This window comes from Neoarius graeffei, chromosome 10 (assembly GCF_027579695.1).
Source record: "Neoarius graeffei isolate fNeoGra1 chromosome 10, fNeoGra1.pri, whole genome shotgun sequence".
NCBI classification, from domain to species: domain Eukaryota; kingdom Metazoa; phylum Chordata; class Actinopteri; order Siluriformes; family Ariidae; genus Neoarius; species Neoarius graeffei.
Window position 1 is genome coordinate 67,815,248 of NC_083578.1, and position 144,179 is coordinate 67,959,426.

Consider the following 144,179-nt stretch of genomic DNA (forward strand, 5'->3'; position numbering starts at 1 on the left):
GAATACTAATGCACACCACATTTTTCAGATTTTTATTTGTTTAAAATTTTGAAGACCATTTATCATTTTCGTTTCACTTCACAATTATGTGCTACTCTGTGTTGGTCTATCACATAAAATCTCAATAAAAAACTTTTAAGTTCGTGGTTGTAAGGTGGAAAAATGTGAAAAAGTTCAAGGGGTATGAATACTTTTGCAAAGCACTGTAGAGAGCTACCTTAACAGCACTGAATACTTGAGTGCTACTGTAGAGATACATTATACGCTGTCATTCATAATTAAATCTAGATCTTCCGAACTTTAACGTATCATGGTGAAGAAAAAATTGCGATTTCCTGGCAACAAAATTGTGGTTAGTGAAAAGGCTGAATGGCTAGTGACTCAGGAAAACCACTAGCCACAGTGGCCGGTGAGCAAAAAAGTTAATGTAAAGCCCCGACACACAGTGATCCACATCTCACTAATGTAATTGAGCACAGTCACCTATTTCCTTAATGTGTTTTTTTAATTAGCTATTATTATTTTTCAGTTTTATATTCATTGGTTATTTGTTGGCTTGTAAATTGTGTGAATAATCTGCACCTGGATCTGGATAAGCTGAAACAAGTAAATTTACCCCAGCAGCATCCAGCTTATGATAATTGATTTAACTCCATGTTTGACTTCACCATCACCTGGTTATGCCATTAAAATTGTCATTATATTGTACAGCTCAGTGATATTGTAATCAGTGAAGACAGACAGGAATATATTTCATTCTGTAGTTATATACTTGTGTAATTATAGGCCCTACATCTGCGCCAATCAGAAACATTATTGCAGTTGACGCACCCACGACCCAACACGCACACACACACACACACACTGATTCACAGCTCACTAATGTAATTGAACACAGTCACCTATTTCCTTTGTGTTTTTTTATTACCTATTATTATTTTTAATTTTTATATCCATTGGCTATTTGTTGGGTGGCATAGTGGTGTAGTGGTTAGCACTGTCACCTCACAGCAAGAAGGTCCTGGGTTTGAGCCCAGCGGCCAGTGAGGGACTTCCTGTGTGGAGTTCACATGTTCTCCCCGTGTCCGTGTGGGTTTCCTCTGGGTGCTCTAGTTTCCCCCACAGTCCAAAGACATGCAGGTTAGGCTAATTGGTGGCTCTAAATTGACCGTAGGGCGGCACGGTGGTGTAGTGGTTAGCGCTGTCGCCTCACAGCAAGAAGGTCTGGGTTCGAGCCCCGTGGCTGGTGAGGGCCTTTCTGTGCGGAGTTTGCATGTTCTCCCCGTGTCCGCGTGGGTTTCCTCCGGGTGCTCCGGTTTCCCCCACAGTCCAAAGACATGCAGGTTAGGTTAACTGGTGGCTCTAAATTGACCGTAGGTGTGAATGTGAGTGTGAATGGTTGTCTGTGTCTATGTGTCAGCCCTGTGATGACCTGGTGACTTGTCCAGGGTGTACCCCGCCTTTCGCCCGTAGTCAGCTGGGATAGACTCCAGCTTGCCTGCGACCCTGTAGAACAGGATAAAGCGGCTAGAGATAATGAGATGAGAAATTGACCGTAGGTGTGAATGATTGTTTGTCTCTGTGTGACAGCCCTGTGATGACCTGGTGACTTGTCCAGGGTGTACCCCACCTCTCGCACATAGTCAGCTGGGATAGGCTCCAGCTTCCCTGCGACCCTGTAAGACAGGATAAGCAGCTACAGATAATGGATGGATCTGGATAAGCTGAAACAAGTAAATTTACCCCAGCAGCATTCAGCCTATGATAATTGATTTAGCTCCATGTTTGACTTCACCATCACCTGGTTATGCCATTAAAATTGTCATTATATTGTACAGCTCAGTGATATTGTAATCAGTGATGACAGACAGGAATATATTTCATTCTGTAGTTATATACTTGTGTAATTATAGGCCCTACATCTGCGCCAATCAGAAACATTATTGCAGTTGACACACCCACGACCCAACACGCACACACACACACACCGCAGCTCGCTACAATTCCAGTGCCAATGATGTCATTCCGTTCTAACAGCACAAGGGGCGTGTTTCTGAGGGATTTGAAAGGAGGCGCTGCCCTCCTAACCAATAGGAATCTGGCGCGAGCGGCTCGAGGCGTCTCCGCTCGGTATGCGGGCGGGGACAAACCTCAGCCCTCAGCTCCTTAAGCGCAGCGTACACATTTAAACCCACTGCGCAAAACGGAGGAAAATAAAGAGACCGGAAACTCTGCTTTAAGAGACGACTTTAGAAAGAAGGTAAGACGAACGTGAATGACACTCATGCGGGAAACGGCTTATTGTTTGATTTCTGGCGTCTACATTTGAACGTGGCGTGAAGAACAAGTAGAAGCTGAGTTCGCACTTTGCCAAAGGGTGAAAACTAGGTGGTGGCTTTTGCGTTCTGCGTCTTGTTTGTACAGTAACTTGGCTCAGCTGCTCCTTACGCATTAGCTGACACTTCGAGCTCGTCGGTAAGGCAGGAATAAAGCCGAGTTAAGCCCTGTTTCAGTGAACCACCTGTTTTCAGTCCCGCATTCAGACCGCTTCACACTCCTACAGCTCCCGAGACGCTGAAAACAAGGAGCGGCTTTCGAGCGCGTGCCTTTTCTTCCTTTACCGTCTTCAGCATTTCTGTCTTATTTACTTGTTGAAAAACTCCCACAGCGCTCCGAGGGTACAAATAGTACAGCAATTCACTCCGTGTTCAGTTCTTTTAACCCTCTAACGCTCTCCGTGACCGTATGGGAACTCTAACGTCAGGCTATGTTGTGTTCTTCTATCCAGAAGTTTCAGTTAAAAAAAATATATATAAACGCGTTTAACAATTTCAGATTGCTTGAAGTTTCGCGCATGCGCATTGGCTAAGTGTGCCGGTTAGTAAAGACGGATTGTCATGGAGTTCTTGGTACCAGTGGAGATTGGATCATAACCGAGACCTCTGGGCCACGTATGAAAAAATCTTAAGTTACTTCATTTCAGAACTTGTTCAGGATGTTTATTTGAAGTTTACACTGATCTCTAGAGCCGGCTGCTGTTGTGTTGTAGGAATGTAGAGTTTTTTTTTTTTTTTTTACCCTCCTATCGTTAAGGGGCGTGGCTTAAATTCCTATCTAACAAAATCACAGCAGTTTCTGAGAGCGCGCGCGCACGCGCGTTTGTCTTCCTACCCTTGTGAGGACCCTTCCATGACGTAATCTACATCAAACCCGAACTTTACCCTCTGTAACCAAATGGAGAATCATTCATTGTGGGTGTTTTGTTTGTTTGTTTGTTTGTGCTCCTCATGGGGACCAGCCAAAGGTCCCTACAAGGTCTTCCTTTATGGCAGGGGTGGGCAATTATTTTTTCCATGGGGCCACATGAGAAACAGAGCATTTTTGTGGAGGGCCGGACCAAAAGGCTGAACTAAATTCTGCATAATATTAATTGTATTTCTTTATATAAAGCAGTAAATAACATTTGTTTTTACAAGCTGGTAAGAGTATGGAAAAAATGAGGTTGCCTTACAAAAATGTCATTTATTCAATCAAATTTCCCAAAACAATGGTTAACAAAATGTGAACGTTTGTACTTTTTTTTTTTTTCCCAGTCACATTCACCCCAAAACACAATAGACATCACAGTATTGTCTTTCTACTCCAAATATCAAGCAAGATACATCATATTATAATAATGATGCCCACATTTGTAGTCTAATCACCTCATTTGGTGCTTTTCGCTGGTGATGTCACACTGTGATTGGCTGGACTGTTTGAAGGATGACGTACAAGTTTGTGGTTGGTCTGGACAAATTACGGAAGTAGTTATCGCAGGATTAGGTATCGTGGGATTTCATGTCATTTTCATGTCGCGCACATTGCGTTTTTGTTGAACACAACTTCAAAATAAAAGCAATGCACATTCAGTCCATGCATGGGGTAAAATTAGAAAATACGTTTATTTTGTAATTTCTCATTAACCTTACGCGGGCCGGTCAGAATGAACCAAAGGGCCAGATGCGGCCCACGGGCCGTAAAATGCCCAGGTCTGCTTTATGGGGAGGTCCCCACCAGGATATAAAACACACTTCAAGTCCAAACACAGCAGGCAGAGTCGCACTTTACTGTAAATGGCACTGTAAATAATTGACCAAGTCAAGCTTATTAATATTATAATACATGGGGCCAAATTACTCAATTCTGATTGACCAATCAAGGAGGGCTTTTTTTTTTTTTTTTCCCTTTTAACACTGGGCTGTATTTCTGAAATGCTATTGGCTAGTTTGCTGCTTGGTTACAGTTATAAAAGTTAGCAAATTTTGTCAACAAAATGGCTTTTGTAAAGAAGTTCCAATAAAATTTTGTAAACAACTTTCAAAATCCTTGTCGTGTCATGATAGACGCTTTAGAAACTGATTCAAACGTGCAAGGTAGTCTTGCGCCCTGATTGGTTCCGAAAACGTGAATGACAAATGTTGTTGTGAACTTGAATGGCTTCCGAAGTATGAATTTGGCCCTATGTATTATAAACAAGTAATCGTATGGGGCCGAGTAAAATTAAGGATCAATTTCATGAGTGATTTTGAAGTTTTTAAATTTTCAAACCTTCGAAATCATTCATGAAATTAATCCTTAATTTTACTCGGGCCCCATACGATTACCTATACTTATCTGCCTTTGTGCCTTCTGTTAACATGATTTCTCTTATGTTTGTGTTGGGGCGGCACGGTGGTGTAGTGGTTAGCGCTGTCGCCTCACAGCAAGAAGGTCCGGGTTCGAGCCCCGTGGCCGACGAGGGCCTTTCTGTGTGGAGTTTGCATGTTCTCCCCGTGTCTGCATGGGCTTCCACCAGGTGCTCCGGTTTCCCCCACAGTCCAAAGACATGCAGGTTAGGTTAACTGGTGACTCTCTAAATTGACCGTAGGTGTGAGTGTGAATGGGTGTCTGTGTCAGCCCTGTGATGACCTGGCGACTTGTCCAGGGTGTACCCCACCTTTTGCCCGTAGTCAGCTGGGTTAGGCTCCAGCTTGCCTGCGACCCTGTAGAAGGATAAAGTGGCTAGAGATAATGAGATGAGATGTTTGTGTCATTCCCAAGAAGGTATCTGGTGGCTTATCCCCCAGTGATTTTTTTCTTTTTTTTTAAAGCCCCATGTTTAATGTAAAGTTGATCAAATGTGTTTGATGAATCGATAGATAGATAGATAGATAGATAGATAGATAGATAGATAGATAGATAGATAGATAGATCTCTGAACTTTAAGTTTGACTGGATTTTTCATTTGACTTTTTTGTAAACTAGTTTAAAGTAGTTGAAGAAACTGACTGGCTGAATCAAATCAAGGGTTTGCATGTTTTAGATCTATGCTGCTCAACAGAGCAGTTTCAAAGGACCTCCTAATGATGTGTCCTAAAACATGTTCTGGTTCACCAGTAGTAATTTGGAGTGATTTTTGATTCCTCAGTAGATGGTTTTTTTTTTCCCCCCTTCCATTAAATGTTCTGAATTATTATTTTTTTAATAAAGTAACTATGTATACTCGCAAGCGCAGCTTTGGCTTCCTTTTGTCATGGCAGTGTGGCTGCCAATCAGCATATGGCTGCAGGCAATATAATTTTCTGACCCTTAATCCTCATCTCATTATCTCTAGCTGCTTTATCCTGCTCTACAGGATCGCAGGTAAGCTGGAGCCTATCCCAGCTGACTACGGGCGAAAGGCGGGGTACATCACAGGGCTGACACACAGACAACCATTCACACTCACACCTACGGTCAATTTAGAGTCACCAGTTAACCTAACCTGCATGTCTTTGGACTGTGGCGGAAACCGGAGCACCCGGAGGAAACCCACGCGGACACGGGGAGAACATGCAAACTCCACACAGAAAGGCCCTCGCCGGCCGTGGGGTTCGAACCCGGACCTTCTTGTTGTGAGGCGACAGCGCTAACCACTACACCACTGTGCCGCCCACCCTTAATCCTAAAAACTGATAAATGACTCTTATTGGTGTCTTAGAAGGCAAAATTATGGTCAAACCTCGTTCAATTCAATGACCAGGCTAAAACACATATAAAGATGGGGCTAAACCACTGTGATTCACCAAGATTGTGTACAGCTGCATAGTATGTCTGTGAAATGAGTGGAGGAGAGAAATTAGCAATTTTGTGTTCACGACGTACTAAATGTTATTAAAGCTCATGTTTTCTGGTTAAAATAACTTGTATTTAATAATGTATAGTAATTGGAGGTTTTTAGGCACAATTTAAAGTACAAAGGGTGGCATGGTAGTGTAGTGGTTGGCACTGTCCCCTCCTAGCAAGAAGGTTCTGGGTTTGAGCCCAGCGGCCAATGGGGAGCCTTTCTGTGTGGAGTTTGCATGTTCTTCCCATGTCTGTGGGTTTCCCCCACAGTCCAAAGACTGAAGGATGGGCTGAAGTGCACCAAACCCCTAGCTGCTCCCTCAGGGCTGTAGAACAACAACTTTATTCATCATGTGTACATTTGTGAAATTCCTCTCTGAATTTAACCCATGTGAAGGTGCGCGTGCATGCGTGTGCACACATGAGCACTGAGCACATACATACTCTGAGCAATGAGCAGCTATGCTAACAGTGCCTGGGGAGCGGGGGGGGTAGATGCCTTGCTCAAGGGCACTTCAGGCCATGGCTGCCCTATGTATACCTAACTGCATGTCTTTTGGACTGGGAGGGGGGGACCGGAGCACAGGGAGAACATGCAAACTCCACATAGAAAGGCCCCCATTGGCCACTGGGCTCAAACCCAGAACCTTCTTGCTGTGAGTTGAGTGCTAACCACTACACCACTGTGTTGCCCTTTGGCTTGTAAATTGTGGCTAAAAACTGTGTTCATTGTGCTTGAGTGTATGTGTGATAAAGGCTTCTTGTCTCCTAAATATTTTTGTTTGACCAATATAGTTTATATTTTGGCGGCACGGTGGTGTAGTGGTTAGCGCTGTCGCCTCACAGCAAGAAGGTCCTGGGTTCAAGCCCCGGGGCCGGCGAGGGCCTTTCTGTGTGGAGTTTGCATGTTCTCCCCGTGTCCGCGTGGGTTTCCTCCGGGTGCTCCGGTTTCCCCCACAGTCCAAAGACATGCAGGTTAGGTTAACTGGTGACTCTAAATTGACCGTAGGTGTGAATGTGAGTGTGAATGGTTGTCTGTGTCTATGTGTCAGCCCTGTGATGACCTGGTGACTTGTCCAGGGTGTACCCCGCCTTTCGCCCGTAGTCAGCTGGGATAGGCTCCAGCTTGCCTGCGACCCTGTAGAAGGATAAAGCGGCTAGAGATAATGAGATGAGTTTATATTTTCAATGGTGTGACTTTTTAAAAATTACACAAATGGTAATGAGTAGTAAATAAAATAGGACATAGTAAAGTAAATAGAAAATAAGATTTTATTAAAGTCTGGATTGCAAAGACATGAAGCTATAGAGGTCTTTCACGTGATCTCATAACTGGTGGTTTTATTTTTTTAAACACGGCCATGTTGCCAGGCAAGCTTTGTGTGACAACTGGTGCGAGTGTATGTGGGTGACTTGTAAGCCCAATTCAGGAGACATTACATCTAAAAACAATGCCAGAGACCTGTAGTGCTTTTGGATGTAATGACTGATGTGGAGATAAGCCTGGTTTAACTTCATCACTTTCTGGCGAACCCAAAAATATTTTTTTTGGGGGGGGGGATGGCGAGCTGCAGTTATCCAGGAAGCCTGGATGCCAACAAAGTGTGTGTGGAGAACATTTTATATCCGGTTAGTGTGAAAGCTTTGTACAGCGTTAAGGTATATTTGGATGTAATGTATATTTTATTGGACTGAATGCTTGGTTTGATGAGCAGCATGTTTTATATACTGATAATGTAGATGAGGCTAAACACCATAAAATATGCTAGATCTAGGCCCTGGCTTGTTTCTCTATCTGAAGTCAACATTTGAGCTTGCCTCTGTCATAAGGTATTTTTCTTTATCAGGAATTTCCGGCATGTACAGAACCCGTCTTGAGTTATTGTTATGCATCTGTACTTTCGTATGCCTTTAGCATCTCTCCAGTGTACTTGGAAGTCCCAAATACTAAATGCGTGACGTAGTGTCCCAAATCCGGTAGCTGGTTTGCCGTACGCTTTTCAAGTGGAAGAAGTACATTTGTGGGTAAATAAAGAAGCCTTTAATTTTATGTGCTCAAGCACAGCAAAATTCCTCCTCTGCATTAAACTCCATCTGAAGTTTTGAACACCTTCACCTAAGGGAGCAATGAGAACATGCACGTACTCTGAGTAGTGTGCAGAATAAATACAGTTGTGGGTAAATTTATATGGGTCTGTGATGCCTGCATGTTTCAACTTTTGGATGTAATGCAATCTGCTGGTATAATCTAAATTTTTAGTTGTTTCAGAGAGGTTGTCCTGATTGCAGTCGTCTGCTTTCATTAACTGTTGCAGCATGTTTGCCCAATATGGTGGATGCTGTGGCTTTTTTAAAAAGTCAGTGAAAAGCCCCTATGGAGCACTTGCATGTGACGTCACAGCCGATCCAGATTGTGACAGACATCATCTTGTCGGTCAAACGCCATATTTCCGCCTTCTGCTTCTACTTCTACCTTTTCTTCTGGAAAACCCTACTATATACAATTCTACTACAACGGCTGCGGCTACAAGCTCTCCCTACCTGTGCATGTTTTTTGTGTTTGTGTGTGTTTTTGCATGTTGTTCATCTATACCGGACTTCAGTATCCACTACAACCGTATGGACTTGCTGGACATTGGTTTCCAGCAGAAAATGACGTTTTGTAGCGATTTCCATCGCATGCACAACATTCCGGACGAGAAAAAAAAAAACATTCTGGACGAGATAGCGAGACCAGCGGGGTCTCCGTGGATTGTTATCGGAAGCAAAGCGAGGCGGCGCCGGGAGCGGAAGCAAAAGCGAGGCTGCAGAGCCGGCCTGTTGACTAAGCTCAGAAAACAGCTACTCAAATCTCCACTGCTAAGCCTCTATCTCTCCAACGCCAGATCCATGGTAAACAAAACGGACGATTTGGAATTACAGCTGGAATTACCTCATTCTATTCTATAATCGGCTGGTCAGTGCAGTACTAGTAATACTTAAGTGACTTACCCATCCAATGAGGATTTTCTTGTTTACAAGATGCCACATTTGAGTTGCTGACAAATCCTGAATTTCTGTAGAGATAACTGTCCAGAGATTTATAAGCACGCAGTGCTTCACCACTGAACAGCGAGGGAAAGTTGATGAGGTAATTATACACGTCTGGGTATTCCACCTCTGGCAGTTCAAAATCCACTGACACGGTCGTGAAAACTCCGTCCGGAAAGCCATAAGGGTCACTAATCTGTAGATCGTTTATTTTAGACATATATCTAGTTATCTGTTCATTAGAAAAATGAGCCGTGCAGCCCGTCGGTTGAAATTGATCCATTCTGTACACGAGTGCAGCAGTATTCAGCTGTGTTGTTGCCCGACAAGATGGCGTCTGTGTACTTTCCAGTCATGTGACAGCAAGATCTTTATTGGCTAAATTTAAAGTGGCTTGTAGGAAACAATGTAAACAGTACAAAAAGTATGTGGGGTAGGGGTCCAGTCATTGTGTGTGTGCGCACACATGTTGGTGTCGCCAGTTCAGCAGACTGATGTGTGTGTGTGTGACTCTCTGAACCTGCTGGTTTGGGTCTGGATGCTCCTGCACTGCTTGATAGATGGCAGAAGCATGAAAAGGCTGTGACTGGGATGGTTCGGTGGGTCCTCCTGAAAGAATCTTTTGTAGACTAAAATTGTATTTCAAAGCATTTGACAGGTCTAAAATAAAACTAGCCTACGGTCTTGCTGATCCATTCTAAAACACCTGTTAAGTCTTAGACAATGCAAATCAAACCCTTTTGACCACCCTTTGGTTTGAATACTCAAATTTGGAACTCTAACCAAAGAACAGTGTAACTCCATTTAAAATAAATGGGGAAGCATTCAGTGAAATTGAGATGTGCCTTTTTCATTTCTTATCTGATCTAATTCAACTTAGTGTAAATACAGAGGTGATTGTAGGAAGTTACTCATGCTGACTGGTTGAGAAATTCTGACACTTTCTCAATCACCTCGAGCGACTCTGCAAAATGGCGGTCAATTGCTTTGTCGTCGTAAGTGAGGAAGAATTAAAAGTTATGAAAGAAAATGCTGTTCCTAAAAACACTAAAGGCGCTACGAAGTTTGGTCTAAAACTACTCCAAGGTAAGGTGGAATTGCGACTTTATTTAATCTGTTTCAGAACAGTGTATTATGTGATTCTGCATAGCTAAGTGACCAGTCCTGCGTGCATGCTGCAAGTCGGTGTGCGTTACATTTGCGTGCCACTTTTGAAGATTGAAATAAAGGAGTAGTGGGTTTTTAAATTATTGTAGTTGTACTAAAACAGCTGTCCACCTCAGGCTCCATGAATATCCTCGACTGCCCCTTTTCCACCAAAGCAGTTCCAGGGCTGGTTCGGGGCCAGTGCTTAGTTTGGAACCGGGTTTTCTGTTTCCACTGACAAAGAACTGGCTCTGGGGCCAGAAAAACCGGTTCCAGGCTAGCACCAACTCTCTGCTGGGCCAGAGAAAAGAACTGCTTATGTCAGCGGGGGGGCGGAGTTGTTAAGACCAACAACAATAACAAGACCGCGAAAGATCGCCATTTTTAAGCGACGAGAAGCAGCAGCTGTACAAACGCAAAGTCATCCATTATTATCGTTGTTGCCGCAGCTGCTGCTTCCATGTTTTTGCTTTGATATTCGCGCCAAGGTTTATGTAAACGTAACTGACGTATACAGCGACGTAATGACGTGGCTCCGCTTAGCACCACAAGCTATGGAAAAGCAAACTGGTTCTCAGCTGGCTCGCGAGTTGAACGAGTTGTGCACCAGCACTGGCTCCGAACCAGCCCTGGAACTGATTTGGTGGAAAAGGGGTAGACTTCATCAGTTATTATTCACTGATTCACCTTGGCTTCGGTAAATAATTCTTTAAAGATTTGGAAAAAAACAAAATATTTACTACTAATTAGGCACTTGTAGCACATCACGTTTATTTAATCCCAGTACATGACTGTCTGAGATCTACAATGATGTATCTGGTGTAATACTCATTCTTTGCTCCCTGAATGAAGCAGCTTGCATTGGTGTTTGTGCTATATCAGATATTATGGTATTCAACATGCTTCACAGTATCTGACTCCCCCCCCCCCCCCCCCCCCCTTTTTTTTTTTTTTTGGGTGACCTGTGTAATTTTATTGGCCTGCCCTCAGTCTTGAAGTAAATCAAACCAACTGTAGATGAAATTTCATCTCTGGCTGCGCAAGCAGTCTTGCATCTTTTTGTATCGAGTTGCACAGGTCTGACTCGGCTATATATTCCGTGTTAAGCTCCTCAGTATTGGCACTAGTGGAAGTGGAGCTTGCACATGAATGACTGACTGTGAAAGTGATCTCTACTGAGCCAAACGTTCTTCATAACTTTTTCATCACTTCCAGTGCATATGGCACTTCACTTCAGCTGTTGTACAGGAAGTCAGCATGAAGACTGTAATTAGACAAACAAAACCCAAAACGTAAACTCCTTTAAACTTCTCTTAAAACTTCCCTGGGTGCTGCCATGTTACGTTCTGAGTAGTGCGGTCAAGCGATTAAAATATTTAATCGCGATTAATGTCGACTGTCATAGTTAACTCGCGTTTAATCGCACATTTTTGTCACACGAAAAACCATTGTAATTCTCTTACCAGCATAAAGTGAATGGGCTTGTTTTGTACCAATGTTTTTCTTATTGCAAAGCATAACACGTCTTGACACAGCCACTGCAAACTGAAACCTAAGCTGAGCACCGTGGCTCTTCGTCCCAAGACTAACGAGAACCATGAGTGAAGTAATCTACTGCTTGAGTTAGTCTATCAGAGAGACAGGTTACACAGTGACGGTAGGCTTGACATGCTTGATTATAATATAAAGTACTCTCTTATATTAAGTTTAAGTTGTTCGTTGATAAATATTGCATTGAATCTGATCTTTACTGTTTCAGCTCACTTAACACATTTTGTACTTTTACACTTTCTGCCTGTTGATGCGTCGCGCTATCCAATCAGAGGCGGCCAAATTTGCATATTACAGGAAGGATTTCTGGGATAGCATTGAGTTTACAGTTCAGAGGGATCTGGCTTCTTTAGACGCTGTCTTCTTAAAACTGAATAAATATTTAAAAAGAGCCAAATGAGCCAGTCTTTTGAACGGCTCTTTTCAAAGAACGGATCACAAAGATGCGGATCCCATCAAAGAGACATAAATCCTATCTCTACTAGCGCGCCCTGCCCGCGCTGGTTCTTTGAGGGAGGAGGGCAGAGGACTCTGGCTGTGTGGGGCGTGGCTAGCTGCTATCGTTTTTCTAAGCAAAGTCTCTGTTCCAAGTTCCTGGCAGTTTCAAAAGCTTATGAAAAACCTACATCATGTCAGAGCGTTAATCTCGCGATAAAATTATCGCCGTTAAAATTGAGTCAAGTTAACGCGTTTAATAACGCGACATTTTTGACAGCACTAGTTCTGAGGTTTAAATATTTGTGCTTGGAGTACAAATTATGCGAGAGAATCTAAGATTGTGAGGTCACTGACACACCATGAGACACTTGTATCCACTAGATACAGGTAAGTCAGTCACTTCTACGTTGTAAACAACCCTGAAGAGGTCCGAGTGTCAAGCGTTTGGGCTTATTTTTGCATCCAAATGTCAGAAAGGCAACTTTTTTTGGGGGGGGCTTATCCCTAATCCTATAAAATGTATTGCTTTGAAGGGGCAAGTGGCAAAATGACTGAACTTAATTGCTTCTGGTGTCCCTGGAATCACCTTTCACTGTTTGTTTTTCTTCCTCACTGGGCTCATATTCTATACTAAGTAACTTTAAAAACGCACAATGGAATTCAACACGATATCACTTTAGATCCATGCATCTTCAATAATGACAATTTTCCCATCATTTCCCCCGGGTATTTATAGGCAAGATTGTGTGTGTGTGTGTACAGTGTATGCAAAATTTGTTTGAAAATTAAAGCCTGTCCATGTCATTGACTACCCGAGTCATATTGTACGTTATTGAGTACAACTCCCTTAAATTCTGATTTGAGCACAGATTTGGAACTTATTTGGGCGGAACGAAGTTATTTTTCCATTGTGATATATTTCTTTTCTTCTTGAGATAAACTCAGCACGAATTCAGCAAGTTTTATCAATGTGTTTTTAAAGTTACTTAGTGTAGTTCAAACATGTTTTAACCCCCCCCCCCCCCCCCCCCCCCCCCCAAAAAAAAAAAAAAAATTTCAATGGCTTGGTGTTAGGTAAACGATGTATTGGTATGTAAGCAATGTCACAAGCATATATCCAGTTTTGGTGCAAATGGTTGTGGCCAGGTAAGCCCATCTTTAGCAATGGATCAAATTTAATTTTTTTTTTTTGGGTTTGGCTTTAGAGGTGGTATTCTTCAGAGTTTCAAAGAAATTGTACTTTTTAAATGAAAATGTTGGTTAAAACCTGAATGATCTTGTTACATCCTGAATGTCTGTAGTTATTGTACACTTGGTTGTGTTTATGATGGATGGCTTTTGTAGTGTTTTTGCCTCACAGCTCCAGGTTCAATCCTGAGCTTGTGTCCCCAGATGGATTTCCTGCAGGTTCTCTGATTTCTTTTTGCCCACTTCCCAAAACATGCTACTTGGTGTGAAATGAAAGAACAATTATCCCACCCAGGGTGTATTCCCACAATAGGCTCTGGATCCAACACCGACTTGATGAAGCAGTTATTGTAGATAAATGACTGTGGTGGCTATGCTGAAGTTGCAGTGCAAACCTGTTTTTGTCAGGAAAATTGTGCATTTAGCTGGAATCTTTGACGTCGGTCCAACAAACCAACCAGCACTTGGAAATGTGTTATCAAAATTGAGTTGATCTATTTTGGGAAAATCACACCAGGTTTATCTTTGAGATGTCAGTGAAGCACAGCGAGTTTTCTCTTGTCTACAGACTGTTTGGCTCCACTGTCCCCTGTTTATAGAGGAATAAACCCTCTGATTAAAATAGGACATTGCACCATGTGGTGCTACTACTTTTTTTTTTTTTAATTAATTATTAAAGTCTGGTTACAAAGCTCAACCACATGGTGTTAGTGAATCTTGCACCAAACAGTCACCCACTTTGCTTCTTGGTCATAACATGGAAGTTTGGGCCTGCATGTTTGAAGACTTCGTACTATTCTTTCTTTGGGACGCATATGCGTGATGCTTTTCCTAAACAAGGACTATAGTCAAAGGCATTTCAAAATCACATGATCTGCATACACTGTATTTGAGATAAAAACATACCCCAATATGACTAAACACAATCCTTCTGTTATCTGCTCAAGCCAATTATGTCTCCACAAGAAATGGAATAAACAGTACACCCCCCCCCCCCCCATCAGTGCTGTAAGGAGATATCAAGCCCCCCTTTTTTAATCCCCCCCCCCCCCCCTTCTGTCGATATGGAATTTGTATTAAATCATGTATGTAAATTGGTACAAGAATGGAGTTGGTGACGTGCATCGTCGCTGATGGCCTTGATGATCTAGGAGCCAAGTGGAGCCATTACATGGGCAGCAGCAAGGCAGGAGTTACTAAGGCCCTGTCCACATGGCAACGGATTCAGGTGAATCCGATACAATTGTTTATCGTTTCGGCCTGGCGTCCACACGGCACCGGCGTTTTGGGTGCCCCAAAACGCAATCTTTTGAGAACGGGTTCCAGAGTGGAAAGATCTGGAAACATTGCCGTTGCGAAGTCGTCTGGATGAGTAGAACGGATTTGTTTACGATGACGTCACAACCACATGACTGTGAGTGCTTCACGCCGGGTAGAAGTGTAACAAACTCAATGCGAGTTGTCAACAAATCCTGTAACTTGGTTCATGAAATGCGCTTACAAAATATTTTCACTGTGAATATTTATTGTGTAATGGTGCAAAGTGAGAGAGAGAATAGCCCTTAGGGCAGAGTCAATCCCGCCAGCAAAAATAGGGGAAAAAAAGGAGCGATCTCACCTCTTCAGATGTTGGTTTAAGTCCTACAATAAATTCCTCAAAGGGCGTAGAAGAACAAATTAATCCATCAACGTGTAGCATTCAATTTATTCCGGACCATTAAAGACGCCGCCTTCCGCGTAGAATCATACGTCATCCTCGCCACCATATTGGATGGGTCAAAGCGGAGAATAAAGATGCCTCATTCATGTGCTGCGTTTAACTGTACCAACAGGTTTACTGTCCAAATGAGATCACATGGGATTACCTTTCACAGGTGAGACTGGAAAAATACTTTCATTGTATTTGGTCATTATGTAATTTTGCGAACAGATTTTTCTGACTTTGTGGCTAATATGAAGTCTCGCGCATAATAGTTTATGCGCATGCGTCCTTACTTGTTCTGGTGTCTCTGAAGGGACCGTCTTACAGCGCCCCTAGAGGTGTGACATGTGTATTGCATCGTTTTCAGCAAGCGTTGCGTTGCCATATGGACCTGATATTTGACTGATCGTTGCCCATTTGGACGCGATATATTTTAAATAACATCTCGTTGTCGTGTGGATGTAGCCTAAGAAACAACCATTTCTTTCTAATCCACTTGACACACACTGTGGATGAGGCTGACACCAGCATTAGTAACAGAATGAAGCCTCCCGCTCCACAACTATTGCTACTGGGAGATTAGCACTTGATTCCAGTACCACAATACTTTTATGCTCAACTCAAAGCACTTGTGACCCAAACAATACACAATATAATTACTGCAGCTTTTACTAAGCTACATCCTTAAGACCTTTTAAAGTAAGCTTTCTGAAGAAATGGACTTATTCTGAATGTATTAAGTCCCCTGGTCTTGCTAGTCATGCACCGAGGGTAGGGAAAGCCTTGAGGCAATAAGTGCCAGTTGCTCACAGTGAGAGCTTCTGTTTTGGCCTCATTCCTGTTCAGAAAATTGAAAGGCTCTGTCACTTCCCTCAGCTGCTTGCACTGGTGAAAATGAGTCTTGTCAGGCTAGTATTTGTCACTTGGAAATAAAACATTAAGGCATGCTATTTTAGGAAAGCAGTGACTGATTGGGTGACAATGTCCTCTTCAAATTTTGTATATTTTGGATTGTTATTCTAGTTATATAACTTTTTTTTTTTTTTTTAATTCCTCTATCTTAACTGTTCAAGCACTAATCACAAAGCAAATTCCTTGTATGTGAGAACATGCTTGGCAATAAACTTGATTCTGATGTGGTGTTCCTCTTGCGCCGTTGTGTGGGGTTTTTTGTTTTTTTTTGTTTTTTTGGCCAGCATTTATTAACTCAATGTTGTACTTTATTTTAGAGTTGTGTGGAACGTTGGTAAAATGCTTGTTATAGCAGCGCTTCCCTCCCAAGTCTCTCTCACTGTGTGTTTAAACAAAATGCAGCAAGTCCTCTGTCCTGAAGACTTTCTCAAGGTGAGGTGTACCCTTACAAAGCATTGACACTGGAGACTCCTTGCATCAATGTTCAAGCCAAACAAACCCCAAAAGGTAAACTCCTTTATACAGACAGATAATATCCATACGAGACTTGTTTGTGTTCATATTTTTACCTTGTACTGTGTACAGATCTCATTTTACAAGAAAAACGATGTCCGTGGGTGCTGACATCTCCCTCTCTCTGAGGCTCATATAGGAACATTTTGCGAGTGAATCCGAGATACCCTTTACGTGTCTCAGGCCATGTGTACACGTAGCCGGGTATTTTTAAAACCGAACATTCCACCCCCCCCCCCGTTTATAAAAATGTTTTATCCACACCACCTCGTCTTTGAAAAAAATCCCTTCCACATATAACCGAACATCTGCGTTTTCAATCACATTCATAAGCATTCCAAACCTGTAGATGGCATTATTTCCCCAAATCCTACCCCCTAATCACATCATGGCCCTCTGTTGGCGTCACTTCCGCCTAAACGTAAAACATGGCGCCAAGCTCGTTCGTCTGGACAGACTCGGAGACAGAATTGCTTCTAAACACAATTTGAGTATAAACTTCAAAAGACGCAAGAAAACATTGATTGGGAATCTTGTCAGTAGTTGGGCTTCTAAAATTAAACATGTAAATAGTACCTGCACAATAATTAACGCTTTCAAGGCACTACTCCGATCCATTACTCTTTGTCCATGCTTAATCTGGCTTCTGCAGTAAACAAAGGTCGCACGTTTGACGTCAGGGCAGATTTGTCATTTTTTTTTTTTGGCACAGATTGTGACGTTCTAAAACGCAAAACTCCGGTTATCTCTGCCTATACGAAAAGGCATACACGGAGTTTTCAAAAATCTTCACTTTGCCTGGAGTTTTTTTTAAATATTCGTTTTTGATGTGTTTTCATGTGGATGACAGGCTAAAATGTAGAAAAATATCTTCGATTTAGCAGATACCCGGCTACGTGTGGACGGGGTCTCAGACTTGCTGAGATCTAGTGGATACGTTACGTCTAAATTGTTGTAAACAACCCCTAAGGTGCCAGTGTCGGGCGTGGTTTTTGTATTTTATTTATTTTAGATAAATCTGTTAGCCTTCAATTATGTTTAGGAGAAAAATGAATCGCCATCTTCTGACCAGTCAGGTTTAAGAGCATATTTTTAGAAGCTTTGGTTGTTGTGTGGTGGGTTTTTTTTTTCTTTTCCCATGCAATTCCATATAATGTAGTGAAAGCTACTGTAATATTATAGAGTGAAGGTTTGCTTTACAGTGGTGCATCTGAAAACTGAAGCTTAATTACTGCCATGTTTTGATTTTGCTAGAGTGGTGGAAGTGACTTTTTTTTTTTTTTTTTTTTGAATTCTTTTATATATAAAATTAGCCTGTCTATTTCATCCATCACCTGGTTAAGGTCTTCAGTCCATTACCTCCCCAATGGAACGTTTATCATGTGAAGGAGGGAAAGAAACAGGCCTGGGGCAGAGTAGGTGGGTAATCGTCCGTGTCTCTCTCTAAGAACCTCGATATGTTCAAGTAGGGCAGATACTGCTTCAGAATTCTTTTAATTTCTTTTGATTTATTTCAGGAGAGGGCGAACTTATGAACTCGGTTGTGTTGCTATGGCATCAGACTGCTCATTGGCTGATCAGCTGTATATTTTAGTCACTGCTAAATCTGGGCAGAGGAGGTGGTGATTTTCATTCTCCTTCACTTTAACTTGTTAAAGCCTTGGAGCAGTGCTGACGAGGCCAGAACTGAGATCTCAGGGGAGCTTTAGACCATGTGAACATAGTCTTGGTCTGGATGTTGGTCTCAGCGCTTAGAGCCAGTAGTCTGAGCTTGGGCTTGTCTTAAGTTTTTATGCAGAGACCAATGTTTGCTTGACTTCTGTGATCGATCTGATGTAAATGTGGAGCCAACAGATGTCTTGCACGTGGCAGCTGTGCAGACGGACTCTCTCCACAAATAGGCCTGTTATAAATGAAGCATGCCCAAGCTGACGCATTCCTAATGTTGCACGCTGGGTGGTGGTCTCAACCCTAAGTTCAGAAAGCGAGGTCAAATCAACATGGCTATTCACAGCATGAGCTGTAAACGAAGCAAGAATTTCTTATCTTTTTAAGAGAACGTAATGTGAAAAATCTCACTCAGTCCTTGTGCTCAGACACTTGGATATCTGGAGCCTACCAACCCACAAACTCGAAGACAGCCTGATCGGTTTCTTTTGGGCTGCCCGTTTCAGAAAATGTGTGCTTCAACAAGCTGTTCAGAGTTGACTCAGTTTCTATGTCACAAGGGTTGCTCATGAATTATAGAGGTCTTGCAGTCACGTGACCGGAAAGTACACAACCGCCATCTTGTCGGTCAAAAACACAGCTGAATACTGCTGCACTCGTGTACAGAATGGATCAATTTCAACCGACGGACTACACGGCTCATTTTTCTAATGAACAGATAACTAGATATGTCTGAAATAAACGATCTACAGATTTGTGACCCTTATGGCTTACCGGACGGAGTTTTCACGACCGGGTTTTGAACTGCAAGCGGAATACCCGGACGTGTATAATTACCTCATTAACTTTCCCTCGCTGTTCAGTGGTGAAGCACTGTGTGATTATAAATCTCTGGACAGTTATCTCTACAGAAATTAAGGATTTGTCAGCGACTCAGATGTGGCATCTTGTAAACAAGAATACTCATTGGATGGGTAAGTCACTTAAGTATTGAGTATAGCACTGACCAGCCGATTATAGAATAAGGTAATTCCAAATCGTCCGTCTTGTTTACCTGGCGTTGGAGAGGTAGAGGCTTGGCAGTGGAGATTTGAGTGGCTGTTTTCTGAGCTTAGTCAACAGGCCGGCTCTGCAGCCTCGCTTTTGTTTCCGCTCCCGGCACCGCCTCCTTCGCTTTGCTTCCGATAACAATCCACGGAGACCCCGCTGGTCTCACTATCTCATCTGGAATTTTTTTTTTTCTCTCGTCCGGAATGTTGTGCATGCAATGGAAATCGCTACAAACCGTCATTTTCTGCTGGAAACCAATGTCCAGTAAGTCCATACGGTTGTAGTGGATATTGAAGTCCGGTACAGACGAACAACACACAAAAATACACACAAAAAACATAAACGTGCACAGGTAGGGAGAGCTTGTAGCCGCAGCCATTGTAGTAGAATTGTATATAGTAGGGTTTTCCAGAAGAAAAGGTAGAAGTAAAAGCAGAAGTAGAACCAGAAGTAGAAGGCGGAATATGGCGTTTGACCGACACGATGGCTTCTGTCACAATCTGGATCGGCTGTGACGTCACATGCAAGTGCTCCATACCACTCCTTTTTCTGAGTATCTTCACTCATAGCTTGAGAACTGCCTTTGTGAATGAATGATCATGAGGAAAGTGCTGCCTGATTGGCTGATGGAAGAGAGGGTGTGGTGAGCATAGGCTCCTTATCATTTAAAGGAGCAGGCCCTCAAATTGGCTGTTTTGAACAGGACTGTTGGGACTGTGAGAAGGTGCTGTGGTGCCTTTATCCTTGTGGTATTTTTGACCAAAGCATGTCAGACCTCAAGGCCTCTGCATGCTCTTGCGACAAGGCTTTCGCAGATAGCTTTTCACAGACAGTTGTAATTTATCATTGAGCAGGGAGTAATAGGCGTGCGCGATGTTATTCACCGCTACAATGCAAGGGGGCGCGAAGTCGCAAAATCGCTAGGAGTAGTTGGTGGGTGTGGTTAGTGGAGTATTTATCCTCCGGTTACTTATAATGATTAGAACTGGAGTCGTATAGATGTACGTACTTCCTCGATCAACCGCTCTTCTTGCTGCTCCATCTTCGCTCGTGTTTTTAAAAATGGCGGTCGTGAAAACAAACCAAGTAGGGAAGCAGAAGTGCGTGTACAGCGGATGTAGAGTGGACCAATCAGAGCCCTCTTGTCTGCGAGGCTTCTGCGGTGGTCACAGATGCGCGCAGAGCATCTGCGAAGGTGGGGGGGCTACGCAGGCGCTATCTGCGGCGCCGTCTGCGAGGACTGGGTTGTCAGCATAAATTGGCCTTCAGGGGGGACGGTCAGCTTGTGGCATCAAGCTTTCAGTTGCCACCAAAAGACGAACATGGTGCCCCCCCCCCCCCCCCCCAGTGGACATAGTGGTCAAAAAAATGTTGTTCTGACTTCCCACTGAGGTAAGTCAAATGCAGCACAAGTATGCTGACTTGATGTAGAAGGGGGGGTGTATTGTTTATTCCATCTCTTGTGGAGACATATTTGCTTGAGCAGATAACAGAAGGGTTGTGTTTAGTCATATTGGGGTATGTCCTTTATCTCAAATACCGTGTATGCAGATTGTGTTGTGATAGTAAAAGGCATTTTGAAAGTCCTTGTTTAGGAGAAGCATTGTGTCCCAAAGAAAGAACAGTACGAAGTTTTCAAACATGCAGGCATTTTAAGTACGAAGTCGGTTAAGTTTTAAAAATACTGATTATACTTTTATTCGTTTTAATGATTTGTACTATTCGCATGTGGGTATTCACAAGACTGTGTGCTACCCACAACAAATAACTCCCTTTCCCCAACATGCTTTTCTAGCTTCTGCTAACTAGCTTTTACTCAGTGCGTTTACATGCACATCCAAATCGAGCTGCTGTCGGTAATCGAGCTAAGGGTCCCAGCAGGGGTGCCAGAGAAATCCAATCCTACATGCACACAAGGAAAAAGAGCTATTGTGTGAGGTACATTGTGCACCAGAGCCACAGGTGGCGCTACACGCCCCATTGTGTTGGTAGACTTCCGGTTGTCATGAAGAAGAGCTATTCAAGAGTATAAACAAAGTTATCAGTTCCGTGTTCACAAGAAGAGTTTGTATGCATGAACAGAAGTGTTCCTAATAAAATGGCCACTAAGTTGAAGTTCATCTGTAATGGTGAACATATTAACTGTTAGTCTGCTAATAACTTACCAACTAATTGGAAATGGGTGCGTACATGCCCAGACACGTGTTCCTAATAAAGTGGCGGCTAAGGTGAAGTGTCATGCCGACTGAGGCTGTTGTGTTTCCCGCTTGTGGTCTCGTCACTTCCGGAAGGGGCGGTGCTGAAGTAAGTAGCTCGACTGCGTAGCTCAGTAGGGTTTACATGCACTAAGACTACATTCAGACTGCACCCTGAAACGACCCATATCCGAATTTTATTTTATTTTTTTTTGGCGCCCATATGCGACCTGTATCCGATTTGTTATTGACAATCTGAACACGACAGATCTGTTTTTTTTTTTTTTTTTTTTTTTTTTTTTTCACATGCGACCCAGGCCGCTTGGATATGTGGTCCTAATTCCGATGCATATCCGTTATTTTCACATGCGACTGCAGTCTGACTGGACAGGTCGTATTCATGCAACCTACACATCAACAAGAGACAAACATCACTATTCTGCATTGGCTAAAGGCCAATTTATGCTGACAACCCAGTCCTCGCAGACAGTGTCTGCGTAGCCCCCCCCACCTTCACAGACGCTCTGCGCGCACCTCCCAAAAATTGTGACCACCGCAGAAGCCTCGCAGACAGCGTCGCAGACGAGGGCTCTGATTGGTCCACTCTACATCCGCTGTACACGCACTTCCGCTTCCCTACTTTCCCGGTTTGTTTTGTTTTCACGACCGCCATTTTTAAAAACACGAGTGAAGATGGAGCAGCATGAAGAGCGGTTGATCGAGGAAGTACGTACATCTATACGACTCCAGTTCTAGTCACATCACATTATCTCTAGCCGCTTTATCCTTCTACAGGGTCGCAGGCAAGCTGGAGCCTATCCCAGCTGACTACGGGCGAAAGGCGGGGTACACCCTGGACAAGTCGCCAGGTCATCACAGGGCTGACACATAGACACAGACAACCATTCACACTCACATTCACACCTACGGTCAATTTAGAGTCACCAGTTAACCTAACCTGCATGTCTTTGGACTGTGGGGGAAACCGGAGCACCCGGAGGAAACCCACGCGGACACGGGGAGAACATGCAAACTCCACACAGAAAGGCCCTCGCCGGCCCCGGGGCTCGAACCCAGGACCTTCTTGCTGTGAGGCGACAGTGCTAACCACTACACCACCGTGCCGCCCCCAGTTCTAGTCATTTATAAAAAAAGTTCTAGTCATAAATAACCGGAGGATAAACACTCCACTAACCACACCCACCAACTACTCCTAGCGACTTCGCGCCCCCTTGCGTTGTGCAGGTGAATAACATCGCGCACGCCTATACTCCCCGCTCAACAATAAATTACAACTGTCTGCGAAAGCCTTGTCGCACGAGCATGCAGAGGCCTTAATCCCGCCTCTTTGGTGGAAAACATTTGTACGGTTTTCAGAATTTTAAATAGACTTTTATAGAATTGATCAAGCTAATGGTGGATTTGGTAGGGACCTGGATGTTAAATCATCCTGTATTACAAGATTGTTCTGGAAATTTCCAGTAATTTGACACCTTCGGTCTCATTAGTCTGCTGCCCACATTAATCAGATTGTGAGTTCTGCCGCTGCCACAAAAACCACATCGCCAGGTCTTGCCTCATCTCTATGCTTTACTTGCAAACTTGAAGAGTGCGCTATTTTTTTAACGTATTACGTAGATGTGCTTATTACGTGTCAATTTGCGCATGCGGGACACTTTTGGGTCGTTTTCCGTTCATATTGGAGATCACATACAAGTCTCATAATTGGTAATGTGAACGGCCTAACAAAAAAAAATCGGATTTCACAACAAATCGGATATGGGTCGTTTCAGGTTGCAGTCTGAACGTAGTGTAAGTAGCTCGGCTACAATTGCATAATCTAGGTCGCGTAGCTCGATTACGAGAAATCCAGTTTGGTTCGATTTCAGCCGAGCTAAGGTGTTTCCATGGCATTTAGAACTTCGATTTCAGTCGAGCTACGGCAGAAATTCGATTTTCTCTATGTGCATGTAAACACACTGACTTTTTTTTTTTTTTAATTTATTTATTCGTCATTGAGTTGACCTTTCAATAAATGAGGACGTTTTGGCTGTTCTTCCCATTAGCATCAACTTGTCTTGTCTGAAGCTGTTTGCACTCTGCAGAGGAACAAGTGTGCATCTTACTGATAATTATGGTCAGAAACTGATTACATGCCCTCATTATTTAGCACGCTATAGGCAAAGACTTTCTCACCACTGTTGGCAAGACTGGTAGGGCTCTATTCATACTTCTTAATGAGAACTTCATTTTGAACACCGACAAAACGCTCATTCAAGACTGTCCTTAACTTGCATTTACTTAATTTTAAAGCATTGATCTACAGCATTACTGTATTGGTGGTGCTTTTGTCCTTGGTCTCAGAGAAAAGCTTGCGCTCTCCATGTCTGTCTTTCAAAAGAAGTGTGGCTGCCTAATTGGAGTTGCTTTTCACTTTTTCTGGCTTGATTATACAGCATGGAGAATGTAGTGAGCATCTTCACCTAATTTAGGCGGGTTCTGATTTTCTACTTCATTTCACTCCTGGGATTTAAGCATCATGAGGGTTCCCTGTAGGCTTGAATTTACCTCCTGCCATGTGAGTTTCTGTAAGCTTTTGGCTAATGCTGCTTCCCCCCCCCGTTACGACTACAACTATTGGCTTTTTTTTCTTTCATATAAACCACAGAATAATGGTTAGAATATCTGCAGATGTGCCACCATCTATAGTTCACTGTTCTTGCTGCAGTGATCAGAGAGCTAGGCTTTTGATTCTTCAGCTACAGCAATTGTTGGACCAATCAAAAAAAAAAAAAAAAAATCCAGAAGAAAAGCCAGTTTGCCGAAGGGGAGAGGACAGGGGCTGTAATAATTTTCACTTTGCATTGTCCATATGTATTTGAATGTTGGCAGTGTGAGTTTGTCAACCTTGGTCTTGTGAGCCAGTAGAAAACGAAATCTCTCAGGATCTCAGTGGCCAAGTCGCTAATTATTGAAGGTGCCATAGAATGGAAATATGTACTGACCTTGGCATGGTTTGGGGGGGGAAAAAGGGAGTTCAGTCCATGGAACTGATGTACCGTGAACCTCAAACTGTTGACCTGTAGACCAACACTGACCGATCGACTGTGAAGTCCAGGCTTTGAGTGTATGTGATGGAGGAAATGCAGCATGATTTTGACTCCTCAAAGTGGAAATATATAAAAATATTGACTAGTATTTCCTGCCAACGTCATGCAAGCATGCCAGTGTACATCACGTCAGCATTTCTACTTGCGGTGTGAAGGCAAACGGAAAGTCTTTGAAAGTATATAGTTCTCAGGAGGGCTTCCCAGTGGGTAGTTCCTCTCAGGCCCCTAAAACAAGAGGGGCCAAAGTCTTCATGGACCTCCACACCACCTTTATGTAACTCTGATTTGGCCTCTTCTGTGTGTCTTATTACTTTACATACCATGTGTGGTTTTCCTGGGTTGGTTGTGGTGAACCTACTGCAGGCAGACATTCCTTTTCATCTTACAATTATCTCCCCATCCCCCCCCCCCCAACCACATGAAATGTAAGTCTTGTACGCAAGCTTTAACAGAATGTCAGAACATACTTGCATGCGTGTTAAATTCCGTGTCTCTGACGTCTTCAACTGTACTCGAGCTCAGTGAAGGAGACCATGCAAACATGAACGAAGTCCTGTGTTGTATCTGGCTGTGTTCTGGAAGTTATGCAGCTCTTCAGCTATATGGGTCTGTCTCAGAAACTGGGTACTGTGGGGGTACCCCACTAAATATACTGTCAAACTATAGTTTTGAATGGTGATGTTGGTTTTAATTTGAAATAAAATGATAAAAGAAATAATACAGATAAAACTAAGTCTTTGATGTGGATACTCCTATTCAGAATTTGGCAAAAATTCAGCAAATTTGTGGAAAAATGGCGGCTTGATCTGGGACATGGTAAATGGTTGACTACATCGCATTCCCTTAAAAAGGTACTGAAGTCTAGTTATCACTCATTGTATTTTAAGTTGTAACTTTATACACCTAAGGATTGGTGCGCTCACAGAATAATCATAACCGTAATAAAACCTCATGCAAAATATTTGATCACCGTCGTAACTCCGTTTTCCGCATACCCAAAACCAATACGATCGTGTTTTGATCTAAACAGAAAGCCTTAAGGTCACTACCTCACCAAAAGTAGTAACTTAATCACTACGCCATATTAAAAATTGTTATAAATCTGTGATTTTTGTTTTTTAAAACGAAAGCTGAAAGTAGTGTAGAATGTTTCTTACAGAATGTTACAATGGTAGTTGCTAGGGCTGCGTACCGGTACTGTGTACCAGTACTGTACCGTGAAAATCTATTCGGTACAGGTCCAAAATACCGGATCATGAAGTACCGGTACTGTACCGAGATAAATTTACACCAAGTATCTGCTTATTTTGTGACTGAAGATGTGTAAATCCTACCACAAAGACGAAAATTTAGCACTGGGAAAGACGTAAAATGCCGCGCTGAAACTTGAAATCAGAGCCATCTTTGATTTGAGATCCTCTCGCCACAGTCTCACGAGACATTGCGAGAGCTTGGCTGATCCAGCGTTCTGATTGAGTCTTTTTGACCAATCAGGTCAGCCATTTTTCCTTTGCTGGCATTGGCAGTCTTTGCTGCTTTGTGTAATTTTGCTGCGTAAGTTAAAGGCCGCGGACTGCGCGTAGTCTGTAGTACTCTAGTGTAGTCCCTTCTCGCTGTGAGACAATTTATGACTTTTTGTCCCAAGTTAACTATAGGGTGACTGAGAAGTGAGGTAGGAAACCTAGTTATGTTCGGTTTTCTTTAAATAAAGATACTGACAAGTTGTCAACAGTTTAATGTTTGTCATTATTAAAGAAGTTCAGAAGAATTTGTCAAATTGTACAGGTCCGGACCTGTACCTGATGTTGCGTTTAGGTATGCAGCCCTAGTAGTTGGTCTTGTATGAATTTCTGAGCTAAAAACAATGGAGTGTTCAGGGTGTGGTTTTTTTTTTTTTTTTTTTTAAATATAACTGTAGTGTGTTTTGTGTGCGGGGAAGGGGATACTAACAATTTGTATGTGTAGAATGGAATTTTCCACTCCAACAGTTAGTTTGCGGGCTTTGTTACGTGGGTGATCTGTTCAGATGCATCACTGAAAAGGTGAGTTTTGACAGTTTTGTTTTAGTCTTGCAGTATAAGGCAATAGAATGTTTCTTTTTCATTTTACTTTCATATTTCGTAGAGTTTGCGTATTTTTGGCCAATATTTTGCAACCATGGTCAATTTAGATCGAACTTTTGATAGAATCTACGGCCAGTCATTTGAACATTTGGTCATAATGAGCCACATTATCAGCTTCGTTCTAGGTATTTCATATTGAATAACTTGATTTGACATTAATATTTGATGACCATCAGGCCTAGCTGTGAAGAATTGAGATTTGAGGAATTAGAGAATTTAAAATTTCACTTTTGTAATATGGAAATGGCCACATGTCATTGTTTTATTACAATAGTGAACTTTTAAACCATAAAATGGGAGCATGAATTTTTATTGCAATAAGGTGGCCGACCATTTCGTTTCCTTTCAGAAGCTTTAATAATAGACAGAGCTGAGAAGTTGATGTGATTTGTGAGAACGGAATTAATGATTTTATTTCGCGTTCGTAACATGGAAGTTCAGCCGTCTGAGATTGTGCTTCCTTATTAGGAGAGCGAAATTGTAAGCCATAGAGTGAAGGAGTAATTTTTTTTTAAATGTTGCTAACTGTCATTTCTGTGATTAACTGAAAATCAGTTAGCTGAGAAGAATTGATATTAATTGAGCAATTGTGGAATTAACGATGTTAGTTTCCATGTTACATTAGTGATGAAAAAAGCAAATTGAAAATCAATGGGATATTGTGAGTTTCAAACTTGTGTATTACTATTATGCTATTGATAATTTGGTACAAAATAAGGGGTGTATCTACATGACATCCTGCAGGCACAACAAAGTTTTTAATAAAATGTGTAACTGATGAACATTCGAAACTAAGGAGTAAAATTTAAAAATGACGTATATTTTGTTTTTCTGTCCAATAATTGCATTTAAAGAAACGTATGTACGGAAAGATTCCTTGGTTATTAAAGAGGGTTTTTAAATCCATACGTTTCCATGTTACGCGAGTGAACTTCAGAACATTGTTAATTTTCCACAGTGGAGGCCAGATAAAGCAAGATGCTATCTTTTTATTCTTATTAAACATGACAGACGAAACCGAGCATTAAGTAAATGCAAAAATTAAAAAGTAAAATTAGAATTTATTTTTTGACCATAATGTCCCAAATGAGAGACCAATTTCTGAGATGGACCCACATACCAGAAACCGTCAACAGTTTTGCTTAAATGCTCCGTGCTCATCAGAACCACACAACTTGCACAACACTCGTCGTCACTGTATGAGCAGGACTAAAGCATTCCAGACTTGCCCAGAGCCCTGTCTGCTCGCATATCTGCACATCAGTAGCTCAAACACTCCTCTGCTTTCAGTTTCACAAACCACCCCCATCTCGTGCAGCTCTGGAGGTGTGTGCGCTGATCGTGTTCAGCTCTTCATGAGGGCGCACTGCTCAGGTTCATTAGTGTATTTTCACTGTCTTTCTGAAAGTTCAGGAAGTGTAGTCAAGTGTTTTAAAAAGCTTTTTAGAAGTTCTTGGGTGAATATTTTAGTACTGAGGTCAGCGGGCAAATGAAACCTCCAGTGTGCTGCCCAGTCCCATCTTTTTGTTTGCCGAGAGACTTGAGAGTATGTTACTAGAACTTTAGATCAATATAATAACCTCCTGAAACACTTCAGTAGGTGGCTTGGCAAGTCTATAATGTCTGTAGGTGTGTGACCATCCTGTGATGGACTGGTGTCCTGTCGTGTGTGAGAGATCCCACCTTGTGCCCAGTGTTCCTATTATATCCTCTCTATACAGAGGATATTCTGAATAGGATAAAGACTTGCTTACTAAAGATGAACGAATAATTGAACTTTGGTTTCTTTGCTCCACATTGTCGGTTATAGTTTATACTCTGCTTCATTGCATATTAGCCAAATTGGATGACTGTACAGGACAATTATTGAAGAGGAAGCAGAGGTCTCGTGCCATATTTTTTTTTTTTTTATAGTTTTTAACAAGAAAGGATCTAATTCTAACCTTCATTCCAAAAAAAAATTGGAAGAACATCACCTTGTCAGTTTCCTATGTTCAACCATCCAGCCTGCAATGATTATTGCCTTAGGCTAGGTACCTGTTAATGATTTTAATTTTAAAATGATGTCTTTAGTTTGGAAAATCTCATCAGGACAGATTTTTAGCTCTGGATCAGGAGTAATCTCTGTGCATACTAACACACCTGAAAACGCAGAGCACGTGACCATTCACATACACTGGGCATGCGCTTGCTACTTACTTTCATCTGGAAAAAGGTCCCTTGGTGATGATGAATTGGGGAAGGCTACGTCATGACTAAGACCCAATCAGGAAGTGAACATGGGTGGCTTTGTCACTGACTACGTTTACATGCACATCCAAATCGAGCTGCTGTCGGTAATCGAGCTGAAGGTCCCAGCAGGGTGCCAGAGAAATCCAATCCTACATGCACACAATGAAATCGGGCTATTGTGTGAGGTGCATTGTGCACCCGAGCCACAGGTGGCGCAACACGCCCCATCGTGTTGGTACACTTCCAGTTGTCGTCATGAAGAAGAGCTATTCAAGAGTGTAAACAAAGTCATCAGTTCCGTGTTTTCCATTGCGTGTTTTTCTCCCGTCCATGAATTTTAATATATTCAACTCCTTAAGCTGAATGAGCATGAACTCTGTCTCCTCATTGCTCCAGAAGTGCACGTTTCTGCTTGCCTGTGGCAGTGGGGGCGTGGTCAAGCGCCGGTCTGTGACAGGAGAGCGGAGCCAGGGAAGGTGAGTGGCAGAATCACTTCACCTGACAGTAATTAACGTGTTTGTGTGTCTTCCCAGTAACCGCGCCCTATTTAAGGAGGCAGAGGGGACAGCTCATCCCGAGACTAGAACACAGCATGCGCGTGTGTGTGCGCGCGCGCTTTTCTCTCAAGAATAAAAGTAGGCTGTTAAACTGGAAAGTCTGACAATAAAAAGCCTATTAGTACCAGAAGCTTTGTCCTGCAGTCCTCTGTGCTCCACCCACACTTCAGAGAGCTCTGCATCGCCATTTTCTCTTCTTCGTTTGTTCCTCCTATCCTCTTCTGCTGCTCGCTACTACTGTTGTCATGCCGACCGAGGCTGTTGTGTTTCCCACTTGTGGTCTCATCACTTCTGGAAGTAGCTCGACAACTAGCTCGATAGGGTATACATGCACAAAGTAGCTCGGCAGAAATCGCATAAACTAGGTCGTGTAGCTCGATTCCGAGAAATCAAGTTCGGTTCAATTTCAGCCGAATTAAGGTGTATACATGGCATTTTGAACTTCGATTTCAGTCGAGCAACGGCAGAAATTCGATTCTCTCTATGTGCATGTAAACGTAGTGACTGTTTCCAAGTGCCTCAATTTTTGCCTATCGACACTAAAAGCTACCCTGGAATTTTCCAACTGAAATGGGATCAGCAGCATTGGAGGGCTGGTATTAAATATAGCAAAGGTGATTCATTTCAAAAGTAAAAACTGTATTAGTTTGGATGTAGCCTGTTCTTGACTGCTTTTCGATGTGATCTGCTGTTGTCCCCACCCACCCGCTTCAGGATTTGACGTGAGATGCTTTTTCTGCTCCCCACAGCCATCGAGTGGCTATTTGAGTTACCTTACCTACTGTCAGCTCAAAATAGTCTGGGCTTTGTGTGATACCAACCATACTGTGGTCAGTCACCAAGGTTATTCCCATTTTGATGTTTGTAAACCTTGATTAAAGTGTTTGGTGTATCTGACTGATCTGGGTATTACACATTCGTGTCCTATTGCCCAGTGTTTTTATTGTGAGGACTGGTAGAAATTGCTTCTGGCGGAAGTATATAGCGTAAACCATTTCCCATGATTTTGAGACACAAGTCAGCCAAGATGCATTTAATGGCATTAATTATTATAGGCATTAGAGTACAATCTGTGTAACTGCATGAGTAATGGAGAAAGGAAAACTGCTCGGGTAGTGGTTTCTCCTGTCTCTGGCCACTGTGATGTGAAGAGAGCTGATGAGAGCAGTGTCTCAGCCCTGAAGCCAGGATTAATGCCCATGAGAAGAGTGATGTTATCTATGCCGTTTTGGAACTTTGAGGTTCAGTGTTCTACATGCTAATTACTAGTAAAATGGCTGAACTCTGCCATATTTGAATCGGCAGCATCTGTCCAATGGGTAGTTTATCTATCGGATGGGACTGTGCTAAAGATTCTCTCCGTACCACATGCAGAAATGGCAGCCTGTAGACCTGCCCAGCTTTTTTTTTTTATTTGATCATATTTTAAGTTTATGGCTGTGCTGTAAACTGTTGGGCTGCAGGGGGTCAGATTTCAGTTAATGATTAAGCCCTCACACAGTTTCTCTCCTTTTGGAAATCTCATTTATATGCATGTTGGCATGATCATGCACCAGCTAATGTTCTTATGAGGTTGTTGTGGTTTTTTTTTTTTTAAATGTAAAGGAGTACATTTGCATGCTGTTTTTAATAAAACCATAAATCTAGGCTTTAATGTTTAGCGCAAAATATTTTGAAGATGCTCAAGACAGTTTGGAAAATTTCCTTATTGTTTAATCAAGAAAATATCATGCCGCCTTATTGAGTGGATAAGATGAAAAGTAGAAGGGCAGCAACTGAATAGAAGTCTATATGCTTAAGCTGGTGAAAAGGGTGCACTGTAGGGATTAAACATCTCTCATTATCTGTAGCCGCTTTATCCTTCTACAGGGTCGCAGGCAAGCTGGAGCCTATCCCAGCTGACTACGGGCGAAAGGCGGGGTACACCCTCGACAAGTCGCCAGGTCATCACAGGGCTGACACATAGACTCACATTCACACCTACGGCCAATTTAGAGTCACCAGTTAACCTAACCTGCATGTCTTTGGACTGTGGGGGGAAAACTGGAGCAACCGGAGGAAACCCACGCGGACACGGGGAGAACATGCAAACTCCACACAGAAAGGCCCTCGCCGGCCACGGGGCTCGAACCCGGAGCTTCTTGCTGTGAGGGGACAGTGCTAACCACTACGCCACCATGCCGCCTTGGTAAAACTTGTTAAATGCCAAAAATGTTGCCTGATGGCAACCTACTAACATGGTCTCTGCCTTGGAAATATGTCACTGCATTTTACAAGTTTCTCAAATATAACGTGGAGGTTCTGCACCATATAGATGACTTGCAACCACATAATCAAAGTGTGCTAGGTCATGAGCATCTGCCATGATGGTGTATATACAAAGCAACTAGGATGGCAGTTGCTGTAAGCATTGTCTGTCTGTAAACAATGCTGAATTTTCTCAGCATTACTACGATTTGAACAGTTGAGCAAAGATTCGATGCAAAGATGTGTGGTTTTGGCCCATATTTAAAAGCCAGACTTTTCTGCAGATAAGACACTTCTACCGACCATCGAGCACCCAGATATCGTGTTCTGTCTGGATGAAACATGGCCCATTTTCTGAGTGGGTGCCCAGCCTGGATTGTTTCTATTGTATTTTTTTTTGCTGGCGCTCCGTGAAGCAAAATGGTAATACACGTTAAAATTATAACGACCAAGTGAACCACAACACATGAACGCTCATTTTATAGCAAAACTCTAGCAACGCAAACTTCTTCCATGATCTTTATTGCGAGAGCTTTTGAATCTAACCAGAGATAAAATGATTACTGCGCAAACGAGCTGTTTTGGTTTGAGCCTCTATTAGATCAGCCCTGCTGATGTTCAGCCATGCTCCTCTCCTCTCTCCGTACTAAGCCTCCGGGTTTCCTCACCCTCTTTCCGAATCCCTGACGGAATTCTAAAAAATCGGAGCATGTCACAGGTACTGTTGTGACCACAACCATATACAGCACAAAGATGAGGCATAGCTAAAAACACTTGAAGCAGTGGAAAGAGTTGCACACGCGTGACTGTTTTGTATGGAATGCCTCTTGACCCCACATTTGTATCTCCACCAACATGGCTGACATCCAGGTTTCTATTTTGCTTTTGACATCACTTGCGAGTCAAGGATGGACAGACTGTCGGTTGTGCATTAAATCCCATCCCCACCCCCGTTATCTAATGTTTCAGCTCTGAGGCATGGTGCTTTTCTCATCATGTTGCATGTAAAATGCATTATTTGAGTCTCTAATTTCTCTCAGTAGATTTAACCACGAAGTGACTGTTCTGCTAATTGGAGTTTATAGAACACACTCTTGCTTGGGGGTTGTTAAAGCTCCTCTGGCCATAAGGCTGATGAGCTATTGCCATGGTGTCTGTTTGTCATCCACAATTCACTTAAATCGTGTCTCCATGGATTTCCCTTCCGATTGTTTGTTTGAAAACTCCTCACTCTGCACGAAACTTGGTTGTTTTTGTCACTTTTGCGAAGGAGTTAATTAGGCCAAATGAATGAATTTTCCAGGCCTCTCACTAGAATTGTGCATCTCGTAATTCTCACCCAGTTTCAGTTCTGACCAATGTTATGGATGGCTCTTTCTTTGGGGAAGAAATTTTTAGTCCTTTGTCATGGAGGTTCATCCTCTCTTTGTTGCATTTCAGTCCTGTTTATTTTGGTAATCATGGTGGTTTTTACTAGCAGGCCAGATGAGCTGTGTTCTGGTCTGTGTTTCCACAAGCCAGGAGTTCCTGATTCTGAAGAGATCAGTCCCCCATGCATGCTGGTTTAAATCCATGTTTGCCATAACTAGAGCGTGTGCTTCTGAATCCCAACAGACTGTGCTCAGATTTGTCATGCTACCATGATGTACATCATGCTTAAATAAAAATTGTTTTTTGGAAGTCTGTAATGAGAAGGTTTTTCTTCAAATTGTGCTATTTAAAAACTTGTAGCCCAAACATGAAATCTGCTTGTTCCTGGCGACTTCCGCCCTTTTAGATTCCTAGTCTGGACAAGTAAATTATCCCTTAATTAGATGAGAAACCAGAGTTATGATGAAATATTGGAAAAGTGGGCAAATTTGCCTGGATTACTGGCTCTCTTACCCCTTTTCCACCAAATCAGTTCCAGGGCTGGTTCGGAGCCGGTGCTGGTTCACAACTCGTTCAACTTGCCAGCCAGCTGAGAACCAGCTTGCTTTTCCATCGCTCGCGGTGCTAAGAGAAGACACGTCAGTTACATCGCTGTATGTCAGTTACGTCGCTACGTTTGCATAAACCTTGGTGTGAATATCGAAGCAAAAACAACGCGGAAGAAGCAGCAACAATAATAATAATAATAATAATAATGGATGACTTCGTTTGTACAGCTGCTGCTTCTCGTCGCTTAAAAATGGCGATCTTTCGCGGTCTTGTTATTGTTGTCGGTCTTAACAACTCCGCCCCCCCGCTGACGTAAGCAGTTCTTTCCTCTGGCCCAGCAGAAAGTTGATGCTAGCCTGGAACTGGTTTTTCTGGCCCCAGAACCAGTTCTTTGTCAATGGAAACAGAAAACCCGGTTCCAAACTAAGCACTGGCCCCAAACCAGCCCTGGAACTGCTTTGGTGGAAAAGGGGCATCTGTCAAGCCTGGGATTTGAACTTCTCTTCCTGTCCAGATCACAGAATCTTAGTAGCTGGAAAGATGCTGACTCCTTAATGACCAATCCTGAAACTCCTTTCCAGTCCGTTGTCACGAATGTGTTTTTACGTGTTTTGAGTTGTAATAGTTGTTAAAGGAAGGATGTCTGTTTTAATTTTGGTGTACAGGAAGGGAGGGTGTTGATGCCGTCAAGTAGGAATTGTAATGAAAAGACTTCTGTGCACATGTTTCCTGTTGCCGCAACACAGCAGGTGAGTGAACAGGGTATGAACATGTTTGCATGGAAGCTCTCGTCATTGTTTCAACAATATTACCTCTGGCCTCCTTTCAGATTGTTTGTTATGCAACATGGGGCAAAGGAGCTTTGTTACCCGCAAGCGGATGTAACTGTTCCTGTAACTTCTTGAACGTGTTTGACGCAGGGTGAGGCTGAGTAAACTTCTGGGTGGATGTTTCTGGGTTAGTGCTGTGGGGTGAGCGCCATCTGGGAAGAAATCGCAGAAGGATGACCTTGTGCTTTTTCTTTCACCGTGACATCATTGTTTTTATAGAGGCTTGTGATTTTTGTCTGTCTGGGAACTGAATGTTTGTTTTTCGCTCTATGGTCTCATGTTTACTTCTTCTTTTTTTTGTTAAGGATCTTAGTCTCACGCACAAGGCATTCTGCCAAACATGTTTTGCATGTTTGCCACAAAATATGATAAACCAGTTGAGTGGCACTGAAAGTAAAGAAATCTTGCTGTAATCATGTAGCCTTTACTCATGCCAGGACTCTTCACAGTATGCTCCGTTTGGTTCCACACAAGTGTTAGCTTTAATTGTATAGTAATCATTTATAATGCCACTATCTGGTGTCACCTGGAAGAGGATGGGTTTCTCATATTTATCAATGTTTTTCTTCCTGATATTCTCAGCGGTAGGTTTCTGCAAGTCAGATTTTATTTGCCATGTCTGTCCAAATGAAACTGACTTCAGTTAATGGTTAATTTTATCCAGAAGTCTAAAACGGAAAATAAAATTAATTAATAAAGCCAGAAACAATCTAGACCTGAAATCTGCTGTCCAACTTTAAGCCTAGGTCACAACCGGACGTATTATTATTTATTTATTTATTTATTTTTGGGGGGGAGAAAGAAGCACGTTGGCTGAAAGTTTGTCTTGCAACCTGAAAAAAAACCGTAAGCGCCCGTAGAGTGAGTCTGACATGACAGAACCTCTGCGGCCAGTCTACGGCTCAAATCAGCACGTCACACGTGCGCCCTCCGTGCATTTCTTGCGTTTTTTGCACGTAGACCGGCTGTAGGAGCACGTACGGCCAGTTGTGACCTAGGTTTTAGTTGGATGTGAGGTTGGGATTTTTTTTTTTGGGGGGGGGATTTAAGTGTTGTCTTGGATAAATGAGGAGATGGGAGGCAGGCTTGGGACAACTCTAAAGGATGCTCCTGTTTTCTTTGCATTTTGGATTCCCTCCTCTAGGGGTGTTTCCCTCCTTTTTATTTATCTATACAAATTATTACACACAGCTCTGTGCTGCTTGGCACTCTTTCCGGTGGCTCTTGTCTCTTCCCCTTTAGTTTTATCCTTGCCACCACTCACTGAAACATGGAACACTCATTAGCAAATTTAGGGGTGGTGATTTTCTGCTTCATGGAAAGATATTTATTTGCCTGAGGTGAAATTAAAAGGGGGAGAAGCCAATACCATCGACATTTTCAGTAAAACTTAACTCGTTATCGTGCAACAAAGGAAATGGGATTTTTGTAAGAGAATTAGTTATGAAAGTCAGTTATCATATGATACAGGAAAACAATTCTCATTAACTTTAAAAGCAGGTCTAAAGTTACCTAATTCAAAAGGGAGTTTTACTTCAGCAATCAAAATATTGTGTACAAGAGTTAGTTCTCAGCATAAATGAGTACACCCCCTTTGGAAAGTAACATTTTAAACAATCTCAATGAACACCATTTCCCAAATGTCGACAAGACAAAGTTTAATATAACCTCCTTAACTTGTAACATGAAAGTAAGGTTAATATAACTGGATTACACTTTTTTTCTCTCTCCAGTTTTACTCAAATTAGGGTGGTGCAAAAATGAGTACACCCCACAACAAAAACTACATCTAGTACTTTTTGTATGGCCTCCATGATTTTTAATGACAGCACCAAGTCTTCTAGGCATGGAATGAACAAGTTGGTGACATTTTGCAACATCAATCTTTTTCTGTTCAACAATGACCTCTTTTAGTGACCGGATGCTGGCTGGAGAGTGATGCTCAACTTGTTTCTTCAGAATTCCCCAAAGAAAATAATTCCTTTCCACCACAAAGGTGAAGGCTACAAGATCAGCAACGCTTTACTTATCAGTCAGAATACTGTAGCAAAAGTGGTACAAAAATTTAAGAAAGATGAAACTGCAACCATCTCACAGAGACGTCCAGGTCGTCCGCGAAAGTGAACACCTCGACAGGAGCGTCTTCTGATGAGAAGGGTAGAAGAAAATTGGCATGCAAGTTCACTGCAGTTATCTAGAAAGCCAAACTGGGGTGACTATTTCCCGTGACACAATACGGCATACACTGCAGAGGAATGGCATGCATGGATGCAGTCCACGAAAGAAGCCTCTCCTAAAGCCCAAGCACAAAAAAGCCCTCCTAGAGTTTGCCAGGGCCCATGCTGACAAAGATGAAGACTACTGGGACTCTATACTCTGGAGTGATGAGACCAAGATAAATGTTTTTGGAACTGATGGCTTCAAAACTGTATGGTGTCGCAAAGGTGAGGAATACAAAGAAAAATGCATGGTGCCTACAGTGAAACATGGTGGTGGCAGTGTCCTTATGTGGGGCTGCATGAGATGCAGCTCCCTGACACCAACAGTATTAATTGATGGCATCATGAATTCAGATGTATTGCTCTGTACTGAAAGAGATGCTACCATCACTCCGTGCACTTTTCCAACATGACTATGATCCTAAACACACATCTAAGGCCATTGTTGGATTTCTGAAGAAGAACAGGGTGAAAGTGATTCAATGGCCAAGTATGTCTCCTGATCTGAACCCAATCGAACACCTATGGGGAATTCTGAAGAGACAAGTTGAGCATCACTCTCCATCCAGCATCCAGTCACTAAGAGGTCATTGTTGAAAAATGGAAAAAGATTGTTGTGAAATGTCGCCAACTTCATTCCATGCCTAGAAGATTTGGTGCCGTCATTAAAAATCGTGGAGGCCATACAAAGTACTAGATGTAGTAGTTTTTGTTGTGGGGTGTACTCATTTTTGCACCACCCTAATTTGAGTAAAACTGAAATGTGTAATCAAAGTTTATATTATTAACCTTACTTTCGTGTTCTAAGTTAAACAGATGTTGTATTAAACTGTCTTGTCGACATTTTGCAAGTTTTGTGTTCATTGAGATTGTCTAAAATGTTACTTTTCAAAGGGGGTGTACTAATTTACGCTGAGCACTGTATGAAAACCCACTGGTGCCAAGCTGTAGAACAGGTGATCTGCTGATGGCTGGACAGGCATTCAAAGTGACTATAGAGATCTTGCATGTGACGTCACAGCCGATCCAGATTGTGACAGACGCCATCTTGTTGGTCAAACGCCATATTTCTGCCTTCTACTTCTGGTTCTACTTCTACCTTTTCTTCTGGAAAACCCCACTATATACAATTCTACTACAACGGCTGCGGCTACAAGCTCTCCCTACCTGTGCGCTTTTTTTTTTTTTTTGTAGTATTTTTGCGTGTTGTTCGTCTGTATCGGACTTCAATATCCACTACAACCGTATGGACTTACTGGACATTGGTTTCCAGCAGAAAATGACAGTTTGTAGCGATTTCCATCGCATGCACAACATTTCCGGATGAGATGGCGAGACCAGCGGGGTCTCTGGATTGTTATCGGAAGCAAAGCGAAGGAGGTGGTGTCGGGAGCGGAAGCAAAAGCGAGGCTGCAGAGCTGGCCTGTTGACTAAGCTCAGAAAACAGCCACTCAAATCTCCACTCCTAAGCCTCTACCTCTCCAACGCCAGATACATGGTAAACAAGACAGAAGATTTGGAATTACAGCTTATTCTATTCTACCTTATTCTATTCTATAATCGGCTGGTCAGACACTACTGATATATCTAGTATCAGTACTAGTAATACTTAAGTGACTTACCCGTCCAATGAGGATTATTTTCTTGTTTACAAGATGCGCATCGGAGTCGCTGACAAATCCTGAATTTCTGTAGAGATAACTGTCCAGAGATTTATAAGCACGCAGTGCTTCACCACTGAACAGCGAGGGAAAGTTAATGAGGTAATTATACACGTCTGGGTATTCCACCTCTGGCAGTTCAATATCCACTGACACGGTCGTGAAAACTACGTCCGGTAAGCCATAAGGGTCACTAATCTGTAGATCATTTATTTTAGACATGTACCTAGTTATCTGTGCATTAGAAAAATGAGCCGTGTAGTCTGTCGGTTGAAATTGATCCATTCTGTACACGAGTGCAGCAGTATTCAGCTGTGTTTTTTACCGACAAGATGGCAGTTGTTAACTTTCCGGTCACGTGACTGCAAGATCTCTATTGTTGCTCAAATTGTTTGTAATGTCTCTCTTGTAATTCAACATTGAGCATTTTTGTCTTCAGCTTGGTGCTCCCTTTTATCGATTTGCGTTACTGGGGGGGGAAACGACACTGGCTACTGGCAACCACAAATCTCTAGTGGTTGGAGGTTATATTTATAAGTGCAGAAGTAGGCCAATTCTACCAAATGTAGTAGAGATTTGCTTTTTAGAGAAGGGCACATAGGAGTTTCAAGTTTTACTTTGGGGTAAATGGAACAGCCATAAGTTACTGTGCAAATTACCATTGTCAAAACGAGAGGAGAATGCCCACTATGTAAAGTTGTGAATAATCACGTGTCTGTTTTTAGTTGACAAACTTGCCAAGTTGTGTACAAATGCCATGTTTGTCTGCATGATTTTAACTCCATTTTTAAAAAGACCAGATGAGCACTGGGATTGGAAACATTGATGTTGAAACTTCAATGTAAAAACATGATTGACAAAACTGAATCAATTTCTCCCACTGTGTATACATGAAAACTGAAAGATGCGATTGTAAATTACTGGTTGTCCAGAATAAAACTGTGGGGAGGGGAGGATCAAAAACTGCCATTTCCGCTTGAGTGGATTCCACCAGTGCCATCTGCTTTGAGATTTGTAGAAAATCACCACCCTTACAAATTCCCCTACAGGTGTAGGGCCTTACCACTTGCACTTCTTGGCTTCACCCTCCATCCACAAACTGCCATTCGACCACACTCCTGCTTCCCCACACTCCCTTAAATTTTCATTTTTTGTTGATTTTCTGCACAGAACAAACCTGGGTTTTTAAAACCTTATAATTGACGGTCATAATATCATAATGACCTGCTTTTGGAGAGAAATGCATTAAAACACATTTCAGTACAACTTGTGTTCAGGTTCTTTATGGGTGGCTGTTGCTCCTTGATTGGATAGCGTATCCCATAAGAGGAACATGCTATTGAGCTGGAGTTAAATTACTACTATAAATGGGTGGGTGGTTTTTTTTTTTTTTTTAAATAAACTGAACTTGGGATCAGGCATTGGATATTTTTCCCACAGAGCTTGCCAGTCTCATGTTCCTTTCTACTCCATCTTCTGAAAATTATAACCAAACTTGGTAGTCAATGAAATGAGCATTGGCAGACTTCTCCCAGTTAAACCTTGAAGCCTGTTTTAATGTCCGTTCATCAGCAAATGGCTGTGATCAATCCTCATCTGTATTCAGTTTTAAACCTAGAATGGACATAGCTGAAGCTTTTTTTTTTTTAAATAAATAAACCAATTGTGACCGTGCCCAAGAAATCAAATGAACAAGTGCTGTATATTCACTTTAAGGAGTTTTTGATTAAAAGTGAAAACTTCCATCCCTGCTCTCCAATCTTAATTCTCTGCTCACATCTCTGATCTTTTGTCCAAACCTTCCCACTCGAAGTGCTGTCTAGCTCCACAGAATACAAGCACCTGCCTACTTTTGGTGGATGTGACCTCCATGTTTAGTCGGCAGCAAGGTGGTTTTCAGTCGACTGGTTCACTGCAGTTTATTATTGCTCTGCAAACAGCACCATGTGACTGTATCTGCTATGCTGTACAAAACTCTGGACACCGCTTCCTCCTTTCCATATTGACACAGTGGAGCTGGAGTTCTCCTCCTACATGGGGGGGGTGGAAGGTGAAATACTGAAGTTTGTCTAATACTAAATTGGGAGCTGCCATCTGAAGCTGCTGTCGGCTAAACTGATTTTAGGTTGGACAATAAACTAATTTTTTTTTTTATTGTACTCCCTTTACTCAAAAGACCCCTGTTTCTACCCTGTGAAGAAGAGCTCACATCATACTGGCTGACACATTAAGAGCAGTGAGCACGGCCCTGCTGCTATCTAGAATATCCCCAAAGAAGCACTTGTCCTGGTTAAATTTAGTTTATTATATAGTGCAACATCATTGCCTAGCAGTTTTTCAATAGCCTCTGCCCTGATTAAATCAAGCTGGGAAAATAAACACACTGCAGTGCTGTCCTCATTTTGTTCAGTTTCCTGGTTCCAGTTCAAATCAAGAATTGTTTGTGCGTTCAAGATGCATCTTGAGCAAACAGTCACAATAAGCCAAGTCTCCAGAAGTTGAAACTAGCTTCTAGGTTTCTTCAGGTGCACATTACAACAGTAGCATGGATCCAAGTTGACACTAACCCTATGGCCCTTTTCCACTGCCTGGTCCCAGCTCAGCTTGATCAACTCTACTTGCCCCTTTTTGGTTTTCCATCAGGCCAAAGTTGTGGCTCGTAACTGTCAACCAGTACTCTTTGGCCTTGCCTCCGTCGATTTTGTTCCAAGTGAGCTGAGGCGATACCCAGAGATGACATAACACTGGACTGCTGATGATTCTCCGACCGGTCACTGTGTCCTTGCGTGAGATGGCTTTACTCTGACTGAAGCAGGATTCCATCTGTCTTACTAAAAGTTGGAATCCTTAATGGTTTCTCATGGCAGTGAAGGACCGAAGCCTTCAGTGTGGCTTGCTTTTAAAATGCTTACTGGCTACAGAGATTATAATCAGCGTGCATGTACACTTTTGCCTACAGAGGGTCCGGTGACTCATTTTTAATACAGGGTGGCTTTTTTTTTTTTTTTTTTTTTTTTTAATTACTTGTGCTGTTTGTGAACTATCATTTTAATGCTGTTCCTGTTGCATCTTGACAGTTTTGGCAGCTTGATCTAGCAGTTTCACTTGCATGCCCGTAATAGTAGGAAAAGATGTTCCTGTGTCGTGATGACCACGTTGTTGTAGTTTTGTGGTGTTTTCCGATGACCTCCGTAGTGGAAAATGAACTGTGGATACCAAAAGCAAATTAAGTTGAGCTGGTACCATGCAGTGGAAAAGGGCTTTTAGACTATCCATGGATAAGCTGCAAAGTATCTGTAAATACCCCTATATGTAACAATATGCGTATCGAAATCGCGATACGCAGAGCCACGATCTGTATCGCGATACAAGAAGGCAGAATCGCGGTACACCCTTTCAAACTTCTCAACCCAAAAACAGAGGCGCTTCCAAACTTGAATTTATGAGTACTTTACTTTTTATTTAAATTACATTTTAAACTTACTTAAATTACTTTTTTTTATATCTATTAGTAAGTCGTTTTTTCGCCGACCTGCAACAATCTTCTGCGAGTCACGCAACGTCCACACTCGCCACTGGCAGAGCATTCATTTCTTTTAAGCGGTCGCAATTCTGGTTGCGACGCGGGGAGCGAATCTGTAAACAAGCAGCTCATTGGCTGGCTAGGTGTGCCACAAGCCAATCACTTGACCGGAAAGGCATGCAGTGTTGCCAGATTGGGCAGGTTTAGGTGCTTTTTGGCTGGTTTTGAACATATTTTGGGGTGGAAAACGTTAATATCTGGCAACACTGAAGGCATGTCTGCTTGGGCAGAAGCCTTCTGCGGCAGTTACATTTTGACACGCGAGCAATGTTTCACCATAAAAATTCCGTAATTTCCATCTGTTTTCTGTGATCACAGAAAATCATTGGCCCTATGAGAGTGAGAGAGCCACCCCCCCCAAAAAAAAAATCTTAACGGATTTACACGATTTGGAAAAATGACTTTTTCAGAACCGAAAAAAACAGAGCTTCTGGCTCAACAGTATTTTGAGAAATAAAACAATCTTTGGATATACATTTGTTCATTTTTGCATACATATTACTCCATTCTCTGCAGTGGTCTGAATTTTATTAAATAGTTAATGTAAGTAAATGTTAAGTCAAATTTACTACTTTTAAAAAAACATTTAAAAAAAGAATCGTGGGTCAAAAATCGCGATACGAATCGAATTGTGAGTTGGGTGTATCGTTACAGCCTTTTTATATATATATATATATATATATATATATATATATATATATATATATATATATATATATATATATATATATAAAATTATAATTTATTTTAAATAATCGTTTTTCCCTTACTCCAAATTTGGTAGTGCAATGAAGACATGCTTGATATCTAATGTCCACGTCTTTGGTTTTTTGCCCTGGAGTTACAATGAAACTAAGGATTGCTTTTAGGCTCCAATTTATTTTGTACACTCTTCTGGCCTCAAGCTTCAGAATCGGGAACGTTGTTGTCTAATTTCGGTGCCGGTGCACACTGGGTTGTGTAAAAGTTCTTGTTTGTGTGAAGTCATGAGTAAACACAAATAAGGAAAAGGCTGTTTGGTCATATGTCGTCATGTTGGTGAAACTTTTTGTGAAAGTAAGCAACTCTTGGCCACGTCTTATTATAGAACTGCACCAGACTCCATACTGGGTGTTAAGTCTGTCCTATGAGACAAAGCTGACACGGGCTGGTGAACTCGTATACATCACAGTTCACTTCCTGTCTTCAGAAATCTATAATGTGCTTATAGTCCTTTTTGCAGTTGGAAGGATTTGGGCATTTGGAGTGTATGTAGTAATTGCCACCACTGGCATGCCTCTGCATTTCTGCTTCCTCTGGGAGTGCTGGTCTTATACAGTCCTCAAACACTTGGTGTGATCAGAGGCTGCAGCAGACTGACTCTCTCATGAGCATCTACGGTATACCTATTGCCCTCTGATGCATGGGAACATTTCAGTGCCTTTGTAGAGGTGCATGGACTGTCTGTGATGGAGCAACTTTGCTCTCGGGTCACCTTCCCCAGGAGCAAGAGTTACTTGCACGTCCCTTTCGGGTTTGGCCACGGCTGACCAGAGAAGGTCTGAGAACTACTGTACCTGGACTCCTCAGTAGTTTCCTCATAATCCCTGGTGTAAGTCTTTGAAACACTGCAATCAAATCCCTTTATTTAATGGAACTGAATTTCCATTCTCTTCCATAATCTGGTTTGAGCCAGGTATTTATAGATTCATATCAGCTGTAATGAAACGCCTTTTTTCTCATTCATGTCCTATTGCTTTCAATTGATGCCTGGCTGTAAGTCTCAAAGGAGAATCTCTGGGATTGTGTTGGTGGGATCTCGCAGTTTTTGGCTGAAAACTGCACCGTTTTTTTTGGAAGAGTCCCACCCTTCTGTTTATTTTCTGTGTGGAAGCCCTAGCATGAAAGCACATTGCCAAGCACCACTCCCAGGATCAGGAAGTGTGTTTTTGCTTCGCAGGAGGAAACCAGAAGCCTGCTCTTGTGCTGAAAGCACAGTTTGCTGGCACTCTCCCAAGCACCCTAGTCTAAACACCCAGCCTACATGCAGGACTCTGAAAAGCCTTCATAGCTCTTGCATAAACTACTGAAAGTACAAGATGGCTAGATTGAGTAGACTAGAGAATTTGTTGGTTTTTTTTTTTTTTTTTCAATAGCCAATAAATAGTTTGGGTTATAAAATACAGAACTTGTGATGTGCTTCAGTGATGTTTTGTACTAGTCTCTTTAAATTAAATGTGGCTTTTTTTTTTTTTTTTTTTAAGGGCCATGCACTAAAAGTTGACCCTAGTATCTGTAGAATGTGATTGTGCACCATAGCATTCTTGCTTGGTGAGTCATGTTTTGAAGGTTTATAAAAATGGTGCGTGTGCGGGCTTTCATAGAGATCTTGCAGTCACGTGACCAGAAAGTACACAACCCCCATCTTGTCGGTCAAAAACACAGCTGAATACTGCTGCACTCGTGTACAGAATGGATCAATTTCAACCGCCGGACTACACGGCTCATTTTTCTAATGAACAGATAACTAGATATATGTCTAAAATAAACGATCTACAGATTTGTGACCCTTATGGCTTTCCGGACGGAGTTTTCACGACCGGATTTTGAACTGCCAGCAGAATACCCGGACGTGTATAATTACCTCATTAACTTTCCCTCGCTGTTCAGTGGTGAAGCACTGCGTGCTTATAAATCTCTGGACAGTTTTCTTTACAGAAATTCAGGATTTGTCAGCGACTCAGATGTGGCATCTTGTAAACAAGAAAACAATCCTCATTGGATGGGTAAGTCACTTAAGTATTGAGTATAGCACTGACCAGCCGATAATAGAATAAGGTAATTCCAAATCGTCTGTCTTGTTTACATGGATCTGGCGTTGGAGAGGTAGAGGCTTGGCAGTGGAGGTTTGAGTAGCTGTTTTCTGAGCTTAGTCAACAGGCCGGCTCTGCCTGTAGCCTCGCTTTTGCTTCTGCTCCCGGCGCTGCCTCCTTCACTTTGCTTCCGATAACAATCCACGGAGACCCCACTGGTCTCGCCCGGAATGTGTTTTTTTTTTTTTTTTTTTTTTTTTCCTCGTCTGGAATGTTGTGCATGCGATGGAAATCGCTACAAACCGTCATTTTCTGCTGGAAACCAATGTCCAGTAAGTCCATACGGTTGTAGTGGATATTGAAGTCCGGTACAGACGAACAACATGCAAAAATACACACAAAAAACACAAACGTGCACAGGTAGGGAGAGCTTGTAGCCGCAGCCGTTGTAGTAGAATTGTATATAGTAGGGTTTTCCAGAAGAAAAGGTAGAAGTAAAAGCAGAAGTAGAAGGCGGAATATGGCGTTTGACCGACACTATGGCGTCTGTCGCAATCTGGATCGGCTGTGACGTCACATGCAAGTGCTCCGTTGACTGCAAAATTCTGTTTCACACTTCATCTTTGGAACTCTCTGCAATTCTGGGCCAGTATTGTGCCAGTTTTTATGGCCTTAACAGGTACTTCCCACTGGCTTCAGCATGCAGTTCATCATGACTGCATGTTTTGTGAACTCCCCTTTCAGGTCTGTTTTTCTATTGTCATTGTGTAATGGGGGGATTTTCAGACACTTTGGCTCCTGAGGTCATGTTACTGTAAGTTTTTGGGTCATTTTGATGGCTCCCCTGTGACTTCCTCAGCATCCATCCTTTTTTATCCTGACAGTGATTCCTACTATGGGTCTAGACTCAACTGACGATCCTCATCAAGCCTGTCTGCCTGCTTCATTGCCACGTCCTTTCCTGTTGTGCTGTGCTGCAAATATGACGCATCTCTCACTGTGTGCTGGCATGGGTCATAAAATCTGAGTATTCTGAATTAAGTGTTTTAAAACCTGCTGAGGCTTTTTTTTTTTTAAATTAATTTTTTTTTAAATGTGGGTTTTGCACAACGTTTTAGCCTCCCTCGGATTCACTTCTAGATTTCAGATGTCCATACTACTACTACTATTTTTTTTTTTTTTTTTTTTAAATAGTTGAGAACCTGTTCCCAAGTGGAGCAACAAATTTACTGTTCCCATCTTCATTATCAATCACAACACTAGCCAACTGTTGGCCTCTGGGAGTTTGATATAACCTCAATCACCATCCACATCCACTGGATATGTGCAATCGCATGCTCTGATAGCCTAGTAGTAGCAAAACCAATCAGCTCATATACTGAGAGTTGAGGAAACACAAAATGGAGTGTGTTGCTGAACCAACTGAGGAAGAAATTTTCAAAATGTTGCTCAACCCCCCCCCAAAAAAAATACAAAAGGACAACAAAACATGGAATGAGAATCTTGGGCACATTCACTGGATTTTGAGGTACGTATGAATGCCATGTATAAATACGCTATGCACTGTGTGTGTGAGAGAGATGTGTAAAATTTGACTGAGGCTATTTCCTGGTGGCACGAAGATGTGAAGTTTATCTTCGTGTGTGGGGGGGGCAAACAAGTCTGTCCATCTATCCCCCCGACGCAAGATAAATGTCATCTTTGTGCTACGTGTCATTTTTTTTTTTTTTTTTTTTTGGTGGATGTGCCCATAATATACACAAGTTTAATAATTTCAATTTTGAACCAGTTCATTTTGACAACGTGTCAATTCAGTGGGAAAAACATTGGGCGTGACCATCCGAGTGAAGATATTGTAAAACGTCACTCAAATCCGCGATGTATTTTGTATGAAAGACACAAGTTTTTCAATATAAGAAGAAACTTCAGATCTTTGAGCCAATGTGTGGTGATCTCTTTGATTTATAGACACATTCACAAAGTACCCAAATCAATAAACAATTGCCGTATTTTCCGGACTATATGTCGCTCCGGAGTTTAAGTCGCATCAGCCAAAAAAATGCATTACGAAGACGAAAAAAACATGTACGTCGCACTGGACTGCAAGTCGCACTTTTTTGAAGGGTTATTCCATCCATAGAATCTGTGATTCTATATGATAAGCGGTGCGTGGTTACTGCGCGACTGCATCGTTTATTTAATAAACGAACAGCTGAGCAGTGATAACGTGCCCTTTGCCCTGTAAGTAGCCTAGTCTGATTATTTTAAATATCTACTACTATCTTTAATACTATCACTATCGTTATTACTAATAGCCTTTATTATTTATTATTATAATAACTAATATTAGTAGCCTATTACTAATCGTTACTATCGTTATTACTCGCGAAGAAAAAAAAACACATACGTCGCACCGGAGTACAAGTCGCATGGCCAGCCGAACCATGAAAAATACGGTAAGTCCTCACGAGTGATTGATCACGGTTGCCATCTGGATTTTATGTGTATGTAAAAGAGGGTAGATAGTTTGGGGTTTTGTGTGTTGAACAGTCCTGTGATGTAACATGCTAGTGGTCATGTTCCCTGACTTGTAGCGGTTGTACTGGGGTGGAAACTGGCATGTGACCAAATTTGGAAAGGGGGATGATTTTAAACCTATGCGTTCTTTTTAGTGTACTACCTACCACCTGAGGTGTCTGTGTCCACAGTTTAGCGAGAGCATTTATGTGGTATTTTTGACCTCTTGCTATTGTAATGTAGCTTTCAAGGGTTTCTTATACAGCAGTGAAATAAAACCCCTCTGACAGTCAGTTCCCAGTCAATGCTGAGGGGAAAGAGACAGGACCTGAAAGATGGGTAGAAGTTGAACTGCATAATCCTAAAACTGTCTTGTGAGCCAGTAGAAAACAAGATGGCCAGTAAAAGTAAATGGATGGGCTAGTAATTAAGTAGCAGTCAGCCCCTGACTTTTGTTTTTCTTATTGTTCATACTGTCTCTGGGAAGAACATCACCAAATTCGCTAAAGTATTTGAGGTTTTCTTGTTGGCAATATAGTCCCCTCTGTACTAGTGACTCACTCCAACCTTTTGTTGGTTGCAGGAAGGGAGTGTTCGCACAGGAAGTGAGCTCAGAGCTTCCCATGCTGTCTTCCTCTTTTGAGCCTAAATATCAAGCTTGGAAAAGGGCAACCAAAATGGTATTTTTAGTTAACGGATTCTGCTAAATGTGACACGATGTAGCTATTGCAACTTTAATTTTTAACGTTGATCTATTAAGACAACGCAAGATAAAAATCCTTGTTCTTGGTCATATTGTGGTGGTTTAATTAGTATCACTTTTTGTCACATCTTGTTTTTGTGGTCTCTGCAGGGCCCAAGATTAACTTTTTGGTCCATCTGCCAGTGGCTGGTAAATTGAACTTGCTGGTCATAGAACTACACAAAATACAAGGTCATTGTTTTTAATGTGACTAAATGACTAATTACCCACTGGTTTCCCTTTTGAAAGGGAGCTATATAGAGGATGTTCCCAAATGAGTGTAGTGTGTGAACTTCACTATTCAAAGATAAACCTCATATCTTTACACCACTGTGTAACGACTTGTATTATAGACACATCCATACAAAAAATGCAAGTTAATCAAAAGGATTTTAATTTTGAGCCGCTTCGCCATTTTGATGACCCAGGTAAAGTCAGTGGGAAAACATTCCAAGTGACCTCATTGGAGTGAAAAATCAGGATGTCTTCTATGAAAATGGGAGTTTTTATCCCCTGCTGGCTGAAGAGCCCGAAGGGGGATTGTCGTGGAAGAGTACTCTTTCTGAAATCAACTCCTCTCAGTTTTTGGAGGAATTTCATAAAACCTTGACAGGATTCTTTGTCAGTAATACACACATTGCAATTTTGTTCAATTCAGTCATGTTTTACCAGAGTTACATAGATGTAGTTGCTAGCAGGGGGATATTGTGCTCTCCGATCACTCTTGTTTTAACAAAAGATATATGAAGTTTATATCTTTCATAGACACATTCACAAGTACCCAAATTTATTAAAGCAGTTCATTTGACGTGAGGATATTGGAAAACGTTACTCAATGTCCCAGGTGTAGTTTGTATGAAAAAGTACAAGTGGTGTATTTCCCAGTAAGACTTTGTCTATATAACACATTATATTATTGTTTATAAATGGTAATACGAGCAGGTCTTTGTGTAGTACCTGCAGCAATATGCTGAGCCGCATCACTTGTTGCTGCTCTCTTCTCCCCAGGGCTTAATTTGAGCCGGAACAAGATCCGGAACTTCCGTCGTCGGATCCGGCAGCTATTTTCATTTCATTCGGTGTTCCGGCAGCTATTTAAATGGATCAGATCACCTCCGTGACATCACAAAGGGAAAAAAAAAAAATCAAACAATAAATTAAATAAGTAAATAAAATTTTAGTGTTCGGTTTTGATTTTGATATCTGTTGATTTGATTTCTCTCCTATGACATCCACAAAATCTATGCGGAAGAGGGAAGGAGGGGTGTATATATTTCCGCTCAGTAGGACACCGGGTTTTTTGTAGCCGTTAGCTTGCGCTGTGGAAAAAATGGCAAAAAAAAAAAAAACAGAAAGCTTACTAAAATTTTTCAAAGTCCCAGGACAGCCGGATCCTAAACGACCTAAAATGGACGACATTGGACACCGTGACACTGCACCAGCTGCAAGTGTACCAGTCTCCAACTTGTTTTGTAAACCCTTTATTTCTTAACTATTACTTGACTTGATTGCACCTATGTCTGCTGGCACTGCTTTTAAACTTGAAATATGCTTGAAATCCTAGGCTATGCTTTTAAATACCCTACTTAAATCCTTAAAATGAGTCATTTAACTCATGTCTTGTGTGAGCTGATCTCCAATGGTAAAATAAACCGGTTGTGATATGAGTACAGTCTGTTATTTTAGAAGATAAATTTAATATATAATTTAATATATATATGGCTCTCACGAAAACGTATTTGAAAATATGTGGCTTTCATGGCTCTCTCAGCCAAAAAGGTTCCCAACCCCTGCCTTAACATATGTGCGGGGAGCGAGAGTGAACTTGAGTGCCTGTTTGGAGAACATTCTGAGCGTTGTCCAGGATTTGATAACTGGTGCTTTTGCAATACACTTCATGCAATAGGCGTGTGCGTAAAGTTATAGTAAACCCCCCCCCCCCCCGCCTTTTTTTTTTTTTTTTTTTGAGTCGCCGGACCCACCCACCTCCTGCGTTCCGGGACCTCCCACTTCACAAATTAAGCACTGCTTCTCCCCCCGATCAATCCCGACCCCCCCCTTACTGGGAAATGCCACATCATTAAATGGCTTTTAGCCTTCCACCATGCTCCTCTTAACTTATTTTTCCTTCTCCACTTTCCTTTTTGGGCACCCTCCTCTGGCAATGTGCCACAACACTGAGTCTCTTAGCTGTTAGCACTTGCAGTTAGTTTTAGTTTGATAGTGTCCCCAGCACCAAAAATGTCTCTTGGGTGGTGTGGTGGACAGGGAGGGTCAGTCAGCTTTGTGTTTGTAGTGATTTTAAATTTGTAGGGAAGTAAGCCTGTTTCAGCAACCCACCAGTGGTGACTGACATTGCATTTTGTGCATAAAAATAATTGTGTGGTGTGGGTTTTAATTTTAGGCCCTGGATCTCTGATTAATGGAATACTTTTTATCCCAGCTCTAAATGTCATGTTTTCCACGTTTGTGTGTGGAACCTAGTAACCTGTAGTGTCATGATTCAGGTTCATTGTTCCCACCAGCCAAAAAAAAACCTGGGATCACATTCACATTGGAACACCCACCTCTCCATATTCCAGTGAAATCCTGATGCATTAAAGGAACAGTCCACCGTACTTCCATAATGAAATATGCGCTTATCTGAATTGAGACGAGCTGCTCCGTACCTCTCCGAGCTTTGCGCGAACTCCCAGTCAGTCAGACGCGCTGTCACTCCTGTTAGCGATGTAGCTAGGCTCAGCATGGCCAATGGTATTTTTTGGGGCTGTAGTTAGATGCGACCAAACTCTTCCGCGTTTTTCCTGTTTACATAGGTTTATATGACCAGTGATATGAAACAAGTTCAGTTACACAAATTGAAACGTAGCGATTTTCTATGCTATGGAAAGTCCGCACTATAATGACAGGCGTACTAACACCTTCTGCGCGCTTCGGCAGCGCATTGATATCGCTACGTTTCAATTTGTGTAACTGAACTTGTTTCATATCACTGGTCATATAAACCTATGTAAACAGGAAAAACGCGGAAGAGTTTGGTCGCATCTAACTACAGCCCCAAAAAATACCATTGGCCATACTGAGCCTAGCTACATCGCTAACAGGAGTGACAGCGCGTCTGACTGACTGGGAGGTCGCGCAAAGCTCTGAGAGGTACGGAGCAGCTCGTCTCAATTCAGATAAAAGCATATTTCATTATGGAAGTACGGTGGACTGTTCCTTTAAACCAACATCCAAATTCATGCATTCCTCAGAAATGCATTGTGGGTTGGGGGGGGGGGGGGGGGGCGAAGTGTATAAACTTCGCTTTCACATTAATTTTTAAGAGTAATGCCTGATCTGTGTGAATGGTTGTCTGTGTCAGCCCTGTGATGACCTGGTGACTTGTCCAGAGTGTACCCTGCCTTTCGCCCGTAGTCAGCTGGGATAGGCTCCAGCTTGCCTGCAACCCTGTAGAACAGGATAAAGTGGCTAGAGATAATGAGATGAGTAACTTAAACACGCAATACAAGTTGCATGTATTTTAATCTAAATTCAGGGAAATGTATATTTGTATCCAAGTGAGTCTAAGCTTACCCGTCTGTGTTCTCGCTTCTTGAAGGCCGATCTTGTGGCTTTTTTTTTTTTTTTTTTTGAAACAATCTGACTTTCAGTTGTTCGTTCAGTTCTCCATTCATTTGCTGCTTCTGCATAAGGGCGAGATGGCAGCAATATCCAGCAGATAAATCAGACGGCTGGTCCACTCATTCTCCATACGGAGTACGCCGCATTACTGCTCGGCTCGGGCAATTACTAAAACCTGGGACAGGATGTCGCTAGTTTTAGCAACAACCATGGGGAGCTTGCTGCCAGAGTGAGGAGGTCATGTTCCATCCCAGGTTTTACCAATGATCCTCGGCTCACACTCCGGGAGAACTGATGCAACTAAACTTGCTTTCCTTTTAAAAAACAAAACTTGTATTTTTCTTTAACTGCACCCTCTTTCAATACGGGCTTATAGCCAACGCTCCTCGACAGATCAGAGGTCTTGTACGAGTCTTCAGTAAAATGTGCAGAGCAGAGGAGAGGCCATTTCATAGGCACCCAGTGTGCCCATGAACTTCTTGCAAAACGTGTCAATCTTTGCAGTTTGAACATTTTCTTGGGCCATGAATGTAACGTAAAACCACCTTCTGTCTTGTTGCTGCACCGGCCAGCAACACCTCTACGTGGCATGGTGATAAATTGGCTCAAAATGGAGGATCGGAGTTGCAGTCAGCTGTGTTTTTAGTATAGTGGAAATGGCAATGAGACTGATGGACTTCCTGCTGTGACGTTATGGCCGTCAAGGTCATTCACTCAGACCGCTACCTGTATAAGTCACTTTTAAGCGTAAAAATGACTTGGATTTATTGTTAACGCTCAACTATTCCTGTGCCATTCTTGAGGACTCGAGGCATTTATAAACAAAAGTGAGGCTATGGCTCTGTGTATATATACTTTAAAGCCCTTGAGCATGTGCAGTCTGACCTTTTTGGCTTTTCATCTATTCACTGGGATGGAAAACAAGGTCAAACAGAGAGGCTGATGGTTTTATGAGGCGCTTGTTTCTCATTTGCGTTCTAACTGTGAAAGGAGGCTGTGTCTAATCTGCAGTAAAACTCTCCTGGTGGTTTGAAAGTCACCGGTGCACTGTAACAAGCAGAGCCGGCCATAATTGAAGACGTTCTGTACGAGAGTGACAGTGTGATGAATGTGCATGTGTGAAACTGGGACGCTATCGCCAAGAACATTCACGGTCTCTCTCAAATACACATGCGTGGGGGTGAGAGGAGTGTGTGACCTGCTTTAGGTCTTTTCTACTTGCTTTCTCTTGGAGTCCTTAGTTCTGCAAAACTGCATCTTTTTGCTTTGTGTGTGCGTAATTTGAGGCGATTCCAGTCTGTTGGTTCCACTTTCATAACTTTTGCCTGCATTCATTAATCATTTAATGTTTGAATTAAAATTCAGCAAGTTAGCCCCATAAGCCTCAAGGTGTGGCTGGGCCTGAACCTTTTGACGCAGTGTAAAATAATGTTCTCTAATGTTCTTGTTTGGAAGAACTAACTAGGTTTTGTCTGTTCAAGTTTGGAATGAACAGCCAATATACTGTAAAACAAGGGCTGACTGGTTATCATTAAGTATTAGAATTGCACTTATTTGCCTATTTTAATTTAGTTTCTATAGTCTTTTTAAATGAAGAAAAGAATTTTAAATAATGCTTATACTAAAAACCTGTGTGGGGTGGATTTTTTTATTTATTTATTTTTTTTAAACTACAAAACTGAAAACTAATGGCCAGCAATGCATATTGCTTTTTAAAACTAACAATAGGACAGGGTGGGGTTTTTTTTTTTTTTTTTTGGGTCGTATCTTGTGTTTTATGATGCACCAAATGTTTTCTATGGGTGAAAGATCTGGACTGCAGGCTGGCCAGTTCAGTACCTGGACCCTTCTACGCAGCCATGATGCTGTAATTGATGCAGTATGTGGTTTGGCATTGTCATGTTGGAAAATGCAAGGTCTTCCCTGAAAGAGACGTCGTCTGGATGGGAGCATATGTTGCTCTAGAACCTGGATATACCTTTCAGCATTGATGGTGTCTTTCCAGATGTGTAAGCTGCCCATGCCACATGCACTAATGCAACCCCATACCATCAGAGATGCAGGCTTCTGAACTGAGTGCTGATGACAACTCGGGTCATCCTTCTCCTCTTTAGTCCGAATGACACGGCGTCCCTGATTTCCATAAAGAACTTCAAATTTTGATTCATCTGACCACAGAACAGTTTTCCACTTTGCCACAGTCCATTTTAAATGAGCCTTGGCCCAGAGAAGACGTCTGCGCTTCTGGATCATGTTTAGATACGGCTTCTTCTTTGAACTATAGAGTTTTAGCTGGCAACGGCGGATGGCACGATGAATTGTGTTCACAGATAATGTTCTCTGGAAATATTCCTGAGCCCATTTTGTGATTTCCAATACAGAAGCATGCCTGTATGTGATGCGGTGCCGTCTAAGGGCCCAAAGATCACGGGCACCCAGTATGGTTTTCCAGCCTTGACCCTTGCGCACAGAGATTCTTTTGATGATATTATGCACTGTAGATGATGATATGTTCAAACTCTTTGCAATTTTACACTGTCGAACTCCTTTCTGATATTGCTCCACTATTTGTTGGCACAGAATTAGGGGGATTGGTGATCCTCTTCCCATCTTTACTTCTGAGAGCCGCTGCCACTCCAAGATGCTCTTTTTATACCCAGTCATGTTAATGACCTATTGCCAATTGACCTAATGAGTTGCAATTTGGTCCTTCAGCTGTTCCTTTTTTGTACTTTTTAACTTTTCCAGCCTCTTATTGCCCCTGTCCCAACTTTTTTGAGGTGTTGCTGTCATGAAATTTCAAATGAGCCAATATTTGGCATGAAATTTCAAAATGTCTCACTTTCGACATTTTGATATGTTGTCTATGTTCTATTGTGAATACAATATCAGTTTGAGATTTGTAAATTATTGCATTCCGTTTTTATTTACAATTTGTACTTTTGTCCCAACTTTTTTGGAATCGGGGTTGTACAAGATCATGTCCTAAAATGACCCATGCACGGTGTCTGTTCAGTGGGTGCAGTGATCTTTTACTGAATCGTGTGTTGGTCCATTTTTAAACTTTACTAGTGGTGCTCAACTTTCAGAATCGGGTGGCTTTCAACCATTAGACAACCAAACACTTTATCACCTGTCTCTCAAACTGATTGATTTCCCAAAATGCAGGCATATAACTAACATTAGAATGGTTTAGTGAGCGCATGCTATAGACAGAATGCATTTAGGGCAATTTGAGCTGTGGGAACAAATATCCAAGAACAGGAAAAACACTGGCAGCCCCTGCTTGACTAACTTGAGCTGAGGGCAAGGAATTGTATCTGGGCAGGGCGCTGACAGCTCCACTATGAATGAAAAACTCCAAAAACACTTTCAGCGGACATCATTCAATCCATAGGAGTTCAGTTTTACGTGCTGTGTAAACATGCACATTGTGGCATATTAATCCATTTGGCAATTCTAACATGCAGCCTGAACAATGTCCCCAAATAAGATTTCTTCATCTTGCATTCAGCTTTTCAGCAGTGATGATACTAACGCTACGTTCACACTGCAAGGCTTAATGCTCAATTCTGATTTTTTTGTGAAATCCCATTTTTGTGAGGTCGTTCACATTAACAAATATATGCGACTTGTATGTGATCCTCAGTATGAACGAAAAGCGACCTAAAAGTGTTCCGCATGCGCATTGCAGGATATGACGACGTCACACGCAGTGAGCATGGCCAGTGTTTACGGAAGTAAAACCGCCCGGTTGCGGTATGACCCATCCAATCTAGCTTGAATAGCTGCATCCCCCCAAATGGAAATCAGCTCCCTAACCTCTGCGTCCTTCCATTGAGAAGATTCAGAACCTTCACAGCCCGAAGCGTCCCTCGCATTGATGTCATGCGCAGGGGCGCAGATACGTTTTTTGAACTGGGGGGGACAAAGCTGCCAGCAAACCAACCCCGATATGCCTGTCAAACTTGTTTTGGGTTACCATAGCAACCAAGCTCGAGCTCGCAACCTGTGCAGTCTGCGCAGCTCAACCAACCGAATATCAGTCTTTGTTTTGTTTTATGTGAGTTGTTGCAACTATGTATACACTGCTGTGCACCTCAATAAACCGAATGGTAATTAGTCTTTTGATTTTTCCGTGAGGTTTGCCTTATGCAAAGAAAGACAGCATAGATGTTTTTTCCTCCCTATAAGTGGGGGGGGGGACCGAGCGAGGTGAATTTAAATCTGGGTGGGACGAGTCCCCCCCCCCCCCCCCCCCCCATCTGCGCCCGTATTTATGCGCCATGTTGTAACTTTTTTTTTTTTGAGAGACCCGCCGCCTACTTCAGCGCAGAATAGTGACGTTTGTGGCTTGTTGATGACGTGTAAGTCGGATGAATGCGACCTGGCGGTTCAGACTGAAGTCGCATATGAAGAGCGGATAGGAATCGGAATTAGGACCACATATCCAAACGGCCTGGGTCGGATTTGAAAAAATCGGATCTGTGTCGTTCATATTGTCAATAAAAGATCGGATACAGGTCACATATGGGCGAAAAGATCAGATTTGAGTCACTTCAGCCTGCAGTGTGAACGTAGCCTAAGAGAAGCACCTAGAAAACTTTTGTTTTTTTTCTTCTTCCTGTGTGCACATTTTCACTGCTTCAGATGGGTTGAATTCGAAGAGAATTTCACTCTGCTGTAAAGTATGTGACAACGGCCTTGAATTCTAAAAATCTGTTTTCTGTAACCATGTGGTTTTTATTTAAACTGCCAACAAAATGCACAAATCAACAGGCTTCACTTTCGTGAAGTGTAAGTCTCCTTTTCTTTTCTCATTGAATTAAAAATGAGCAAGCAGTTCGCATAAAGTGATCAGACTTTTTACACCCAGACACTTGACACACGGGCATCTTTAGGATCGTTTGCAACAATTTAGAAGCTCTGTACCAACGAGCTCCATTAGCCTCGGTAAATCATGTAGCATGTAGGTGAAGTCGCAATTTGTACTCTGGGCGCAATATTTGAATCTCTGAGAGTAAGGTGTCTGTGTGCCCAGGGACACGGTTTTCTTTTAAAATAAAATCTGGACACGGTATACAGGTACAAATAAGTGTCATGCATGGATATTATTGGTCAGTAAAAAGGTTGTTTTTGGGTTTCGTTAATCTTTAATTGGGCTTTTCTTTTTTTAATAGAATAACTGCTCAAGCCTAATGTAAAAGCACAAAAAGCGTTTTAATCAAGGATGATTTCTCACTGAAGAGAGAAAGCTTCTTTGCTTTTCAGTGTAGTACAATTTTAGTATGTTGCTCATGAAAAGCAGTTCTGCTTGTGTATTTTATGTGACTTCCTCACTTTGGCATGGAATCCTCTCCATACTTCTCTCCACCCAAGGAACATCTGATAGGCTGTAGTGCCAGTCTTACTGCCCTTTAACTTGGCTACCACCAGGAGCATTCACAATCGCACGAACCCTTGTTTGTGCCAGCATGCTGCTTTTTAGAGCAGAGGTGAACCGTATGACCAGGTAAAGACTGAGTGTTTCTGTGGTGTGACTGCATTATCCTTGGTGTCCTGAACCCCCCCCCCCCCCCCCCCCCCCCCAAACACTACCTGCTTGCGGTAGATCTATTTATGGGTGTTTCTATGCTATTCTGGCGGAGACATTTTCAGGCCATTGTGTCCTTGTTTTCCACAAGCACTCACTGCAGGACCAGACCCAAGGAAAAGGGCGGGGCAGCAACTCTCCAACCGACTTATTTCCCATCAGTAGGGCCCATGGAAATGGGGCCAGCTTGGTCACTGTTCTCTTCCCCAAAAAAAAAACCCTAAACTGTGACTGACTATGCAGTAACTAATCTCCAGCCAAAGGCCAGGCCCAGTGTTGGAAATGGTTACCAACAAGCAAAGCAAGATGGTCTTGAATAATACCCCCCCCCCATTATACTTTTTTTTTTTTTTTTTTTTAATTTTGTTTTACATTTTTACAGCCTCTAAAACCAACAGTGTGTTAGACATTTTGAACATCAATCTCATTATTGTAACTTTTTTTCTTCTCTCTATCTACAGCAATGGCAGCCATCCGTAAGAAGCTGGTGATTGTAGGAGATGGAGCATGTGGGAAGACATGTCTTCTCATCGTTTTTAGTAAAGATCAGTTCCCTGAGGTCTACGTGCCTACTGTATTTGAGAACTACATCGCTGACATTGAAGTGGACGGCAAACAGGTTAGTGAGAAGTGGCAAGTCATGTTTGATCTTATTTTAGCATTTTGAAGCAAGTTTGGGTGTTACTGAGGATAGTCTGACATGACAGAAGTGTGCTTTTTCAGGCAATGTGAAGATTTCAAACGAACAGGAACTAATGTGAGCAAAGTTACACACAATGTAGACTTGATGGCCTTGCATTCATTATAGACTTTGAAATAATTTAAGTGGTTTTGCCAGTGCACACTTTTTATAAAAAGCTTCTCTGGCTATAAGGCTGATGAGCTATTGCCGTGGTGTCTGTCGTCTACAATTCAGTTAAATCGCACCTCCTCCGTCAATTCTCCACGAATTTCCATTCCGTTTTGTTTGAAAGAACTCATCACGCCACACAAAACTTGGTCATTATTTTTGTCTCTTTGGTTACAAGTTAGTAATTTGGGCCAAATTAACAAATTTTCCAGGCCTCTCACTAGAATTGTATCTGTTCTCATCAGATTTCAGTTCTGATGGATGTTTTGGGTCGCTGTTCCCTCCCAGAACAAAACTTGGTTGTTTTTGTTTTTGGGCAATTCCATGTAAATGTCAACCTCACCATGCAAAAATAAAGCAACATGTAATACATCAAAACCACTCCCAGAGATATCACCTAGGCCTGTATTTTACAGATGTGAATAAGTTGAACCAATTTGTAACCAACCTAATGTCACTGTCAGTCTTTCTTATAATGTAAACCCCAAGCTAAAATCAACTTTGATCATGTACAATTCTATATTATTGCCACAAGCCACAGAAATGTATGCTAAAATCCACAAAACAGCAAAACAATAGCCATCCTAAATATTATTTCAGAACTTTGATAGTTTTAGCTGATATTTGGAGTTTTTCAAAGGGTTATGGTGGTTAAATTGCTGATTTTCTAAACATATGCCATGTCTATTTCAGATGCGTCACATCCATAACGGAATTTCGTCACATCCATAACGCTGACTTTTCCTTCCGAAACTCTGCATGAAATACAAAATATTTTAAAGATTTAATATTCACCTTGGACCCCTCTATCAAATGGATATCTCCATTTCGACATTAGGTTTACAATTTCAGAGTTTGATAAAAATGTACAGTCACCCAAGAAAAGTGATACTTTTTCTGTCACATCCATAACGCATCTTTTATTGGCATTTTCTGGCATGCCCTAGATGTACTATGGGAATTGTTCTTGTTCTATCACTTCTCCAGTATGGTACAGCCTTAAAATATGCAACACCTGTTTAAATACTGGGAGACAATAAAACATGCACTGGGTCATTTGTTGCCATTTTGAGTTCAAGTGTCACGTCCATAACGCTGGAATTGCTCTCTTCCTGTTGTAAACGATTCATCATGGAGGTTGGTTCTCTCACGCGCTCTCTCACATTGTCACGTTTCAGTTTTGGTAGTCATGGCTGTTTTGATGGCAGGCCAGATGAGCTACTATGTCCTTGACATTCTGGTACATATTTTCCAGGATAAAGTTGACGTTTTGTGTGGAATTGCTCTCATGTATTCATGGATTTTCATTGGGGGGGAAATGTGTAGAAATGTACATCGGAGCAGTCAGTTTGATGTATAGTGTATCAGCTGGTTACAGTATATCGTTCCTGCATAACATGGTGTCTGTATCAGACCAGTGTTGACCTGGTATTGGATGGTATTGATCTTGATCCAGTTTAGTCAGCTGAATGTTTGTGTTCCTCCAGCAGCAACCCCCCCCCCCCCCCCCTTTTTTTTTTTTTAATAAATAAAATTTGGTACATTTGGCTTTCAGATGGCACCATTAGTAACTGGTAGAGTGAGGCATGGTAGTCTGTAATAGTACCACTTTTCTGCCAACCAAGGACAGTAGCCCATGCTATCTGTGCAGGGCCATTAGATGAATGTTGATGTATTTCAGTAACTGCAGTGTCTAGCCCTTGAACAGGTTTGCTCATCGGTGCCTCAGTGTTTCATTAAGACCATGTGCAACAATCACCATTAGCCCCATTTATTAAATATGCATGTTAAAAACAGTCCCAAGCCACTTGCAGTTGATGGCTGGAAGTGTAGAAACTGGGTGAGCTGTGTTGCACTTGGAGTACTACTTAGTGACACTTATTTCATCACCTACAGGCTGTTCTCTGAAATGTTGAGTTAATTCTACACTGTTTTGCAAGGCCATGCACATTCAGACCACTTGATTTTAAAGGAACAGTCCACCGTACTTCCATAATGAAATATGCTCTTATCTGAATTGAGACGAGCTGCTCCGTACCTCTCCGAGCTTTGCGCGACCTCCCAGTCAGTCAGACGCGCTGTCACTCCTGTTAGCAATGTAGCTAGGCTCAGTATGGCCAATGGTATTTTTTGGGGCTGTAGTTAGATGCGACCAAACTCCTCTGCGTTTTTCCTGTTTACATAGGTTTATATGACCAGTGATATGAAACAAGTTCAGTTACACAAATTGAAATGTAGCGACTTTCTATGCTATGGAAAGTCCACACTATAATGACAGGCGTACTAAAACCTTCTGCGCGCTTCGGCAGCGCATTGATACGGAGCTCAGATATCAATGCGCTGCCGAAGCGCGCAGAAGGTGTTAGTACGCCTGTCATAGTGCGGACTTTCCATAGCATAGAAAATCGCTACATTTCAATTTGTGTAACTGAACTTGTTTCATATCACTGGTCATATAAACCTATGTAAACAGGAAAAACGCGGAGGAGTTTGGTCGCATCTAACTACAGCCCCAAAAAATACCGTTGGCCATGCTGAGCCTAACTACATTGCTAACAGGAGTGACAGCGCGTCTGACTGACTGGGAGGTCGCGCAAAGCTCTGAGAGGTACGGAGCAGCTCGTCTCAATTCAGATAAAAGCATATTTCATTATGGAAGTACAGTGGACTGTTCCTTTAATGCTTAGTAACAGGAGCAAATTGTGTTGAAGTAAAATGGATGTATAGTCAACTTGGTACAACCTTGGTTCACAGTTCACCTCTGCGTGTTGTAAAGAAACCATTATTTCCGACTGTCAGGATGTACAGAGAGCATTAAAGCTGGCAGTCAGTACAGGCCTAGAAATTCATTCATTTATTATTATTATTATTATTGGGCGGCACGGTGGTGTAGTGGTTAGCGCTGTCGCCTCACAGCAAGAAGGTCCTGGGTTCGAGCCCCGTGGCCGGCGAGGGCCTTTCTGTGCGGAGTTTGCATGTTCTCCCCGTGTCCGTGTGGGTTTCCTCCAGGTGCTCTGGTTTCCCCCACAGTCCAAAGACATGCAGGTTAGGTTGACTGGTGACTCTAAATTGACCGTAGGTGTGAATGTGAGTGTGAATGGTTGTCTGTGTCTATGTGTCAGCCCTGTGATGACCTGGCGACTTGTCCAGGGTGTACCCCGCCTTTCGCCCGTAGTCAGCTGGGATAGGCTCCAGCTTGCCTGCGACCCTGTAGAAGGATAAAGCGGCTAGAGATAATGAGATGAGATTATTATTTTTTTTTTTTTCGCCAGCCAGACTAGTTACCTTCCAAAGTAACTAGCCAAACAGAATCAACTAGCCAAAATTTGTTCATGTATGAATTTTACTTCTGTCAAAAATAACACGAGTAGTTACCATTGTTCATGACTAATGTGCATTTATTTCAAGACCCGAGTATTTTGATACTGTTGTTAAATACATAAATGAGAACAACACAGAGCACCATAATACAATATCAACAAATGTATTGGAAAACTTGGTGTATGAGTATTGAAAACAAATATACTTACTATCATGACTATAGCACCCAAAATATGTCCAACATGCTTTCTGTATTTAACCATTTATGAGAGAGAAAGCATTAGGAGCTTCATATTGACTAGGAATCAACTTGAAAAAAATTAATTATTCCATAAAAATCGTATCGCAGCCAAGGCCTACCCTGCTCCCACATTTGCTTATAAGTCCTTTGTTGTTTTCTCCTTCTCGTACGCTTTATCGGTGGCCTTTTTCTCCTCTTCAGACTGAGGTCGCTTTGTCCCAGTCTCTGGCGGTTTCTATAGAACCTCTTTCAGCGTCACGTGATCAAACAGTTGCGTGCGCAGCCTGGCAACGGAAGCAGTAAGCTTCCCAATTGATTCTGGGACAGACTAGCCTGCTTATCAATCATTTAAACATGGATATATACTGTTCTCAGCATAAACATGTCTGGTTGTTGCGTATACGGTTGTACGAATCGCTATTCCACCGGCAGACTAAAGTTTTATAGGATTCCTAAAAGATCACAGAGCAACAGACGGCAGCTGTGGCTGCAGGCGATTAAACGTGTGGACTGGAATGAGGACATAAAAGAAAAATGCAAAACAGCAGATGTAGACACCAAAAACAATGTAGCACCGACTTAACGAGGTGGAGCAGCAAAGCTGGATCTATAGTAACGGTACGTTACTAGTTGACAGGTTTGGCTTATGCAACAGAGGAAAACGAGCAAAACAAAAAAACGACTGAAGAGCAACTCTAATCCTACCTGTCCATCTTTCCACCTGGGTTCTGGCTTTTTGTGTATGTAAACACAGGTGGCACAAAATCAGGACTACTGGAGTCCAATGACATCTTGCCTATAAAACACGAACACATTTGTTTTGCCTAGCAAGCTAATGGGCAAATCTAATAACTTTAGCTGCATAGCAAGCTAGCAGCTAGTGCTACTAGCCAAAGCTAACGTCAGTTTATCCAACAACTTGAGCTGCTTTTGATTACCTGCGTGGTGTAGAATAATAATCACTAATGTAAACAAGGCTTCCAGTAAAATCAGTAGATAACCTTACCTGCTATAAAGTGGGCGCTACAGACATGAGCATTTTTTATGTCCTCATTCCAGTCCACACGTTTAATCACCTGCAGCCACAGCTGCTGTCTGTTGCTCTGAAATGGGTGTGATCCTTTAGGAATCCTATAAAACTTTAGTCCGCTGGTGGAATAGTGATTCGTACAACCGTATACGCAACAACCAGACATGTTTATGCTGAGAACAGTGTGTGTGTGTATGTATGTGTGTGTGTGTGTGTGTGTATATATATATATATATATATATATATATATATATATATATATATATATATATATATATATATGTATATGTGTGTATATCCATGTTTTAAATGATAAGCAGGCTAGTCTGTCCCAGAATCAATTGGGAAGCTTACTGCTTCTGTTGCCAGGGTGTGTGCACAACTGTTTGATCACATGACACTGAAAAAGGGTCTATTAAATATGTACATGTATCCGGCCACTGAATATTTGGCCACTTTCTAACATTGTCAACCCACTCATTGATAACACAGATCCGGGAGTCTAACACCATTTGCCAAAGTTAACTTATTAAGGTAACTTGGATGGTCTTTTGTTGATGATCACCTTGCATAGCTTGACAGGCTGTTTAACTCTGCCGTACTTCCGTTGCCAAGCTGCGCGTGCAACCGTCTTTGTTTACAAATAGAAAAAGGATCTATACACTTTCAGAAAATTCCACATTGTAACATAGCTTTGGCAGATGTAGATGTAAGCAACAACAAAAACACGTGTTTAAATGGGCGATAATGTGGCCACATCTATTGAATTTGATAACGTGATACCGCGATATTCAACGAGATGCATCATGCATGCACAGTAGTGAAAACCGACAGCCTGACTCGTACACGATATGATTTGGAATTCTTCGGTATTTTCCGTCTTGCCGATAAACACATCGATTAACACGGACATGGCACACGCTTAATATGTGGCGGCTTTAGGTGGGGGGGGGTTATATAAAATTATTTATTTTTTTTAAAATGTATATCTGTAGCCGCTTTATCCTGTTCTACAGGGTCGCAGGCAAGCTGGAGCCTATCCCAGCTGACTACGGGCGAAAGGCGGGGTACACCCTGGACAAGTTGCCAGGTCATCACAGGGCTGACACATAGACAACCATTCACATTCACACCTACGGTCAATTTAGAGTCACCAGTTAACCTAACCTGCATGTCTTTGGACTGTGGGGGAAACCGGAGCACCCGGAGGAAACCCACGCGGACACGGGGAGAACATGCAAACTCCTCACAAAGACCCTCGCCACCCACAGGGCTTTATTTTTATATATATAAAATGGGCTGGCTGGCTAGTGACAGGAATTACCTGCCAAATGACACATTAAGTCACCTCGGGCGACTGGAGCACTGTGAATTTCGAGCCGTGCAGTAGACGTAACGTTTCTGAATGGTCTTTTTGCTCTCTAATTACGCAGTGCTGCCGCCTTTTGTTTAGGTTTTTTTTTTTTTTTTTCTAAATTGAAACCTCAAACATTTGGACACCTATTCATAGGTTTTTCTGTATTTTGACTATTCTACGTTGTAGAACGATATTGAAGAAAAACTATGAAATTGTGGTAAATAAACACACTAACAATGTTTTCATATTTTCAGTTCTTCAAAGTATCCACTGTTTTACCTTGACACTTGGCATTATGAGCTTCATGAGGTTGTCACCTGGAATGCTTTTCAATTAACAGGTGCCTTGTCAAAAGTTAATTGGTGCAATTTCTTGCCTCCTTAATCCCGGTGTCTGAAATCTTGCCTTGTTTCCCTATCCCCCTATTCGCAATCTAGGGAATTCTGTATAGAGGACTATATAGTGAGCTCGTTGGGAAAATGAGGGCGCTTTGAGACACTACTCCGCTGAGCCGTTATTTACATAGTTACTGTTGCACAATTTAAAACGGGCCAGATCAGTCAGCTGGTGGGTTTTCAAAATATGCCTGTGTTTTTGTGACGCACACGATACGGAGTGTATTTCCCACATTAATAAATACGAAGTACTTTGTGTCTGCTGCATTTTTCAGTTCTTTTAAATCAAGGCTGAATACTTCTTTGCTGCTGGCTTTTTATTAAATCAAATTTGAGGCTTTTGATTTAATTCCTCGTGCTGCACTAACTTTTTTTTTTTTTTTTTTTTTTTTTTTAATTCTTGTACTTATTCTGTGTTGGCTTGTTCTATTCTCTTACTATTTTTAATTGTACTTGAATGTCCGTTTTATAATGCGTTTCTTCCATCTATTCACCCCAACACACTACAAATATTATTGCAATATTTGCACCACAACTTAGAAATTTCTCATGCCTGTCATAAGGAAAAACAAACCAGTCCTATACTTGATCTAAACATGCTTGATGTGCCTTATGAAACAGCTTTTCTTTCAGTGTGACCGCAATGCATGATGGTGGATGTATTGCTTGGTTAGTGACAATCAGTTATACGCTACTTTTCATGATGCATTGAGATACTAGGAGTCACTATAGGATGTAATAATTCTCACTATACATTCAGATAGCACTACAAAATGGCGAACTCACTATATAGTGTAGTGGGTGATTTTGGACACAGTGAACGTGTTTTGAAATCAAACTGTAAATAAGACAGTAAATGTCCCTATTCCACAACTTCAGTAATCCATATTATGTCAAGAACTTCAAGTAGTTAAGAGAAATGGTCCATTGCTTTTGAGACGAAGTGGTGTGTGGTGTTTTTTTTTTGTTTTTTTTTTTAATTAATAAAGAAACCACTGAATTAGAAGGCTTGTCCAAACTTTTGACTGGCATTGTCATTCTGAATCAATCTGGCTTGATTTTGAGTGTTATACCGCAGTGCAGCAGAGTTCTCGAGTCGGAGTTAATGAATTCTTTCATTCCTTGTGAAGTGCTCTGTTTCAGCAGTGTTTTTCTACGCTTGGTACCTTGGCATTGAGTCAGCAGCAGGTGCATGTTACACCCACCATGATTGCTTGTTCATGCCCTTTCAGTTCTAGTGCTTGGCATTTTGTTTACTACTGGACAGGTTGGTTTGAGACCTTGGAAGTGGAATGTGGAAATTTGCACTGAAGCGTGTCAGATGGTCAGTGGGCTGTCTGCATGAAGATCACACCAGGGCAATGGGTGCAAAGATGTACTGCAACACTGAATATTTTATTTATTTATTTTTTTTAAATAGATTTGCTTAGCTAAAGTGGCCATCTTGTTCCCCAACATGCTACAGAAAGAAAATGGAAATTTAATGCACGTCAGTCAAGGTGGTATGGGTTTTGGCCAGTGTGTTCTATATAAATTTGAGGTTTATTATATTGAAATTCATTAATGATGGTATTGCATGTTGCCCACTCGCTCATTAAAATTTTGCCTTATTTTGATTATCTTGGTGCTTGGGTGGCACGGTGGTGTAGTGGTTAGCACTGTCACCTCACAGCAAGAAGGTTCGAGATTCGAGCCCAGTGGCCGACTGGGGCCTTTGTGTGTGGAGTTTGCATGTTTTCTCCCTGTGTCTGTGTGGGTTTCTTCTGGGTGCTCCTGGTTTTCCCCCACAGTCCAAAGACATGCAGGTTAGGCTAATTGGTGGCTGTAAATTGACCATAGGTGTGAATGGTGGGTTTGTCTGTCAGCCCTGCGATGATTTGGCAACTTGTCCAGGGTGTACCCCACCTCTCGCCCATAGTCCGCTGGGATAGGCTTCAGCGTGCCTGCGACCCTGCACAGGATAAGCAGTTACGGATAATGGGTGAATGGATGCCAGTGTGTGTGGACTGGCCGAGATAAATTTGCTTGTAGGTGCGAAATAGTGTGCATGGTTTGCTGGACCGAGCTCATCTAGGACCCTCCCACATAGGATGGGATCCGGATCCACTGCCACCCCATTCAAAATAACATCACAGCTTGAATTTCTTTCTCTGCACCAACACTAAAGTGAATCTCGTGCTCTGTAGACTTGTATGTGTGCAAGTGACATCATTTGAGCCAGACTGCAAAGTGAAACATGAACAGCCAATACCATCTATTCGACCCAACATCATTTTTTCTTGTTTGGCCAAATTCTGGGGGGGGGGGGGGGGAAATTATGGGTGGATTGGTGCTGAAAGTGATGTTACATCTATTTACACTTGAGCTTTAAATCTATTTCAGTCCCAAATGGTATGTAAAATGAGTAGCTGAGACATTTTTAAATACGTTGTACTTGTAAGCACAGTTTGAACGAGGTTTAAACTTTTACTCGTGTATGTAAAGATGCAGATGTACTTTCATGCATTTTAGAAATGGCATGATGCTCTTTTTTTTTTTTCTTTTCTGATCTGAAATCAAGTATTACAAACACTAAAAACATGTAAGCCCCTCCCAAAAAAGGGCAATTTTTAAACTGGATTTTAATGGAGTCACACAATTTAGGAGAAATGCACAGAAGTCCTATGCAGTGTAAATATAAATAGATCAGTATAAATCAACCATAACACAATGTTCAGTTAAGTCTTTCTCTAAATGTCAAGTTCAGAAAAATTTCCAAATCGGTTTTCCTTTTGCTTCAGGATCATCTCATCTCATTATCTGTAGCTGCTTTATCCTTCTACAGGGTCGCAGGCAAGCTGGAGCCTATCCCAGCTGACTACGGGTGAAAGGCGGGGTACACCCTGGACAAGTCGCCAGGTCATTACAGGGCTGACACATAGACACAGACAACCATTCACACCTATGGTCAATTTAGAGTCACCAGTTAACCTAACCTGCATGTCTTTGGACTGTGGGGGAAACCGGAGCACCCGGAGGAAACCCACGCGGACACGGGGAGAACATGCAAACTCCGCACAGAAAGGCCCTCGCCGGCCACGGGGCTCGAACCCGGACCTTCTTGCTGTGAGGCGACAGCGCTAACCACTACACCACCGTGCCGCCCCTGCTTCAGGATCAGATCAAATTAATTCTCAAAGATTTCTCAAATATCTAATCCATCAACTTTTAACCTCTATTATATAGTGTGCAATAAAAAGAACTATACATAGCAAATATTATATACTTTTTATAGCCTGTTTTTTTTGTCTGTATCATGTTAGCTGGTTTTTTTTTTTTTTAAATTATAAATATACAGTACACTTTTGGATCACTTTCTATTGAGTGATGTGCAATAATTACCGGTTTTTAACTTTTTCGAACTTTCCATTTCTAGATGACCTGAAGGGGATACTAATACCCCTTTTCCACCAAATCAGTTCCAGGGCTGGTTTGGGGCTGGTGTTGGTTCACAACTCGTTAAACTTGCAAGCCAGCTGAGAACCAGTTTGCTTTTCCATCGCTTGCGGAGCCACGTCAGTTACGTCGCTGTATACGTCAGTTACGTCGCTGTATGTCAGTTACGGCGCTACATTTACATAAACCTTGGCGCGAATATCAAAGCAAAAACAACACGGAAGAAGCGGCAACAACAATAATGGATGACTTAGCGTTTGTACAGCTGCTGCTTCTCGTCGCTTAAAAATGGCGATCTTTTGCGGTCTTGTTATTGTTGTTGGTCTTAACAACTCCCCTCCCCCCCGGCTGACGTAAGCGGTTCTTTCCTCTGGCCCAGCAGAGAGCTGGTGCTAGCCTGGAACTGGTTTTTCTGGCCCCAGAGCCAGTTCTTTGTCAGTGGAAACAGAAAACCCGGTTCCAAACTAAGCACTGGCCCCGAACCAGCCCTGGAACTGCTTTGGTGGAAAAGGGGCATAAGAGGTGCTGTTCACTGGAACTGAAATGGGTGATGGTGAAGTGAATCAGAGCAAAGGAATGTTGAGAGAGGGTGCTTGGGAAATTCACAGGATCGTGATGTATGCATCTGTAAGATCGCATGACTGGGGGGGAACCTCTCTTTCTCTTTGAGGCCTTGTGGTTTCTGACCATTTTTCAGAAGCAGTAAAGTAAACGAGACTAAATGTGACTAAATACCTGACCTTTTGCTAGACCTTACTTTTCGTGATCAGCAAGCATACACATTTCTCTGTTTAGTTTGTTCTTCCTGTGGAGGAACAAAAAGTAAACAAGATTATCTCCTGGTTCCTCTGAGGCTCTGTAAGCACACGGTGTGTGGGGAGGTGTGTTGTGTATGTGTGGGTGGGCGAGAGGAAGATGACTGTAATGGTGTGAAGTTTCTGTATATGTCCGTGCATGCATAGTGGTATACATGTACATTTTTATGGATCTATATTTGTGCCTGTTGGGGGTTTAGGCTCACATGGCGTCTAATTGATTTTCTACTGCAGCTTGTGCTGTTGTGAATTCGCCAATGGTTTTAAGAACCGGCTTGCTTTTCCACTAGTTAAAGAGCTGAACTGTTACATAATCGTTTGTGGGAGATTCTCAGTGCAGGAGGTCTTTTTGATATACATTTAAAAAAAAAAAAGTCTAACCACACTTTACCATCCAGCAGCAAATCCTGTGTCTGTACAGCACAGTTGCACTCAGAGCATTTTATTAGCATCACCAGTACACCTGATCATTTCATTAAGTGCTCCAATTGTGTTTTTGAGCAGTGCAATGCATAAAACCATGCAGAGGTGTCCAGCACCTTTAGGCAAGGTTGACCTCAACCATCAGAATATTTGGGGGGGGGGGGTGATCTCGGGTGGTGCTGGACAGGGTGGTTTGAGTACTGTTTCTATAACTGCTGATATCCTGGGACTTTCACATACTCACTCAAGTCCTGTAGAGTTTACTCAAAATGGTGCAGTAAAAAAAAAAAATCCGCTGAGCTGCAGTTCTGTAGACGGAAATGCCTTGGAGCTGAACGAGGTCAACGGAGGATGGCCAGACTGGTTTGAGCTAACTGAAAGGCTACAGTAACTCTGGTAACATTCTGTACAATTGTGGTGAGCAGGAAAGCATCTCAGAACTCACAACACCTTTAACCTTAAGGTTGATGAGCTACAACAGCAGAAATCCATGTCAGGCTCCACTTCTGTCAGCCGAGAAGAGAAAGCTGAGGCTGCAGTGGGCACAGGTTCACCAAATCTGGACAGTTGAAGACGAGAAAAGTGTTGCCTGCTTTGGCGCTCGATTTCTGCTGAGGCACACAGATGATGGAACACTTCATGTCAATCTTACACTGTGTGTGTATGGGGGGGGGTTAAATGGGGTGTTTTTTTTTTTTTTTTTTTGGATTTGCTTTCCTATCTCAGCTGGAACCGTGCAGTGGCATGGATTTGTCTTTAAAACATCTCAGAAGTGAGAATAATCCAAGTTCAGCTTGTAAGGATTTGGCACCAACGGCATGAATCCATGGACCCAACCTGCCATGTGTCTGCAGTCCAAGCTGGTGGTGTTTTTTTTTTTTTTTTTTTTTTTTTTTTTTGGGGGGGGGGAGGGGGATTAATGGGCCCAAAGTGTGTCCCCAGTCATCGCTTGAATGCCACAAGTATTGTTGCTGACCATGTGTCCCTTCGTAGCCACAATTTACCCATCTTCTAATGGCTACTTCCAGCTTGTCACAAAGCAAAATCCTCTCAAACCAATTTCATGAACATGTTCAGTATTCTTCAGTAGCCTTCTCAGTCACCAGATCGGAGTGTAATACCACACCTTTTGGGATGTAGTAGAACAGGAGTCCCAGCATGAAGTTGCACCTAGAAAAAATCTGCAGGAATTGCGTGATGCAGTCATGTCCACGTGAACCAGAATCTCAAAGGAAGGTTTCCAACATCTTGTAGAATCCATGCCTCAAAGAACTGAGGCTGTTTTGAGGGCAAAGGGAGGCCTGACCCAGTCGGAGTATAGTGTTCCTAATAAAGTGCTCAGTGACTTACATGCAAGGTGAGAAATATTCCTATAGCTTCTACCACTCAAAGGATGTATATTATACTCTCTGGAATTTGCAGTTTAGGGCACTCACAGACACATTTTAATTTTGTGGAGGGTTGCTTGACCACCCCTCTATTTTATTTTTATTTTATTTAAACAGCTGCTACTTAATACAGTTTATGAAAAATGAACTGAGCTGTGGTTCCAGACCAGTTTTGTTACTGGATCCTGAATCTGACTTGCCAGTTGAGAAATTGTCAGCTGTTTTGCAATGGAACGGGTCGAGATTAGGCGTGACCTTATCAGTAAAAAAAAAAAAAAAGTCCACTGTTGTACTTAAACGGAAGTGTGGGGGTCTTGAGGAGAACGCCTATTTATTTTGTCTCTCTCTCTCTCTCTCACAGGTCGAGTTGGCTTTATGGGACACAGCAGGACAGGAGGACTATGATAGGTTGAGGCCATTGTCCTATCCAGACACGGACGTCATCCTCATGTGTTTCTCCATAGACAGTCCTGACAGTTTAGGTACTTCACCCACCACATTACACCAGGGGTCGTCGTTTAGCTTCAGCATGGGGCCAAGTTTTCACAAAGCAGGATAAAATACAAAAAGTGAGGAGACGATGCAGATCAAAGGAACTAAAAAAAAAAAAAAAAAAGTGGGTTTAAATGCAAAGTGCTACAATACCACTAGATACAGTTGAGTGAAAAACTGTGTTCATGATTTAATTCCTCAAGCAAGATTTCCTTAATCTTTCCCCAGTGCCATGCTGTTACAGCCATGCTACTAATTATTATTATTATTATTATTATTATTATGATGTACTGAGACGGTATTGCCTGTATGGTTATACATTTCACTAGGCCTTGGAGAGTACTGAACAGGATCCTACCTACATAATTGTAATGTCCTTGAAATTTGTCAGTAAATAATTTGAATATTGATGAATGGTATGGAATTCTTAAAGCATTATTTAACTCTCGTCTGTTTCGTGAGGTTTGTTTGCTCTGCATTGTATCTATATGCGATGTGTAAATGTTTGATCCTGTGAGTGTTGGCTTTAACAGTGTGTTGTGTGCCCACGCAGAGAACATTCCAGAGAAGTGGACACCAGAGGTGAAGCATTTCTGTCCTAATGTTCCAATCATCCTAGTGGGGAACAAGAAAGACCTGCGCAACGATGAACACACTCGCAGAGAGCTGGCCAAGATGAAGCAGGTAGCGTGTGGGTTGGGGGGGCATGGCAATAATGGTTCGTAATTTTCTGAACAACGATGGCTTGTCAGTCTTCCATGCGGATGGAGACTGTGAAGCGCTTCCTGTCTACAATGCCCTTCTTAGGAATTGGAAATGGAGCCGTTTCCTGTTTAAGGAAGACTTATCCTCTCAGGAATTGCATCATGCTTGAAGTGGTGTGGGTTTTTTTTTTTTTTTTTTAGGATGGAATGTAGAATATTTATTGACAAATTGCTGAATTTCTGTAGTGTACACTTACATTATGGACAACATGGGTAATGTCATGTATGCTTCCCTAAAACTTTTTGAGCATACCTGTCAACTTTGAGGTTTGAAAAAAAGGGATATTTCCCAGATTTTAACTCAAAATAAGGGAAAATTTCGGAAAGTCGAACTTTCCGAAAATTTCAGAAAGTCGGTAATCGAACTGACTTTTCACAAAATTAAATTTGTCCTGCCATTTGGGCAAGTAGCGGCAATACACCACCTTTTTTGGTTTTGCCTCGCTCCTTTCTTTATTCATGTCTCTCGTCTCGCCGTCTACTGAAACTCGCTCCCTGAGGAAAGAATTACGACCATCTTTTAGTTTTGTGAGAAGTTCCGAGCAGTGACCTTGGTCAGACCATAGATTTATCTAGAAGACTAGATGCCTCGTCCCCGTTGCCCGTCAACGAAGTCAAACATCTGCACATGGCGGCCATCTTACCTCAGACAGCTGGCTTACCCATTACATTGTGTTGGTAGCGATATGTATTTTTCAGATGACCGTAACTTCCTCAAATTTCAATCAATATTCAAACGGTTTGGTTTGTTATATAAAAAACAAACAGAAGTATGCATTTATGATATTAATGATGAATAATCATTTTATGTTTAAAAAAAATACGCATAGCTTGGCGAAAATATTTCAGTATACTACAGACTGTAAGACAGGATGCATGCTGAAATTCCTGTGCTGTGAGAAGCCTAACACTGCATACTTATGGATAACTGCGGCCTTAGGACAAATAACCATACAATTTATTTCCAATTTTTAGTGAAAATATTTTTACATGTGATGGGGCCGTAGGGGAAGCTAAAGTTAAATAAACAGCTTACTCACTTCTGAAACTTCAGAAATACTTCATCCACCTCAAAAACCTAATGCACTCACATCATAGCATAATAACAAATGTAAACTCGCATCATAGCATAATAACAAATGCACTGCCCGAGTAAGTAATAGTATAAAACAGTGACAGCGACTCACGGTAGTTTGTGACAAAACCACTTAATTAATCACGTGGTTATACTTCCAAGGATAAAAAGATGTCTTTACATTTACAAAAAGAACATTCAAAGCTGATTATCATGTCAAAGTCAATATATGTTAGCACAGAAGATTGAAATTTCATTTGACTAGGCTCCAATGTGCACTTAAAGTAAAACTAAACATACTGATATAAACGTACAATTAAAACAGACACATCAGCTTGTCATCAAAGTCAGTACTTTGATTTCCTGTAAATCATAATGTGAGTGCTGGGCTGGGCTGTGCTTGCGTAAGTCTTCATACCCATAGGATGTCTATGTTCATACCCCTTGTCTGTGGTAAGATGGCCACCCTGTGCGGACGTTCTAGAATACGCGGTGAGGAATCTAGTCTTCTATGTAAATCTATGGGTCAGACTAGCGCTATGGTTCTGATGGTCTTCACAGACATGCAATTAAAATCAATGTGTAATTATTAGACTGCCACCTGCTGTACTGGAGAGGGCGGGGACGTGAATTCATGGCCTGACTTCCTGCTGTAAACTCCTGTCAGAGGCGCGTCATGAATTCTGGACCTACCGACTTTTATATAATGTGAAAGTACAGGATATTTTCGGGAAAATAAAAAAACGGGAAGACAGCGGGAAATAAGTCAAAATAAGGGATTTCCCGGGAAAAACGGGAGGGTTAACAGGTATGTTTTTGAGGCCTTGTCTCAAATGGCAGATTGTTATACTATTCACTGTACACACTGATTTGAGCGTCTGAAATCAAGCTGTTCTCTCCTTTAGTGCAAAATGTTAATTTACAGTGCATCATTTTGTCCTTGAACTGCACACAACCTCCAGAGAAACAATCACAGATCTTGAAACCTCTTACTTTTGCCTCTGCAGTGTAATTCTGTTCTTGCTCAGGCTTTCAGCAGAACACTAACTGCACTGCCATCTTGTGGCTCTCTGCTGCTCAATCCTTATACAGGCTCATTACATAGGGTGCAGCATAAACTTGGAACCCACATAGGGCACTCTAGAGTCTTTTCCTCTTACATACAAGTAGTCAACTTTTAACATCACTATGAGGTCACCTTTTATTTTGGAAATGTATGATGATTTATTCTAATTTTTAATTATTGATCATGTTGAGAAAGGAATATAACACCACCCCAAAGTTGTTTGTCTTCTCAAAGCCGTACATGCCAATGCATTTTCTTTGCATGTCACAGCAGTTGGCTAGTGCTCACCTTTTTGTTAATAAATACACTACCGTTCAAAAGTTTGGGGTCACCCAGACAATTTTGTTTTTTCCCTGAAAAGTCACACTTTTATTTCCCACCATAAGTTGTAAAATGAATAGAAAATATCGTCAAGACATTTTTCTGGCCATTTTGAACATTTAATCGACCCCACAAATGTGATGCTCCAGAAACTCAATCTGCTCAAAGGAAGGTCAGTTTTATAGCTTCTCTAAAGAGCTCAACTGTTTTCAGCTGTGCTAACATGATTGTACAAGGGTTTTCTAATCATCCATTAGCCTTCTGAGGCAATGAGCAAACACATTGTACCATTAGAACACTGGAGTGAGAGTTGCTGGAAATGGGCCTCTATACACCTATGGAGATATTGCACCAAAAACCAGACATTAGCAGCTAGAATAGTCATTTACCACATTAGCAATGTATAGAGTGGATTTCTGATTAGTTTAAAGTGATCTTCATTGAAAAGTGCTTTTCTGTAGTCACTGTGACTCAACGGGACCTTTCCTGGTTAAACGAGGGTTAAATAAAAATAAATCTCATAAATGTCATGTTTTTAAAATCTACTGTTTGATTGAGGTTATGTGGAGCATCTGCTATACAAGTTCTTTTTAATGGAAAAACTTTTTTTAATTTGACCCTGTACTGATCAGAAAATTAATCAACACCTAGTGACCAATTCAAATATTCTAGATTTCAACAGTGCTGTTATCCATCTTGCTTAATTGTGTGCATTTAAATACATAGGCAGGTTTCCATAGCAAAATATTTTGTTTTAAAAGCAGCAAGTATCCATCCTGAAGGGGTGTGTGTATATATGTGTGTGTGTATGTGTGTATATATATATATATATATATATATATATATATATATATATATATATATATAAAATGCATGTATGTATCATTATAAGTATAGAAATACATTGTGTGTGTTCAGGAGCCAGTGAAGCCAGAGGAAGGCAGAGACATGTCCAACAGGATCAGTGCGTTTGGCTATCTGGAGTGTTCTGCTAAAACTAAAGAAGGTGTGCGGGAGGTGTTTGAGATGGCCACCAGGGCAGCACTGCAAGTCCGCAAGCGCAAGAAGAGAAGCGGCTGTCTGCTCTTATGAGTCCCGCATGCGTACACACACACACTCTCTTCTGCCAAGTGCTCAAGGAACAACGTTAACTGACGTCATCACTGTACTGTATTCTGCATTTCATGCACCCATGACAGACTGACGAGTGACAAAGCAACCCACCTGTGCTCTTAAACTTTGTCTATTGCACACAGACCTGTCCTGCCATCTGACCTTTCCTTTTCCTCTATCAGTATATCCTCCCTGTGTCTGGGAGAAAGATTGATCGATTTGATTTTGTATGTGTTTGTACCGAAATCTTCATCTCTTCTTTCTCTCTCTACATTCCATGTTGTATTCAGACATTGCTTCTTTATGTATTGTTTACTTATTTGGAATGGCCCAATTTTTCATGACATCTGGACAATGATCAAGAATACATTTATTATTCAATCAAACCTTGTGTCTTACCTGTATGTGTTTGCTGGAAAACTCAAAGGTGCACCAGACATGGGTTTTAATAAGATGAATGTGAGTCAGCATGGACCTCTAACCATATTGTAAATTACAGTCATGTAAATAGTTTAGGGACGAAACAGGATAGAAGTACATTATTTGAAATGGATAGTTAGGTTTTTTGTGGGGTTATATTTTAAGAAAGCTTCCCAGAAATGTTTAGTGTCAGACTGAAACGAGGAGGCTTGAGGAAGCACTCTAATGAAGGGTGAGGGCCAAAGACCATGGCATTAATGGTTAGGGTTGTAGTGGTTTAAATTGGGCTAAAAGTTTGTTTTTGGAAAATAACTATATTTTAATGAAAATATGGTGGCCAGGTCCAAATAAAAACTATGCAGGATTAAACATATTGCTTCTCTAGTCAAGACAAACTTGACTAATGTGGCTGCTGTTGAGGAACGGTCTGATCCAGACTCTACGGACAATGCTGGTATTGTGGCAGTAGTAGCTTGGTTGTGAAGGCATTGGGTTACTGTTCAGAAGGTTGCAGGTACAAATCCTAGCACCACACCAAGCTGCCACTGAGCCCTTGAACAAGACCCTTAACCCTCAACTTTTCAGCTGTATCCTGCTGTAGCTGTACGGTAAGTTGCTGGGGATATTTAAAAAAATGTATATAGGTTAATGCAAGCTTCTACTCCCTCCCCTGGTGTTTCAAAGGGCATCGTGGTAGGATTCATATGTAATTAAAAAAAAAAAAAATGAAATAACACCCCCCCCCCCCCCCCCCCTTTTTTTTTTTGATTACCTAATCTCCAAATGTGAGAGATGCATAGTTTTGTTCCCTGTAAGGAATACTGTAACCAATAGTATGCATCAAAAACTAGGGTGCAGTCAGAAACTAATAGCTGAGGGTAAGTGACTCTTCCCCCCCCCCCCCCTTTTTTTTTTTGGGGGGGGGGGGGCGGTTTGGACAAAGCATTTGTCCAGCCCACCAGTAGGGAAGTGGTTCAAATGTGGTGTGCTCATGGAGAGGTCATTTTTGTAAACAGGAGAGCACCAGCAGCTGATGGAAAATGAAGGTTCTGCAATCGATTCAGGTTTCCCATCAGACGTAGTCTGTGCTGCTGTAGTACAGTGATGATGCTTTGGATGATGGATGAATAGAACTGTATAATTTCCCAGGATGCATGTTAATCTAGTTACACTGGCTTTCAGCGCCTGGATGTGCAGTCAGATGGAGATCTGACAGGTGGCTGGTTTTGCTTCTGTAATTTCCCTTGACATTCCTTGACTTGGAATTTTTAAATTTTTATTTTAAATACAATCCAATTCTATCCCACTGGCACGCATCTTAAAGGTCTGCTCTACCATTTGATTTTTAAAACCTTGGTCATGTGACACAAACTTGGACAAGGTATAATTTTAGCTACATGTTCAATTTAAAAAGCATTACAACTCGGTGCGTCTTTAAAGCACATTTTAATTTGTGTGTAAATGTTTGCGTAAGCTAACCTGAAAGCTCTGCTGGATTTGCAAAACTTGCACAATCTTGTTTTGCTTCGTATTCATATGCGTGCATGTTGATAAATGCCATTCACCTGTAAGTTATTAAGTCTGTGTATGGTTTACATCTGGTGATGTCCCCAAAACTCCATAAAAGGCAAAGCTCACAGAGCAAAAAAAAATTGGGGGGGATTTCAGATGTAGAAATGAATGGTGGGGGGAGGAGTAGTATAACTTTAAAAGTACGAGTAACAGCACCTACTCATGGGTGGGGTTCCCCCCCCCTTCCTTTCACCCCTGAATGTACAGGATTTTCATGGATAACAAATTTCTTGTGTAAATGCTCCTATGAATGATTTTATGAAGTGTTCTGTTCATATCCAGCATGACAAATGAGGCCAACTGGTTTGCTCTGACTAAACTCCATGTAGACCCTCCATTTTGATCATCTTGAAGTGACCAATCACTGATTGTACCCATAGAGGACTGATGTTTCCCAGGTGGGGGGCAATGGAAGATTTGCTTACTCCAAAAGAGAAATTCAGTTGCTTTGTGCACTGCAATATGACATGAGGTCACTGGAGTGAGCTAATGATGAAGTAAAAAAAAAAAAATGGCAGCATGACTGACTGACCTGAGACTGGTAAAGCTTTCTTGTTAAATTCATGTTGTGAATTGTTTACACATGGCTCAAAGCTCAACTGGCTACACAGTACATGTGCCCTTCAACACATGACTTCTATAGTAGCATTAGCCAAACCTAAATACAGTACTGTGCCAATTCCACTAGTTACACAGTACTTGGCCTAGTTAATGGCACCTCGCCCACACTAGTTATTTAACTTGTAGCCAATGATCCTAGCAAATTAGACGATATTAAGGTACCACCAGGACTCCCTGACTAACTAACTACCAGGCTTCAAATAGTCCCGGTGGTTTTTTTTTTTTTTAAATGCAGTAAAAAGGTCTGTTGTGGTTGGGGGATCATGTTGATGCACTTTAACATCTAGAGGGCAGTATAGAGCTAATTCAGTTCATGTTGGAGTTCACTTTTTGATATCTCAGATTTAAGTAATTTCTTTCTTGTTTCATTTTGGGTATCAAATTTCTCATGTTTCTCCTAAAATTCCTTAAGAAATATAATTGGATGGAAAAATTAAAGGATTCAAAGCAGCATGAAGGGTTATGCCTGGTATCAGCAGGATTCAATTGAACACGAGGGAACGTTGCATCACCTGGGAGCTCGTAAGAAAACTCACTTCGCAGCCATTGGTCACTAGTTTTATTCAGTCAAGTTATTTTCCCAGTACTGACCTAAAGAGCTGCATTATATGCAATGGGACAGTGATCCTGATGTGGTGGCAGCTGGTAGCCTTTCAAACAGGGGACGCTGGTCGGTTACGACATTTCCAGATTTAAAAAAAAAAAGAAAAAAACACATCAATTTTGCCCATACTCTTGCTTCTGATCTGGCTGATTGTTGGCAGGGTCACAAACTGAAATAACAGGTTATTTTGGCCCATTAGCCTACTGTCCAATATACATGATGGTGGTGTTGGGGGGGGGTGTTATATTTTAACATTTTATATTTTAAAATTGTGGCATGTTTAAAAATTGATCATTATTGAAAGCAGCTCTTTGTCAGGAACCTCAGCAGTAACAGCAGAGTGTTCTGGAATAGGCACAAGCACTGACCTTGGGGAGCCAAACATAGAGCTGGGTGCCACATTTCATTCAATGACACTTTCCCTATATTTTACTTATTTTGACTGAGATGTTTTATTGACAACTTTGATAACTCTTCACTTTCAATCCAGGTCTGTAGTGTGAAATGTTCTCGGCTGTGTTTTTGTTTAAAAATGTTTTCCAAATTGTAGCTGTGTTTAATTCATATCCAGAAACATATATATTCCAATATAATATACTCAGCATAAACATTTTAAATAGATTCTATATTTTTGGTCCATCCATGACACATTACTAAAGTAGCCTATTTACTGTTGATGTGGGTCACTTGCTGTTAGCCAATTCACTTTCTCGTACCAGGAGAGCTGAAAGGAACGAGTATTATTCCCTACCTTTTTCACCAAGTCATTTTGAGGCGTTGGTCTACCCTGCTCTTTAATTTTTTCCTTGAAAGGAAGACTGGCAAATGGCTTTGCCAAAATTAAATCAACAATGCTTGGCATCCGTGCGCAGCTTTCTTGCTAGCTGACTAGCCCCCTCAAGTTCAGTCACTCAAACGAAATTTCTGGAACTAAGATGGCAAACTTGACAACACTATATTTACACTTTATTTACAATGAAAATATATACAAACTAAAAAAGCTGGTAGAAACTGTATGTAATGAATGAAATCGAAATGTAAGCTGATCTCTTGCAATACACCACACCACTTGCGAATCTGCATGGGACTGAACTGAAATTCACCACTGCCTGTCTATATTTGAAACGAGCTGTCAATCAAAGAAAATATCCGGCCGCTTTCACCAATCGCCAGTCTCCTCGCAGAAACTGCCATGTCCCTCCCACTGTGAGGCTGGGAGTCCGTGGGTGGGCATTTTCGCAGTATTTGTCCAATAACCGTCTTGCATTTTGAGATTGAAAAGTGCATAGCTCCCAAATGCCAGTGAAGTCCACTGAGGCTGGGCTGCATCGCGCTGTCACGAGGGGGAAAAACTCACGCACACATTAGGCGAACTGAGGAAAGTTATAACGGAATGATTTCGCACTGTAGTTGGGTTGAGCACATATATTTCTGAGTCTGGATCTGAAATGGCAATGTTATAAGGTCGGCTATAACATAAGCCTAGCGCAATTCATCCTCCACGATGTTCGTCATTTTTAGAGGAGGCTGAGCCTCCTTCGTTGTCTTGGAGCAATCGCCCGTGTCCTAATGGACCAAACTAGTCACCCCCTCATGCAGCTGGGTCCAAGTGGTCAGGTTGAAGCTTGGGCCATTGGAGGGGGGGAAAAAGTGACTTGATTTTTACTTCATTCATTCAGAACCTGATCAGCATTCTGGTGGCTTAAACTTTTTTTTTTTTTTAAGTGTTCTGGAAAATGCACCTTTTGTGCAGCTCCATAGTGCAGTGGTTGGCACAGTCACCATCTGTAAAGAAGGTTCTCAGTTTGAACCTGCTGGTTGACCTGGGGCCTTTCTTCGTGGAGTTTCTTCTCGTGCCTGTAGGAGTTTCCTCGAGGTGTTCCGGTTTCTTCCCACAGTCCAAAGACATGTGGATTGTCAATCAGCTACTCTAAATTGTCCATAGTCAAGGAGCGTGAAATAGCTGTCCGTGATAGACCAGTAACCTGTCCAGGATGTACTCACCTCGTCTAAGGTCAGCTGGATGACTGCAATGGAGAAGTGGTATTGAAAAATGAATGATGACCAGTTTGTGATACAACCCCAAATCAGGAAATAGTTGGGGTGTTTTATATTGAAATTGAAACCAAAAATGATCTACAAATACTTGACCTGTCTTGCACTCAAAACAACACGGCACAGCATGATTGTTTTACTTCATGACCCCCCCCCCCCCAAAAAAAAAATGCGCACACTTCAATTTTTATTCTTGCAACTTCTTTTTTTTAAAGTGGGATGGTAAAGCATTTACAAAGTGGTAAATGTGGCTGTTCCTTTTTTTTTTTTCACATAAAGATGTTTACAGACTGAAGACACCAACTGATGGAGTGTTTCAGAGGTTATTTTGTCCCATTCTGTCGGCAACATGCCTTAAGGTGTGCAACAGTACGGGGTCGTCTTATTTTTCATTTCAAAATGCTCCACACATCCATCCTCTATTGGACAGGCATCCTCTTCTTCTACAGCACTGCCTTTGTAATGCGTCCAGAATATGGTTTTGGATTGTCTTGTTGAAATCACTGGGAAAGATTTCTTCTTGAAAGGTAGCAATCGGTACATTTTAATGCAGAAAAGTACACCATCACAAGTATAAGTGCCCATTCCCAAAAGCACTGGCACAATCCCATACCATGACTGACAGACCCTGGCTTTTGGATTTGTTGCTGGTCTGGATGCTTCATTTCATCTTTGGGTTGGAGCACACAGTGCGTTTTCATGCAAGAAAGATCTGGAGTATGGATTCATCTAACAATAATACACTTTTCCACTGTGTGGTGATCCATCCCAGGTGCCTCCTATGGTACTTTTCATATATAATCACGAACATGATCATGCTGACCTATTAAAAGCAGTAATAAATTGACTGACTGGAATGATCATGACTACAGTCAGGAAATTGAGCGTGATCTTATGGAAAGGATATTGCTGAATATTTTTTCCTTGGTCATTCTGAATTGCGTATTATTGTGGTGGCTCTGCACTTGCATCATGTATCAGCTTTGAATCACTGTACACTAAACATCACATTGTGGTGTTAGCTCTGCACCTGTAGTGTGTATCAATCTTGTGCTGATTTGGCTGCATTTCATTGTGGATCATGTACACTCAATGTTTGAATACACTCTTGGGAGGGTTGAGCTGAACAAGTTTCCACGACCCTCTGAGCCCAGAGAAGTCAACAGCACTTCTGGACACCATTAACAGAAGGCTTCCTTTTTGCACAGTACAGTTGTAACTGACATTTGTGGATGTAACTCCATAGTGTGGTGCTTAACAAAGGTTTGCCAAACTAATCCCGAGCCCATGTGGTGACGTCAGCTCCAGATGAATGACCTGTTCTTGGTGCAGTGCCATCTGAGGGCTTGGAGATCACAGGTGTTCAGCTTAGGCTTGTACCCTTGCACTTTACACACCTAAATGATTCAAGGAATTATTTCAGTGCACCATAGACGGTGAAATATCGAAGTCCCTTCCTGTCTTTCTCAGCCCATCTTTGCTACTCAAAGATTAGGCCTTTCCTGGATGCTGATCTTTTACAATCACCTGTTGACTTCACCAGCAGGTGATTTTTATAATCACGATTGGGTACAATCGTCCGCTCAAATCACATCGTTATTTAAATGGTTTACCTCATTACTAGCTGTAAACGGAAGGTGTTGCAGGAATGAATGTACAGTATATTAAGAAATGAAATGAAGTTGACCAGACAAAACATGAAATATCTTTGGGTTCATCCTGTCTACAATGAAGTACAAGTCAACTTCAAAATCACTGCTTTCTTTTTGTATTTGCATTTTTCCATACCATCCCAATATTTTCTGGGTTATAAAATCCCACTCGTGAAATAACTCAAAGGTGCAATCAAAAACAATACCTCAAAATGGGTGGAGAACGGGGTCAGGTTTCCTCGGAGTGTGTGTGGGGGAAAGGGATTAAAAAAAAAATCTCCCATTAACAAAGTCAAGTTTAAAAAAAAAATGGAAAGGGAATTGAAATCTCCAACTACAGTGATTTATGTTGTAAAAAGAAATGTATTCTGAATATAATGCTTTATACTAAATCAACTTGCTCATAAAAAAAAACCTAAGAAAATGTGGATAACATGCTCAAATACTTTGTATTCCAACGTCTAAAGACAATAACTTTATTTGGCTTCTAGTGTACGTCTTACAAATGCTAGTGTATGTAATAAATACGTTTTGTTACACCTCTTTCCGAGTATTCAGACTAGCGCTCCAAAGTGTACACTTGAGAGATGTTAGTAAATTAAAGTCAACCGAACATTTTACGAAATGTACTATGAATATTCTTATAATAAACTCCAGTAGTAGTTTTGAATGATCTTGACAGAATTATCTTGAAAGACCTGGGGTGGCTTCTCAAAAGCCTCTTAATGCTAAGAGCATCTTAACTAGGAGAGAGAGAGAGAGTGTTCATTGTGCTGCTCACTCTACCATTTAACAATGATCTTTGTGCTGCGACACTTTTGGGAAACTCTAGATGCAAAGTATCTTGTTTCAACAAGCAAAACCTGAATCTCACCTTTATTTCTGTTTGATCATGTGGCCATCTGGGAGAAACTAGAAAGAAAACGAAAAGGTCGTGTTCCTCTGAGGAGCAATTTTTGAATCCTCATTTGTGTAAAACATGCTGGGAGAAGTGTGTGTGTGTGATAAACACATTAACATTGGTTAAACTAGTATAACATGCTGCCTAAGATTATTTTTCCCTTTCAGAGCTCTTAACCGTAACACAGCTCTAAAACTGGTCCCATGTTGGCCCTCACATCTCCGTGTCCCAGTATAAACTTTACCTTTAAACTTGACTTGTACGTGCAGTTCAAGATCAGGATGAGCTTCTCTCTTTGGAATGTCCAAACTGGGGATCATTTGCCTGACTGGGCACGTTTAATTAGGCATAATTTTAATGAAACTTTTTTCTGGCAGAAGAGTAAGATTCCCCTTTTTGGATAATCAATTCTTTGTTCCTTTGACAATGTCATTTGGCAGGTTTTCCATGATCCTTTGATTTAAGACACAGGACGCACTGAGCAGTTAAACAAGGGCACACAGGATTAGGAGGCAGATGGGGAAAATTCTTGATCAAGTGAGCCACTCTGTTCTCTTTTTCACCAAGCAAATGTTAATGCGACGTGATGGTACAGCTACTAGTGGCTTTTTTTTTTCCCTGTCACCATTACATTCCATTACTTTTAGTAAAATGCAGTACAGAATGACGTTTGTAGGTCTTACCAAAACTCTATTTTAAAGTAATATACTGTACGATATAGGGCGTCTCCATTTATTGGTAGACTGAGTACAATTGAAATCCTTAACTTTTTGCATTAACAATGTTTGCACCCTGTTTTCTTTTAATAATTGAACATGGCACAGTGTTGCACATTCATGCTTATTTTGCAGTTACATTGTATTTTCAGGTCTTATTCACACCAGTTTTTTTTTTTTTTTTACATTGCATTTAACATTGTGTTCTTTTACTGCTTTGCATGCGACATCAATCTTTCTTGATACAACGTAAATCAACAACAATGTGCTTCCAAATCTTTCTCACACAAACTTTATTTGGGACATCAGTTAAAAAAGAATGACGATGTGCTTTTTCTTTACACCAAGTTGGGAGATTATTAGCGATACCTTCGTGTGTGTGTGTGTGTGTGTAAAAATTAGTAATTCAAGTATCAGTTAGTGATTTTATCGGAGTTCTGGAATGATTGAATCAAGTGACCTTGGTGAATATAAATGCATTATGATAGCATGCACAAGTCCTGCTCTTTCCTATCGTCCTGCCGTCCCTGATAAGAGCACACCTGTTGACTACTGTTTTATCCACACATATATAAGGTTTATATCGATGCTGAACGCTTTCAGGAATAAACCAGCAAATTTTCCATTGCTTTAGGCCTTTAGTTTTCTGTAAGTCTGCTTTGTGACGATGTCCATGGTTAAAAGCGCTATCTAAATAAGACTGAATTGAAATGAATAATGGCTTGCACTGTCCCCAAATCTGACCTCTTTCGAAAGAGCTGGAGAGGACAACCTTTCTTTCTGGACAACCATCAAAAATACTGCCGTTTCATCAGAACAGCCAGGTTCCAGTAAAAAACTTGGTGCATACAAAAACTATCTGGGTGTTCTATAGTCTCAACAGAAACTGGCTACAGCATGATTTTATAGTGATTTATATGTGTTCAAGAAGACCATATACAGTGGTGCTTGAAAGTTTGTGAACCCTTTAGAATTTTCTATATTTCTGCATAAATATGACCCAAACCATCATCAGATTTTCACACAAGTCCTAAAAGTAGATAAAGAGAACCCAGTTAAACAAATAAGACAAATATTATACTTGGTCATTTATTTATTGAGGAAAAGGATCCAATATTACACATCTGTGAGTGGCAAAAGTATGTGAACCTTTGCTTTCAGTATCTGGGGTAACCCCAGTAACAGCAATAACTGCAACTAAACGTTTCCGGTAACTGTCGATCAGTCCTGCACACTGGACTGATGATGTTTTGGGTCCTATTTATGCAGAAATATAGAAAATTCTAAAGGGTTCACAAACTTTTTCAAGCACCACTGTGGATAATGCCCAAGACTAAACAGGGAGGAAAATATGAGCAAGATCATTAGAACATCATGATTTTAAGGAACAGATGTGTGTAATTCATGAGTGAACAAAGACAGAGAAATTGTGTTAAATTGAACTGATCTTAAAATGAATAAACCTAGAGAAATAGAAAATAATGCAACAGCTGTTGCGAGTAAGACTTGAGTATTGAAAACAATCTATGATGTTCTGGAGGCCAAAGGAGGCACAGCATCTTACAAAAATATAAACTCTGTAGAGAGAGAGATTTGATTCTCGGGGTTACAATTCATTCCTCCACTCAGGGTTTACATACTGCTGGATTGCACTCTCCTCAGTTTCCACTAGAGAGCAGGATAAAAAAATAAAGATTAAGCATTTCTTAGTTTGTTTAATTAATGTATTTTGTGTTTAAAAAAAAACTATTTTTATCATATAAATATATTTGCTAATCCCACACCCGTGTTTACATTATTTATGAGTTACTTCGAAATAACTTTTAGCTGTAGTCTAGAGGAAATGTAGAAATCAATTCAGGTTTCCATGAACAGTCCCCAATACTGACCTTCAGCCACTGTATGGATGTTGAGGGCTGTGAGCCGAGCCACCACTTCCTCTGTGCCCTCTACAGAGATGTGTTTAAAACCAGCACAGCCTCCCTCTTCAGTGCAGTAATCAATAAACCTTAACACACACACGTACAGTATGAACAAAATAATACACAGAATTCTACTATGTGACCACTGTCATGCGTCTCTTGCAATCAGTTGATTAGACCTTTCAGAACTACTCTCAGGATTTGGTTTTGAAATTTTTTTTTTTATGCATTCAAAATCAAAGACTTCATATTCAAAGATTTTAAATCACATGTACAGTGATGGTTGAAAGTTTGTGAACCCTTTAGAATTTTCTATATTTCTGCATAAATATGACCTAAAACATCAGATTTTCACACAAGTCCTAAAAGTAGATAAAGAGAACCCAGTTAAACAAATGAGACAAAAATATTATACTTGGTCATTTATTTATTGAGGAAAATGATCCAATGTTACATATCCGTGAGTGGCAAAAGTATGCGAACCTTTGCTTTCAGTATCTGGTGTGACCCCCTTTGTGTAGCAATAACTGCAACTAAACGTTTCCGGTAACTGTTGATCAGTCCTGCACACCGGCTTGGAGGAATTTTAGCCCGTTCCTCCGGACAGAACAGCGTCAACTCTGGGATGTTGGTGGGTTTCCTCGTATGAACTGCTCGCTTCAGGTCCTTCCACAATATTTCGATTGTATTAAGGTCAGGACTTTGACTTGGCCATTCCAAAACATTAACTTTATTCTTCTTTAACCATTCTTTGGTAGAATGACTTGTGTGCTTAGGGTCGTTGTCTTGCTGCATGGCCCACCTTCTCTCGAGATTCAGTTCATGGACAGATGTCCTGACATTTTCCTTTAGAATTCGCTGGTATAATTCAGAATTCATTGTTCCATCAATGATGGCAAGCTGTCCTGGCCCAGATGCAGCAAAACAGGCCCAAACCATGATACTACCACCACCATGTTTCACAGATGGGATAAGATTCTTATGCTGGAATGCAGTGTTTTCCTTTCTCCAAACATAACACTTCTCATTTCATCCGTCCACAAAACACTTTTCCAATAGCCTTCTGGCTTGTCCACATGATCTTTAGCTCGTATAGAGCTTGCAACCTTTATTGCACGAGGTGGCCCACTTTAGATTGTTCCTTCTGGACTAGACAAGGGCTGGAGTGAGCTACGCTGTCAGTGACAGTCTTGTTTTATATTAATATTTAATACATATGGTTTATTGCTTTTTTTTTTTTTTTTTTTGCTTCAGCAAGTCGTCGCTGTCAGTTCAAAACCTGCTATGTGACAACTTAGGTCAATTCTCAAGGATCTTTTTTTTTTTTTTGCAATTTACGCTAATATAATGCTGCAATTTAGCTATTTTGATGGATATTGACCAAGCTAATAATAGAACAAGTAAACTTTTACTGGCTTCTCAGCTTATTTCAGAGTTTTATTCAGTTTTTTACATCTCCTGTAAAAAAGGAAAAATATCACATAGCAGGTTTTGACCTGACAGCAACGAAGTGCTGCAATTTTCTCCTTGTAACATGGATTGTATACAAAAGCATACAGTAGTGTAGTACACATGTTCACTCCTTTTTTGTGTTCATATAAACTTGTATGCTATTTTGTATTTAAATGCATTTTTAAAGGAATGTGAAAGTTCTCCAAGTCAGTAATTCAGTAAAGCAAATTAAATGAAGCACTTAATTAAGAAATTTAATTATCAGTGAATGCAGTTGTGAGTGCAAATGACTGTGCGTACCTGCACCAGGTTGCATCGTTACTGAGAATTACAGGGTTTCCCACAACAATGAGCAGAGACCTGGCTCGTGTCACAGCAACATTGAACCTCTAGAGAGGGGGAGAGTTGAGTTTCTGTGTGAGATTGTGTAAGTACGTATTTGTATGTTTTAATTTGTGTCTGTGTTTCTGTCTGAAGTACCTTTTCGTTTTTAAGGAACCCAATGTTGAAAAAGGAGTCTAATTGGAGGTATTTATCAGTGCTGCGGACAGTCGATACAATGATCACCCTCCTCTCTTGACCTTGAAACTCCTCCACTGAGCCCACCTGCAAAACACACACACACACACACACACACAGACAGTCTCTTTGATAGTGCTGTGAGGGAGGAGTAATCACGAGGTACTAAAGGCTACACCATGGCCACAGCAAACCGAAATGAAATGCTCTCGGTGTCACCTTCAGATGTTCAATGTCCTTGAAGCTTTTCAGGTCTTTATCACGTTGTCTGATGGCCTGCTGCAGTTTTTCCACCTGTGACCCAACACAAATACACACACAAAGATGCACACAATGAGAGGAGTGAACATGTTATCTGGCTCAACAATTTGAAAAACATCAGACTGAATCTTTATTTCTTAATTTCAATTTACACTATTGTTAACGGCGGCACGGTGGTGTAGTGGTTAGCGCTGTCGCCTCACAGCAAGAAGGTCCTGGGTTCGAGCCCCGGGGCCGGCGAGGGCCTTTCTGTGCGGAGTTTGCATGTTCTCCCCGTGTCCGCGTGGGTTTCCTCCGGGTGCTCCGGTTTCCCCCACAGTCCAAAGACATGCAGGTTAGGTTAACTGGTGACTCTAAATTGACCGTAGGTGTGAATGTGAGTGTGAATGGTTGTCTGTGTGTCAGCCCTGTGATGACCTGGCGACTTGTCCAGGGTGTACCCCGCCTTTCGCCCATAGTCAGCTGGGATAGGCTCCAGCTTGCCTGCAACCCTGTAGAAGGATAAAGCGGCTAGAGATAATGAGATGAGACTATTGTTAACACTACATCTTAATATTTTTAAATATTTTTGCAGAGGGGAACCGTCAGGGCCTTCGAGGCCTTCAGAGAAGGCCCAAACGTATCAGCATTTAATTTGTTGTATTTAATTTCTTTCATAATTTCATTACAATTATTCTCTTCTAATTTAAATTTGGCCTCATTTTCTATCAAATTTGCTTCTGAAATGAAAGGGTTGCTGTCCTGAAAACATTAAAACAGAGTCATCAATGAGATTTTTTTTGTTTGTTGTCTCGAGGCAGAGAAGAGTTTAGAGCCGACTCACTCGCTGGTTAGGACTTCATTGCCGTGACAGTGTATGTTTATGTAGGAAGTGACATCTGAATTAACCAATCAGATTTTGATTTATAGTGGGAAGGACTAAAAGCTAGCTGAATCGTAAGTCAGCGCAGCAGTGAAGTAACCTTCCAGCCGGTGTAGCGTTCATCAGTAGTTAGCGAATGCTAATAAAGCGATCAAGCCAGTGCTAACTGAGTGGAAGTAGCACAGGCTAACAACCGAGAAACTAAGATTTCTGTCTCCAGACTCTTCTTCCACGCACGCTCGCCACAGTATTTTTCACTCAGACTTAAGTATTCGTTTCTCTCTGTAATTTAATTTTAAAAGTAATTTTACTTTTAAAATTAACATCAACAACTACACACAATGGAGCTACCTGGCACGCTGCTGCTAATTCCTTGCAAAATCCTTTGTCGTGTTGCTTTTTTTTGTTGTGTCTGGCTAAGTTTTGGCTGAGCTCAAGTCCCAGCTCTAATGGTAACTTACTACTCACAATGATACTGCAAGCTGGCCTAGTGGTTTGCGTATCTGCCTCTTGACCAGGAGACTGTGAGTACTCCTTGTGGTCGGGTCATATCAAAGCCCATCATAAAAATAGTGCCTACTGCTATAGGAAGGACTTTGGCTTCATATTCATCTCATCTCATTATCTCTAGCCGCTTTATCCTGTTCTACAGGGTCGCAGGCAAGCTGGAGCCTATCCGAGCTGACTACGGGCGAAAGGCGGGGTACACCCTGGACAAGTCGCCAGGTCATCACAGAGCTGACACATAGACACAGACAACCATTCACACTCACATTCACACCTACGGTCAATTTAGAGTCACCAGTTAACCTAACCTGCATGTCTTTGGACTGTGGGGGAAACCGGAGCACCCGGAGGAAACCCACGCGGACACGGGGAGAACATGCAAACTCCACACAGAAAGGCCCTCACTGACCACGGGGCTCGAACCCGGACCTTCTTGCTGTGAGGCGACAGCACTAACCACTACACCACCGTGCCGCCCGGCTTCATATTATACTCAATGAATTCATACTATCATACTATACTATTCATTTTAATTAACATGCTTATTAATATTTGTTAGTTAATGAACAAACCATGAATTTGCAGTTAAATTCTCTGCCACTTCTCTTCCAGTTAAAAACTGTTATCTCTCTGATGTGCACAGGGACACACCAGGACACAGTAACATTCACCCTGCGATGTTACGTGGCTGACCACCTTTACAAATATCTTGAGTCATCTCAATATGCCTCCATTTGAGTTCGTACATATCTGTACTTGTGAATGGATAACCTAAGGTGGATGTAAATACCAGGTGTGAATGTGGCTCTCCTGGTTGGTGAGTGCTCATTCCTACCTGTTTCCTGTAGGGGGTAATGATGCCGATGTCTTTGGGTGAGATCTTGGCAATGCCTTTCTTGCCCTGCGTCAGCAGCAGTTTCTTCAGGTAGTCAACAACAATGGCGATCTCATTGGTGTTGAAGAAAGATGGACTGTTTAATTCACGCTCATCCTTTCCGAGCACACCATGAAAAATCAGAGGGAAATCCTGACAAACAAAGAAAACAACTGATATTGAGAAAACACTGACAAATGAATACATACAAAGTGCACGTAAGGTTCATATTGATGTCACTTGAAGTGAACCCGAACACTGACTCACAGAGATTCTTAAAAAAACAACAAAAAAAAGGGTGTTGACAATACTGTGACTCACTTGACTTAGCAAAAAATATACATATAAACAAACCAGAAGAACCGGTCTCTAAAATAACATTTTGAGGAAGTATGTGACACTAACGGGGGGGGAACTCCTGTAAAGACTCCACTGGCTGAGCAAACATGCAGTCACGTCTAGTGAATATGAATTAACTGGTAGTTCAGGTATTCACACTGGCAGTAACAGTGGCTGAAAGTTATTCATTTAAATTTGAATGTTGTTGGCAGGAAACTGAGTGTTTATTGGTGATGAAAAGTGGGCAGGATGAAATACGCAAGAAGGTTCAGTGGAGTTTAACTTGCAAATGACTTGTAAATCAATGTAGTGCGCAAGAGAGACTGTGGTATTGTTCTTTTTTCCTCACTGCTGTCAATCTGCAACTCTGTCAGCTCAACAGGAGGCTGTGGGGCTTGCTCTCGAGAAGTTTAGTAATAAACATGTTCAATAATATCATTCAAAGATGCGCCACAGTCAGTACACAATGCAGGCAATGGCAGGGGGATTACCCAAATGCACAAATGTAAGGATAGTCCAGAGTCAGAATACAATGGCTTAGATTTATTAATCGAACAGTAAGGATGCTATACACCTGATCATTTATGCAGTTGTCCAATTAGCCAACCAGGACGTCAAGGACGTAGTAGCTCATCTGGCCTGCCATCAAAACAACCATGACGACCAAAACAAACAGAACTGAAATGTGACAATGTGAGAGAAGACCAACCTCCACAACAAACTGATTACAACAGGAAAATCAAAATGATTAAATTTTGTTCCCCGAGGGAAGATCTATCCAAAACGTCGATCAGATCTTAACTGAGAGGAGATACAATTCTAGTCAGGAGAAAATTTGTTAGCAAAAAAATTGACAGTACAATGACCAAATGTTGTACAGAAGGTCTAGTTCTTTCAAATCAAACAATCACAACAGAAATCCACTGAGAACTGAAAGAGACGCGATTTAACTGAAAATAAACAAAGTTGTAAACAAATTGTTGATTTCCTTGTTGTAAACAGTCACCAAGTTTTGTTCCCCGAAGGAAGATCTACCCAAAACATCAATCAGAACTGAAATAGGATGAGAACTGTGAGAGGTGATACAATTCTAATGAGAAGTCCCAAAATTCGTGAAGTTGACCTAATTAGTAGTTCGTTAGCAAAAAATTTGACAACACAATGACCAAGTGTTGTGCAGAAGGTCTAGTTCTTTCAAACGAAACAGTCGGAAGTGAAATCCATTGAGAGGTGAGGGAGGAGATATGGTTTAACTGAAAGTAAACAAATTGTTTACAACAGGAAAATCAACAAACAAACGACCAGGTTTTGTTCCTCAAGGGAAGATCTACCTAAAACATCGATCAGAACTGGAATCGATTGAGAAATGAGTGAAGATAAAATTCTAGTGAGAGGCCTGGAAAATTCATTAATTTGGCCTAATTACTAACTCGTTAGCAAAAAATTTGACAAAACAACGACCAAGTTTTGTGTGGAGTGATGAGTTCTTTCAAACAAAACAATCAGAACGGAAGTCCGTGGAGAATTAACGGAGGGGATACAATTTAACTGAATTGTGGATGACGGACGGATGACATGCCACAGCAACTGCTTATCGGCCTTATGGCCAGATGAGCTAATTATTTGCCACTAGCGCAAAGCATAAAATCATGCAGATACAAGTCAAGAGCTTCAGTTACTGTTCATATCAAACATCAGAATGTACAAAAGTGTGGGGTGTTGTGGCTCAGGCGCCATACCATAAATCCGGGGACCCGGGTTCGATTCCGACCCGAGGTCATTTCCCGATCCCTCCCCATCTCTCTCTCCTGCTCAATTCCTGTCTCTACACTGTCCTATCCAATAAAGGTGAAAAAAGCCCAAAAAAATCTTTAAAAAGAAGAATGTAGAAAAGTGTGATCTTTGTGACTTTAACCGTGACATGACTGTTGGTGCCAAATGGGTTGGTTTGAGTATTTCAGAAACTGCTGATTATCTGAGACTTTCACACACAACAGTCTCTAGAGTTTACACAGAATGGTAAAGTCACAGAGATCACATTTTTCCCCATTCTGATGTTTGATGTGAACATTACCTGAAGCTCTTGACCTGTATCTGCATGATTTAATGCGTTGTGATGGTGTCGCATGCTTGGCTGATTCGATAACTGCAGAAATGTACAGGTGTTCCTATTAAAGTGGATGGTGAGTGTATATGAAATGTTTAGCCCTTTACCCCCCTTCGTGCAGTTCTTTGGACACGGCTATGGACCAAAACAGCCAGTCTGGGAGTGTCTGAAAATCTGTGTCTGTCTTGGTCTCGTGAACTCAAACACAGTTCAACTGCAGTGAGAGAGCGATTCCACCATGAATCGACCAAACTGCAGGAAATGGTGTTTATTTTGGGTTGCATGAAGTGCAGTGAGCTAAACTCAACCGGGAGGCACACACTGAGCCAAAGGATAAAGCTGTAGGTTTGCATAAATATGCTATGTCTATTTGGACCCATAAACAAATAGAATAAATAAAAGCAAAATGTGATTCACAGAATGTCTGAAATGAGTTATTTATATAATTAGTTTGTATCTTATTATTTATCTTAGTGTTCTCTATGCTCTTGTAATATTTGTGATTTCTACTCATACTTTTTGGTATTTCTATCACCATATTTCTGACCCAAGAATGAAATTCATTTAGTATGATTTCAGTCTAACACACCTACTTTACCCGTTTATTTAATTATGTGCAATACGAAAACAAACCAAACAGCAAACAACCCAAAAGTATTACTCTTGCTCTGATTTGGACTTGGGGAACTGGACTAATAGTTGTGAAAGTGCCCTAGGACTTTGCAAGCGATTGATTCAACCAGGCATTTCCAGAAAGAAAAAAAAAAACATTGCTAAAACCATTACTCAAGAAAGGAATTACGTAAGGTTAAAAAAAACAAAGAAACAAACAAACAAAAAAACTTGCTGGTGTGAGCACAGAGTAATGGATGTTAATTGCAACTCTGCAGGAAACTTTCTCTACATGAGTACACTTTACTGTAGGGGCGTAATGCAGTGACACTATCTGTATTTATGTCTGAATATTCATATCTGTATTTAGATTTAAAGGCAAAGTGGGTGTGGCCTACTCCACAATGTTCTGACAGTCATTGCTCAACCTCAGCCACATCACTCGAGTTCATAATTGATCTCAACTGGAGATGGTCCATTGTTGTTTAATCCTGCGTACATTTATTATTTTTGCTTGTACCTGCCTGCAATAATTTCTAAAGAAAAGGTATTCCCAAAAATATAAATGAATTAATAGCCTATTTTAAAGGGCTGATGACACGAACATGACTCTATGCAATTTCTTAAATAAACTATACAACATGGCAAACATGTTAGATTTCTGTTATAATTACGTGAAAAGAAGCTGTTGTTACGCGAATATCCAACTTTTAATTGCACAGCGCAAGAAAACTGGCTCCGTGGCTCGCGGCCATGCTGTGACGTCAGCGGAAGAACACGCTGCGGTTCACTGGCTGTTCTACTCTGGTTCTACTCAATGGAAATGGCGCATGAAAACACCGGTGAACTCTCTAGTGCTAGCTCTTCCTCTTCTGGGAGTCTAGAATTGTGTTGATCTCTTCTGAATAGAATCTATGATAGCCTACCCTCTTTACCCTTTGCCTCTCGTTGCTAGGCGACAGTTACATGAAAGCCGCAAGCTTTCACAAGCAAATACATGACTGATATCATGCTGACTTTATGATTACATTTATGATTATCATGAATGTGTACTCTATGATGTGTACTCTATGAGCGCTCTGGAGCGAGTCACTTCCAAGATGGCCGCGCAGACCGCATGGTTACTATTTTTAGCATCATGTCGGAGCACTCTATAGCTCTACGTACCTTTATCTTATGTTGTTTCACAACACATGTTCTGACAGGAGGACTGTCTTTGGAGGAGTCGCCTTGTCCCAGGCGACTGCTGGATCCGGCATAGCTACTAGTAGACCCCCTCCGGAATACTGTAGGCAGTGTTGCCAGATACTGTTCAAAACCCACCAAAATGCACTTGAAACCGCCCAACTGGGCGGGAAACCACCCAATCTGGCAACACTGACTGTAGGCACTGCTGATGGTAGTAACACACGTTTGTGCTGAACTGCACACCCAAGAGATTCTTTTAAGCTGGGAAGGGTGTCAAAACAATCCAAATCGAAGTTTTCAGAGCACAGGACGGACGTTGGTGAGGGCTCCCACTTGTCACGAGTGCGCCTGACTTGCTTCACCCACTTCGCATGCAGCTCGGGATCTCTGGGAAACTTGAAATAAACTTACCCCATCCTTGTGGGTTTTGGAGCAAAAGCCGGCAACACAACGCGAAGGCATAATAACTATATATATATATATATATATATATATATATATATATATATATATATATATATATAGTATAATAATACTAATAATGACAAACTGAACACCTGTCGCATCAACAACAAACTGGTAAGTTAGGAGGAAGGTTCTTTCACTGACGTCATATAGCTCCTCCTCCTCATTCGTCTCCTGGGTGCTGCAGCCCCGTCAAATTTGCCCAAATAGCCGCGTTTTTTATCATAACTTGTAAAATAGGCGCCTTCGTGAATTAATATATGGATCATCGGGAATTACTTTTTATGTTATAAAACATCGCCAAAGATGTCAAAAACGTGTCATCAGCACTTTAAACTATCGCAACCTTGACCAGGCGGTTACTAAGCTAAGAATGCTGTAAATTCATCGTTCAGTGCCGAACATTCATGTTAATGAACGTGGTCTGTGTTTGAAAGTAATAATCTCACCTGTGCACAACTTTGTGGTTGTGTCCCATGGGATAACAGTCTCAAAAAAAGTAATGAATTAAAACATTGTATGTTTTTGAATTTTGCAGTCATGCAAGCCTGTATCTCACCGTTTTGGGCAGGTGTTCCCAGTTGCAGTAGAAGTTGGTACTGAATTCATCTGCACATGGCTTCAGCTCTCCGTCATAAAACATCTCATTAGGAGTTTTCAGGATTGCCTTGTGAGACCTGCATGTGATCACAGTGGAAAACACCGTTGTCAAGAGAAGCAATGAATTACATAACTTCCAATCAAAAGAGATATATATAGGCAAGCTGGACATAACCTGTAGTTGCACAGTAGTTTGGTGACATAGTTACTATTGAATCCAGTATCTGTTTTCTTATAGAGTGGATTTTGAGTCATCAGCCTCTCCAGAAGAGACAGACCTTCAGATATGGAAGAGAGCTTAGAGTGAGACTGGGTAGATAGAGGCAGGAAATACTATAGTGATCAGTGTGTGATATATATATATATATATATATATATATATTCTAGTTCCAAGTGTGAAATAAGAGCACCTCACCCAGGCCATATTTGATAGCATATGGAGACCTTAGAATCGGTCCAAGCTGCTTCGGATCTCCGGCCAGCACCAGCTGCCCTGTCTCTGCACGCAGCAAACCTGCACACACACAATTCACACTCTAATACCTTACTGTACACACATACAGACCAAGCACAGTACCATGAAGTTAGTATTCCAGTCTATCAATTAGTATATTTCTTACCAGCTATAGCAATAATGGTCTCACACTCCACTGCATGGCCAGCTTCATCCACAAAGATATGAGTGAAATGACCAGCAGGTAACCCACCACTGACCAGCCTGTGTACACACACACGCACGCACACATACACGCACACACTTAAAAACTGTAAAGAGAATGAGGAAACTTCTTTTTAAACAGGTAGTCCTAAGGCCACACCAATTTAATTAGTTGGTTCTCTGATTTTTTCAGGAAAAATATGAAGCGAGCGAGCGAAATAAAAATAAAATTTAAAAAATGCTCTGATGGTAAAATTAGTGGTGGAAATAGAGGGCTTTCATAATAGAGAAACAAAACAAAGACAATATATTATTGTTACACATTTCATATGGCTCTTTTAATAGCTTATCTTATTTCCACCCATATGCATTAAGGATCTCATCTCATTATCTCTAGCTGCTTTATCCTGTTCTACAGGGTCGCAGGCAAGCTGGAGCCTATCCCAACTGACTATGGGCGAAAGGCGGGGTACACCCTGGACAAGTTGCCAGGTCATCACAGGGCTGACACATAGACACAGACAACCATTCACACTCACATTCACACCTACGCTCAATTTAGAGTCACCAGTTAACCTAACCTGCATATCTTTGGACTGTGGGGGAAACCGGAGCACCCGGAGGAAACCCACACGGACACGGGGAGAACATGCAAACTCCGCACAGAAAGGCCCTCGCCGGCCCCGGGGCTCGAACCCGGACCTTCTTGCTGTGAGGCGACAGCGCTAACCACTACACCACCGTGCCACCCTGCATTAAGGATAATTGAAAATAAAAGTCTGAAACAACAGTCTTGTGACTAATAGCATTAGAACGACAAGATCGCGCTGTTTCACCAGATATGCGGACGGTAGCCTATGTGACTAAAACTCCGCGATCAATTTAACCGAGATGAATATTCATCAACGTGCCCTCTTGAATTTCGACACACCTGTCAAAGATTTTACGCTTCTGTTTGCTGAATATCCTAACAATCACAAATGCAGGATTCCCCTCCACAGGCATGTTTCTTCCACAAGTCTTTATCTAAAGTGAAAGGGGTGATTTGATTGGCTTTTGACGTCACGTGACCTCAACCTGCAGTCTTCAGAATTTTTTTTTTTCATTTTTCATTTTCTCCAAGCGGCAATTCCGAGAACCAACTAATCGAATTGGTGTGGCCTAAATGACATCTGTATATTTTAATGAAGAACTGCAGTAATGATCACTGTAAGGGACGTTTACCTGCCAGCTGTAACCACAGTGGTGACCACAATCCGATATTCCATCAACTCTTCTTTACGTGGAAACTCAAACGCATCACCTTTAAGATTACAAGCGTCCTACAGAAACAGAAAACACACATAAGCATAACCGCACACTGTATAGTCTAGTAATGCTCTATGAACACAAACATCAAAACTGGTACCTGTCATAAAAATGAGCAAAAATGAACTTTTTTTTTTTTTTTTAAATAAAATTGTTTTAGAAGCAGCCCAGGAAAACCATTTACATGGTGACATTTTATCATGGTGTACTCTTTCCTTTAACTAAAATGTACTTCTCTTTTATGGACTCTATCAATCAGAGGTTCTAGTAGTTTAAAGTCTGTTTATCTTAAAAAAAAAAGTGAAAAGGGAGAAAACTGTCTTTAAATATTCCACTTAGACACACCAATATGCTGACTGTCTGCAGCAATTACAATGTAGTAGTTTAATTTGCAGTTTTTCCGCAGTAATAAAACATAATGACAAAATGACCACTTACAATTCATAACAAATAATTACTTTGGATAAATGTTCCATTTGCTATTCTAATTTAAATGTTACACATTTGTCCGCTGTCATCTTGCCTCTACATTGTAATCAACAATGTGTGCGATCCAAGATGATGTGACAGCTAGTATTTAAACCATTTACAAAATTAATTTATTACACATATGTCTATTTTACTATGAAGCATAAGCAATAGTTTAATCAAAACAATTTGATGCAGACTTTATGCTTGCCATGTTTATTCAACTCCCTCCTCCTCTACTTAATGTGATGTTTAGGCCCCCGTCACACTTATTCGGAATTAGCAGGAATCGAGCAGAACCAGCCGGAATGAAAAATTTTTCAAAATTTGTGCCACATTCGGGTGGGAATTTCAAACTGACCAACATTCTTACAGCTTTGTAAGAATGCCATTCGAATACTTAGAATGCACTTCGAACCCGCCTCGAATGATTCTTGCACATTCCGGGTGTATTAGCTTTTGAATGCAGTTCAAATGTAGTTGGAACACAGTAGGAATACCTAGAATGCAGTACGAATATTAAGAATTCACTTCGTATGCTGTACGAGTGTGGTTTGATTGCTGCCCGAATACCACCCGAAGTCTGGTCGGAAGGTAGTCTGGCTAACGCGACTTCAAAGCTCTACGAGCTATTGGTCTGGCCAAGATATTCAGCCCAACCGTTTCCCAGAGCCCGTGGTTGACCCGCCTCCCTGAAATGCCTCAGTTTGCTACTGGTCGAAGCCAGAAAAGGCTGTGACGAAGCTTAAACCAATCACATCACTCTTTCCTCTGACGTATGTGACGCGACGATAGGATTCTCGCTGAGCCCCATTGATTTGGCTACTAGCGGGGCTAACTGGTAGATTAAACTCTTACCGAAGCCGGTCGGGAGCAAGGCGAAAATGTCCTTCCTTTCAATAAATACCTCCAGGGCTGCTCTTTGCTCCGTTTTCAATGAGAACTTCCCGTTGAATGCTTTCAATACAGCATGATTCTGTAAACAATCTATGGCTTCCGGTCGCAGTTCTACTACGTCACTGCCTTGAAGGGCCGTTGGAGATGCTCAAAGTTGATTGGCTCCCAATTTTTCCGGAGCTTGGAAGAGCTGGAGATAGCTTGCCTGGCCAGACTAAGCTTGCAACAGGCCCTCGTGTTGCGTCACGCTTAGGATGGGCGGGCCCAGGCTAGTCGGAAGGTGCCTCGAATGCTGTACGAATTCACCTCAAATGCAGTCAGAACGCTCCCGGAATAGCCGCCGAATATGTTTTGAACGTCTAAGAATTCAAAGAGAATGCAGCTCAAATACTTAGGCCTTGTCCACACGGCAACGGATTCAGGTGAATCTGATAAAATTGTTTATCGTTTCGGCCTGGCGTCCACACGGCACCGGCGTTTTGGGTGCCCCAAAACGAAATCTTTTGAGAACGGGTTCCAGAGTGGAAAGATCTGGCAACGGCGCCGTTGCGAAGTCGTCTGGATGAGTAGAACGGATTTGTTTACGATGACGTCACAACCACATGACTGTGAGTGCTTCATGCCGGGCATAGACATATAAACATAGACGCCGCCTTCCGCGTAGAATCATACATCATCCTCGCCGCCATATTGGATGTGGCAAAGTGGAGAATAAAGATGCCTCATTCATGTGCTGTGTTTAACTAGCCTGGGCCCGCCCATCCTAAGTGTGATGCAACACGAGGGCCTGTTGCGAGCTTAGTCTGGCCAGGCAAGCTATCTACAGCTCTTCCAAGCTCCCGAAAAATCGGGAGCCAATCAACTTTGAGCATCTCCAACGGCCCTGGGTAGAGGCGTGTTCAAGGCACTGACGTAGTAGAACTGCGACCGGAAGCCATAGATTGTTTACAGAATCTATGCCGGAAGCGCTTCATTCACGAGAAACATTACGAACATGGAGCAGCGGCAAGCCTTTGACACAGCGGTAGATGCTGTATTGAAAGCATTCAACGGGAAGTTCTCATTGAAAACGGAGCAAAGAGCAGCCCTGGAGGTATTTATTGAAAGGAAGGACATTTTCGCCTTGCTCCCGACCGGCTTCAGTAAGAGTTTAATCTACCAGTTAGCCCTGTCGCATCACATACGTCAGAGGAAAGAGTGATGTGATTGGTTTAAGCTTCGTCACAGCCTTTTCTGGCTTCGACCAGTAGCAAACTGAGGCATTTCAGGGAGGCGGGTCAACCACGCACTTTGGGAAATGGTTGGGCTTAATATCTTTGCCAGACCAATGCTCGCAAAGCTTTGAAGTCGCGTTAGCCAGACTAGCGTTTAACTGTACCAACAGGTTTACCGTCCAAACGAGATCACATGGGATTACCTTTCACAGGTGAGACTGGAAAAATACTTTTCATTGTATTTGGTCATTATAACGTAATTTTACGAACAGATTTTTCTGACTTTGTGGCTAATATGAAGTCTCGCGCATAATAGCCGCTCGGTGAAATCTGTCTCCAAACAATTTATAATTTATAAATAAATTTATAATTTATTTCATAGCCCACCCAACCAATTTCACCACCAGCTGTCAGATGGTGATGGCACACTCAAAAATAGAAGAGATTGGAAGCATGTCAGACTGTGAAGCAATCACATAGAGCAATCCCATTGTAATATGGTTTAATTTAATTTTTTTTTCCATATAGCACTGTATATTGCAAAAATTGTTTTTGGAGACATAGCCTATCTGCACGGCATTTAATGAAAGTGATGCGGAGACGGCACGGCACGGCTTCAGCAGCGTAAGCACAGCACATTATTCTACACGATCCCTGCTGAGCTCCAAAGCATGCCTTGATGTGTAGATATCGTTAGTAGCCTACGATAGTAGCAGCGTTATAAAAAAACAAGTTTCCGATAGCTTGATTCCGGTATAGGCCCGCTGCATGTTTAGGAAATTTAGGTCATACCTCCCACGGAATATTGACGGGTATTTCGCACACTATTTATAACCATCACATTAAAAGTTATATATGTTGTTTTGATGCCTGTTTGTTTCCCAAATATATACGTGTGTGTCTTAATGGGTGAATAAAAGGCATCGAGTTAAACATTATTGTAGAAAGGGGCTTTATGAAGTTCAGTCCATTTACTTGCATTGGTTTATGGGGAAGATTTGCCACATCCAATACGGCGGAGACACTGACGTATCCCAGCAACGGGCCACCAGGCTCAATGTGGCGTCTATGTTTATATGTCTATGACGCTGGGTAGAAGAAGGGGTTTATGTGCATGCGTCGTACTTCTTCTATTGTTCTGGTGTCTCCGATGGGACTGTCTTACAGCGCACGTAGAGGTGTGGCATGTGTATTGCATCGTTTTCAGCAAGCGTTGCGTTGCCATATGTACCTGATATTTTACTGATCCGTTGCCCATGTGGACGCGATATATATTTTTTTTAAATCTCGTTGCCGTTGTCGTGTGGATGTAGCCTTAGAATGTACTTCGAATATCCCGGAATATACGAAGAATTTTCATTCCGACAGCATTCCGGCTCATTCAAGGCACATTCGGGACATTCTGGCAGGATTTGAAGTGGCTTGCCATTTTGATTTTTCCCTCAAACGTGATCAGAATGTTTCGAATGCTGTTGGAATGCCGTAAGAATATTTAGAATGCCGTTCGATATTTCTCCTCTTCGAATGCACCTTGAATGTTTTGAGCACAAGAATGGGTCCGAATGTTTGGAATGCAGTCAGAATTTTTAGAATGCACTTCGAATATCCTGGAATTCTGGCTCATTCTGCCTCTAGTGTGACTACCCTATTACTGAAAGCCTACACAAGAATTTGCCTGCCGCTCTGGATTGTTTACCTGCCATCACTTGTAATAACAAACACACCTTCTGCACTTACATCCGTCTCCCAACCATCTCTGACAGAATACTTGGCACTCCCTGACAAAGAGAAGCACATTCACCTGTTCGTACATCATGTTCAGGAACAAACTCAGGATAATGGCACTGAAACGGCCACCGTCAAATGGTGCGGTTGGAGTCTTGTTCTCGGACTCGGAAATTTTTTTTAATGACTTTGACTTGAACACTGAGGACTCGAGACTGGACTCAGACTTGAGGTTTAGTGACTTGACTACAACACTGTTTGGCTGCGACATCTGACACTGACAGGTTTTCTGAGATTTGAACTTGCAGTGGCATTACAAAATAAGGGGGTGAATTTACCTGACCACAATAACCCCTGCTGTTGATATTCGAAAAACACACACGCACTAACCAGTAGACTGGGGGGCACTTGGTTGGGGTTGCGGCTGCTGGCGTACATCCGGTACACTTTGTGAGTGTCAACGTGTGGCAGCAATTTCTCACACAGCTGATCTGCAGCACTGTTAGAAGGAGCACATGCCAGGATATGGACGTCTGGCAAACGCTTCTCCACCTGACAGAGAATGAAAAAGAAATAAGGCGTGGGTCACAATCTAAGCTCACAGATATTAATGCCATATTAATATTAAAGCCATTGTGTGGCTATGACAACAAATGAGCAACGCAAGAAATACCCAATGTTCGGGTGAAAGACCACATCTGAAGCTATATGTTCTATAAATTCAGGGTGTTAAGGGTGTCGTCAACACTCAATGTGAAATCTATGGGGCTTTTCCACTACCAACGCAGCTGAGTCGGGCTGAGCCGTGTGGTGCTGAGTTGGGCTGAGTCGAGCTGAGCGGGGCTGTTGGAGTTGCATTTCGACTACAACCGCGCTGAACTGTGCTGGCTGGAAGTGGGTGGACACATTGGGTGGAGTTAGCGAAAGTGGGTGGACGTCACGTGATGTCGTTAGGCGGCGCAAACAGTGACATCAGTGACCTTTTAAGCGGTAGTCTCACGACCCGGATAGTAAACAATAAACATGGAGGACATGGAGTCGTTAGTGTTGCTGGTCTTGGTGCTAGTTTTCTGATCTTCTTCTTCTTTGTCGTAATTCTTCTTCTTCCGGGTTTACGGTGTTTACAGATGGTGGTTTAAAAGATCCCAGCATGCTCGCGGGGCGTGTGTGGGCATGTGAGGACACTCCTCCTCACCAATCAGTGCACAGGGGAGTGTCTCCTCACGCCCCTAGCCCCACTTGGCTCGGTTGGGCTCAGTTCAGCCCCACTCCAAAACCGTGCGAGTTTTGGGTGCTGAGTAAGGCTGAAGTGAGCTCAGTCGTGCTGCTCTGAGGTAGTCGAAACGCGAGCCGTGTTGGGCTGAAGTGAGCTGAAGTGAGCTGAAAAAGGGTAATGGAAAAGGCCCACTAGTGAGTTAGCATAGTAGAGTGAGTGTGTGGTTTACTATGGTATGTTTTGATGTGTCTTCAGTTATTCTTGTATATTTATATTAACATTTATTCAATTATCTGCCCATGTTTATGTGTTTGTGGGTGTAGGTGTGTGCGAGAGAGAGAGAGACAGCACAGGCCTGTGGAATTTGTGTGTACACAGCATGTGGGTGTGAGCAGATGCTAAAACCTATCCCACCTGTTTAATGGCTTCTACCATAGTAACTGTTTTTCCTGTGCCAGGAGGTCCAAACACCAGGTACGGTGCTGGCTTAGACACTCCAGCTACAATATTGCACACTGCAGTGTATTGCTCATGGTTCTTCTCTAACTTGGAGTCAAACAGCCTAATTGCAAACACACAACATACTGAAGGTTATTGAAAGTAATTTTTTAATAAATCTAGTAAATATGGGTGCTTACATATCACTATGGAACACATGTACACACATCTACAGTAGTCTAAGTGCATTTCCAACAAATTCCTGCAGAAATAAACTGTCTTTCTTAACTGATATATCGCTTACTTCAGTGGAAGTTGTGGCTGTGAGGTTGGGACATTTGATCCTGTAGGGAACAGCACCTCTTCAAGCTTGTGTTCGACAGCCAGATGCACAGCACGATGCTGGAGTTTCAGTGGGAACCGGTTAATTGTGAACTCCACTTGAAACTTCATCTTGTTTATGAAAGTGTCCAAGAACCTACAAAACCATACACGTTAGACATTAGAGTCCTCAAGCTTCGAAATTCCAAAGTCATAAACTCCCTGCCCCAATCCCTGCAGGGTTTATGAATTCTGTTAATATATTGTAGTGGTTAGTGATGCGGAATATTGTGTATTTGTGAAAAGTGCAATTGGTAATGAGGTAAACAAAATACGCTCACAAAACACAGACAGGTGGGAACCAGTAGAATATAAACATCTATTAAATAAGATATGAATATTGAGTCAGAAGTCACAACATCTCAGGCACAGAATTGTACAACAAGGCTCCAACATGTAAGTAAGGTGTCTCTGCTGAACAAAAAAATGAATGTCTCCACATGTAGGCATTTCTCAAATGTTGGATGGTTATGACTGACAAGACTGTTATTTTAAGCACCCAAAAAGAGGGAGATACTATAGCGGCCGATGATCAGTGATCTAGCTTATTACCTAGCTGTTATACAGTGCATTTAAAAACAGCAGATTGCTAAAGTTCCCTGTTTTGCTCTTGAAATTAAGTCAAGGGCAAAGTCGCAAGAGAGAGCTTTAGGACTATTTAGTTATATACTTGTACCGTCTAGCCACCTCACAAACAAATCCTAATTTCACACTAGTTAGCTAGGTCAACTGTAATTCCAGTCTAAATACTGAAAGTTCACCTGAATGTCTGTAAAACTGCACTTAGCCACACTTACACGTACAAAAAAAAAAAAAATAAAGAAAAGGAAAAAAACACTTTAATAAACGTCTAGTAAATTATGTTTGGATAAAATTTGCATTACAACTAAAAATAGTCACACATCAATTTGAGAAACAGCCACAAGAAAACATCCACTTTTGTCTGCAAATTTTTTTTTAATCCCCCAAAAACATATTAGTATGGCAAAAATATAAAAAAAACCCAAATGCTTGCATTCAAAATCCCACAATTCGGGGGGGAGGCAACATAAACAGACAGTGGTGGTGATAAGATTCATGCCCTTTGTGGTGGAAACTTCTAATAAACACTTCAGAACGCTTAGCATTTGTCTTTTCAGTTATTTATTATAGTAGATCTTATAAAACAAGACATATAAAACAGGAAAAGAAGACATCACCTCAGGTGATGCCGAGAGTACGCACTCTGAGTTGTGTGTTAGTGGCTGTTATCTATTATACTCTAAAGCACGGCTCGAAATTCACGGTGGTCCGGTCGCCCGAGCCGACTTAATTTGTTATTTGGCGGGTAATTCCTGTCACTAGCCAGCCCGGCTGGCTAGTTGAAAATAAAAAATATATATGAAGTGAAGATTCGGACACACTGTCAACTAAAGCTGCCACATATTAAGCGCGTGCCGTGTCTGTGTTAATCGATGTGTTTATCGGCAGGATGGAAAATACCGAAGAATTCTGAATCATATCGTGTACGAGTCAGGCTGTCGGTTTTTTCACTACTGCGCATGCATATAATGCATCTCGTTGAATATCGCGGTAATCATGTTATCAAATTCAATAGATGTGGCCACATTATTGCCCGTTTAAACACGTGTTTTTTGTTGTTTACATCTACATCTGCCAAAGCTATGTTGCGATGTGGAATTTTCTGAAAGGTGTACAGAAACTGCCAGAGACGGGGACAAAGCGACCTCGGTCTGAAGAGGAGAAAAAGGCCGCCGATAAAGCGCACGAGAAGGAGAAACGACAAAGGACTTATAAGCAAACGTGGGAGCAGGGTAGGCCTTGGCTGCGATATGATTTTTATGGAATAATTAATTTTTTTCAAGTTGATTCCTAGTCAATATGAAGCTCCTAATGCTTTCTCTCTCATAAATGGTTAAATACAGAAAGCATGTTGGACATATTTTGGGTGCTATAGTCATGATAGTAAGTATATTTGTTTTCAATACTCATACACCAAGTTGCCAAGTTTTCCAATATATTATTATTTGTTGATGATATATTATGGTGCTCTGTGTTGTTCTCATTTATGTATTTAACAACAGTATCAAAATACTCGGGTCTTGAAATACTGTAAATGCACATCAGTCATGAACAATGGTAACTACTCTCTTGTGTGTTATTTTTGACAGAAGTAAAATTCATACATGAACAAATTTTGGCTAGTTGATTTTCTGTTTGGATAGTTACTTTGGAAGGTAACTAGTCCGGCTGGCTGGTGAAAAAATATATGAATTTCTAGGCTTGTAAAGGCATTTGCCTACTGCTCGCGTCTGCACGTGATTGGCTCGAGGCTTGCCCTTGAAGTGTTTTTCTTCGAAACATTGGTTCTTTATTCGAGCATGCACCTGGGCCCTGTACTACGAACGGAGGTTAACCTACCCAGAAGTAACCCAGGGTTCCCCCGCTAAACCAGGGTTGACAAAACCTGGTTATCTTGTTTGGGGTTAAACGGTACTACGACGCCAGTTATGAAGTTGATTTGTTGAACCTGTGTTAACCTAATCAGGGTTAATGCGCATTCACGTTAAAGGGGAGGTTATCAGCGCAAATCACCACTGTTCACAATGGCACGGTCGCCGTACTTCACGGAGGAAGAATGCTCTGTCATAATGCAAAGCTACGAGGAGTTCAAAACAACATTAAGAGCAAAATCTAACACAGCGGCTGCCAATAAGGAGCGGCAAGCATGTTGGCAACAAATTGCCGATCGGGTAAATGCGTAAGTACATTCTCCCTTCTACATGTTCCAGAACAGAAGTATAGGATGAGAGAAAGCTTCATGATCAATCACAAGTCACAGAAAATGGTCCTTCGACGTGGCCCCAGTCATATATAGCTTGTTTAATGTCCGAAAAATCCTGAATAAAATTTGGTATGGTAAATTCATGGAGTAGCCATGACTGGAATTCTCTTCTGACCTCCAGTAACATCGATGAACAGGTAGACAGTGTCGGAATACATCTCTTTCTGTGTGGACAGTATAATCCCAACCAGAACTATCACAATATTTCCCAACAATAAACCTTGGGTTACTAAAGATCTGAAACAAGTACTGAATAAGAAAAAGAGGATTTTCTTCACTGGCTCGGAGGAGGAAAAGAAAGAGGTTACTTGTGAGGTCAAGCGTGCCATTAAAAAAGCCAAGCTGGACAATAAAAACAAAGTGGAGGCCTCTTTTACCCAGGGGAATCTCCGCTCCGCCTGGCAGGGCCTGAAGAACATGGCAGCTGTGAATTGCACAGCATCCAGTCACAAACCCATCCAGGTTGATGGCTGCAGCGTAACATCTCTACCCAACGACCTCAACTCTTTCTTTTCAAGATTCGAAAAAGACAATACCACAGAGCTAAATTCCATCATCTCCTCACTCCAGCCTGGTGACTCTACTATCACCTTCAGCAGGGAAGAGGTGGTGAGAGCCCTCAAGAGAACCAAAATCATCACTGCCACTGGACCCGACAACATCTGTGGGCGAACCCTAAAGCACTGCGCTGAGCAGCTGGGGGAGGTATTCCAGCAGCTCTTCCAGACCTCCATGAACTGCAGCACAGTGCCCCGGAAGTGGAAACAATCCACGATCATCCCCATCCCCAAGAAGGGCCCCACTAAGGTGCTGAATGATCTGAGGCCAGTGGCTCTGACTTCCCTGGTGATGAAGACGATGGAGAGGATTATTAAAAACTACATCACCAGGTCTGTTGAGCCTCTGATGGATCCACTGCAGTTCGCATACAGGGCCGGCAGGGGAGTGGATGATGCCAAGATATTCATCCTGGAGACCATCCACTCACATCTGGAGACCCCCAACACCATCGCCAGGCTCCTGTTTGCGGACTTCTCATCTGCCTTTAATACCATGCAGCCACACATCCTCGCCGAGAAGTTAATGACCCGCTTTAACTTGGACTACCGGGTTATTATGTGGGTTATTGACTTCCTTACCAACCGGCCACAGAGGGTATTTGTTAACGGATCCTACTCTGACATCCTCCACACCTCCACTGGCTCCCCACAGGGCTGTGTCCTATCGCCCCTGCTTTACATCCTCTACACCGATGATTGCAGGTCCACTCAGCCAGACTGTCATCTGGTGAAATTTGCGGATGACACAGTCCTGCTCTCTCTGCTTTCCGCCTCTAACCCACACCATGGCTCTGTACTTCAGGACTTCATCTCCTGGTGTGAGGGAGCCGGTCTCCAGTTGAACTCTAATAAGACCAAAGAGTTGATTGTGACATTCTCCATCAAGCAGAGACAACTGGCAGAGGCTCACACGACCACCATCCAGGGGGAGCCGGTGGAGGAATACAAGTATTTGGGCACAATATTTGACAGTCTTCTGAGGTTTTCCTCCAACACTGAGGAGATCCTCAAGAAGTGCCACCAGAGACAATATTTGCTGAGGAAGCTGAGATCATTTGGAGTGAATAAAGACATTCTCCTGACTTTTATCACTCTTTCATTGAGAGTGTATTAACATTTTCATTCATCTCATGGTTTCACTCCATCAGCCTACGAGACCGGTCAAGACTACTCACTATCACCAAAGTCTGTTCCAAAATCATTGGACTCCCTGTTCGAGCTCTGTCTGCTTTTTGTGACCAGCAAACCATCCGCACCGCCCACAGGATCCTACATGACCCCTCACACACACTACACTCAGTGTTGGAGTGGCTTCCATCAGGACGCAGGCTGCGCTGTCCACGCTGCAGGACACAAAGGAGGAGGTCCACCTTTCTTCCCACAGCGGTCCGACTCCTGAACACTGACCCTTCCCTGTCCCAACATCATTGTCCAGCCCCTCGTCAGACTAAATGTACACAGAACTGACAGCTGTAGAGTAAACATTCATTCATTTTGTGTTTTTATGTTGTCTGATGTTCGACTGCCCTAATGCTGCTCTTGATGCTCTTTTAATTGCCCTGCGGGGACAAATAAAGTGTTTTGAATTGAATTGAATTGCCTACTTAAGCTGATATGTGCACAGAGTCACATGAATTAGGATGACTGACTGTTCAGCCCCTTTGACTAAGTTGGTATATGTCCTGTGAACATTTCAGAGGCAACAGCAGTGCCAAACGCACCTGGCAACAGGTGAAAATGAAATATAAAAACATCATTCATAATGGTGTGTGTGTGTGTGTGTGTGTGTGTGTGTGTGTGTGTGTGTGTGTGTGTGTGTGTGTGCACGCGTGCAAGCAAGCATTCATTTGCCTTTTATTTATTCAAGTTTTATCTGTTTGCCTAATAGTTCAAATTGTTTTGTATATAGTTTATAATGTTGTTGTGTGATATTAATGATAATATTGTGGGAAAACTACTTTGCACGGATGTTCATTTAATTTATTCTATCGTCATTTTGTTTGTTCTATTTTTGTGTATTTTATTTATTTATCTGTCTAGTTGTATCTATTTTTCTAATAATAATATTTTTTTTTGCATAAATAGTTTGTTTTTTCCTATTAAAATAATCTTGTGTTCTTGTTATAACTTTATCTATTTATCTGACTGTTTAGTTGTATCTATTTTTGTTACAATTTCAATATTTTTAATATAGAAAGTTTGTTTTTTTCTTTTAAAATGTTCTTGTGTGATAACTAGTTCTTGTGTTATATTTATTGTAGTTGTATCTATTTTGTATCTCAGACTTAAATATTTTTGTAAAACAAGTGTTTTTCTATAAAATATTCTTGCGTTCTTGATAACTATGTTCTTGAGTGGGTTCTTTTTTTTTTTTTTTTACAGAAAAGCCGTTCTGCATGGACATTCATTGAAGCCCTCATTGTTTTTTAATGGTTATTTATGAGCGTTTAGGGGTTACAATAATGTAAGTCTAGGTTGCTTTATATAAAAGGTATGTCCAGAAATATTGATGTCACTGTCTAAGCAGAGGGATCTGGCTTCTTTAGACGCTGTCTTCTTAAAACTGAATAAATATTTAAAAAGAGCCAAATGAGCCAGTCTTTTGAACGGCTCTTTTCAAAGAACGGATCACAAAGATGCGGATCCCATCAAAGAGCCATAAATCCCATCTCTAATCTGCACTCCGATATCGCACGGGTCATCCAGGTATGCTGGCATTGTCTCTAGAGGAAATGTCGGTGGAGAGGTGGTGTTTAAAAACGGTGTGGTTAATCGGAAACCTCGGGTTAACCAAGAACATAACCTGAGACGAGCAGGTTTGAGATGCAGCGTAAACTGCCATGGCAGCATACCTCGGTTTGAACATAGCCAACTTTCGTAGTATGGGTTAATCGGGAAGTTACGCTGCACGTGATCAAGTTACTCTCGAAGTTACCCTGGTAAGCCACAAAACCCGCTTCGTAGTACAGGGCCCTGGTGTGCTCTAATCATGCGCAGCGGATGCGTGGTCAGGCATAACATGACATCAAACATAAACAAGGCAGCCTGCTTATCACCAGCTGTTGAGTCAAGGACACAGAAACACAGAGAATAGGAATGTCCATCTACTAAATTTCCTTCACACCTTACAATTGTAAGAAGGTACTAACCCCACTTATCACTGCTTTCTCTCGGTCTCTTTTTTTTTCCCTCTCTGTGACATCTGTCAGCCATGTTATGACTCTGTTTGAACACTGGGACTGATGTATCAAGTGAGAGTTGGAGGAGTCCCATTTATCAAGGGAATAGAATTATTCACAAATCGTTTGGATTAGCATTTACACAAGAAATTTCGTATTTATGAAAATCCCATAATTTCAGAAACAAAACCATATCTTACTCCTGCTTCTGAGTGTGTGTAAATTTATGCACAAGTTGCCTAACTAATGTAAACCTTGGTCATTTGGCTTCAAGTCAAATTATTTTCAGTGAGTTACTGCAATTTTATATATGGATTACACTTCAAAACAAGTTGTTTCATGTTAATGGTAACAATCTAAGAAATATTAAAGGTTCTGACTGCAAAGTTGACTTCTGGGCAAAAATGTTTTATTTCTATTGCTGTTGGAGTTTTGAGATGTTTCGCATTGATTTGAAGTTGATTTGAGTTGAAATTGAGGAGTTGTGCTGCTGTACACACTGTATCCTATGTGTAAATATTTTGCCAAGATAAAACGCGTATCACATTTTATGATTCCAGAGATTGCCGACGCAAGTGAGCAACAATATCACGTGACCACCATGGGGCGTGTCTGACCTACTTTTAACCAAAATAAGTCGGCATGGGCAAACATGGCGGACTCTGCTCTCTCGCCAGCGGAAAAGAAAGGGCTAAATATGAAAATGAATCAGCTAGAAAGCATGTCAGAAAAGCGATGGAAACCAAAAGATTGTTTGCAAGACTTTTCATGAAGGGACAGACTGACTGCTGGAATCGACTGAAGAATGAAACGGGCACAAAATCTGATGAAGACTTTGCAGCACTTGTCTTGGACTGTTGAGTCTGAGTATGGAGTTATCTACCTAATGTTTTGATCTTACAGAAAGAAACAATAACACAAAAGCAGTAACAGAGAGAAGATATATTTGTCTTTTGTTTCATGGATCTATTCACGAATGTCAACCACAAATTACATCCCTGCGATTTAAAACTCTCCGAGGTCGATGCGGAGTCATGATGTTTTCCATGCATCTTCATCTTGGTGTGACCCAGTTCCATAATTATGCTAATTAGTTCAAGCTACTTGCGTTCAGTTGTTTCCGTGGGGCCATACTGTTTGGCTCCAATAGGTAGGAAAACGGTCCCAAAATGGAGGAAACCCTCAGTACATCAAAATGATCACATCTCATCTGCGTGATATTGTTCTTGCGGGACATAAGAAAATGTCATGCACAATAAAAAATTAAAAAATTTCAGAAGCCTTTGCAGTCAGTACCTTTTAAATAAATAAAAAAAAAGAAAGAAAGAAAGCCAATACAACTTTATAAATTAAGATAAATAATACCACTCATTTAATTAAGAATGCCACTGTATAGAAGGATGTGCTGCAATGACTCAGAGTGTAAATCGATTCCATTTGCCACAACATCATCTTTTAAGGCTGTGCAACTCTTTATTAAAGCCAGCAATAAGCTACTAATAAGTGACCAATCTGGTATGTCTCAAGCTTCCTTATAGCCTGTATGTGTTGCATGAATTTCCCGATGCGATAGGCAGAATCGATAAACACCTAATGCAAATGAGTGAAGAAAAAAATGAGGCTTAACTTCCAAGCCTTTTTTTTGCCATTCACTTCTCATTTAGGTGCTGTGAGCTTTGCCTTTTATGGAGTGTTGTGGGTGTCACCAAATGCAAATCAGCTGTGCCATGCACGTGACTGGTAATTTATGGGTGATTGGCATTCATCAACATATACACGTGAGTACAGAGAAAACCAGCATTTCTGAAACTTTTGTAAATCCGGTGGAAATCGTTTTGTTTGGTTTGACTTACACAAACATTTACACACAACTTTACTCAAAGACTGATCCATGCAGCCCATTCTGTGGAATGAATATACTGTAGCTATAAAAACCTCTGTATCTGAGATCTATTCAGTACTTTGACATGGTGGTATCTATTGTTTTTTGATTCAGATGCACAGAATGAAAGATGATCTCTTTTGCCAGTTCTTGCTTGAAATGAATTGCACTCAAGACGTAGTTTACGAGTCAATATACCCTGACTTTCACAAGACCCTTTATGAAGTGTTACATCACTTAAGACAGCAGTGGCTTAAAAGGCAGGACTTTTATTCACTCTATTTGGCTTAAAGTGCATATTCTAGACCAATTTCATGTTTTTTTTTTTATATGAAAGTATGTCCCTTTACACACTCATCCAGAAGGGTAATTTTGCACATCTGTCTACAGCAGAAAAAAATAAAATAAAACGCGTCTGGAAAAATCCCAAGGGAGTCTGGAGCCAGAATCGTGACGTTACCTGCGGAAGCGCCAGCAGGCTGCGTGAGCTTGCGCAGTTTCAGTGCACAGCCTGTGTAGACCAAGCGCTCCCATTTCTCTCTCACTGTCCGGTCTTTTGAGAAACGATGAGTACTAATCCCATCAAGATTGGTGTTGCTACACCCTGCTACGATACATCTGTTAACCATTTTAACAATTACGTGATAACGTTGAAGAAATTTGCAGAAAACCACCAGGTCGTTTTCTCATAAACAAACCAGCACTGATGTAGGATTCAGAGGGAGGCGTCCCGCACGCGACGTCACGAAAATCAATGTTTGCCGGGAAATCCAAATGCCAAGTTTTTTCAGAGGCGGACCAATTCGCCTCAAATGGCTTGATTTCAACTGAATTTTTCTGGTATTACGCAAGGTGAAAAAAAATTGCACAAAATGCAAAATGTGACAGATATTTGACCAAAATTTTATATAAAATAGGAGAATTACATTGATCTTGCTCCTGAATTTACCCGTGATATGCACTTTAAACTGCCTTGAGTAAGTTAGCTTCAGAAGATATGCTGCTATGGTGATGCAATTTGCTTGGGGGTGAGCCGCCATTGTGATGTTATAACACAATGGTGTTGTGATGTTGTTAAGCTGAAGTTAACTTGCTTATATAGAAATCCTTCGAAGATATCATGTTGGTAATTGAAGAATGGTTAAGAGGATTTTCTTAGACCTACATTATTTTAGGAGGCGGCACGGTGGTGTAGTGGTTAGCACTGTCGCCTCACAGCAAGAAGGTCCGGGTTCGAGCGCCGTGGCCGGCGAGGGCCTTTCTGTGCAGAGTTTGCATGTTCTCCCCGTGTCCGCGTGGGTTTCCTCCGGGTGCTCCGGTTTCCCCCACAGTCCAAAGACATGCAGGTTAGGTTAACTGGTGACTCTAAATTGACTGTAGGTGTGAATGTGAGTGTGAATGGTTGTCTGTGTCTATGTGTCAGCCCTGTGATGACCTGGCGACTTGTCCAGGGTGTACCCCGCCTTTCGCCCGTAGTCAGCTGGGATAGGCTCCAGCTTGCCTGCGACCCTATAGAACAGGATAAAGCGGCTAGAGATAATGAGATGAGATGAGACATTATTTTAGACCCGGTATCATTCTCTACCTGATGGAGAGAGTGTTTCTGGGCCAATGATATGTATTAAAACCACAGCCCTAAAACAGGTATTTACGAGCTCATATCACAGACCTATAGCATAGAACAGACAGGATGATGTGTTGTAAAAGATGGTATGTGTTTGAGGCTTCAAATGCCCAAGGTAACATCCTTATCTTTGTTACGCCTTTGGAGTGAAGAACCTTTGTATAAATGTTTTGAGACAGTGTGTTTTGGGGGGAGAAGCCTGGAAGAAGTGAGAGTGTGAATAGTGAACTAGCTTTCAGAGAGGACAACACCTGTGTATTAACCTGGAGCTTCAATAAAACGTCTTCTGTCCTCTGAGTTTGTGCCTGCTTGCATCTTTGTTCAGAAGAAAACAGAAACTTTTCTTCACAATCCGACAGGAATATATAATTATGTATTGATTAGGATAGCTATGAATCAAAATCAGGAAATACAAAGAGCAGTACATACAAAAGAGGAATCTTGAGAACCCCAAACGAAACAAGGTTCGGATTTAAAGGCTCACATGTACTTTGCAAAGACAAATCACAAAACAAAGGAATATAAATATTCAAGACAGTCAAATGGCACCAAGAGAAGGATGCACACAATTTGGGACCATGGAAACAAGTGCTATGGAAACCACAAGCTGCAGGCCAGAGCAGCCTTACCTCTTTGAGAAACCCAGTTTGAGCTGGTCGAGCTCCACACGATGCACATAGCCTTTGTATTTGGTGACATACTCTGAGTTCAAATCCTCATTCTTAGTCAGCAGCAAATGATCTCCTCTTAACACCGATGGACGGTTTTCAGAAACACCTGGAACCTGGAGACAGGATGGTACAGATGTGGAGAATTCATACTCGTGTGTGTGCTCACACACGGAAATAACTAAGAACATTAAAAAGTGCTTTTTAGACTTCGAAATACATGAGATTGTCTCTGTAATTAACATAAGAATTCATTTTAAAATTATATTTATATGACAATGGGTGGCATGGTGGTGTAGTGGTTAGTGCTGTCGCCTCACAGCAAGAAGGTCCAGGTTCGAGCCCCATGGCCGGCGAGGGCCTTTCTGTGCGGAGTTTGCATGTTCTCCCCGTGTCCGTGTGGGTTTCCTCCGGGTGCTCCGGTTTCCCCCACAGTCCAAAGACATGCAGGTTAGGTTAACTGGTGACTCTAAATTGACCGTAGGTGTGAATGTGAGTGTGAATGGTTGTCTGTGTCTATGTGTCAGCCCTGTGATGACCTGGCGACTTGTCCAGGGTGTACCCCGCCTTTCGCCCGTAGTCAGCTGGGATAGGCTCCAGCTTGCCTGCGACCCTGTAGAACAGGATAAAGCGGCTAGAGATAATGAGATGAGATATTCATTAATTCAAAGTTTTTTTGTAAAATTCAGGGTTGTTTTTTGTTTCCTTCGACTGGATTGATCTATCTTGATTGGTCTTTCTTGGCAGTTTGCATTAAACTGCACGTGTCCCCCAAAATTGATGGGCACGTGCAGGATTTCTTGGGCACAATTTTCAATCCTCAGTTTCAGTAGGACCTTGGAGTTCTGGTTGAAGCAATTCCCAAAATATCAATTAATTACCAATTTCCAAATCCTTTTACTAAATCATTTCACAATCATTTCTGTTGCTGTCCTCCACTGGTGTACTACCACACTGCCGACACTTGATGATGGTGAGAACAGTGATATGTGCATGCACTTTGGGGAAAAGCCACATAGGCTCCAATCTGAACACTCTCATTCATGTTGCATGGCCTCATATCGGATTTGTATCTGATCTAAGACCAAATAAGAAAGTGGCTTAGGTCTGATAAAATAAATAAATAAATCACTCATTAGTAGATGGGACAGTGTAGCTCGAACCCAGCTCTGTATTTACCTCAAGCACCAACAGTTTCTTGTTGCGGCTGTCCATCGTCATGGTGACATCATGCTTGTCATATCTCTTGATGTCCACCTCCATTTGACGTTCTTCCAGGTAAAGTAGAACCTGGAAGCGATCTTTATAGTTGTGAAAACCCAGGGGTGACTCCAGTAGAGACCTAACCACCATTCGTGCACACACACACACACACACACACACACACACACACACACACACACACACACACACACACACACACACACAGAGGTATGGCCTATAAACTCTAAAACGTAAAGTGCATTGAGTCAATACCAACTAACAGTAATCTTAATTATGCAAAGAATAAAACACCAAAAATATGCAGCACAACTTGTACTATATAGGGGCAGGTAGGGCTCTGATGTCAACATTACATTACTGGCATTTAGCAGATGTTCTTATCCAGAGTGACATACGACACACCCAGAACAGCAGTTAAGGGTTGGGCGCCTTGCTAAAGGGAACTTCAGCTATTCCTGCTGGCCCAGGGAATCAAACCAGAGACTTTTTTGTCCCAAAGCTGCTTCTCTAACCATTAGGCCATGGCTTTCCCTTCAACAAATGTTAATCTTCATAAAGTCCTCATTCACAATGCCATAAATTTTAAACAGAGCTGAAATACTAATTACCTATTTTAAGTGAGAAATGTTCTGTTTTTAAATTGCTATTTGAGAGATATAAGCCAAGGTTCCATTGATTTGATTGCCTTTCTAGACATTGCACAGTCATGTTTACTTTCCCACTAAGCTTCCATAGACTTACCATTGCACCCAGTGGTGAAAATGGGACTTGCAACAAGTACTTGCAGAGACCCACTGGGGCAGGAATTTGGTTGCCCCATGTGCAAAGAAAGGAACTACGGACAGGACAGTAAAGACAGGGTTGCCAAATTGGGCGAGTTTAAAAATGCTTTGCAGCAACCAAGTCTTGTACTACTGCAAATAAATGGAATCATTTTCTGCAAAAAATGGCAAACCGCAAGTGTGTCTATGATGTACAGAACCACTTCTATTGTATTGCAAAGGTTGAGAGAGGGAAAGAGGGATGGCATGAATAACATCTGTATATCAGAAATGTGTGTGATCTTGATACCCATGTAAAGGCTGAGGAATCAGAGAAAAATCTATCCACCTTTTCCAGTGCCTGGATTTTTTTTTGGACTAGGGTCTAATCCGGGGTGGCACGGTGATGTAGTGGTTAGCGCTGTCACCTCACAGCAAGAAGGTCCGGGTTCGAGCCCCGTGGCCGGCGAGGGCCTTTCTGTGCAGAGTTTGCATGTTCTCCCCGTGTCCGCGTGGGTTTCCTCCGGGTGCTCCGGTTTCCCCCACAGTCCAAAGACATGCAGGTTAGGTTAACTGGTGACTCTAAATTGACCGTAGGTGTGAATGTGAGTGTGAATGGTTGTCTGTGTCTATGTGTCAGCCCTGTGATGACCTGGCAACTTGTCCAGGGTGTACCCCGCCTTTCGCCCGTAGTCAGCTGGGATAGGCTCCAGCTTGCCTGCGACCCTGTAGAAGGATAAAGTGGCTAGAGATAACGAGGGTCCAATCTTTTGTGTGTTTTTTGAGATTTGTAATTTAAATTTTTGTTGACACCTGACAAACCTGGTTAATAGCATTGATAAGTACACCTGCTGGACTGAACACAGTTGAACAGATCTAAAAAGGCCAAAACGAGCTGTGAAACAATATGTTCTCGACTCTCAACCACCTGTTGCAAGGTTACTCGAAAAATACACTAGATTATTGTAACTTATAGCATAAGTCAAGTCAAGCCTCTCAATTTTGTTTGAGGCTGTCATTATTTCTGTTGTCCTGCACCACCAAAATCTATGGTCATAAAGTTCTGCTGATAGCAGCACATACTGAAGTGTTTTATTCCTGTTATATAACAGCAAGTTGGCATCTATTACAATGCTTTTATTAAAGAATTAGTTATAGTTTTTATTGTGCAAGGTCTATAAAAGAAGTCACAGTAGTTCCTGTTGTCACTGCATTTCTCTGTCTTGAAGTCGATTACGTAAGAAAAAAAGTGCAGCATCATACACTACAGAGAAACTAGAAAGTCCTCAGTCCTGAAGACTTGCCCATGGAAGAAAACATACTGACTGTTACAAAGTGCTGAAACTGGAGACTCCTCCCATAAATGTTCAATAAATCCAGCATACGAGTCCCTGTGAATGAGCTGTTACTACAGAAATGATAACGTATCAGAACAACTGCATTATTATAAACCTGTGAGTTGCCTGGCAGCTAAACTATCAGCAATTCTACAGCGCTGTGGTGCTTCTAATGATACTAATTATCAATAACCAGTGAAAGCCTGAAACATGCTATAAACTACTTACTTCTTTTGCAATAGACAGCCCTTGTGAGAATGTGGGGCTTTCAGAAAGTCGATCAGGTCATTGACATAGTCTGGGCATTTATACAGCGGCAATGGGACCTCATATTGAAGATTCTGTATGGCCAGGCTACCAGAGACAACACAGAAGCAGAGAAAGTGAGGATTTTAAATCCTGAAAGTCTTAACATGTGTCCAGAATCTATTGTAAAAGTACTGTGTGTGCTATACTTGTCAGGTTGCTCTCCCTCATCTACAGTAAAATTAGCACTTTGGTCTCTGCTTAGTCTGAAGGGTGTGTAGGGTTTGACGGGTCCCAGCTCTCTCGCTAGCTGTGTGCTGAACTCAGCTTCAATATCGCGTATGATGTGGAATGGCCTGGGGCTTGGCTCCTTGCTCAGCTTGAATTCGAAGGCCACTGTAACCTGGTATATACCCACATGTTTCGAATGGAACTTCACCATGACCTCGTACTTTTCACCTATTGAACACAGCAGGTACTGTCAAACAACTGCAGGCACAATTACAATTGAAGAGTTTGAATTTGTCCAACAATGAAAATGGGTTTCTTCTCGCCTGGATATAGTCTCAGGGGATTGTTGCGTGTGACTTTCCTGGAATCCTCAAACACAAAGCAGTGTATCCAGTGCAGTGGTGAGTAGTAGGTGAAATCCACGACGTGCTGCCCTGTGTTTTCAATAAACACCGTCCATTCATAAACCATTTCACTGTCAACACGCAAGCACATTCTCCCATCCACCATCTCCATCTCAGAGCTGATCTGAACTCCATTCTTATCAGCTACAAACTCTAATCTGAAAAAAATAAGAAAAAGCAGCATGAGTGGCTCCAGTGATGCTACCATTGTTGTCTTTAATTGTTTCACTTGAATATAATGCAGCCTTTTGTATTTGTTCAAGTCCTTTGCTGACAATTGGAATAAAAACATTGACAAGTTTGTCTGTTCTGGATGAGAAGAAACTAGTTTCCAGGCAAATAAATGCAAAGCTGACACAAAGAAACTAGCTAAATTCATTGGATGGCAACTGTGTGACTTAAAAGTCTAAAGTATGTATCTTAACTTTAGGTTCGCAACTTTTGTCGCATTACAAGCTGGAATTAAAATGGATTTTTGGAGGGTTAGCATCATTTGATTTACACAACATGTCTACCACTTTTAAAGGTGCAAATTGTTGTTTTATTGTGACACAAACAATAATTAAGATGAAAATAATAGAAATCTGAAGTGTGCGTAGGTATTCACCCCCTTTTGTATGAAACCCCTGAATAAGAGCTGGTCCAACCAATTCACTTCATAAATCACATAATTAATTGATTAAGATCCACCTGTGTGCAATCAAAGTGTCACATGATCTGTCACATGATGTCTGTATAAATCAACCTGTTCTGGAAGCACCCTGACTCTGCAACACGACTAAGCAAGCAACATGAAAATCAAGGCGCTTCCAAACAGGCCAGAGACAAAGTTGTGGAGAAGTACAGATCAGGGTTGGGTCATAAAAAAAACATCCCAAACTTTGAATATCCCATGGAGCACCATTAAATCCATTATAGCAAAATGAAAGAATATGGCATCACTACAAACCTGACAAGAGAAGGCCGCCCACCAAAACTCACAGACCGAGCAAGAAGGGCATTAATCAGAGATACAGCAAAGACACCAAAGATAACACTGAAGGAGCTGCAAAGATCCACAGCGGAGATGGGAGTATCTGTCCACAGGACCGCTTTAAGTCATACACTCCACAGAGTGGGGCTTTATGGAAGAGTGGCCAGAAAAAAGCCATTACTTAAGAAAACACATTTGAAGTTTTCCCAACAGCATATGGCAGACTCCCCAAACACAGGAAAGATGATTCTCTGGTCAAATGAGACTAAAATTGAACTTTTTGGCCATCATGGGAAATGCCATGTATGGCGCAAACCCAACACCCTGAGAACACCATTCCTACAGTGAAGCATGGTGGTGGCAGCATCATGCTGTGGGGATATTTTTCATCTGCAGGGACAGGAAAGCTTGTCAGGACTGAAGGAAAGATGGATGGCACTAAATGCAGGGCAATACTGGAGGAAAACCTGTTTGAGTCAGCCAGAGGTTTGAGACTGGGATTAAGGTTCATGTTCCAGCAGAACAATTACCCTAAACATACAGTACTGCTAAACCTACACTGGAGTGGTTTAAAGGGAAACATTTAAATGTCTTGGAATCACCTAGTCAAAGGCCAGACCTCAATCCAATTGAGAATCTGTGGCATCACGTGAAGATTGCTGTGCACCAACGCAACCCATCTAACTTGAAGGAGTTGGAGCAGTTTTGCCTTGAGGAATGGGCAAAAATCCCAGTGGCTAGATGTGCTAAGCTAATAGAGACATACCCCAAAAAACTTTGCAGCTGTAATTGCAGCAAAAGGTGGCTCTATAAACTATTGACTTTGGGGGGGGGGGGGGAACGACCTATGCACACTCCAGATTTCTGTTTTTTTTTCATCTTAACTATTGTCTGTGTCGCAATTAAAAAAAATCTGCACCTTTAAAGTGGTAGGCATGTTGTGTAAATCAAATGGCGCTAACCCCCTAAAAATCCATTTTAATTCCAGCTTGTAATGCGACAAAACAGGACAAACACCAAGGGGGATGAATACTTTTATAAGACACAGTATGGTGAAAAGAATAGGTTTGTGACCAGAAGTTGGAATGAAGTAGTTCTCCCAGCCCTAGAATTACACCATATACTGTATATATTTCCTTTCCTGTTACTTATGTCATCATGTATGATAATTCATGTTAATTTTATCTTTCTTTCCCAATAAGCATGAAATTAGTTGTTTACCTGTAACCAATTATGAAACACTAGCTATGCACAGTGACCAATATAATAATGGTGTGTAAAATGTAGGCCGTTGGAGTCTTCTTCCCTGGCCGTGAATGAGAATGAGTGGTATTACTTTGGAGTCAACTGTGTTTCTGCGAGTTAATTTTTATCTGTCTACAAAAAGTACTCTTTTCCACCATTCAAATCAAGTACCATAAAGAGCCTCTTAAAACATGGCTAAATATTGGATTTCACAACAGTGTTTCAGACCAAATGACAAATTTATGTCGAATATAAAACAAATTAGAACATATTTTCCTTCCAGTTTGATTAATGAGTGTAAAAAAAAAAAGTTAATGTTATTCCCTTTTCCATACTGTTATCAAATCCCGTGTGTGTGTTCACCTGTCATTAGTGAGCTTCTTGAGGATCTCCTGAGCCAGTTTCCTTCTGGCTCTAACACCACCCTCAGGTCCAGGAGGTGAAGAGGATGCTTCCGGAGCATCATGAGATGGTTGAGGTCTTGAGATGCTCAGAATGGCAGCGCTGGCACTTGGCTGCCTGTCTCTAGGTCTCCACCACTGGTCCGTTAACACTCGTACCTGCAGGAACAATGCCACAAATTACACTCAAGGGGCACTGCTGTCATTTTTTTTTAACTTTCTTAGCTAAAACACGATGTAACACAACAGCTCTGTCATCAAATTAAATCATAATTCATTATTATTCTTTGAAATTACACTATATAAAATTTACTCTCGATTTTGAACTAAGACTGTTTTCAGTACATAACTGAAATATCTTACATAGTATAAAAGAAGCCAGTACATCTGAGCTAAAGGGTCTTGCTCAAGGAAGTGTTGTGGTGCTGGGATTTGAACACATGACCTTCTTATTGGTGACTTGAACCCTTAACTACTACAACTAACTTGCACTGACTCGACAGAATCTTTTAGTGAATGTAATTCAGTGTTAAAAATAGTTGAATCAGTGCAAGCTAGTTGTCATGTGGCTGTGGTGGTACAGTAGTTAAGGCTTTGTGTCACAGATCAGTAGGTTGTATGTTCAAGCCCTAGTGCTGTCATGGGAGGCCAAGACCCTTCAGTTCAGCTGTATTCTGCATGTGTGGTATTTTATACAACATTAAGATATTTACACTAAAGAACGGAAATATGTTTTACAGTTGTCTACTGGAAATCTTACAGTAATTTACTGGCAACCCAAGTTATGCAAATGCATGTTTCAGTATTTGATATGATATTAGAAATGACAATACTCAGCCCCTCAGTAGATATTGCAATCACTTCCTCAGTTGACTGTACTGCATTCTTTTGCATTATACTATACCATACAATATTCATTCACATACAGGAGAGTCCTGTATTCTGCCACCTACACACAGAACCTATTACACAGCTGGTGATTTCTACATGACATTAAACTCCTCGGTTGATGACTAGATTAATAGGCATCAGTGTGTTTCAGATGGATTCTGGTATAGCCTTTGAGCCCACACACGCCTGAAATCAGCTATTTAGTTATCTGGTTATATTGCTAGGTACAAGAGCACACTGCACTGTATTGGGCAATCAAAACTCTTAAAATGACTCTGTGTCACTTATTTTTCCTTTTAGGAAAAAAAAAACCCAACAATGTTGAGTTGCAGCTTCATCTTAGATTTTCAGGGAGTTTTGTATCTCTGTACAAAATAAGGAACAATAAAGCCAAACAGGGCTGTGTCGTGGCTAGCACTGTTGCCTTACAGCAAGAAGGTTCTGGGTTCGAGCCCAGCGGCTGGCGAGGGCCTTTCTGTGTGGAGTTTGCATGTTTTCCCCGTGTCTGTGTGGGTTTCCTCCGGGTGCTCCGGTTTCCCCCACAGTCCAAAGACATGCAGGTTAGGCTAATTGGTGACTCTAAATTGACCGTAGGTGTGAATGGTTCTGTGTCTCTATGTGTCAGCCCTGCGATGACCTGGCGACTTGTCCAGGGTGTACCCTGTCTCTCACCCATAGTCAGCTGGGATAGGCTCCAGCTTGCCTGCGACCCTGCACAGGATAAGTGGTTACGGATAATGGATGGATGGAAATAAATTAATCATGTGAAAACTGAAAAAATGAAACCACATGCCCTACATGTGAAAAATAAACATGTGAAAATGAATTAATCATGTGAATAAAATTTTTTTTTAAAAATCATATGAAACTAAATGGATTTTGGATAATCACATGGAAATAAATAAATTATAATAAGAAAATTAAGTGTAAATAAAACCACATATTATAAAATCACATGTGTAAGTCAACAAATCATGGGGATGTGGGGGATCATATGTAAGAAAATAAATGAATCAAGTGAAATAAAACAGACCTGCACTTCATGTGAAAAATGTATGAAACACAATATGCTAAGTGAGTAAAAACCAGATGTATATTTTACACATGAATCATGTGATTGTAGCTGAAGTTCATGTGATTTTTCTCTAAGGGCAGAGATGGCAGGCAGTGGAACTTTTGACTTTTCCTATGTCTGTTTTGGTTACATAGTTCATCTCATCTCATTATCTCTAGCCGCTTTATCCTGTTCTACAGGGTCGCAGGCAAGCTGGAGCCTATCCCAGCTGACTACAGGCGAAAGGCGGGGTACACCCTGGACAAGTCGCCAGGTCATCACAGGGCTGACACATAGACACAGACAACCATTCACACTCACATTCACACCTACGGTCAATTTAGAGTCACCAGTTAACCTAACCTGCATGTCTTTGGACTGTGGGGGAAACCGGAGCACCCGGAGGAAACCCACGCGGACACGGGGAGAACATGCAAACTCTGCACAGAAAGGCCCTCGCCGGCCACGGGGCTCGAACCCGGACCTTCTTGCTGTGAGGCGACAGCGCTAACCATTACACCACCGTGCCGCCCGGTTACATAGTTATGTAGTGAATATATATTATCCCCCAGCAATAATAGCAAGGTTCAATTAACCTTACCAGGTTTTTGAGGCTTAGGAAACTAGTGTGATGTTCTTTTTATTATATAGATACAGCCACCAGAAAATATGCAAGTTAATCAAAAGAATTTTAAGTTTGAACCGGTTCACCATTTTGACAATGCGCATCTGGTCATTGGGAAAACACTGGGAAGTGATGTCATTGGAGTGGAATATTGGAAATTATTATACATACAGGACACTTTTTCGATGGAATAAAAACATGTATTATGTTCTATTCTAGTGGGTTTCATTCATTCGGCTTGATAGCATGGAATATTGTTAGCATATTGCTTATCCTATGTGTATTCCATCACTCTGCCCAGTGGAGAATGAGCGTTCAATATGGTTTATGATATTGCATGGTTTTCAAGACAACATGACATCACACGTTGGCACTGTTGCGAATATTCAGTGAGAGTTTTCTGTTGCGCATGCACAGAAGCATTTCTTTGTTCTCCAGGAAAGAGAAAGATGCACTGAACACTCGAAAGGCTACCAAAACTTCATTAGATATTCTTCACACATTTACAAGCAGTGGTAAACCATTACTATTAGAGCTGGGACTTCAGACACACCAAAAAAGCAACAGGGCAAAGGATTTTGCAAGGGATTAGCGGTAGGCTGCCAGGTCGTTCCATTGTGTGTAGCTGTCAATGTTGATTTTAAAAGTAACTAAGTAAATTACACAGGGAAATGAATACTTCAGTATGAGTGAAAAATACTGTGGCGAGCGTGCGTGGAAGAAGTGTCTGGAGACAGAAATCTTAGTTTCTCGGTCGTTAGCCTGTGCTACTTATTCTCGACAGCACTAGCTTGACTGCTTTATTAGCATTCGCTAACACTACTGATGAACACTGCACTGGCTGGAAGGTTACTTCACTGCTGCGCTGATGGTGCCGACTCGCAGTTAAGCTCACGTTGGCCTTTGAGAAGGCCTAGGGCAATACGTTTTTGGTCCCTCCCACTATAAATCAGAATCTGATTGCTTAATTCATCTTTCACTTCCTACACATACATACACTGCCATGCCCAGGCAATGAACTCCTAACCAATGCAGGGGTTTCATTAAAAAATGAAGTAAGGGGTGGAACGAAGGAAGTAGAGGGTGGAGCAATGTGTGCAATACCCAGGCCCAGTGCAGCAGGAGAGAGTGCAGGAGGGGGACTGGGAGGGGCCTCCACTAGAAATTTTTCAATTTTTAGATTCTCTCTGATGCATTCGAGGTCCCATTTTCACTGCTGATAATGATCATTTTTATTGCTATTTTATGGGCGTTTATTACCAGTTTATGTATGAAACTGAGTGTATGGCATAATATAATCCAAAATAATAATGTTAGTGTAATTAATAGCCTACACATGCAGTTGGAATGTCAGCCAAGAAAACATGAATTATTAACTACACCTGTGTTGTTGAAATAAATAATTTAATAGTATTAAACTATCCTGCAGAGAGAAAAAGGCTTAATTATTTATATTTACTATTAATAAATATAATACCAGATCACTAAAGTATAGATCCCATATACATATACATATACAGGCTTGCTCATTGGGGATAGATTAGGGATAAAATTAGCTCATGTTTTAAGTCGTTCAAATTCTGTAAAGCTGTTTTGCGACAATGTTTATTTTTAAAAGCGCTATACAAATAAACAACTTGACTAATTAAATGTGTGTACATAAAGCAAAGTTGAAGACCAAATACAACAGAAATTAACCACATTGCATGAAATTAAGCTGGTAAATTATTAAAGTGATAAATTATTAATTGCACACTTGGGTGTCAGCCTTACATTAGCATTAAAGTAAACATGCCGGGTCCGGGTGACGCGTGCTCTGTGGCTCATCCTGAGGGCATAAAGCACTGAAGAGAAATTGGGATCTTTCTCACCATGTCTGCGGACAAGAAGGACAGAGTAGGTTCAAACATTCCTCAAGATTCATGTGCTAATGTGATATGGTAAACTGTATATTGTGAACAGGAAAGTGTTTGTGAAGGTCCAGGAGACAACTTTATCTGTGTTTTGACCTTGGGTCAGAAAACCTACGTATGATCTTTTGAGAAAGAGTGTTTTGGTATGTGACCAATGGAAGACTGAACCTTGAACAAGCAACATGCGTGAATGTGCATGAAGCTTCCATAAAACTATTCCTCTTCTCCAAGTGTGCGCTTGCTTGCATCTTTATTCAGAAGAAAATTGGAAAATTACTTCACAGTCTATCTGCTATATCTTATCCTTAAAGCTGTATATTGTTAATTTACATATAAAACATTTGCATGTCAATTTCCAGAGGATCCTGAAGACTGTTCTAGTAAACATACTATGTGTATAAACATAGATAGATAGATAGATAGATAGATAGATAGATAGATAGATAGATAGATAGATAGATAGATAGATAATGTATTATTATTATTATTATTATTATTATTATTATTATTATTATTATTATTATTTCAAATCAACAAGTATACCCTAAAGAATTTTTACAGCCTTTTCTTCAGTTTTGTATTTTCTTGTCAAGAATGGCAGACAATAAAAGCAATAAAAGTTGTTCAATTGACATTAACACTATCTGTTTCGACTCCAAATAAGACCTAGTTATCTAATTACTATCTTATGTCAATCTGTATTAATTCTTCTTTTTTTTTTTTTTACAAAAATTGTAGTTTTTTTATGTTAACTTGTAACAGGTGATAGCTTAGTTAGCACAGGAAGCTAATCAACTGTGTGTTCATGGAGCAAAGATGAAGAGCAAAGTGCAAACAGAAACAAACAACAGTACAATAAATGAAACCTGTTTGGAAAATTAATTTTCCACTTATTTTTCTTTTTAAAGATTTAGTGAAACCTTTTCAAACAGTTTTCAGTGTCCTGTAGCTCACCACAATCCAGCTGTCAGTAAATATTGTTTTCTTTCCACCATCTTTAAGACACAACTTTTTTTTCCCCTTTTTTTTGAGCGTGGCAAATATATAAAAGTATATACAGTATTTGTTAAATCTATTATTATTATTATTATTAGTAGTAGTAGTAGTACTGTTGTTTTATCTCACATTAACAAGTGTATTCTAAATTATTATTTTTTTGTAACCTCAAATTCATTCTTTTCCTCAGTAAAGTTGAGAAATTGACTTCAGCATTATCTGTTTCTATTCCTAATAACTTGTAACAGGTTTTATAGCTTAGTTAGCACATGAAGCTAATCAACTATGTAGCAAAGTACAAACAGAAACAAACAACAGGACAGTAAACGAAACTTGTTCGGAAAATTAACTCCCCCATTTCCTTTCTGAAGACTGAGTGACACTTTTTCAGTCTTCAGTGTCCTGTAGCTCATCACAAGGAACATTTTCTTTGCACTTTCTTGAAGACACAACTTTTTTTCCCTTTTTTTTGAGCGTGGCAAATATATAAAAGTATATACAGTATTTGTTAAATCTAGTAGTAGTAGTAGTAGTAGTAGTAGTAGTACTGTTGTTGTTGTTGTTGTTGTTGTTTTATCTCACATTAACAAGTATATTCTAAATTATTATTTTTTGTAACCTCAAATTCATTCTTTTCCTCAGTAAAGTTGAGAAATTGACTTTAGCATTATCTGTTTCTATTCCTAATAATATAAAGTTATCTGGTTATGCTAATTAATTATTTTTTACCAAAATGGTAGCTTTGTTATTGTTAACTTGTAACAGGTTTTATAGCTTAGTTAGCACATGAAGCTAATCAACTATGAGCAAAGTACAAACAGAAACAAACAACAGGACAGTAAACGAAACTTGTTCGGAAAATTAACTCCCCCATTTCCTTTCTGAAGACTGAGTGACACTTTTTCAGTCTTCAGTGTCCTGTAGCTCATCACAAGGAACATTTTCTTTACACTTTCTTGAAGACACAACTTTTTTTCCCTTTTTTTTTGAGCGTGGCAAATATATAAAAGTATATACAGTATTTGTTAAATCTATTATTATTAGTAGTAGTAGTAATAATAGTAGTAGTAGTACTGTTGTTGTTGTTTTATCTCACATTAACAAGTATATTCTAAATTATTATTTTTTGTAACCTCAAATTCATTCTTTTCCTCAGTAAAGTTGAGAAATTGACTTCAGCATTATCTGTTTCTATTCCTAATAATATAAAGTTATCTAGTTATGCTAATTAATTATTTTTTACCAAAATGGTAGCTTTGTTATTGTTAACTTGTAACAGGTTTTATAGCTTAGTTAGCACATGAAGCTAATCAACTATGAGCAAAGTACAAACAGAAACAAACAACAGGACAGTAAACGAAACTTGTTCGGAAAATTAACTCCCCCATTTCCTTTCTGAAGACTGAGTGACACTTTTTCAGTCTTCAGTGTCCTGTAGCTCATCACAAGGAACATTTTCTTTACACTTTCTTGAAGACACAACTTTTTTTCCCTTTTTTTTTGAGCGTGGCAAATATATAAAAGTATATACAGTATTTGTTAAATCTATTATTATTATTAGTAGTAGTAATAATAGTAGTAGTAGTACTGTTGTTGTTGTTTTATCTCACATTAACAAGTATATTCTAAATTATTATTTTTTGTAACCTCAAATTCATTCTTTTCCTCAGTAAAGTTGAGAAATTGACTTCAGCATTATCTGTTTCTATTCCTAATAATATAAAGTTATCTAGTTATGCTAATTAATTATTTTTTACCAAAATGGTAGCTTTGTTATTGTTAACTTGTAACAGGTTTTATAGCTTAGTTAGCACATGAAGCTAATCAACTATGTAGCAAAGTACAAACAGAAACAAACAACAGGACAGTAAACAAAACTTGTTCGGAAAATTAACTCCCCCATTTCCTTTCTGAAGACTGAGTGACACTTTTTCAGTCTTCAGTGTCCTGTAGCTCATCACAAGGAACATTTTCTTTGCACTTTCTTGAAGACACAACTTTTTTCCCCTTTTTTTTGAGCGTGGCAAATATATAAAAGTATATACAGTATTTGTTAAATCTATTATTATTATTATTATTAGTAGTAGTAGTAGTAGTAGTAGTACTGTTGTTGTTGTTGTTGTTGTTTTATCTCACATTAACAAGTATATTCTAAATTATTATTTTTTTGTAACCTCAAATTCATTCTTTTCCTCAGTAAAGTTGAGAAATTGACTTCAGCATTATCTGTTTCTATTCCTAATAACTTGTAACAGGTTTTATAGCTTAGTTAGCACATGAAGCTAATCAACCATGAGCAAAGTACAAACAGAAACAAACAACAGGACAGTAAACGAAACTTGTTCGGAAAATGAAACAGCCCTTCCCATTTCCTTTCTGAAGACTGAGTGACACTTTTTCAGTCTTCAGTGTCCTGTAGCTCATCACAAGGAACATTTTCTTTACAGTTTCTTGAAGACACAACTTTTTTTCCCTTTTTTTTTTGAGCGTGGCAAATATATAAAAGTATATACAGTATTTGTTAAATCTATTATTATTATTATTAGTAGTAGTAGTAATAATAGTAGTAGTAGTACTGTTGTTGTTGTTTTATCTCACATTAACAAGTATATTCTAAATTATTATTTTTTGTAACCTCAAATTCATTCTTTTCCTCAGTAAAGTTGAGAAATTGACTTCAGCATTATCTGTTTCTATTCCTAATAATATAAAGTTATCTGGTTATGCTAATTAATTATTTTTTACCAAAATGGTAGCTTTGTTATTGTTAACTTGTAACAGGTTTTATAGCTTAGTTAGCACATGAAGCTAATCAACTATGTAGCAAAGTACAAACAGAAACAAACAACAGGACAGTAAACAAAACTTGTTCGGAAAATTAACTCCCCCATTTCCTTTCTGAAGACTGAGTGACACTTTTTCAGTCTTCAGTGTCCTGTAGCTCATCACAAGGAACATTTTCTTTGCATTTTCTTGAAGACACAACTTTTTTTCCCTTTTTTTTGAGCGTGGCAAATATATAAAAGTATATACAGTATTTGTTAAATCTATTAGTAGTAGTAGTAGTAGTAGTAGTAGTACTGTTGTTGTTGTTGTTTTATCTCACATTAACAAGTGTATTCTAAATTATTATTTTTTTGTAACCTCAAATTCATTCTTTTCCTCAGTAAAGTTGAGAAATTGACTTCAGCATTATCTGTTTCTATTCCTAATAACTTGAAGCTAATCAACTATGAGCAAAGTACAAACAGAAACAAACAACAGGACAGTAAACGAAACTTGTTCGGAAAATGAAACAGCCCTTCCCATTTCCTTTCTGAAGACTGAGTGACACTTTTTCAGTCTTCAGTGTCCTGTAGCTCATCACAAGGAACATTTTCTTTACACTTTCTTGAAGACACAACTTTTGCGTGTGTGTGTGTGAGATCAGTAAGTTTAGGCAGGTTTCTGAAGCCTTCATTAGTGTATGTCTACTTGGTGAGCTTTATTGCATTAAATACACACACACACACACACACTAATGTCCTCCTCACAGAGGAGAAGAAGCGAAAGTCTGACCTGCTCCTGAACTCGGTGTTGTAGATGCTCTGAAGCTCATCTCTCTGAGTGATACTGAATCTCTGGCTCTCGTGTAAAAACTCTATAAAGTCCAGACCGACAGTCCGGATCTCAGAGCGAGTCGGGCGCATGTTGATCAGCAGAACCCAGCCGCCCCAGCAGTGAGCTGAGAGTGTAATGCGGATGTAAAGTGGCGCAGAGCGCAGTTAAATGTCAGTGCACGGCATCAAACCGCCTTATTCCTCACAAACCAGGTCCAGAAACGAAACTGAAGCCCAGCTCCGACCACAGCCTCATTCTCTCTGTGAAGCACATGGAGGAGCTCTTCCATTCATCCTTATGTGTTTATAAGTAAATAAATATACACGTATTGGCTGAGAAATATCCCCAAACCTGATTAATTACAAAATTTCAAACTTTAATCGTCAGTCAGATTAAAGAAGCGAGAAGGTGCGCCATCTGGCGGTCACAGCAATACTACAGGTGAAGACTTCTATCAGAATCCTCTGTATTTTACGCACAGAATCACTGAAATATCTCATCTCATTATCTCTAGCCGCTTTATCCTGTTCTACAGGGTCGCAGGCAAGCTGGAGCCTATCCCAGCTGACTACGGGCGAAAGGCGGGGTACACCCTGGACAAGTCGCCAGGTCATCACAGGGCTGACACATAGACACAGACAACCATTCACACTCACATTCACACCTACGGTCAATTTAGAGTCACCAGTTAACCTAACCTGCATGTCTTTGGACTGTGGGGGAAACCGGAGCACCCGGAGGAAACCCACGCAGACACGGGGAGAACATGCAAACTCTGCACAGAAAGGCCCTCGCCGGCCACGGGGCTCGAACCCGGACCTTGTTGCTGTGAGGCGACAGCGCTAACCACTACACCACCGTGCCGCCCATCACTGTAATAGAAACTGTTTATTTCAAATTGAAGACACACGAGAGGTTATTTATTTATTTATTTATTTTACAGAAGCACAGGGCATGTGGTTTTACCTTTCAGATGTTATTCTTTCTCTGACCTGTTTACTTGAGTCGTTCATGTGTACCATTTCAGGGCATTCGGTTTAGTTCAGTTGGTCGTGTTCAGTGCTCGAACTGATAACTGCATCATCAATTTTTCTTTGGCTAATCAGACACAAGAAAACCCCCAACCTTGCTGGAGCGGTTGGGGGTTAGGCGCCTTGCTCAAGGGCATTTAAGCCAGTCCTGCTAGTCCAGGGAATCGAACCAGCAACCTTTTGGTTATGGCTTCCCCATATTTCAGGGCATAACATGTTGAAATCCATGTGAAAAGTGTTTGATCACATGTGAAATGTGTGCAATTTTTCTACAGAGGACAATAATTTTACAGTAATGGCCCAGGACACGGGAAGTAAGGGCGCTGTAGGTGCTGCAAACCCCCCAACTTTCATGATTCCTTTAACTTCAACTGCTAAAACAACAACATCATTAACAACACCAATAATAATAATAATAGGGTGGCACGATGGTGTAGTGGTTAGCGCTGACGCCTCACAGCAAGAAGGTCCGGGTTCGAGCCCTGTGGCCGGTGAGGGCCTTTCTGTGAGGAGTTTGCATGTTCTCCCCGTGTCCACATGGGTTTCCTCTGGGTGCTCTGGTTTCCCCCACAGTCCAAAGACATGCATGTTAGGTTAACTGGTGACTCTAAATTGACCGTAGGTGTGAATGTGAGTGTGAATGGTTGTCTGTGTCTATGTGTCAGCCCTGTGATGACCTGGCGACTTGTCCAGGGTGTACCCCGCCTTTCGCCCGTAGTCAGCTGGGATAGACTCCAGCTTGCCTGCGACCCTGTAGAACAGGATAAAGCGGCTAGAGATAATGAGATGAGATGAGTTTCAAATCAGGTATTGTTGTAGCAACAATTCTGGTACAGTTTTAGTATTTTTTTGTCAGTTATTCTACATATTAATCCAAAACTGCAACAGTGTGCACTATAAATTTCTGTTATAAAATGGTAGCTGAATTTGCGATTCAAAATTGCCCCTAGAGGTGTGTGTGTGTGTGCATATAATGGATTGATGGATTTGCATCTCATTTCAAGGTGTAGTCTACCTTCACACCCTATGTTCCCAGGATAGCTTCTGGATCCATGATGATGCTGACCAGGATAAAGTGCTTATTGAAGGTGAAGGAATTAATAAGTGAGAACTTTCTTTCTTTTTTAATACAATAAAATGTTGAAGAAAAGTCTATAAAATGTAAAATCGCTGTCCAGTCACAACTCAATTTCTCAGCATCTTAAAATCACAGAATTGCCAGATATAATTTTATAACTCCACTCTCGATTTGTCCCACATTACTTAAATTCACCTTCTACTTTACCTGAATCTATCTTATGTCAAGGTGATGGCATTAGCAGCAAAATTGGTTGCTATGGAACCACACAGTGTTACAGACAAGTGCAAGCAAAATGTAAGTGCACTAATGATGATGATGATGATGATATGGCATTTGGTAAGTGGTGGCATGGTGGTGTAGTGGTTAGCACTGTCACCTCACAGGAAGAAGGTTCTGGGTTCGAGCCCAGTGGCTGACAGGGGCCTTTCTGTGTGGAGTTTGCATGTTCTCCCCATGTCTGCATGGGTTTTCTCCGGGTGCTCCGGTTTCTCCCACAGTCCAAAGACATGCAGGTTAGGTTAATTGGTGGCTCTAAATTGACCGTAGGTGTGAATGTGAGTGTGAATGGTTGTTTGTCTCTATGTGTCAGCCCTGCGATGACCTGGTGACTTGTCCAGGGTGTACCCTGCCTCTCGCCCATAGTCAGTTGGAATAGGCTCCAGCTTGCCTGCGACCCTGCCCAGGATAAGTGGTTACGGATAATGGATGGATGGATGGATGGATGACATTTAGTAAGAGTGGATGTCCCTCAGCAGTAAGCAAGCTCAGCCAACAGATGGAGCTGTACACCTGTTCTTACAGGAACACAGCACAAACAGTAAGCCATTTAGAGGATCAAAACAACCTCATATTAGCAATTTGCATTTATTTACTGATTATTATGATAAATATCCTAAATATCAAAAATATAATTATTCTAATCAAATGATCCCAGATAGCAGACAATGAGGGCCAAGTATGGTTGACTTTAGGCACTTAAGGATTACTTATCAGAAATGTATAAACCATAAGAAACGTATTGTTGGCCAACATTTGCCCAACTGTGAGCAGCCATATTTCAGGGTTTTACAATATTTGGAATCCGGGACAAAGATGGTCCAAGCGCAACTAATTATATATAATGCTTGCGATCCAACTATAATTTATGATCCATATCATGTCTGAGTCATGGTTAAGTTCTGGCTCTGGACTGAGAGCCAGGCTCGGCTGGGTTCATCACTGTCATTTCACAGTGGTATGTGAGCCATCAGTCATATGCTATCTGGAGTTGGCTCTTGTGCGCCTCCTTTGGACACATTTTCCTCTTTAATGGAGCCCATTTGTTTGATTGTCTTCACCAGTTCCAGTTTCATTTTGGTACAGCTGCACAAATCCAGTTTTATTTTAACGTTAATTCCTGATACAACCAGAACCAGCCAAGATGCTCCAATAGGCTACCAAAGGCTACTCCCTATTGTTTCACTCTCTACAATTTGTTCTATTTTCATCAAAGTGAAAGCCAGCAGACTGATCACATCAGCAGAGCTTCTTCATTAAAAACATCATTCATGGGAAAGAATGATGTGACGATAACAGTCACAAAAACTTTTCTACTGATGGATGCTGCAAATGGTGGAAGATGAAGTCTAATCATTTTCATAAAAAGAGAATGATGATACAATAATCAGAACAATGTCCAAACCTTATTTAATCTCATTTGAATGTAACATAGTTTTGGCCAAGCTGCTGCCATACTTGGAAAAACTATTTGTATTATTGAATACAGATTAAAAACACACTTTTATCTTTGATATTTTGGTGCTAGGCGGCACGGTGGTGTAGTGGTTAGCGCTGTCGCCTCACAGCAAGAAGGTCCTGGGTTCGAGCCCCGGGGCCGGCAAGGGCCTTTCTGTGTGGAGTTTGCATGTTCTCCCCGTGTCCGCGTGGGTTTCCTCCGGGTGCTCCGGTTTCCCCCACAGTCCAAAGACATGCAGGTTAGGTTAACTGGTGACTCTAGATTGACCGTAGGTGTGAGTGTGAATGGTTGTCTGTGTCTATGTGTCAGCCCTGTGATGACCTGGCGACTTGTCCAGGGTGTACCCCGCCTTTCGCCCGTAGTCAGCTGGGATAGGCTCCAGCTTGCCTGCGACCCTGTAGAACAGGATAAAGCGGCTAGAGATAATGAGATGAGATGAGATTTTGGTGCTATATAAATAAATAAATTCTATGTACTAATATTTATTCTTGTAAATAAACTAACTGTCAAGGGTGGTGAGAATCACCTGGATGCCTTCTTGAGCACTCGCGCACGTATACCAAGACCTTCCAACAAAGTCACAAAGTGTCCATATGGCATAGTATTTGAAATAAATACCACTGACCTACTGTACAGCCATTTTTCCCTTTCTTCTTCTCACCTTGTGCATATTAGACCTCATGTACACCTTAGAGCTATCTGTGTTAGCTATCAACTGCTATCATCATTATTATCATCATCATCATCATCAAGCATCTCATATAATCTCGTTATGCCTGAGGTGCTTCATCAGTTTGCTAACCTTGTTATCACTCTTACACTCCTTCTGTCCTCTGATTTTTTTTTTCAAATCTAGTGACCTACAGGTCTGTGAATACATGCCATTAGCTTGATTAAGTGGTCCTCCATCACTCCTCAAGCTTGTTAAGTTATCTGGACTTCCCTTAATATACCTCCTCTCTTCTCTCAGATCACTGTTTTCCACCCACAACACCTTGTAGCTGAATAGTGAGCATGTGGCAAGCACAGCCAGTCTAATTGAGGCTAGTTCAGCTAGACCACTGTTGGCCCTTTTCCACTGCATGGTACCAGCATGGTACCAGCTCAACTGATCGAAAGGAGTCAGTTGAGGTGGTTCGGACACCTTGCTAGGATGCCCCCCGGATGCCTCCAAAGGAAGGTTTTCTGGGCATGCCCCACCGGGAGGAGACCCCGGGGCAGACCCAGGACACGCTGGAGAGATTACATCTCTCAGCTGGCCTGGGAACGCCTCGGTATTCCCGTGGAAGAGCTGGTAGAGGTGGCTGGGGAGAGGGAAGTCTGTGCTGCTCTGCTTAGGCTGCTACCCCCGCGACCCAGATCCGGATAAGCGGTAGAAGATGGATGGATGGTACCAACTCGGTTCAACTCTACTTTCCTTTTTTAGTTTTCCATCAGGCCAAAGTTGTGGATAGTAACCTGTTAACCAGTATGTTTTTGGTATCACCTTTGTCAATGTTCCAAGCAAGCTGAGGCGATACAAAATGGTGACATGAAAACACTGCAGACTACTGATTGGTCTGAGAGAATCATCACTGCATCATTACTGTGTGAGACGGGACGTCCTGAACAAACCTTCCATTTTTAAAAAGAGTTATATTTATTTATTATACTTCACTGATTACAGGTATATGTGTGTTTTCACCGCTCACTTGAATTTTGTGTGTGTGCATGCAAAATGGTACTATGCCAAGCTGAAGTTGCCACAATTTGTCATGTTTCTAACATGTTTTGTTAACCAAAAAAAAAAATACAAAAAAATACAGTGTAAAAAAGCTGCATACAAACTGTCAGGACATAATGGTAATGCCATATAAAGTGCCATCAGTTTACAAGCAGCAAAAAAAAAGCCACATTATATATGTTAAAATGTTGTAATAGTTAAATGACAGGGCTTTCCTTTGGAGAATCTGGGTCTGCATCCCCCACTTGACATACTTTATTTGGGGAAAATTATTCTGCAGGTAACTCATTTAAAATTAGCCACCCTGTACTAATATTTTCGCCTGGCCCTCTGTTGGAAAAAAAGGGTAATGTTATGGGTTGACTGAGGTCTTGTAATAAACCACACATCATGACATGGCACTACTCGGACTGAAGCAGTATGCCATCTATCTTACTCAAAGTTAGGATCCTGAACGGTTTCCTTATGAGGGCAGAAGCCTTCAGTCTGTGGCTTACTTTAACCTACTTACTGACTACAGAGATCAAAAGCAGAGTGCACATACACTCATCTGTTTTATCTACAGAGGGTCAGGCGAAATATCAGTACAGGGCGGCCAATTTTAAATGAGTTACCTGTAGCAAAACTCTCCCCAGATAAAGCATGCTGAGCGAGGATGCAAACGTGGGTTCTCGCCATGACAACCAGTTGTAGTGGAAAATGAACTACTAATACCAAAAGCGAGTTGAGTCGAGCTAATACCATGCAATGGAAAAGAGCCACAAGTCAGTCACACTTGTAATGCAACAAGACTGAGCTTGGAGTCAGTGTCCTTCAGTCACCCCTTTTATTTCTTCCACTGGACCATTCTCTGTCAGCTTTGTTTCCCTCTAAATTTCCACATCCTCCAAGCTTAGCTGCCTGTAGGTTCAAACTGTTAGAGTGTTTGAGTATTTTCCCCAACTTACCACACACTAAGTTAGTGGTGGCCTGAGTAGGACTGGATAGTGATGTGCAGCGGGCTGTATGGTGCAATCTTTAGCCAACTTGAAGAAGAAGACTTTATTTGTCACATATACATTAAGAAATGATAGACCCTACAATTCTACTCCTGATCAGAAAATGGATGGTGGTTTCTGTCTAATTCTATTTATAAGAGTTGATTGGGTTCCTATAAGCCCTTTGCATACTAAGACTATGGCCCTGTCCACACGGCAACGGATTCAGGTGAATCCGATACAATTGTTAATCGTTTCGGCCTGGCATCCACATGGCACCGGCGTTTTGGGTGCCCCAAAACGCAATCTTTTGAGAACGGGTTCCAGAGTGGAAAGATCTGGCAACGTTGTCGTTGTGAAGTCGTCTGGATGAGTAGAACGGATTTGTTTACGATGACGTCACAACCACATGTGCTTCACGCCGGGTAGAAGTGTAACGAACTCGATGCGAGTTGTCAACAAATCCTATAACTTGGTTCATGAAACGCGCTTACAAAATATTTTCACTGTGAATATTTATTGTGTAATGGTGCAAAGTGAGAGAGAGAGAGAGAGAGAGAGAGAGAGAGAGAGAATAGCCCTTAGGCAGAGTCAATCCCGCCAGCAAAAATAGGGAAAAAAAGGAGCGATCTCACCTCTTCAGATGTTGGTTTAAGTCCTACAATACATTCCTCAAAAAGGGCATAGAAGAACAAATTAATCCATCAACGTGTAGCATTCAATTTATTCCGGACCATTAAAAGACGCTGCCTTCCGCGTAGAATCATACGTCATCCTCGCCGCCATATTGGATAGGTCAAAGCGGAGAATAAAGATGCCTCATTCATGTGCTGCGTTTAACTGTACCAGCAGGTTTGCCGTCCAAACGAGATCACATCGGATTACCTTTCACAGGTGAGACTGGAAAAATACTTTTCATTGTATTTGGTCATTATAATGTAATTTTACGAACAGATTTTTCTGACTTTGTGGCTAATATGAAGTCTTGCGCATAATAGTTTATGCGCATGCGTCCTTACTTCTTCTATTGTTCTGGTGTCTCCGAAGGGACCATCTTACAGCGCCCCTAGAGGTGTGGCATGTGTATTGCATCATTTTCAGCAAGCGTTGCGTTGCCATATGGACCTGATATTTGACTGATCGTTGCCCATTTGGACGCGATATAAGAGATGTAACTCATGCTATTTGAGCTTGCTCACCACAGACAGGCACTCCATTTCAAAGTTCTTCAACCTCTCTCTAGCACTGTGGGTGTTCTCGAGATAGCAAACGGCTATATCATGCCTCATGTGCCTCCACCAGGGAGTAGGCCATTTGGTAGATGTCTACCTTCCTCGCATAGATTACAGTGCTCGAGTGCCCTAGCCTCAAAACAGGTCACACAATTAATCAGATCCTAAAAGCTAGATTCTGCTAGATTCTGCTAGAGCAGATATTGTTTTGGTCACTAAACAAATTTCAAATGTCAAGTCTATATGTCGTACTGGCTGTTGATGATGATACCAGTTCCCTGGGGTCTATTGGAACTAAGAGAACTATCTCAAGTCACATTAGGCCTGTTTGTTTTTATGGCATGTCCATATATATTCTATCCACATTCACTGGATATGAGCACTCGCACACTCTGATTGGCTACTCTACTACTAGGATATCAGCTCATATACTGTGAATAGAGACAAACAAAATGGCTGCTTTGTTATCAAGTATTTAAAAGAAACAGAAATAGCTAAAAGAATATAGTTTTTTCCCCCAGTATCTCCTGTTCCACACTCTAGCCCAGTCGGTGGCGGTAATGCACCTTTAAGTTGGTTTGTCAACTGCCAAAAAACCCTAAAGAAAAAGAAGAAGACGATGAAGAAGAAGAAGAAGAACAACAACAAAATGGCGGTGTGTGTTGCCAAACCAACCGAAGATGAAATAAAAACTCCACTCGAAAACAAACCCCCAAAAAATACAAAAAAAAAAAACCCAACAAAATATGGAATAAAAGTATTTCATGGTAAGAACATATCTTTTTTATTTTTCAAGAATTATTATTATAGCATTTTTCACAAATTGCTACTATCATTTCACAGGTTTGTTTACATTCTAAGCAGAAATGATTTTGTCAGGTGTTTTGTATAAAGTTTTAATTCGCAAAAAATAAAAATGCTCTGTTTCTCAAAATCCAGTGAATGTGACTAGAATAAAAACAGTTATTCCACTCGATCTCTTCGTACATGGCGTAGCGCCTCGTCGGCTATCAGTTTATGTACGACTCGATTTCGTGGAATAACTGTTAAATATCATGGGTAATGAAAAGTTATGCATTTGAGAGGTTGGGGAACAGTGCCTTTCATTTTGCCTTCCAGTTAAGGAAATCAGCTCAAAAAACATCAGATGTGCCTGTTAGCATTTTATTTATTTCTTCTTTTATTTCTTCCATTATAATTAAAATCTGGTAAGTTGTTTCTCTTTTGTCTTTCTGATTCTTTCTCTTGAGCTAACACTGAATTAGTTCCATCTTTGTCTATCATGTTTTTTTTCTCTCTATAGAGGTAATATCAGATCAGGTCTGTCTTTCTTCCATCAGTCTGTCAGCCAGACTCTTGCTCTGTGATAAAGGTGCTTGGCAGTGTTGGAGTGTGTTCATCTGTAGTGAAGAGGTTTCTCCAGTTAGCTGCAGTTGTCTTATCTCCTCCTGTTTGAGGCTCTCAGACCTCTCCAGCTGTCTGTTGTCCTCAAGAGGAGAGCACCCTGCCAGGCCATCACTCGCTCATTACCTCCTTATCTGTCTCCTCTCATTAGGAATGCTCCAGACTCATGCTGTTCCACGTGCATGTGTGTGTATTTATTCTGGCTCTTTAAAAAGATGACAGACCGGGCTGAAGTGCTCCTCTCTCGCACATGCTTTGATGGCTTCCTACTCTTGGCTCTGTTTGGCCTGATAATGTTCCTTTGCTGTTTATGAGCTCTCTTCTTGTTTATGGGTCTGTTTACGAGCTCGCCCTCCTCACAGAGATGGGAGATGAGAGGAGGACTTCATGTGAAGGAAAAATAATTTTTTCGATCACTGCTTGAAGAAGAATGAAATGTGGATGGTAGATCAGGTTAGGACTGCAGTGAGTTCCCGCTCAAGTAAGGTGAACTTAGGAAAAAGGAAAAAAGGTTCTCTCGGGCTGTTAGGAGATGAAGGAGAAGTAAGGGCAGAGTCTGTGACATTAAGCAGATGATCAGCAATAAAGGCTGCTGGTCACTCAGATTTAATGGGGCCTGCATTTTACAGGCATGTGTGTACTGCAGAGCAGGTATCAGAGCCCAGCTTCTTTAGTTTTATGAGTGACAGTGGACTTAAAGTGCTTAAAGGATGTTGACAAATCTTTTCTTCTAGGATCTGTATTGAGGACATCCAATTGAATGGCAGTAAACACACATGTATAGCAGTGGAGCACTATTAACTATTCACGTACAGTACCAGTCAAAGGTTTGGACACACCTTCTAATTCAGTGATTAATTTGTGCTAGCAATGCTGGCACAAATTGTTACTCTCACCAGGGGTGATTCTAGCATCTGATCTTTGGGGGTGCTTAGCCCCCAGAGCTGACAGAGGCACCTGGCTTGAACAACAGTGTTTCCACGTTTATTCCGCATTTAGACAGACTTAACTAGACAAGAAGACTAGACTAGCAATTCTGCAATGTTTTAACAGAAGCTGACCCAATAAACTATGATATCTACACATTTACAACCACTGACACAAATATTTATGTTATATTTTTAACAAGACCTACTACTGCATTTGTAATGTTGGAGCTATTCATTTTTGAACAGTGGTAATTGTTAATTAATGTGTTGTTGTGTATTGTGTAATAATAGTGTGTATTATTATGATTTTACATTAGTAAACGCTATGTTATATTAAATAAAATTGACTAACACACGGTGGTCTAGCACCGTAGCACTTGTACAGCTCTGCACAAAAGTATCTCGATATGGATGATAAATGTCGTTTTTATCATTCTGTTTATAGACCAGGGAACATCAATATTGCATTATGCATATTATTGTGTTGTGTTTAACAATTGTAACTCCAGTCTGTACCTTCACATCTCGCTATGCCAGTAATACTCAGGTGCTACTTCGAGTTCCTCATCAGCATGGAATCCAGTTAAAAAAAACACCATGTCGTAGCAAGCGCACGCGCGGACAGGCAACCCAATCAGAGGGGACGCAAAGAGGAGAGGTATTTTACTGCTCATAGACTATCACGTAACAGGTGAATTCAAGAACACACACACGCCCGCGCACACATTCATTGCGCAGTGCGCAAGGGCACTTATTTCTGAAAATTACGTCCAAAAGCAGTGTTTTTGAGGGTGCTGAGCTAGGGGGTGCTCAGCTCGTTTTGGGGGGTGCTTGAGCACCCCCCAAAATAGGCTAAACACGCCCCTGACTCTCACTCAGGATCTTTCTACTTTATTATTATACCACTGGGCTGAATTAAGTTGCTATGACTTTTGGTGCTGATCTGGATCACCGAACCGGAATTATCCATGAAAAACAGGCTTTTTTCCTCACTAAGTGTCATTCTCTATCTCTTACTGTTCCAGATCTATAGGGTACAGTGACCAGACATCCCAGTTTGTAACAGCTAGTGCAAATTACTGTGACTTCACAGTATCTATCTATCCATCCATTATCTGTAGCCGCTTATCCTGTTCTACAGGGTCGGAGGCAAGCTGGAGCCTATCCCATGGGTGATGGGATAGGCGAGGTACACCCTGGACAAGTCGCCAGGCTGACACATAGAGACAAACAACCCTTCACACCTACGGTCAATTTAGAGCCACCAGTTAACCTAACCTGCATGTCTTTGGACTGTGGGGGAAACTGGAGTACCCAGAGGAAACCCACGCGGACACGTGGAGAACATGCAAATTCCACACAGAAAGGCCCTCGCCGGCCACGAACCCAGAACCTTCTTGCTGTGAGGCGACAGTGCTACCCACTACACCACCATGCCACTCACAGTATCTAGCTAGTTTTTCTTTATTTTTATTACAGTTTGTCTCACTCACTTTGGTGAATTTCTCGAATCATCATTAACATTTGTACAACAGTTAGTGCATTTCTTGAAACAATGTGTGCAAACTGCAAAACACAGTGCAAAAGTGCGTACCTTGCTCAAAATGCTTAGTTTATGTCTCAAAAGCAAATATTCATGCCAATGAAACTGTCAGTGCCATCAGAATGACAAGTCTTTGCACCATTGTTTATGAACAAGAGAGTCAAAATGCTTAGACATTTTGTCAGTATAACTGTTTGCTCTGTAAGCATTTTCTAATGAAAAGTGTGACCAGTATTTTGGTAACGCTGACTGAAAATGCACAAAGAAGCACTTTTTTCTGTGTGGTATAGCAATTTCAATACTACAAAGTTGCACATTACTGTGTGTGGGGGACCGATTGCAATATGATTCAATCTGACTGAATTATATCAGTCATATGACTGACTGGATATGATTCAAAGTTTTTACTGTACTGTATTGTTTGTGCTGCCATTTGTTGACATAAGAAAGAAAAGAAAGGCTTTTACAGTACTGCATTGCACAATGGAAAAATTAAAATTACAAATTTACAGTAAAAAAAAAAAAAACACACCAAAAACACCCCTGTTAAAGGCTCATTGATTTCATATGGGGCATGAGGGCTAGCCCATATGGTCCAATCCCACAGAAGAGCTACTGTAGCACAAACTGCTAAAAAAAAAAAAAAAAAAGTTAATGCTGGCTAAAACAGAAATATGTCAGCATTAACTTTTTTAGCAGTTTGTGCTACAGGAGCTCTTCTGTGGGATTGGACCATATGGGCTAGCCTTCGTGCCCCATGCGAATCAATGAGCCTTCGACACTCATGTCCCTGTTTCCGGTTCACCAGTTGTCCTTCCTTGGACTACTTTTGGTAGGTACTAACCACTGCATACAGGGAACATCCCACAAGATGTGCCATTTTGGAGATGCTCAGACCCAGTCATCTCGCCATCACAATCTGGCCCTTGTCAAAGTCGCTAAGATCCTTACGCTTGCCCATTTTTTTCTGCTTCCAACACATCAATTTCGAGAACTGACTGTTCTCTTGCTGCCTAATATATCCCACCCCTTGACAGGTGCCTTTGTAATGAGATCATCAATGTTATTCACTTCACCGCTCAGTGGTCATAATGTTATGGCTGATTGGTGTATATGCTTGCTAACTGAAGGTTCATGAGATTCACCTCTGAGCTTTTGTAGAGAACTGGTTGATCATTGGTTAATCTGATGCTTCACACATTCCCTCTCATAAGTGAAAGTTAAGATTCATCTGAGACAAATTAATCAATTTAGGACACATTTACCAAAAGTTTTATAAGAAATGTATCAAATATGTTTGACAGATTATGACAACTAGTTCAATACTTGCATATAATGACTCAAGCAATGAAATAATGCCTAGGTTTGTTTGTTTGTTTGTTTGTTTGTTTGTTTGTTTGTTTGTTTGTTTGTGGGATATTCAACAGAGGAGCAGCATAATGCATTCTGACCAACGTGACATGAGCAATTGATAATGTAAAAAACAGTACACAATTATACACAATCAGTTGCATGGATGTACCAAAGCATTTGCTGTTTGTTCAAGATAATAAGAAATTGCTTTTATGATGTGTACAATTGACAAGATGATGTGAAGTTTGAACAAGCAGTTTTGAGAATTTCCATTCTGATCTGAGGAATGCACAAAAATGACTGAGAAAAACTGAAATTAAAACTCACTTCATGTCTTAAAGTAATGATGGATGTCGTGTCTCTTTACTTCGCTGAGCGGTTCTTGACATAATATGGATTATTACAGTTGTGGAATAGGGCTATTTACTGTATTTTTATTATTTACTATTTACTGTTTGATCTCGAACACATTAAGAAGGCAAGAAATTGCACTAATTAACTTTTGACGAGGCACCTGTTAATTGAAAAGCATTCCAGGTGACTCCCTCATGAAGCTGGTTAAGATAATGCCAATAGTGTGCAAAGTGTAATGAAGGTAAATGCTGG

At 41.3% G+C, this 144,179-nt stretch overlaps 2 protein-coding genes across 2 annotated transcripts; one reads left to right on the forward strand and one right to left on the reverse strand.

Moving 5' to 3' along the window:
- The first annotated feature begins 2,131 nt into the window (after window positions 1–2,131).
- Window positions 2,132–75,738, forward strand: rhocb (ras homolog family member Cb). The gene is made up of 5 exons (XM_060932152.1): window positions 2,132–2,260; window positions 57,728–57,885; window positions 70,883–71,003; window positions 71,567–71,697; window positions 75,158–75,738. Exons 2-5 carry the CDS (start codon window positions 57,730–57,732, stop codon window positions 75,329–75,331), a joined length of 582 nt encoding a protein of 193 aa, XP_060788135.1. The 5' UTR covers window positions 2,132–2,260; window positions 57,728–57,729; the 3' UTR covers window positions 75,332–75,738.
- An 8,431-nt stretch (window positions 75,739–84,169) lies between these two features.
- On the reverse strand, window positions 84,170–130,818 carry mov10b.2 (Mov10 RNA helicase b, tandem duplicate 2). The gene is made up of 22 exons (XM_060932153.1): window positions 130,524–130,818; window positions 125,830–125,932; window positions 121,449–121,645; window positions 118,787–119,025; window positions 118,442–118,691; window positions 118,215–118,340; window positions 115,844–116,006; window positions 114,626–114,780; window positions 103,830–104,003; window positions 103,502–103,649; window positions 102,262–102,423; window positions 97,484–97,581; window positions 96,222–96,319; window positions 96,017–96,115; window positions 95,777–95,879; window positions 95,561–95,678; window positions 90,252–90,443; window positions 88,006–88,080; window positions 87,748–87,873; window positions 87,568–87,656; window positions 85,783–85,901; window positions 84,170–85,561 (listed from the first exon to the last, which is right to left on the reverse strand). Exons 1-22 carry the CDS (start codon window positions 130,652–130,654, stop codon window positions 85,500–85,502), a joined length of 3,027 nt encoding a protein of 1,008 aa, XP_060788136.1. The 5' UTR covers window positions 130,655–130,818; the 3' UTR covers window positions 84,170–85,499.
- Between the last annotated feature and the right edge of the window lie 13,361 nt (window positions 130,819–144,179).

Coding starts and splice junctions, on each gene's coding strand:
- mov10b.2 (XM_060932153.1), bottom strand. CDS start 130,654: ATGCGCCCGACTCGCTCTGAGATCCGGACTGTCGGTCTGGACTTTATA. Junction 85,902..87,567: donor AACGATGCAACCTGGTGCAG/GTACGCACAGTC, acceptor GTGTGTGTTAAG/GTTTATTGATTACTGCACTG. Junction 85,562..85,782: donor CATCCATACAGTGGCTGAAG/GTCAGTATTGGG, acceptor CCTGCTCTCTAG/TGGAAACTGAGGAGAGTGCA.
- rhocb (XM_060932152.1), top strand. CDS start 57,730: ATGGCAGCCATCCGTAAGAAGCTGGTGATTGTAGGAGATGGAGCATGT. Junction 57,886..70,882: donor TTGAAGTGGACGGCAAACAG/GTTAGTGAGAAG, acceptor TCTCTCTCACAG/GTCGAGTTGGCTTTATGGGA. Junction 71,698..75,157: donor AGCTGGCCAAGATGAAGCAG/GTAGCGTGTGGG, acceptor GTGTGTGTTCAG/GAGCCAGTGAAGCCAGAGGA.